Source organism: Andrographis paniculata, unplaced genomic scaffold (assembly GCF_009805555.1).
Source record: "Andrographis paniculata isolate CXL003 unplaced genomic scaffold, ASM980555v1 Contig82END, whole genome shotgun sequence".
In the NCBI taxonomy this organism is placed as follows: domain Eukaryota; kingdom Viridiplantae; phylum Streptophyta; class Magnoliopsida; order Lamiales; family Acanthaceae; genus Andrographis; species Andrographis paniculata.
Genome location: NW_026137620.1, coordinates 2,066,537 through 2,210,715, shown reverse-complemented (window position 1 = coordinate 2,210,715; position 144,179 = coordinate 2,066,537). Strand labels below are relative to the sequence as shown.

Here is a 144,179-nt window from a genome sequence, read left to right as displayed (position 1 = left end):
AAATATAAAATTATATATCATCATTCTAAAAAAAATAAAAATTACATAATACACCCAAAAAAATAACAAATATACACAAAACACCACAAAATACTACAAAAATTTCACTCAAAAAATTGAGTGGAGGTACAGTAGAAATAACGTCGGTGCACTCAAAGTGGCGTCGCACGAGGGCGTTTGCGACTTTGAGTGGGGGAGAGTGTCACGAACAGACATTTCTGCCCAAGTTCTCGGCCATAGCCCGTCCCATGTGTGCGAGCCCCGGTCCTGTAAAGCTAATCAACGGCATATGTCTTTGGTACAGGTATGCGTCCTGCCTTACTTATCCCGCATTATTCGGTATATTCAGGCTTGTTGTGCACAAGGGACGGCTGGCTTGGGCCTTTGGGCCTGGACGCCGGGCGTGTCAGCTCCGGCACGTTCCAAATGGTATAAGAGTAAATTGGAGTAACATTGTACAAAACTGCAAAAATATAGGGTGATTTGGGGTGGGTTGTAGCCCCTCCCCCAATTTTTGATGCAGTGGGTTGGAGAATGCCTAAAAGTCTTTTAAAATTTGGTATTAAATCCAAATTTTTAAGAGTCTTTGAAAATCCGGAGGTATTCAATATAAACTTTTGAAAGTCTTTTAAAATCCGTAGGTATTCGATACAAACTTTTAAAAATCTTTTAAAATTTTAAGGTATTCAATAATTCATAAATTTTCAAAATCTATTGATTTTAATTGAAAATTGTGCAAATTTTGTATAGTGTATTTTGACGAATTTTTAAAATTATTAGTATTATTATTGTTGTTGTTGTATAACCGATAAATAATATGATAATATTTATTAATATTATTATAATTTTTAATAAAAATAATAATTTAAAATTAGAAAATATTAGTAAATTATTATCAATTTTTTTAAAAAATATATACTTTTATATTATAAATATATTTTTAAAAATACTATTATCATAATAAATATCTATTATTGTCGTCTTTTTTTTTTTCAATGGTCGAATATAATATATTGTCATTCTGGTGTAATTCTCTTTTTTTTTTTAATTATAGAATATACTATATTATCATTCTGGTGTAATTCTTTTTTTTTTTATTTTAATATTTTTTTCAAAAATTGTAAATTATATTTTTTATTTTATTTATCTACGTATTTATATTTTATGTAAAAAAATTATATAAATAATAATAATAATAACTAATAAAAACATATAAAATTAATTTGATATATTGAATGGTAATATATTTATAAAATTTGTATTTGATATAAATTTATATAATTAATATATATTCATAAAAACATTATTTTATAATATTACAAAATCCATATAAAACCATAAATAATTTAATAAGTTTGTAAAAATTCATCTAAATCAATTACTAAAATCCATCGAATTCACTATGTGGATTTTCTAAATCCACGTACTTTAAAATCCAAAAAAATTCATTAAAATCTCAATTGAATGTACTCCCTAAATTTATTTATTATTTTTTTTATATTAAAATATATAAATTTTATATATCACATTTCTATTCAAACAATTTTTTTTTTTGAATTTAAATTATAGTAGGATAAATTGCAATATTTACGTCTATACGTATGAAATATATTTGTTCCTAAGGGTGTGTATGTTTGTAGGCTTTAGTTTTTGAGTTTGAAATTTTGAATAGTTGTTTAATGTGATATAAAATGAAGATGATGCGATATTTTGAATATAAAATAAATTTGTATTATAATATAGAAAAAAAAATAATCCTTTGATATATTTTAGGAAGAAAATAATTTGAATAGTAAAAACCCGCCTAAATTCAAAAAAAAAAAAAACACAACCTAAATATTTATGTATTTATGAATTTCTTTAATAAATTTTTATTTAATAAAATTATATATATTTATAATTTTTTAATATACATATTAATTTGTATATATATTTATTAATTTGTAAAGAAAATTATAAATATTCTATAATATAATATATAATAAATATAAATATTCACCAATATCACCTTAACTCCACCGCTAACACCACTAACACTAAAAATTAAACTGAAAAAGATAATATAAATAGAAAAAATAATAAAAATTATTATTTTAAGTAATTGGGTTCGGGTCTGGGTTGGATAGAATATACTATATTAAACCCTGAACCCGACCCGACTCTAAAAATTTATTAATAATCCAATTCATATTTGATCCAATACCAAAATAATTGAACCTGGGTCCAAATAAATGGGTTGAGTCCGAGTCAGATCTTGAGTCTACCCCTACCCATTGTGGATCCCTACTGTTATTTCTTTTCTTCATTAATCATAGATTATTTCCCTATATATACTCACACATATATATATATATATAGATACATGTATTTATCAAATAGAGACTCACAAATATATGATAGAACACCTTCAATTTGTGCAAACATATCTTAAACTCATATCTTAGCCCCATAAATAAACCCACACAGAATTTTTCTGGAATTGTAGCTGGATGAACATTTCTGTTAAATATTCTTTCGGATGGTATCTAACATATTTTAGCTAAATGATACATAAGAATCTCTTGAACAAATATGCTTAAGCTCTAACTCCACATTTGTTTCTAAGAAAATAAACATTTTTCAAGACCAACTCTAAATTTGTACATGCAATATTCATTCTAACTTGTTTTATTTGCTCAAACACTTTTTCAAATAGAGATATAGCTCCAGGCAAATTTAGTGTAAATACAAGTTGGGACAATTGAGAAAATTTTATCAGAACAACACAAAGCGAAAAACAGGCAACACATTCATAAAAGCATACACTGCAAACCAACACAAACGCATGATAGAAAAAAAAAAAAAATTAACTTTCAATCTTCATCTGCCATCAACATGTATAACCAAAACAATTAAATTGTTATTTGGATACAAACTATATAATCAAATGAGACAACTGGGTAGCGGCTGCGGATTCCTACGTTATTAAAAAAAAAATAAAATGCAACTCTCTTGAAATTTTAGAAAAGGTTAAAAACTTCCGTATGTTTTCTATGTTCATTGTACATAAAAATATAATAAAACCAATGATGATAGCTTCTAATTTAAATTAAGTAATCACTCAGTACATGTTATAACAAAAAAAGAAAAAAATTTCTACTGAAATATATTTAAATTGCATAATAGAAAGTGACTTATAAGGTAAATCATTTTTAGTGAGAAAGACATTTATCGTTAAAACTGTTGATTTTCAATTTTAAAAAAAAAAAACGGGGGAGAATGCATATTTGAAATGTGAAATGTGATAGCCAATCAAGATTGTCATATATAAAAGATAATATAAACTAAAAGCATGGGCAGGAATTAACAATTTCAACTAATAATACTTTTGTATAAAATACAAAATCATTGCATTGTGAAGCAAATATGATGGATTCTTCTAGTATATCCATATTTCTCATTTGTCATCAAACAAACAAACAAATAAATAAATGAAATGAGTACGTGTAGTAGTCCCACCTATATCATTTTTCTTTGTATTTTATTTTCAAGAACTTTAGTATAGAGAGGTTATCTTCGACCCAAATTTATAAATTTGTGGACAGCTCTTCTCTACAAATATTTAGGTTCAACAACAATCAATGGCGGCACAAAAAATGTTAAAATGTTCACCAAGTGAAGTCTCAAGAAGAACACTATGATTATTAGAATATTATTAAAGACTATCTCATACCTACATAAGAACATAGGCAGCTCAACTAAAACAATATATATTAAAAATAAAAAAATAAAATTAAAGAATGATACAACAACACTTCAGAACGAAAACAAGGGGTAAGAAAATAATTTAACCCAAATTTTTAACAAACTTAAAAAGTAGAGAATGTGAATTTCAAGAAAGCAAAAAAGTATAGATATCCAAGCACAACCCCAAATCATTTCAAAAAAGCATATCTAAAACACATGTAAAATAATAATAATAATAATAATAATAATAATAATAATAATAATTTGATTTTAGAAGAAAAACAAGAAGCAGCATGGCAGAACAAAAGAAACAATAATCAAACAGGACAATTGTGCACCTGCATGTGGGAAGAACACGCATAAATGCACACATGCTTCAATCACTCAGATCAGATTCTCGACGATCTGCGACACGGCTGAATACGTTCCGAACGCCGCCGACACCAGCCCGACGCCGATCACCACCGTGCACATCGTGCCCTGCAAAAATCGGCCTCAAAAGCTCAGCTCAGTTCAGCTCGTTTTAAAAAAATGTACGCGAGGAGGCGCACCTGGAAAACGGTTATTTTGCCCCTCGAAATGCTCAGGTAGCAAGCGCACGGCAGAATCAACGTCTGTCCGAGCAAGATCATTAACATTTACGACATAAATAAGGTAAGAACGACAACGATGAATTTATGACGAGGACTTACGACGAGCATTGTGAGTAAAGAACCGATCAAGGCCATCACCAGACCTGAAAAATCCAAAGTTTTCGCGAATTAGACCCAGAAAGGAAAGGAATTGAAAGGGAAAAGATCCATCCGAGCTTACCGAAAAAAGGGATGCTAAGGCCTAAGAACAATGTGGATATAACCAAAGCCGTTCTTATGAAGATCGAGTATACGTATGTCATGCCGTGGTTTGATGGGATTAATTCTTCGAGACTCATCGCCACCGGAGTCATTGTCAGCGCATATTTTGTGAATGGATTGACGACCTGCAGAGGCCACGGAGTTAATTAGGCGAAAAAACGACGAAAACAAAGGGCCTATGTTCTGTAAATGTTGCAATTTGTAATACTCAGTACCTTCGAAAAAAAAACATGTCAAAAACTGACTCACCGTAGTCCAAAGTGCGATTTTAGAGGCGACTAAATTGTGAGGCATGTTGAGAGTGAACTGTGATTCCGTCGAGTCTCCAAACATCATATACCCAAGAACAGCAACTGCAGCGTACATCAAAGTGCAGATTCCGAAGCTGCGAAACATCCATTTTCCGACGAGTTTAGAAATAACGAAACAGAGCAGAAAAATTGTTTCCAAACATCTAATGATTCTAAATTTAACCAAATATGTCATTCAAAATGTGTTTATTTTTACCTCGCCAGGAGAACGGAAGGATACTGGTTACGATTCTTCATCGACGTATAGATGTTTGGGAAAACTGCGTGCCCCGAGTAGCAATAACCGTAGAGACCGATAGCAACAGGAAGGGTAGAAAGGTTGAACGTCGTTCCTTTAGATTCGAATCCAACTTGATCGACTAAACCAGCCCAGAACAAAGAAGCAACCACCAAGATCGATGCTACAACTCCTCCAGCTTAGAAACAAACGTTACAAGTGTGAAGGTATTAAATTGACAGCTAGAAAGTGTTTTAAAAACAGGAAAACGCACGTGCACGCACAATGTATTTACAAATGAATAATTCTCACCTGAGATGTAGCTGAGAATGGTCATATCCCGTAACCACACTGTTGGAAGAACAGCGAGGGCAGTCATCACAGCGAAAAGATGATGAGAGTCGAGTTCAAGGACTCCGAGGTTTAAATGTGCATTCGGAAACAAAGACGATAAGTTATCACTCTCCAGAATAATGTATTCGATGCAGCAAGACTACAAAACACCATGAAATTCATCTTAGCATTAACTAAGCATACGATAAGCATAACATTGCCAAAGCATGCCGAGAAAATCATACTTACATATAACTCCACGTACAAAATAATCTGCATCGGCGAAGGCAACAGGCAAGAAATCAATGCCAGCAGTTTACAGAAATGATTTTGTTTGTAGATTCGGAAATAATGACACTTACAGATATGACAATTCGTCCCAAAGTACCAAAGGCAGCTTGACCAATGTCCGGGTATGTTTCGAGCCCTGTTTTACTATCTAGACAGCGCCTAAGGAGGATTCCGGTGTAGTACGAAAGTATAGCAAAAATAAACAAAATCGAAAGACTAATCCATCCACCTTGTTTGACTGCGAAAGGAGTGGAAAGAATTCCGACACCGCATAGCACATTCATGCCTGTAAGGAATAGCATTAGTAATCAGCCTGAAAGGGCAAAAAAGAACCAGAAATGACCTACCATTTAGCACAGCCTGGCCATATGAACTTTGGCGAGAAATCGGGAGTTCATGTCCGGTGGAAACTTTCGCATCAGGCGTTAGTTTTGGTATGGTAGGTTTCCTCGGGGGCAAAAGAGAATGTGAACTCTGTTTCTCTTTAGGTTTCTCATCATCCACGGAGGGTATTAGAGGCTTGCTCAGCGAAGGCAGTATCTCGGGAGTGTGCCTCCTTGTAAGCGAGGATGAAAAGAATGAACTGCCTAAACGTGTCAATGATGACGCCCCAAGAAAGGTAATGGTTGGGGATGGCACGCTACCGTACAGATCAATGGATTGCCTACAACACATATATGACAAGAATTCATCAACACAATTAGACAACACGTTTCGAGCAACAGTTTAAACAGTTAGTTCTTAAGAAATCTAATCCAAACTTAAAACAGCGAAAAAGCTCTTGAAACATCATTCGGATTGCAATCATTTCCCAAACCATCTTAGGCCACAGCTACATGAGATTCCGACTAACGGCCTTAATTGCACAAAATATCACTCCAATTCACATGAAAATCATTCTCCTCACAAATCAATGATGATCAATACCTATAAGCTTCAACTGGATCATGAATACTGTAAATCAGTTCCAATAAGTTTGGCCTAGAACACATATAAGGAGAGACAGAGAATGAAAAAAAGCATAGCATCAGGAAATGATAACCTGTAACTTTGAGGCCAAGAGGGGATTACAGAACTAGGCTGAGCTTGCTGATTATGTTCATCGTCATTATCAGTAGAGTAAACCGAAGATTCGGATTCGGAACTGTTTCCAATCCCAGCTTCTCCATGGTCTTCTTCACCCTTCTTCTCAACCTCTTCTTCTTCATCACTCTCTATATAGAAGCTGTGCTCAGACACAGAATTATGCATACTCTCTGGTAACTAATTCCACACCTGCTTCAAAACTCCCCCAAATCCAAATCTAAACACCAACAATAGATCTGGAGATGACAAGTTCAGAAGAACAGATTAATGGAATCGTCGCAAATAAACAATTCCAAACAAGAAGTTGGAGTCATGCATGTGCAACTCTGCGCAGGATTAGAATTAAAATATTATAAACAGCCAATCTAAGAACTGAAATCAAATACTCCTCCAACCGAATTAATGAATTATGTGATCTAGAACGACGTCCATACACACACAATAGGCTTAGATTCAAACCACTCATGAAATCACCCCTCCGTAAAAGCAGTAAAAAAAATTCATATACAAATATAGAGAGGAATCACTATCTTATTACCTTTCCAGAGATTCGGCAAAGTAGTATCAATGGCAGGCTTTTCGTAACAGGATTCCGCTCGAAAGAAACAAATACAAACAAAAAAGGTAAAAGACACCGGTCTTCGCCTCAATTAAAAACTGCGGAGAATTGTTTAAACTTTAAATGGAGTCGTGAAAGGTCCTCCTCCTCCTCCAATTGCATCACCATCCGCGACCCACAGAGGTCAGAGAAGAAATGGAACTCAATCAATCTGCACTGCGAGTATCTTACAGGGGCACAAGAAGGAAGGAAAATGATTTTTAGAGTTGCCAGAACAATGGTGGCCGAATCATCACGAGTATATTCAGTCAATAGTTTTCCCCTTTTTTGACAATATTAAATTATTTTTTTACAGCATTATTTTAGTTAAAAAGTTTTAAAGGAAATTATAAAAGAAATTGCGACTATTTCTTCAATTTTTAATATTTAGATTTTGAAGTTTATTTAAAAGAATATACTCTCATCATCCATTAAAATTAGTTTGAGCTCGGCACGTATTGAAAAACTAATAAGTAATTTAGGGTATTTTTAAAAATTTAGTTACTGGTATTTGTTGTAAATAAGTGTTAGAATTGATAGTAATAATATTTTTGATTCATTGACTTTGCCAAAATTAGTAATAGAATAAATTTAGTGGACGAACTAAAAAGGAAAGTGAGTATAAATTTGACTACAACAGAGGAAGTATATTTTCTTTTTTACAAACTATCTCATTAATATTATTTTAATATCAAATTCAACCAAACGATAACTTTCGAGATGTATGTGATTTCTTTGGATTTTGATTTGAAATTGAATTGTAATTTTTTTTTATTTAAATAATATTTTAGTTTATATTTTATATTCCCTCCGTCTCTTAACAATTTATTCATTTTTTTATTTTGGTCAGTTAACAAAGTATCTATTTTTTTTAAGTAATTGTATCATCTAGCTAACGTTACAATACTTTTCCAATTTACAATATATTACACAAATGACATTACCTTTATATTATACAATACTAATAGAGGGATAATTTAATTTTTTTACTTTTATTTCTACTTTATCCAGAGAATATAAAATAATATATTTTTATTGAATATCTACATATCCTACAATTAGTGGGCTGATTAGTGATATTATCCAATTAGCATATTATGACAATACAAAATATAAACTTAAGTCAAATTAGCATAATATTATGCTTATGCATATATTACTCTTTCATTTTCAGTTAATCCAAATTAGATATATATATATATATGTATGTTGGCTTTTATTTGAAATTGGAATTGTTGACTTGATTTTATATTTAAATGGTATTTTGATACGAATATTTTAGTAAACAGATAATATATTTTTAGGGAATAAATAATTATTTTTTTTTTGGAAAAAAAAAAAAAGAAAACTCCTTAAATATATTACTCTTTTCATTTTTGTTATTCGAAATTGGATTAGGCATATGTTTAGAAAATAACAGTTAACATAATTTTGGGATAAGTTTTGTTTGATTTGCATTTATATTAAATAATTTTTTATATAAAAAGTAATAAATTTTCTATAAAAAAATTTGCATATTAAGAAAGTGGATAAAATCTCAAAAGGTGTATTTGTTTGTAATTGATTGAATGTGTAGTTTGATTATATAAATATATATAAATAAATACTCTTTTCGATAGTTATATTTAATTAATTTGGAATTAACACGAAAATTAAAAAGGGTAAATATTTTATTGAAAAAAAAAAGAAAGTAAAAAAATAATTAAAGATATTTTTTAAATTTTTTTTGTTAGTAGTTAAATAAATTAAAAAGAAAAATGTAATAAAGTTAGTCACATATGTTGAATAAAGAGTAATAATTAAATCAAATTTAACGCATATACAAAAAAGGAAAGTAATAATAATTTGTCAAGCATCTTATTATTCTTAAGTAAATTCTCTTATTATTTATTTTTCATTCTATCTTTTTTAAAAAAATTACCTAATTATTTTTTCTTTCAAAAAAAAAAAAAAATCAATTTGCCGTTGCCAGCGTGACAATTCTGGTGACAGATGATTATTTCTGTCAAAATTTTGCGGTTAGGAGACCAAATGTATACAAAGTTCGGTTGCTATACTAAAATGATAAAAAGATAAGTATAAAAATTTTAAAAAATTACCTAAAAACAAAAACATATAAATTGCTTTCAAAATATCAAAATTACAAAATGAATAAATTATATTTCCTCCGTCCTACATATAATAAAATATTTGATTTTTGAACGAAAATTTAAGTGTGTATTAAGTAAAATAAATTAAAAATTATGCGATGAGAAATAAATGTATATTTATATTTTTTTTATTTGAATGATAAAATAAGATAAAGTTTAATTAGTTATTTCATATTTTGGAAATATTGCAGATATACGAAACAAACTAAAATATAAAATATTGCAAGAGATGTGTAACGAGTATTTGTTTACTGTATATATTCATGATATTATTTTGTTCTCTAAAAAATATCATATTACATTTTTATTATTTTTTTTATGTAATAATTCTTTTGCATATCAAAATTATATTGATTTTTTGTTGTCATGCCTATAGCATAATTTATTTATAATAAAAAGATTCATTTATTTATTCATTTATTTATTATTATTTTAACTGAATAATAATATGTATTTGTTTAATATTTTTAGTTTAAGATTTTTTATATATTACCGAAAATACGTTAATAATAATAATAATAACTAAAAATTTGATCCATTTTTTGGGTATGAGTTCTAATATTAGTATGCATTTATTATTATTATTTTTTCTTTTTATAATAAAAATACAAAAAATAATAATATATTTTTTTTATTAGAAATACTTTTTTATTAAATTTAAGTTTATAGAATATATATTGTATATTGTATTTTTTAAAGGTAAATTGTTTTTTTAGTCCCGTAACGACGCCTTTATCATTTTAGTCCCGTAAGTGGGGTATATCGCAAACTAGTCCCATAAGTGAAAAATTTTCGTTGTTTTAATCCTCCGACACCGGATACACCCGCGTGGCTCGCCGGAAGCTACGTGTCCGCCGGGTGTCCCACCAAGTCAACGACACCTGAATTTTATTTGATTTTTTTATTTTTTTATTTTTTTAATTTTTTTTTCAATTGGACCAAATAAAAAAAATTTTAAAAAATTAAAAAAGGCAAATAAAATTAAAAATATATTTTAAATATATTTTTAAAAAATAAATAAAAATAACATAATAAAATAAAATAAAATCCACGTGTCCGCCAAGTATTGCTGACCCGACGGACACGTAGCCTCCGACGAGCCACGTAGCGCTGATCTGGCAGACATATGTCCGTCAGTTTGCCACGCAGATGCTACAAAGACATTGAAGACTAAATTGAAAAAATTTTCCACTTACAAAGATTAGTTTAAGATAATTTCTAATTACATGATTAAAATGATAAAAAAATTCAATTACGAAACTAAAAAAAAGAATTTACCCTTTAATATTATAAGAAGACTGAGTAAAAATATTTTAATGGATAAGCATACTTAAGGCCCTTTTCTAAATGTCTCATATGATGTTTTATAATATATGCGCGTATATTATATTCTTTTAATATTAATAGGAAGTCGTGTAAAAATTTTTTTACATATATTCTTAACAAATGATATTATTTTTATTTTAATTTGTCTTATAACAAATGATAATTTTCTATATTTGATAAAGTTATTAATTTATATAATATTTTAAAAATATAAATCAACTTAATTAATTTTATAAAATATAATATTATTATATTTCATATAGACTCAGTCCTTTATTCATATCTTTCTCTTAAATAAACAAATATTTTTATCTATATTTAAAATTTTTTCTTTCTCTTAAATAAACAAATATTTTTATCTATATTTAAAATTTTTTCTTTGTTATTAAATTAGTTGATGTTAATCATAAATAAATAAATTATTTATTTATTAGCATCATATAAATTTTATTTCTATAAAAAGATATTCATATAATTTTTAAAATATTTAAATATTTACTCTAAATTTCTTTTAAATATTTCTTATTTTAAAATTATTAACAACATATTTTATATAAAAATAATAAAATAATATCATAAATTATTATTATTAACTAATTAAACATCTATCACCTTAAAAATCGTATCCATAATCAAATGTATCATTTAAAATGAAACAGAAAGAAATATTATTTGATGAACATATAATATTTTACCAATATTTTTTACTTATCTTATTACATTTTTATCAATACATAAAAAATAAAAATGTAATATGATATCTTATAGAGAGTAAGAATAAATGATAATGTATAAATAATACAAACAAATAATTTATAATACAATTAAACAAATCAATAATTGTTTTATAATTATAAATATATGTGTTTGTTGTGATTAAATAAAAAATTAATACTCCATTATTATTTATTTGTCTAAAATCTCATATTTAAATATTATTTAAATAAAACATCAAATCAATTTAAAATAACAAACAATATATATACATACACTTAAAATAAATTATGCATATATATTGGCCATCTTGGAGCAACAACGGAAAACTGTAAAAATGTTTCATTTTGCCTTTCTGTCGCTTTTTCGATGAATTTGATCTTAAGTTGTACAGTAACTTATTTTTTTACTGTCTATTTTTTTTTTTAGAACTACAAAGAAAGAGAATTTAGTCTAGTCCACTTTTTCCCCTATTTTCTTCTCTAATTTCTTTTCTGTAACGATAGTGATGTTCAGTCGATGATTTGTTGGGTATTTAATTAAATAGGATAAATTATTTGTCTCATATTTTATTTAATTAATTTATTTTGATTTGCAAAAATAAATAAATAAATAATCAAATGTTGCAACTGAATGTAAGAAGTTGACAGTTTTTTCTTTTTCTCCCATTTTCGATGGAAGACGGAAAAAACCAATTCTCAAATCTCTCTTTCAAATACTCTCTCAATTTATGTTTTCTGTGCAAAATTTCTCCGTTTCTAATTTGATTTGTGGAATCTGATATTCCGTTGATAATTAGTTCTATCTTGGAAGACGATCGGTGGAAGGCCGAATTTGCTAAAGAAAATCGTGTGGTACGCGAAACTCGAAATTGATTTCACATATATTTGATTTTGTGTATTCGAGATTTCGCCATATCTAACAATTCGATGTCTTTTTTTTTTTTTTTTTTGTGCAGGAGTAAAGGAAAAGAAAAAAAGAAGGATCGGACAACAATAATGTGTTTGAAGCTGAATTTTTTTTTTTTACTTTACTATATAGTAAATTCTATTATCTTTTACTAAAAAAATTTAAAAATTATAGCAATTCTATATAAATTTTATTATTTTTACACAAAAATAAAAATAAAAAACAAAATTTGAGGTGGCAAATTATTAAAAATACATTATATTTTTATTTTTTAAACCTAAAAAACACACATTTTGGAGGTTGTTCAGATGCCCCTAGCCTCTGTGTGACTATAGAAATAATTATTTCAGCATTAATTTCATAATTATAATAATTTTTTTAAAATATTAAAATAATTGATCCACAATATATTCTATATTTGTAACATATTATCATAAAGTTGGCCTACTTTCCATTTATATAGGTGTGTTCCATTTATTCTAAGATGACCACAATCATACAACTTGTGTTTGGACTTGTGTAAGAGAGTTTTTAAGTCATAATGATAAAATTTTAAATTGAATATATATTTAATTTAATATAAATAAAAAAATAATTTCGATATAATATAAAATATAAAAAATTGGACTCAAGTCTCATGCTTAAACACACTTAAATTTATACATTTTGAATATCATATTAATTTTAAATGAATTTCACATGTTGTTAATAATAATAATAATAATAATTAATTGTAATATATTAAATTAAAAAAAAAATATTGGTTACCCAATATATCTAAAGCAATAATAAGAATTTATCCCGTGGTGTGATAAATTTATGATCGTAAAGTTATAAATTTTAACTTTCGATTTCTCTAGGTGAACTTGTCTTATCGAACTTAATTTTCAGGATATTAAATTCGACCGAATATTTACCAAAAATTCACTTTTTATATGCCCCAGAGTTTCAACTATTTTCATTTAACATCCCTTTTATGGATTTGTTTTTTTGACTTTTTCTTGAAAAAAAGATAATATGTAAGGATAAAATAAGTCTCTCTATATATAAATCATTAAATATATATCCATCATATTTTGGAGTGTGTTTCTTAGGGGGTTTTGGAAAAATTTGAGTTTGAATTTGATTTTTATTTGAATTTTGAAATTAGTTTGAATTTATGTATTTCTTTTGTGTTTGTGTTTGGTTGGATTTGGAGAGTTTTGATGTATATTGATTTGATGGTAATGAATATAATAATATAAATGTGTATTAATTTTATATAATTTAATTATAAATTTATTTTATATCTGTCCAAACTTGGCCCGCAGAAACACACCCCAAGAATTACATGTAATCAATAAAATGCCAATTTATTTGAAAGAAAATATTAGTGGTAGGTATCAAAATAATTTGGTATATCTACATTCCAAATTGGACAAGACTTAGCTAATAAATAATCTATCAACTTGTTGGGTGACGTGGTGAATATAAATTATTTAATTAGTCATTGTTCTTTGATATGCACTAATCAATATATATATATATATATATTTATTTATTGAAACTTTATCTGTTTATCGTCATCTTGAGAATGCATTAATAAATTATGATAGGAATGGACATAGTCATAGTTGCAAATAATTACTCATAGCAATATTGTCGTAAACTGAATATTAAATTATAATTCATAAATCATTTTTTTTACAATAATAATATATATATGGCAAAATTGTCCATAACTCTCCTTTGTGGTTTCGAAATTCAGCGTAAATTCTCCCTCTACTTTAAAAATTGTATGGTACCCCCTTATACTTTAAAAAATATTGCATGAAACCACTTTGTGGTTTCGAAACTCAGCATAAATCCCCATTTTACTTTAAAAAATTGCATGACGCTCACTTGTACTTTAAAAAATATTGCATAAAACCCCCCTGCCATGTAAAACATATAGATAAGAAATTATCTTTTTATCACATGAGAAAAGTTTCATGGTAGTGGGGTTTCATGCAACGTTTTTTTAAAGTATAAGGGGTTACCATGCAATTTTTAAAGTAAAAGGAGAATTTACGCTGAGTTTCGAAACCACAAGGGAGTTATGGACAATTTTGCATATATATATATATAAATATTTTTCACTAAAAACATCACATGATATGTTTAATTTTCATTTAATGCATTATATATAAAATGTAATTTTCAAATGCTACTTATATTACATCAACTAAAATTTTTTAGTATCAAACATACAACAAACCAATTATATATAATAATATTATTTGAATTTATAAATTACTCCTTTTAAATGAATACATATTTTGATTTAGCTATTTTAGATATAATTAACTTAATCCCAATTAATTGTTAAAATTGACAATAGTTAGGATATTATTCTCTATCACAAAATTTAGAATAATTGTATTTAAATTGGGAAAAATTAAAAAGAAATATGTCGTATGTATATTTAATTATCACTTTTGTCATTTAATTATTACCCTAACAAAATATATTCTACAAATGTCACAATTTTTCCATTTCAGCATATTGACCGCGCGTTGATTTCACATCTTGCCAAATTCAATGTTGCAGCCATTGAATAACACGTAGCATAATATTTGATAATATAAAATATGTATATGATATTTTTAGCTATATGTACACAATACTAGGGTGTCCATGAAGTGCAAGTTATTGCAACTAAAATAGAAATTCACACATGATCAATATACTGAAATATCAAAATTGTAACACATGTATAATATATTTTACTAGAGTGACATTTAAAAGACAAGAATGATAATTAAGTATCCGTACGTAATTTTTTTTTTTTTTTGAAATTTTACCATTTAAATTGATTAAAAAATATTAATTTTTATCTTTTTTTTACTTATGATTTTTTCTCATTGCCTAACTGTCAAATTTTGATTAAAAAAATAAAAATTAAACCATGTCATATAATAAATAAAATATATTTGGTAAGTATAAATATATGTATACGGCTGGATTATATATTATAAATGCAAGTGCGTGGTTGTATACTATATTATATATGTATATATATATACACACGTAAGTGTAGATGTGTGATGTGAATGATATGATTGATATATTAAAGAGAGAGAGAGATTGAGTGAGAAATTAGTGTGTTTTTTATTTTAAATATCACTACAAATTTATAACGGTACTTTACCAATAAAAAAACATCCACACATTACCTACCCAATACATACACAGTGGTTATATAGATTGCTTACAAATAGATACATAATTTGCTATGTGTCTTAACACTCCTACTTTTATATTTTTATACAAAAAATGTGTCTCGTTAAAAATATAATAGGAAAAAATTATGTGGGGTTAAAATTCCTAGTGAAGGAAAAAGAACACATTATCCTCGTATCAATGCGCTCTATCTCTTTTGGATTTTATTTGATATCTTTAAGCTTGCGTATTCTCATTTTTTGCACCAGTTTGTTGAATATTGCGGTTAGTAGCACCTTCGTAAATAAATCTGCAAAATTTTTAGATGATCGAATTTGTTGCACATCGATTTCACTGCTCTTATGAAGATCGTGAGTGAAAAAGAACTTCGAAGATATGTGCTTTGTCCGATCGTCTTTAATACATCATCCCTTTAACTAAGCTATACAAGCTGCATTATCTTCGAATAATATTGTAGGAGGTAATACATCATAAAAAATCAAGCCGCAATTTTTCTGAATATGGTGAGTCGTAGACCTCAACCAAACGCATTCACGACTGGCTTAGTGAACTACTAAAACCTCAGAATGGTTTGAAGTAGTTATTATTGTTTGCTTAACAGATCTTCAAGAGATTGTTGTTCCACTAAAAATAAATAAATAGTCAGTTGGAGATTTTTCTTTCTATGGATCAGACTAGATAACCAACATCAGTATGACCAATTAATTCATTTCGAGATTCACTCGAATAAAGTAGACTGAGGTCATGAGTTCCCCGCAGATAACGAAAAATGTGCTTGATACTATTTCAATGGCGCTTTGTGGGGATGCGCTAAACCTGACCATTAAATTTACTGAAAATGATATATTTTGTATGTTACAATTCGCAAGATACATTAATGCACCGATAGCACTACGATATGGTACCTTTAGGCAAAGTATTTATTTATTTTCTTTTCGCCCAAATGGATCTTTAATAGGATCAAGAGATCTATCCACCATTGGTGTACTCAGAGAGTGAGATTTATCTATATAAAATTGTTTTAATACTATCTAGGTATATGTTGATTGATGGATAAATAATCAATCATTAACATGATCCACTTGTAATCTAAGACAATATTTTATCTTTACAAAATCTTTGATCTAATTATTTCTTTAAATATTCAACTGCAATTTGGACCTATTCGCTAGTTCCAATTAAATTGAGATCATCAACATATATTGCAATAATGGTAAAATTTAATCTATTTTTCTTGATAAAGACACATGGACATATTAGATCATTAGTTTTTATTAAATATTCACTGAGACGGTTATACCACATTCGCCCTAATTGTTTAAGTCCGTACAATGACATTTTCAATTTAATGAAATATGATTCATTTGAGTTTAATTTATATGTTTCAGACATACTAAATCCCTAAAAAAAATTTCATATAAATATCAATATTCAATGAGTCATAAAGATATGTAGTAACTATGTCTAAAAGACGCATGTTTAGCTTTTTTCGCACTGCTAAATCACAAGGTATTTAAATATTATTCTATCGATAACTGGAAAGTATGTTTCATCAAAATATACTCCAGGATTTTGTGAGAATTCCTGAGCTACAAAACGGACTTTATATCTCACAATTTTATTAAGCCCATTTCTTTTTTCATACGAACACCCATTTGTATCCAACTGATTTTATACCATCTGGTGTTTGAACAATCGATTTGAAGATCTCTCTTTTGTTTAATGAGTTAAGCTCTGATTGAATAGCATTTTTTTCATTTTGGCCAGTCATTTCTTTGCCGAAATTCATAAACCGATTTTAGCTTTGAATCATCATTTCTTCCATTATGTGAAGTGTTAAACTGTATGCGAAGGCATTATCAATAATTGCCTCTTTACGATTCCAAAATTTTCTTGAACTAACATAGTTAATTAATTTTTCTATAATCTTATCATATTTTTCAGGATTGTGTTCTTCTTGAGCAATTATTTCATTATTGACTTCTTCATTAGATTGAGATTTATCAATGTCAACCTTAATATTTTTATAATTATCATCATTTATTCATCTTTTATTTCAAGTGTGTTTGTCTTTGGAACCGAGTGGGCTACCACACTTTAAGTATGTCGTTGATTCATTAGCACTTGAATTTGTCTATCAAGGACAATAATTTTAGCTAGAGCATTAGCAGCTTGGATATATGATAGAATGACTTTACTCGAGTCGTTTAATGCATCTTGTAACTGATTTATAATATTTTGAAAATATATAATGCATTGAACTTCTAGTTTATACTGTTTTGTACGATGAACATAAAAGTTTAATGAGATTTCCCAATTAATATCCCTTTTCGGTTCATTTCTGTCTCCCACTAATATCGAAAAATATGATTTTTCAAAATGACAATTTTCAAATCTTGCAGTGAATAAATCTCCCGTCATAGGTTTAAGATATTTTATAATTGACGACGATTCATATTCGACATGAATGTTCAATTTACGTTAAGGACCAATTTTTGTACGTTTGGGGGTGGAATAGAAATAGAAACAACATACTCAGAAATACGTTGATGAGACGTATTTGGTTTGTGACCATATACTAATTGCATAGGGGAATAGCTATGATAGTTTTTCGGCTTCATTCTTATGAGAGTTCATGCATGTAAGATTGCATGTCTAAAGCTAAAACGGGCAACATTGTTCTTATCAATAATGGTCTAGAAATCAATTGAAATATTTTAATAAGTGATTTCTCCAGGTCATTTTGTGTATGAACAGCAACTGGATGCTCTACATTAATTCCAGTCGACATTCAATAATCATCAAATGCATTCGATGAATATTCACCAGCATTATTCAGACGTATAGTCTTAATTAAATTATCAGGAAATCGTGCCTTTGATTTAATAATTTGGGCAAACAATCTCGTAAATGTCATATTGCAAGTAGTTAATTAACAAACAGACATGGGACTATCTGATAGATACATCAATAAGCACCATAAAATATTTAAGTGGCCTACATGGTGGGTCTATTGGTCCACATAGTCCCGTGTATCCTTTTAAAAAATGTTGGTGACTCAATACTTACTTTAGCTGGCGATGATCATTGGACGAGTTGGAAAGGGCCTTTCATGAAAAAATTTATACATCGTCGCCAAATATTACTGTTTTGGATCTTACAAGTATGCGACAAAGGGGTGATGATTCCGTAAAACAGTTTATTGAACATTTCAAACATGCTAAGGGACGTTGTCAAGTGTGAATTCTAAAAGATCAAGTAGTAAGAATCGCAATCGATAACATGTTGCCCTACTTACGGGAAAAACTTGCATTACAAGAGTACCACGGTCTTTGTCAATTGGCGTCCAAAGCATTAAACACTACAAGAAAAAATCATTTTTGTAACAAAACTTTTTTGTCTCTAAATCTATTTTTTCCGTTACTAATGACATTAGACACGGAATTAGTAATGGAATTACGTTAACTACGTGAACTTTAGGGACGGAAATCCGTTACAAATATATTATTTTTTTGTAGTGAAAGGCCGAACAATTGCATCATGAAACCCAAGCTGCTTGGCAGCAACGTGCACGTCATGCAACTCACTTTATTCAAGAATAAGGCGATGAGTCATCCTCTGACGAAGATTTCGACGATGTGTGTCTTGCTGAATTTACACAAGGAAAAACATATATATGCCCCGCCTTGAAAGCTTCTAAGAAAAAATAAAGTACTCCAAAGGGGAAATATGCATTTGAAGTTGCAAAATCGAAGCAAATTTTTTAATATTTATTGAAGGACAAGAAAATCTGATTAAAAAAGGGGACATAAATTCCCATCTAATGTAGAGCTGAAGGGGAAAAGTATTTGCAAGTGGCATAGAGTCTTTGGCCACACAATTGTTGTCCCCTCTTGAAGGAAAGCCTACATACTCAGCAATCCTTTGACGAGATTGGATTCATATTTCTTAGTCCGTTCCGTCAACTCTGCACCAGTGCGTAATATTTTGGAAATGAGATCGTGTCGAAATAGTTGAAGCAGAGTCCGATCCTTTGACGAAAATACACGAATTGGAAACAATTTTTACTCTTCAGAAGTATTTCCCCTATCCATGATGTTACAAGGAGTTGAATTGTGGGATGAATGCAACTTGACGTCAAGAGGTTTTGAAGTTCGATCTAAGGCCGAACCACGGCCCAAAAATGAGATAATTTATGATGGAACTGATTTTTAAGTTAGTCCAAACATCTCTGCTTGGTGGTAAGGTAGAAATAAACGACATATGGGATGATCAACCCCTACTACCATAAGTTGTTGAAATAGAAGACAATTAACAGTACCCTAGCCCAATTCGTCTGACTGTTCCGGCATTCGAAGCGCAAGATCCACTAGACGAGATTAATTTAGGGAATGAGGCGAGTCCCAAGACTACTCGAGTCAATGCTTCTTTTGGATATTAGTCATAAAGATCGACTTGTCGAATTAATCAAGGAGTTTAAGGACTATTTTGCATAAGACTATGATGAAATGCCTGGTTTAACTCGGAATCTTGTCGAACATCGACTACCAACAAAGCCTAATTTCAAGCCTCATAAACAGCTTCCGAGGAGGTTCAATCCAGATATCCTCCCAAAAATCAAAGAGGAAATAGAGAGGCTTTTGCGAGCTAACTTCATACGAACTTGTCGATATCCCGAATGGAATTCTAATATTGTTCCGGTGATGAAAAGAACGGGAAGCTATGTATGTGTATTGATTTCAGAACGCAACACCTAAAGATGAATATGTAATGCCGATAACCGACATGTTTATTGATGCCATAACGGAAAATGAATTTTGTCATTTATGAACGACTACTCGGGTTACAATAAAATTTATTTAGCCAAAGAGGATGCTCACAAGACGGCTTTTAGATGCCCAAGTACGATCGGAATTTTTGAGTGGATCGTAATGCCATTAGGTTTAAAGAACGCGGAAGCAACATATCAACGTGCTGTGAACACTATTTTTCATGACTTGATCAGTACATCTATGGAAGTCTACATTGATGATATAGTAGTTAAAATTTTGATGATCATTTGGAACACCTTAGACAATCCTTTTACTCATTTATTAGCATGAGGCAACATGATTTCAAAATGAATCCGACTAAGTGTGTGTTCGGTGTCCGAGCTGGGTAGTTCGTTGGCTTCCCCGTTCATCACTGAGGTATCGAAGTCAATATAAATAAAGCAAAAGCAGTCCAACAGCTTGGACTTCCCCGAAACATCAAGGAACTTTAGTGTTTGATGGAAAAAGTTAATTTCTTGAGACGTTTTATCGTCAATGTGACGGGAAAGATGAAAGCTTTTTTCGGTATTATTTCGAGGGAATAAACAACCCTTCGAATGGGGGGAAGCAGAACAACAATAGACTTTCCAACACATTAAGAATGCATTGACTTCGCCACCGGTTTTAACTCTACCCATCCACAGACGACCATTAAAATTATATATTGCGGCTACCGAAGACATGATTGGATGTTTACTAGTGCATGATGATGCTGAGGGGCAGGAGCGTGCTATATGTTATTTAAGTAAGACTTTGAATGAAGCAAAGACCAAGTATTCGTCGATTGAAAAATTATGTTGATCATTGTATTATGCTTGCACAAAGTTGGAGTATTATATCGTACCATTTGAGACGAAAGTTCTATGCAAATTCGATCTTCTACGCTACCTCTTGAGTCGCCATGTTTTGCGTAGCCGATTAGTCAAATGGGCTATAAAACTTTTATCATTGGCACTCACCTATGAACTGTTGAAAGCTATAAAAGGACAAGCTATCGCTGATCTTTTAGCCGAACATCCAGTAATGATCCAAAACTCAGATATTTCAGCTGAATATGCTGGATTGGAACCATGTCGAGTCATTTTTTATGTTTCAAGTACGTCCGATACAGTCGGCGCAAGAGTTGTCGTCACCAGCCCCGATGGCGGAGTTTGGCGTTTCGCACATCGACTTCCCAAAGTATGCACTAACAATGAAGCTGAATATGAGGCGTTCTTGTTTGCCTTGCAGTTTTTTCAGTCGAAAAATGTCACAGCTGTACTTATTCAAGGCGACTCGCAACTCATTGTCCGACAAGCTTTGGGTGAGTTTAAATGCCGAGAGCCACATCTTATCGGTCACTTGCGTGAAGTGCAAACACTCCTACAGTAGTCCGAAGAAGTTATTTTAGAAGAGATCCCCCGTGAAAAGAATAGCAAAGCAAATAATCTTGCAGTACAGGCTTTGGGATTTAAACGGAAAAAATGGGTTGTTCTTATTGATTGTATCTAAACCAATGAGCAGACTGATTGGAGGCAGCCCTATATTGATGCGTTGATGGACCCAAATCAGATTGATTCAAAGGAGATTGGAGAGAAGCTTCTAAGATATACCCTAGTCGACCAAGATTTATATCGCCGACGCCGCGACGGAACATTAACTCGTTGTTTGGGTAGTGACGAAGCAAAAAAGGTTATAGCCGAGGTTCACGAAGGCATTGCAGGTGCACATCAATCTGGTGCTGCTATGCATTGGAGTATTTTTAGGTATTGATATTTTGGCTTACTATATTATGCGATTGTGCTATCTATACTAGGGGATAAGAGGCATGCCAACGACATAGCCTTATGAGACGAGTACTCGCCGAGGAGTTGCATTCAATTATTAAACCATGACCATTCCGATGATGGACAATGGATATTAGTGGTAAAATATATCCCCATTCGTCCAAAGGACATTATTTTATTTTGGTGGCGACCGACTATTTTTTACTAAATGGGTCGAGGCAATCCCTTTAACGCAAGTTACGCAAACATAGGTAATTCGATTTATTAAATTCAATATTATACATCGTTTTGGGATACCTCAATTCATCACGACGGATCAAGAGACTATATTTACAAGCGCTAAAGTGCAATACTTCGTAGCTCAATATAGCATACAATTAATCCACTCCTCGCCATACTATCCCCAAGTTAATGGACAGGCTGAGGCGAGTAACAAGATGCTGATTTCAATGATTAAAAAATATTTGGAGGAAAACCCAAGGGGTTGGCACGACACACTTGAAGAGGTGTTATGGACGTATCGGAATGCAAAATTGTCTGTTACGGAAAATACAAATTTTTGATTGACTTATGGGCATGACGCGGTACTACATTTAGAAATTACAGTCCCATCACTACGAATCGTATAACAAATTGAGCTTCCAATGATCGAGAATGACCAATTATTACTACAAGAATTAGAACAACCCCCGAAGAACGTTTGCGCACATTGGATCATATTCGTATAAAGAGAAAGAAAGTTGAGAGAGCATACAATAAATCGGCTCGACCAATTACTTAATAGGAAGGCAACCTTGTTTGGAAAACAATTTTGCCCGAAGCACTGAAAGATCGAGATTGGAGAAAATGGTCGGTTAATTGAGAAGGCCCATTTATCGTCGCAGCTAAATCATCTCAAGGAGCATATATGCTAATGTACCCTGAAGGTGACAAGCTGTGACAATTAATAGAGAATGTCACCACCTATAGAGTTAAATAACGATGAAGACAAATAGTCAAATATTTTACAAAAGTATCAATCGGATAAGAAATTCATAGAAGAGAAATAAATTATTTTATCAGATCGACACTTTTGTGAGGGACAACTTGTTATCCCCAAAAATATATATTATTTGAATTTAATGGAAGAGAAGACAACCCAATTGTTCAACCCAAGCGAAATCCAAACCCAACTCACGACCCAAATAAAATAATATCTAACTAGATTTGGATAATGATAAGATATGAATAAGATAAAATCTTAGTTAATTAGATTTTGTGAGATTTAGCATATATATGTGTATTATGTGGTCCATGGGAGACGACGCAACCATTACTTTTCCTCCGTGCTTTCTAATTTCTTGTTATCTTTTTTTTTTTTTTTTTTTTTTAATTTTCTTGTTTTCTTCTCTTTTTATCTTGATCTTATTTTCTTTCATTTTGATTTATTACTTTTGAGAACATGATTTCGGATCCTTTTTGGAGAAAGCCGAATAACTCACCCGAATTTTAGCAGGCTCGACCCGACAAGCCGCCGAAAAATATTTGAAACGAGACACATTTGTTTTGTAAGTTATACATTATGTTGTATTATATAATATGCTTAGGGTGTGTTTACTTTCAAGGATTGAATTATAATACGTAGATTATTTCTATATATTAAATAACCTTGAGATTAATTAATATAATATTTATTTTATTTGATTAAATATAACATAGTATAAATATTACTTGGATAATTAATTCTGTAGCGGACTTTAATCAATATCGGACTTCAATACATTATAGTAAACATGTAATTAGGGTCCATCATTCAAAGTATTACACCCTTACTGTGCTAAAATTACAGTATATTGTGCTACATAAAATAATATAATACAGAATCAAAATATATTTTATTAATATGTGTTGTCATATAATTGTTATTTTATTTATAAATATATATTTGATTAGGTCAAATTAATACCACATAATAACCAAAACGCCTATGCACATATTTTGAGGGAACTTTATGAGAGAGAAAATAAAAAAAAAAAGAAAAAATTTGTTAATACTGTACATTTAAACCAATGACTAATTAAATAGAATACCAATAACATGATTTTATTTACATAAAAAAAAATGTTTGGATAATAGTATTTTAATTGTTTAGTATTTATACTTTCACGTGTTTTTATTGGGGTATGAGAAATATGAAAATATTATAAGAATAATGAGTTTGTTTGATAAATCAATTTTTCATATATATAATTTTCAATATATATAATACGTATATATTTTTTATTTTTTCATAGAAAGTAATATTAATTAAAATATCTTTTATTATATTATTGACATTATTCTTTATACTTCAAATAAAAAATATTTCAAAATAAAATACTATACAAACACACCCAAAATTTTATAGACTTAAAATAGCAATTAATGTGTCGGGTCTAGTTTGCAGGGTACTAAGTTCGATCGAAAATTTACCTAGTGCGCACTTTTAAATAACAACTGCGGATTTCACGTCAATATATATATATATATACAATATATATATAACAATTAATGAATACATTTTTAGATTATTGAATCATATAATACATTTATTGAACTATAACATCAAATTTAAATCAAATTTTTTATTATTAATTAGTATTTAAGTTATGCAATGCGAGAAAATTAAATATACTTGAAAACCATGCAATTCATAAGTCAAATAATCCAAAGTAATAATTAATTAGCGATATTATGCACCAAATCACGTGAAAAAAAAATAATACTAAAAAATATATGAAAGAAGATCAATGGACAGCTAAAGGTAAATAAGATCCAATCATTGTTTAGCTCATTTTTGATAAGAGGCTATAATACATTGAACCTGGTCTTCATATTTATTTTATTTGTAATTTAATTTAATTTTTTATACACATTAAATTCCGACCAAGATATATACGACGTCGTGCCGTCGCCAATCAGTTTTAATTCATTTCATTAAAATATTTATTATTAAATAAATTCAGGAAGCACACACAGCTGACAAGAAAAGGGCATGTCTTGTCGTGCAATAATTCCATCTGTGAGGGCCTGTTTGTTTGTTGTAATTTGATTTTGATCCCTTACTTTAACTTTTATTTGAATTTAAAATAATTTTTGAATTTTGAAATGTATTTTAAATACTCCGTTAGTCTAAAAAATATAGTTTTATTACGTTGGACACGAGATTTAAAAAATATTAATATTATATATTATATTGGTAGTTGATAAAAAATATGGAAGGATAAATGACTTTTTTGCTCTTGTGAGTATATTAGTATAAAAAGTAGTGACAATTGTGTAATAATAATACAAAAATAGGAATAGTTTTACGGTGATATGATTATTCATAGAAATGAAACTATTATTTTGGAACAGACAAAAATGGTAAACAAAACTATTATATTGGGACGGAGGAGTATAAATTATAATAATATTTTAGATACTTTATTATTATTATTATTATTATTATTATTATAATTACTTCTTTCATTTTCCGTATAATATCATGTGCAATGTAGATATAAAATTTTAAAAGTGATATAATCAATAAATAAGTAAAACATATATATATTAGATTAATAATTTAATACTATTTCATATTTTAATACAAATGGACAAAATACTTTATATTTATTATCTAAAAGTACACATGAAATTATCCGAGAAATGAAAAGAAGTAATTACAATTAAAAAAAAGTATCTAAAATATTTTTAAAATTTATATCTAAGTACATTTCAAAATTCAAAAATTATTTTATATTCCAATAAATAAGTAAAAAATATATATATATATTAGGTAAATTATTCAATACAATTTTATATTTTAATAAAAATGCACAAAATACTTCGTATTTTTATTTATTACGTTTTTTTTTTTTTTTTTGTATTGAAGTAAAATATGCACAAAAATACATTTTTCGGCCAAATCTATAATTTGGTTGTAAATATGCACTTAATTATACAATATTTATACAAATAAAAAAATACTCTCTCCGTCTCATATCTATATATATCCATTTGCTTTTTACACGGAGTTTTAGAAATATTAGTATTAAATTGAGATAAAGTAGAAATAAAGGTAAACAAGACTAAATTAACCCTATTAGTATTGTATGGTATAAATGTAATGACATTTGTATAATATATTGTAAATTGAAAGGGTATTTGTAATGTTAGGTAGATAGTACAATTACTAAAAAAGAAAATGGATATTTTGTCATGGGACGGACCAAAATGAAAAAATGAATAGATTGTTAAGAGACGAAAGAAATATATATCTTAAATGGAATAGTATTTGTATGAAATAAAAAAATAATATTTTTCGGACATCATGACTTTGATATTATGTTAACAAGAGATATGAACTTTCAATAAAAAATCAATTGGTGAAAGGTAGTAGTCTTCATTCTTATAAACCAATGAAGTTCTCACATCATATCCAATGTGGGACAATATTCAACAAATACAAAGAAATTTCATATAATAAATCAAATACGAAAACTTTTTTGTATTTCATACTAAAATACAAGAGGTATTATGCAATTTATCCAAATACATTAGTAAAAATAAAAAATTAAAATATATAATCATTTTTAAAAAATAATGCTAAAACATAAGATATTGAACCGATTAAAATAACATGATAAATATAAAATATTGGACGAAAAGAGTAGTATATAATAAATTATATCGATCGGTGATGTTAAACTAACATATTAATTTATTACTTTTATAATAAATTAATTTTTATAGATATATTACTGAAAATATAATTAAAATATGGTATGTTATTTTGTACAAAATGAAAATATAACTCTATTATCAATATAAAATAATTAAAAATAATATTTAGGGGGTGTATTCATTTAAAATTTTATAGGATTTTAAAAAGTTTATGAATTTGTGTTGATTTTCTAAATCTACAGAGTCCATGCAGAGTTTAATGAATTTTATTAATTGATTTAGGTGGATTTTCATTGATTTTCATTGATTACTTTTAGATTTATATGGATTTGATTGTATTGTAAAATATTTTTTTATTAATTTATATAATTATATAAATTTATATAAAAAACATTTGTAGATAAATTTTTTTATTATAAATAAATATTAATTTTAAAAAATACATTATTATTATTATTATTATTATTATTATTATTATTATTATCTTTATTTTCATCATTTTCATTTCTATTATATTACTGTCTCATTTTCTACATAGCATTAGCAATATTTATTTTTTATTCATTAGCTTTCGTTATTTGTGATTTTTCATCTTTCTTGTCGAAATGTGGGAAATTTTAAGCTTCATACTCGATTGAAAATTCATCGGATATTATTTAATAAATATTTTTTTATAATTATGAATAACGTAAAAATATTTTAACATGATAGTATTTTTGTATATTAATATTTTTTATTTTATTATCATTCAGTGTATCAAATTTTTTTAATTTATATTTGTTATTATGATTTATACAGTTTTTACATAAAATAACCATATATATAATCAAGATCCAAATTTACAATTTTCGCAAAAAATATTTGAAATTTAAAAAGTAAAATAAAAAAAAATAAATATAAATTAACGATTCAACGAATAAAATATAAATATCTAGTTTATTTTCACCAGAATGACACAATAATAATGTATTTGATAATTAAAAATATATGATAATTGTAATATATATTTATTATGATAAAATATTAGTATTTTTTTTATATCATATTTATAATATAAAAACACATATATTTTTTTTAAAAAAATTAATAATAATTTACTAGTATATTTTAATTTTAAATTATTATTTTTTATTGAAATAATTTAACAATATTAATATTATTGTAATATTTATTACTCATTCATCAATAATAATAATAATAATATATTTTCAAAAATCCATCAAAATCTCTACTTATCACGAGAAATTTTGTACAATTATTTGTAACATTCCATTAAAATCCATAGACTTTAAAAGTCTATGGATTGTTGAATACCTCTACATTTTAAAAGACTTTTAAAAATCGGATTGAATACACCCAAATTTTAAAAGTCCGTCAAAATCCTATAAAATCCATATTGAATACACCCCCTTAGTATATCCAAATATATTAAATATAAAGCACCGTAATGGATGGCCTGGTGGTGTAGATGTTGGATTTGTGACTGTGAGGACGCCTCAGGTCACCTGTCACACATAGTTCGCCTAGTGTGATTTTCTCGTCGGGTTTGATTTGCAGGGTATTAGGGTCGGCCGGGAGTTTACCCAGTGCACACATTCGGATAGTGGCGGCTGATTCCCACGTCATAAAAAAATATATATATACTCCATCCGTCATGCAAATGTGTGCTCATTTGACTGGACACAAGTTTTAATAAAAGTGAGTAATAATTGTTACTTTTTCCTTTTATAGAAAAAAAATACAAAAATGTAATAATTTTTTACTTAAAAAAAGAAATAGGAATATTTTTCAATGACAATCCAAAAAAAAAATGAACATAGATTTGAATGACGAGGGAATATTAACTATAATATTAAATAAATTTAGAGTGTGATTGTTTGGGGGTTTGAATTTTGAATTTGGATTTAAATAGTAAAAATTTTGAATTTGAATAGTTGCATGATGTGATATAAATAGGTATTGATGTGATATTTTGAATATAAAATTGATTTTTAGTATAATATAAAAAATAAAAAATAGGTGTTTGATTTGATATTTTTGGAGAGAAAAAATAGGATAAACAGTGAAAATTAAATCCAATTCCCCGAACAAACACACCCTAATAGTAATAGGTCCACTTATTTCAATGGAGCCCATTTCATAAATAATTTTTGGCCAATAGTGTTGATAGATGAGGGAATTTTGGGATGTATACATTTTGTCTTAGTCCTAAAATCAATCAAAAGCTGTATGCACAAAAGCATTTTTGTTTTCTTTCTTCAGAACTATTGAATTTAAACTAAACTCCTCGTCTCACAACAATCGACATTATTTTTATTTTCGTTCTCATATAATAATTAATATCTTACTATTTTAAATAAAACTAATTAATAAAAATATACTTAACAAATATAAATTAACTTAATTAACTACATAACATATAATATCATACATCATATAAGACACACTCAAAACTCTTTTATTTTTATTTATCTTTTCAAAGAAATAAATATTTTTACCTACATTTAGAACTCCACCTATTTTATGAAATTAATTTATATTAATTATAAATAAATAAAAATATTTTTTTTATTTACTTGTATTATAGAAAATTTTATTATCTATAAAATGATATTCATATTGCATATATTTTTTATTGCTATATAATTTTAAATATTTAAATGCATATTTTAATTTTTTTAGTCATATATATTAAATTTATTTAAAAACTATCAACATTATTAATTACATTAAAAAATAATAAAATAATATCATAATTCACTATTATTGATTAATTAAAAATCATCTTTAAATATTGTTTCCCTAATGAAAAATCCCAACTATGTTGGGTCGGAGAGAGTATTTTATTTAACAATATTGTATACTTCATTTGTCTCATTCCAAAAGGGTCATCTGGTGTTTTGTAATAAATTAAGAAATAATAATAGTATTTGATTGGTTAGTGAAAATTTGTAAGAAGTTTTGACTTTAATTTATATATAAAGTAATTGTATATTTAATTGTATTTCTGTAGTTTAGATAAAAATTAAAGATATTTTTGTATTAATGTATAATTATTTTTACTATAATAAAAAATACTTTGAACTGAGACAGACGACAAAAAAAATTATTTTGAGTTGAGATTAAGGGATTATTATTTATACTTACAATAATATTTTAGTTCAATTCTAATCTTCAAACAACCCAATATAATAAATTTCTTGTATAGGGCTTTTGGAAATAAGTTTAAATATGTAAAGTTATGGGTTTAATTAAAAATTGGATTTGTAATTAAAATTTGTATGATATTTATTTAATTAATATTTGATTTATTATGTAACATATATTATTAAAATAAATTTAAAATAACGCACTGAAATATTTATAAAAAAATAAATATTTTAAACAAATAAATTTAATATATTGAAATATGTTAAAGAACATTCAAGTAAATCCAACCCAATTTCAAACCAAACTTGAAAACTCAGGCCAAGTAGACTGCGCTGAAGTGGGTTGGCCTAGTCTTTTATTTTTTTAAAGTTATATTCATAGTATGAAATTTTGTTTCATGCTTATATTTTTCAATTTTTATTAAAAAATAAATTATATTAATATAAATAAAATAATTAAAGATAAATCATATTCTTTTATTAATAAGCTTTTGAAGATATTTTTATTGTTAGTCTCATTTGTCTGCTAAGTAAATAAATAAATAATATTGCTAATATTTTAATATTAATTATTATATCAAAACATAAATATAAATTAAGAAAAAAAATAAAAATACTTTTATTAATATCTTATAATACAAATATAATGATAAGTATATAAAAATATTTTTAACATTAAATACAATGACGTAAAAAGTAAATATAAATTTTAAAGTTGGACGGACGAAGTATTATATATACAACTATGCAAGGTAAATAACTTTTTATTTATTAATACGATTTAGGAAATAGTGTTTTAATTATTGATATGTTAAATATACTTAACTTTTACTTATATTATATAAGTATTTATTGATATATTTTAACTTTTATTTAAATTATTGTTGAGCACAAAAAATAATAATAATAATAAATAATGGCAGTAGGATTTTGGATGGGTATGAATATAAGTCAAACGGCCCAGAAGTCGGGCAAAAGAAAGTCGGACAAGGAAGGATGATCGGCCGATACGGAGGTCGGACATAACAAGGTCGGGTACGGAAGATCGGACGTAATAAGGTCAGACACAGAGGTCGGACAGGACAAGGTCAGGCACGGAGATCGGACGTAATAAGGCTAGACACGGAGGTCGGACAGGACAAGGTCGGGCACGGAGATCGGACGTAATAAGGTCAGACACGGAGGTCGGACAGGACAAGGTTGAGCAAAGAAGAAGTATCGGCAGACGCGGAGGTTTGTCAAGAGGATAGTCTGTTGAACCAGTTGTCCATTTAAGGAGATAAGGCAAACAGAGCCGGTCGGTTGGTTCGCTGTCGGATGGTTCGCAGTCGGTTGGGCCGGTCGGTTGGTTCGTTGTCGGATGGTTCGCAGTCGGTTGGGCCGGTCGGATGGTCCGTAGTCGGTTGGCACATGGTCGGACCAAGTGAGGTCGGGCGAAGAACGGCCGATACAGAGGTCGGTCGAAAGAGGAAGTCGGACAAAGAAGGACGGCTAATACGGCGGTCGGTCGAAAGAGGAAGTCGGGCGAAGAAGGACGGTTATTACGCAGGTCGGACCAAGTGAGGTCGGGCGAAGAAGAATGAGACGGACGATACGAGGTCGGACAAGAGACCAGATGATGGTCGCTTGGTGGGGCGGCCAAGGATTCGTTTGGTCTAGCGATCAGTTAGTCTCTGGATTGGTCGGTTGGATTATGCAGTTGGTGAGTCGGTTAACATACGTGTCAACAGAAGAAGACTTTCTGGACGGTTGACAGCGGTTGCTGTAATCGACCAGATGGCGGTTCAAATCGTTTCTTTAAAGGGTTATTTACGGATTCGGGTCTAAGGATCTTCAATCGACATCAAATTCAAAAGAATTGCCTTTGGGATCACCGCTTTGTTTTCCAGTCTATTAGTTTTATTTTCCTATTTTATTTATGTATCCTACAGTGTTTAGAGATTCTTAATCTCAGACACAAATTATATCAAATTCGAAAATAATTTCCTATTTTCGGATTTTACTTTTTTATTGTTGAAAATTTGCATCAAGAATTATTGTTACTTTTTTAATAAATTAGGTTGGGTTAGCATGGCAAATTTTTAATATGTCAGATTCAGCCAATATAGATTTTTTCGAGCTTACAAGTTCTAAATTTATACTTTTCTTCGTCTTCTAAATTTATAATATTTTGTTTTTGACACAAAAATTAAAAAAAAAAAAAGATCAATTATTTATTTATTTATTTATTTCTTTTATTAAAAATTGACTATTTAAGATATTTTATCTCGTTTATTTATTGTATAAAATTTGTATAATTTAAGTCCGCATTTACAATCATATATTAGTTTTGGACAAAGATTATGTCATGCGCAAACTTTATACTAACACTTATGTAATAAATAAGACACATGATATTTTATGTATTTTTATTGAAACAACATAAGAGAGTGTTATATAATTTACTCTTTTATAAAAGATAATAGTAAAATATTCTTACAAAAATTATAAAACTTTTAAGGGTAGAAAAATAAAATGCCAAATGAACGTACTATTGTCTCTCAAATTTCATTTTTATCCGATTTCTCTATGCATAAAAAAGGAAATGAAAACATAAAAAAAATAAAAAAAATTGACAAATAATTAATGTCTCAAATTAAAATTTTCTAACTCAAATAAAAAAAAGTAAATAAAAGAAGAGGACATTTCGACTTTTTGTCCTCATTTACACACCACCCCGAGGGCCTTAAAATTTAATCAATGGTAACCTCCTGAAAATCCTCACACTAAAAATATAATTGTAATAAATAAATAAATAAATAAAATTGGGAATAAGTTTACCATGTTAAAGATACACAGCACTTTCATCTCCTAATTGCCACTATATCAATATGACAAGGCACAGTAATGCCTTGCTAATAATAGAAATTTAAGGACGTTGGAGGTAATAGCAATAAAAAAAACATGCCAAGTCCCATAAGAGAGTCAGATAGGGTGGGTCAACTGTCACATGTGAAAATTGGTCAAATTTGTTAAAACCTTTTTATTTAAACAGAGTAGGTTTAGGTTTACAAAAAAAATCTTTTTATCAAACATGCCAGTTTGTTTAATAATATTATAATTATATAAAAATTCTCTTATCATTATTATTAATTAAGAATAGCTTTATATCTAATAATAATAATGATATATATAAATATAATAACATTGTTAAAAAAAAAAATTAATTATAAATTTATTATTAAAGATATAAAAACAAGAATAATTTTTACTCTAATCTAAAATTTTAAATATGAATGGTGGCGGACACACATATTCCTTTTCCGCCACTATTTTTTTGTTTTTTTATTTTTTTTTTACCTTAATTCAAATATTGTTATCGCCGTCGTACACTGCATAACATCTGCGCATATTCTCATTCCACCGCTACCACTGATGCCAGGCCTCTATAGCCGCGGCCGACGGCTTGCAATCTTTTTCACGAAGTCCCACTACTCTTTTTTATTTTTCTTCTTTTTTTTTTCTTCCGTCTTCATCGCCTCTTCTTTCTTGGTACTGGTGGTTGGAATTTGGAAAAATCAGTAGGGTAAAAAAGTTCAAATATATTTTTTTCGTTGTTATATGAATTTCGATATATTTTTGTGTTATATTTTATTTTTTTTATAATATTATTTCGTTATATATATTTTTTATAACATTATTTTTTTATATTTCTATTTTTTGTGTTATATTTTATTAGATGGTCTATGAATACACTTTATATTTTTTTAGAAAATTATAAGATATACGTTGGTAAGAATGAACGGTTTGTGTAAATAAAATACCAAAAGCTATTGAACAAATTTTGATATTTTTGTTTCTAATGTATCTCATTATTAAACGGTTTTATTTATTTTATTTTTTATTTTTGCATTTTGAAGCAGAAAATGGCTTCGATGGATGAAACAATACACACAATAACGTATCAATGTATTCCATTTCAAGCCAACCGGTGGATGATAACAAAAATGAAGATGAAAGAAATTCAAATCAAACAAATGAAAGTGTCAATAACAGAAAAAGGAAGAAAAAACTTCGATTGTATGAAATAATTTTGATGAAATGAAGTTGTTGGAGGTGCAAAGAGAGCTATTTGCAAGTGTGGTAAAAATGCATTTGCTATTAGAGGAAGAGGTGCAGGCACAAGCCATTTAAACAGACATTTGGAATGGTGTTTGCAGAGGTCACTAGATATGGCTTCACAAAAAAAAAAAAAAAACAAGTTGTCATTCCTTTTAAATCATCCAATACAACTAATCCATTTATAAGTCCCGGGTTTAGATTTTCTAATGAGAAGATAAGGGAAGCCATTGCCACATCTACTATGGTGCATGAGTATCTTTTTAGCATTGTAGAAGACAAGCTATTATATGAAGCTTTTTCTCGTAAGACGATACAAAGTGATTACATAGCAACATATGAAGCAAAAAAAATAAAAAATGTTAGAAGGAATTATAAAGAGTGTCAACAAGATTAGCTTCAAGTAATTGAGTACATGATAATCACTGGTCATTTCATAGATTTTAGATAGAAGCTTCGGAAAAAAAATTTAAACTTTATCAAGGTCCCTACTCAGTATCAATTGACAATGATGACGCGTGCTTGAGGTATCTAAAAGATTACTTATCACGCTCGATGGAGCTCTATTTCATGTTTGATGTTGCACATACATATTGAATCATTTAGTGCAAAATGGACTTAGTCAAATCAAATCCCTCCGTCCCGGTGCAAGATTGTCATTTACTTTTTATACGTAAATTTTTTAATATTAGTATTATAATAAATTGTAGTGAAAAAGACAAAAATGCCCCTATTAGGTAATATAATGTAAATTGGAAAGGTATTTATTATGTTAGGTAGGTAGTACAATTACTAAATTAGGAAATGAAACTTTGTTTTGGGACAGACGAAAATGAAAAATGACAACCTTTCAATGGGATAGAGGGAGTATATTATTCACAATGTTCGTGAAAGTGTGAAGTATGTAAACTTCAATGATTCAAGATTAAAGACTTTTGGTGAAGTAGTTGAACAAAAGCATGATGCGACAAAGGATGATGATCTTTTTAGGATACAAATGGAAACTCAAATGAAAAAAAATTGGTCTTGACCAAATTATGAGTCTTGTAAGAGCAAAAGAAGCAATTTTTGTATCAAAATCTCAAATAGATGCATATTTCGAGGACGATGTTTATATTTCTTATGGAAATATGTCTTTATTTTGTGCTTTCGAGTGGTGGAGGAACAAGAACATGAAATATAAAGTTTTATTGAAGATGTTGATGTACTTACGATTCCACTATCAACGAAAAAAAAAAATTTATTATTAAGTGTATTTTCTATAAATTATTTATCACCTACTGTATTTTTTCTAATAAAAATACTTATCTCATTTGAAGGTGAATCTTTTAAGGAGATACGATTATAAATTTAAAGAAGTCTTTTAATACATTGATTGCGGTACGTTTTAAATTTATAATATTTTTTGAAATTTTTTATATAAATTTATTGTTTGAACATCTGAATTTTTAATAAGATATTGTTGTTGCATGATGTAATTTTTGGAGGATTCCAATTTTGTTTTCTTAGTTCCTCTGGTGTTTATAAATTGTTCCATAAAATTGAAAAAGTTTAATATATCTTTGTCTATGATTTTTATAATAGATTATGTGTTTGACTGTATATTAACTTTTTTAGTTAAGATCTTTAACTTAGTTATTGCAAATGCTTCTTATCTATTATCTGAAAAGCAATAATATTCTATTATCTAAAAAGCAATAATATTTGGCATGCACATTTTTTTTTAAAAAAATATTTAAATAGTTTTGTAGATGGTTGTTTTTATATTATAACTTTGATATAAATAACCCTCTTAAAAATATTCATCCGGATAGAAAGGACTTTGTTTCCGCTTATAGGCATAAATATTTGCATACAATGACACGATGATGACAGGTGTTTAATAATACTTACAATAATTTTATAACTATTCATGATAATATGTCATTTATATTAAAGTGTTAAAACTTTAAATTTTGATTTCTAAAATAGAAATGCTAATATCGAAGATATTTACTAGTCTATTTTCTATTTTTCTGAGTCTTTTATTGGATTGGTAAGTAAGATATATTTTTTTCTTCTTCTAACATAATTCCTTGATGCTTTGTATAATTTTTATATGGAGGGAAAAAAATTGGAATATAATACTAATTTGATTAGCTTTTGTACCAACACAATTTTAGTGGATTCTTTGGGCGAAGTTGCAATCCTTTTGTATGATGTGAACCTGAAAAAATATATTATTAACTTTCAAATATATTTTTTTTGAATTTTTCAACATTGCAGTGTCTTCTTTGTGAAAATAGCCAGTAGAATGACAATCTATTGATGTAAACTGTTTTTTCTTTTTAGAATGTCATTTTGAAGTAATCTTTATCCTCTTTCATTTGATGTCTGCAGACTTGCAATTTTTAATAATAATTTTTTGTTTTATGAATTGTAATATATTTTTTTTTCAAGCTATTAGTATTATATATTGTATTCTTATAAGACAAATTAAATTATTATTTTTGTCATTGAAAAAACAGAATTTTTAATTTTTTTTTATATATAATGTAAATAATTTTATATATTTTATTTTTATTTCTAGTACTAAATTTACAAATATATATATATACACACACACATAGCAAAAGGCTGGTAGGTCAAATCAGACCTTAAAAAAGTCAGATTTAGACTTTTAAAATATTTTTTTAGACTTATAGGTCAGACTCAAACTATATATTTTAAAACCAGGCCTAAGCCTATTTAGCCAAAGTCGGGTCTATTTCCATCCTTAATTGTCACACATAGTTTCTAGTGTGACTTGTCTTGTTAACCTGTTTTACGGGGTATTAGATTACTAGAAGCCATTGCTCTAGTGGGCTCTAGTTTCCCACGTCATACTAATAAATAAGAAAAAATAAAAAATGCCAAACCCAAAAATAATAGACAGCTAAATGACACAAGATGCATGCTCGCATGTTGCCATAAAACATCAATCTGTCACTATGATTTTGCAATAAGAACGATTGAAGAACTTGATGGACAAACCAGAAATAATTGACAAGCCTTTTGTAGTCAACCCAATACGTCCACAAAAGTGTCTATCATCGTTTTCCCATTCACTATTTTAGTTGTTCCTATGATCAAGTCGTACGCCATTCCTTCCTGCAGGTAACAAAAAAAAAAAAAAAGAACAAAGTTGCATCAAAGCATAAAATATCAAATTGGTTGTCTCATAACTTAATTGTTTCTAAGACATATCATTAGTTCTGCTAAATAATCCTCAAAATTCAAACACAAATAAATTACAACCCTGCATCCTCCAAAATTAAGCAATTTTAATATAAAAATGAGTAGGTAAAATGGTAAGTTGGAGGTATAATGGAAAGTAAATGAAATGTTTTTAATGAGAGTGAGGGTGTGATTTAATTATAGTGAAAAACTAGTGTTATTATATGTTGAAATAAAGGTAATAAAATTATTGATAGATAAATTGTTTTACTATAAATGATGGACTATGCATAAATTTTAGTGGAACAACCAAAAAAAAAAAACTAGCATAATTTTGACGGACATATGGATATCTACTGAAACAATACCTGTGAGCTTAGGAAACGAAGTGCAGAGATTTCAGCAAATGTTACTCCGCCGATGAAAACTACGAGGACTAAAGTGCGTCGTCCATCTACAAGTCTGGACAACAGTAAAGCTCCTATTAGCATATCATTTTAGCGAAGTTTAATTAAGGGAAGAGTTTCCTATACTAGTGCTATCTAGCTAATCTTAACAGTTCTTTTTTTCTTTTTTCCTTTTACTATAGGAGGGGAGTCGGGTTCAGATATGCATAGACGTAGAGAAATATTACTTTTCCAAACTGTTGACAGATCCTGATACCGAATCATATGACGGGATGCTGGAAAATCCATCCTGCACAAAATAAATCATTTGGGTGTTCCCATGACAGACAAGGAAAAATGAATAGGATCTAATGGGAAACACGGAAGGAAAGGAACCGACCCTCTTAATTTCAGTGTGTGGTCCGGGCAGCAACCTTAGTACATCCTCAATGGGGCGCCTGCAGGAGTTTTAGAGAAAATGTAATGAACACAAGGAAAATTTGAGTTTATTTTCATTGAGTGGCATATATATATCTATCTATATATACACACACATATAATGCACGAATATACTAGCTGATGCTGTCATAGCTGATTTTGAAATATATGTATGGTACCGACACTGGAATCATAATATTGGAAAAAGGCAGAAGCTTGCCTCAAAAGTTAATTGTGTAAATAAGTTCCTGTCACCACAGTATGCCCAAAAAAATGCACTGTTTAAGGTCTTAAGAATATTTTTAACTGCTGAAGATCACACGATGAGATATCCCCAAAAAGAAACAAAGGATTGAGAGACGAGTAATTATAAGCATGCCCTCAATTTAACATTCAGCTAATATCGCAGAATACATGAGAAAATAAACTCACCATCCAGATCTTATTGCATGCTGGATAAGCCGAATGCTGAGTGGAGCATATCCAGAGAAGACATAAGAAATATCATTTGGACTGATAAAGAAACAACGATGTGTGAGTAAATGAAAAAAAGGATATAAAACACACAAATACAGGCAAATCAGAATTTCAATTCTTTTTAATTTCAGCTAAGAGGCTAAAAGTAGAAAATCATTTGCTACTTCAATGAGTTGGCAAAGAAATGCGAGCAGAGATGATGTGCTAAACTATTCCTGTATAAGTCAAGGCCAAAACCCAATATCTTTAATATATATGCGACTAAACAAAATTTTCTAATGTAACCATACTCGATCAGTGCTCGAACAAATAGTTCATCAGAATTGGTACAACCTAAATAGTAAATAGTTTCTCTGAATTTGTAAAATTGAGTTAAAGCCCTTGTGTAGGACCTAGTAATCCTCCATACTTGAATGGATTCTCAATTGAAATAATAATCCATGTTCAAATTACCAGAATTACAAATCCAACGACAAGCATAATATCTAATTAGTGCACACCAGCCTATATCAAGTAAATTCTTCACACAACAGATGAGTAGTACAAAAAATAAAAAATCATAGTCAAAATCAGGAGAAAGATACTTGGTTGTGTCGGTGTCCTCAACTACAAGTTGCAAAGCACGCTTGACAGTCAACCAATTACTCTTTGAATCCTGCAGGACAAACCAAACAACTTGTCATTTTGCGTCATCTGAGTTAGCATTGGAAGATAGGCACAAAAAATAAATACTAATTTCACCTGCTTCTTAAACAATCCAGCTTTTTCCAAGTTATTCAATGTAGCAATATGCTCAAAACCATAGCTGTGTAAGAACTCTCTCCTGAATAAAAAAATAAAATAAAATAAGTGAAATTGCAATACTGTTGCCACTATCCATCTATATTTTCAATTTAACACAATATTGAATGGTGCATAAAATATCACTTGCCTCAAATAGTCAAAATTCTTTTTTGGTAACCCTGAATTTGTTACTGAAAATACGATTAGCAGACGAAGGACATTGACAAAAGGCTCCTGCTTGTGAATCATTTCTTCAATGTAATCAAAGCATCTGGGTTCACAGACAACAATTAATCAGTCTCAATTGCATATATATACTACAAAGACCATAACTCAAAACAATGTAAAATTATATTGATTTCAATGTCAAATATTCGTGAGTGATGGCATACATATCATAGCTCTGAGACTCCACAAGGGTTTGTTCCATATCAAGTTTTCCAAGAAATGATGGTTTTGATGTAAATGTTGACAAATGCTGAGCAAGATTTATATGCCTCTGCATTGGCAAGGAGAAGCTTAACTTATGCAATAAATTCTCAACAAATAAAATAGTTTGGAAAGGAAATCTACCGTCATTTCAGGCAAGGAGTTAAGTTTCTTTACAAAATCCTTCAATTCCGAGACAGTCTGAGTCTGTATAAAGGGAAGAGAATTAGAATTATATAATTCAGTAGTATTCATTTAATGAACAAAGTTGTTCCACACAATAACCAATATAAAAATGATACAAACATAAATGGTTTAGATTAACTTTATAAGTAATGAGATCCTTAAATCATAATTCTATCAAATGTAAGGGTTTGATGATTTTAGGGTGAAAATAATTATTGGTTTTGGAAGGAAATTTATAGGTTGAATAATAAAAAATGAGGAAAAATAACATAGAAAACACCCTAAGTAGTGATTCTCCAATAAAGTTGGGAATAGAGACATGCCATTAGAAAATGAGTTGAGGGTAAGCAACTTATAGCCTTAAAGAACATTGTATTGTTTGGTTGTGATTTCAATTTAAAATCACCACTATTCATCCAATACGGTTTTCAATTAGAATATGTTATTTCCCATCACATAATATCATATCAAAATACCATTTAAACAAAAACTCAAATCCACACTCCATTTTAAATCAATTTCAAACCAAAAACAACAACACCACAAATCCCACTTGAAATGTGTTTAATATTAGATGGGTCTTGGATTTTAGTTTACCCACTTATGTTTGAATACACATCAGTAAAATTTAGTGTGTTCAGAAAGAAGAAAAGAAAAAGGTCTCTTCCACATGTGCTAACATAAAACACAAATATCAATATATTGAATGATTACAATATGCCTGCAAGGAACAGTAACGGCAACTTCAAATTTCTCAACAAAATTAAAATACAATTAATAATGTTATCCTACATTCATAAAATTAGGTACGATACTACAGAAGATATTTTTTGTTCTTAATTTTAAGTAGATCACTTGTCTAGGATGTAATAGAGTCACAAGTCTTTGAAAATCTAGATTGGAGGAATATCACATTGCTCTATATCAGCCAGAGACTGCTACAACTATTATCACTAAAGCATAAATGCACAAAAGACCTTCTCCTCAGCAACTATCCATAACTATCATATTAAAGATCTCTAAGCTTGGATGGCGAAAAGGCACCTCGTCTAAGTAAGTTGGAGATGCTCAATTATGACATCGCAGAGATAAAGTAACTCTCAACTCCAAATATTTTCAATTCGTAACATAAGCACACTTTAAAGCCAAGTTTACAGCAAAAATTACATTTACCTAGGTAAATACAATATCAAAGTTCTTAGCTTGCTTCATGTATTTTCTTCTTCAATTTAATGGAAAGTCGGAAACATAATGTAATAATTTTGCAGCAATAATCAAGCAAATATAATAAAAGATAACTCACAGTAGTAGAAATGTCTGTATAGTCTTGCTTCATGGATGTTGCTTTTTGACGAAGAACCTGAAACATACTAGAAACAACAATTAAAGAATAGAGATTCAAAATAAATATAAAGAGATCTATCAGGGAAATATTTTTAAGTCATCTTGTTCAGCAACTAATAGTAAATGTAAGTTCCCAACACCAAAATAACAAAAAAACTAACCTGGACAACAACTTCAAAGTTCATGTCCCTTATCTCCTTGAATAATTTGTCACTGTAACGAACAACAAAATGATGAATCATAAGAATGCCTAAAACTAAGAAAAAGATATTGGCTTAGTACATTGAAGTGCAAGCACCAAAAAAATGTGGACTTGGCGTCAACAATTGCATATCAAACACATAACAAAAAAAGCTTTCAAAGAAAGCCTACATTAGGTACTTCGTGTGGACACAAGTTATCGATTTAAGGAGAATTATTAGATATAATGACAGGATCTATACATATCAAGCCTTACAATAAGAAGAAATAGATGAACAGTAGCAAACCAAAGAGATGAAAGGCACATAGTCCTGAAGCCAAGAAATAAAAAATCTTTCTTCAATGTCAATTAGTGTAATGGGAATTAATTATGTTCAAAAAAATGAATCTATTATAAACAGAAATTCACAAACCTAGAATTGAGAGGAACTTTTATTTTCTTCCCTTCTTGCTGAACCCCCATGATGGATGAATCAAGCTCCACAGCACCATTATTGATACAAAGAAACTGCATCAAACCTATTAGAGATAGCTTATAAAGGAATCTACAAGAGAAAATACAAAGAAAACCTATTTTACGTGATTGTGAAGTAGAGGAGTTCCTTGATGCATGACATAAATTACTTTGACCATGCTTTAGTTGCTAGGTTAACTTAGATTAACAAATAAATATATATGTGCATATATAAAACTTGTATTCTAAAATGTTTGTCACAACTAGAATCCATTCCAAGTTTTCCATAATGAGACACTTCATGAAGGCATTTTGGAAAAAAAGAAAAAGTTAAAATTAAAAGCTTGATTTACAATAATATCTCTACCTCATCTAGTAATCCCTCATAAGTCAATTGAGAACACATTGGAGTGACCATGTCAACCTGCAAGAAGAAAATAGCAAAATCAAAAGTTGGAAGTAGCCTAACTACAATGCTTAAAGCTTACTATGTTTTTTGAAGTTCTTCCGAATACATCACAAGGTCTATTTTCAATGATGAGACAAGAAATGACACATACCTAAATATAATATACCGTCGGACACATAAAATTCTTTTACGATAGAACTATTAAAATACAAGCGGTTTGTTCTTTTACCATTTTAAAAAATCAACACTATTCACTTGACATAGTTTCCAATAAAAATACACTATTTTCTCTTACAAAAAATCACATCAAAATACTAGTTAAACAAAATCTCAAATCAACAATCTATTTCAAATCAATTTCAAACCATAAAAAAAAAATAAAAAATAAAACTTAGATGCTTATAGCTAATTGAACACATAACATAAAGCACAGGGGAGAAAAATGCACTATATATGAGATCATAAAATAGAAAAGGATTAGAACAAAAAAGAAAAGAAAGAAAGAAAAACTGGAGTGAAAGTCTACCTCTCTGTCCAGAAGTATAAGTGTATTTATTTCTGGAATGCCCATCTGCGGTTTAAGAGAACATTCATATTTTTCAGCATTTTTCCAAAAAAACTGCCAAGATAGCATATAAAACCAGACACATTTGTATGCAGAGTGGTTACATCTGACATATTGACAGGTTCTTCAGCTTGCATACGATTCATAATGTCAGCGATGCGTGCAGCTGCTTTTCCTTTGGCTCTGACATTTGGTATTACACCAAAAGTGAACTGCATTATGAATAAAATGGAATCTTGGAAAAGAGTAAAAAAATGGGAAAGTAGGAAACACAATGGAAAAACCATATAGGAGTATTGATAGTTTAAACTAGTTACAGGGTTAAGTAAAGCTTAAAACGGTGAAGGATTGCCACCAACTTGAAGAACATAATTAATTAAATGTACCTCCAAATTGTGAATGCCTTTCGCAATATGCCAAAGAGAAGTTGCATCTCCATCAACCATATATTCCTGCAAGGAAAATCATTGTACTATTACACAAAATAAACTGTAGAGTCAGAAACAAAAGTTATAAAATCCAACACATACTTTTTGAGCGAGGTCAAGTTCAAAAGATAATACATCCTCATCTAGTGGAATCAAGTATAATGGAAACTCCCCAATGTTCAACAGCTCGTGCACTTTTTCCTCCTCAAGTATCTAAAAAATAAAACACAGTAAATTATTACACTAAAAAATAACTCAAAATTTATCAATTCTTCCGCTGTCATACTGCTTACCTTCTCACATGCAATTAATCGACGCGGAACAAAGTAAAGGTGATATTCTCTGTGGAGCCCTTTTGAAGTGTCATTGTGAATGTGTGAACAAATGAATTTCATCAAGTTAAGCTCTCCTCGAACAAGGTAGACCACCTTAGTGCGTTCTGTTTGAATTGGTTCAGCTGTTAAATGACGCAGCTCAGCACTGTGCTTCTGATATTAAGAATGATTCACACTACACATTAGCTTAAGGGCTATTATAGCATTGAAAGTTGAAACTATAAACTTTCTACTAATTAAGTCTTACATGATTCATAAACTTCTTTGTAAAAATACAATCCTAAATACAATCCCCAAGTTCGTAGGAAGATAGTGTAATTACATCATTTCATCCACCTTGACTCTCGTTTAAATGTTCATATGTCAAGTAGAAACTTTAACAATTTATCAGCTTAATAGATTTTTCGGTGAAACTAAATAATAAATAATAAAAAAAACAAACAAAATCATAAGATCAATACCTTCAATTCTGAGCTTTGGACAACAAGCGAGAGTGAGCCACTAAGCTTTGGATCAATTACCAAGCACTTGTCTCCTCGAATCTTAAAACATATTGAGAATAAAAAAAAATTACGAATGAATTTGACATAATTCAAATCCATTGACAAGACAATCAATTCGTAAAGTCAAATTTGGGATTATTAAATCGAATTAACTAAACTCACATTTCTTAGAATATGTTCAAGCTGCGACTGAGCTCGCGCTCTGAAATCCAACAACACAACACAACACAAATCAAATGAAATGATAACAGAAAATAAATAAATAACTACTGGATGTTGCAGCGGAATCAAAAGCTTACCGGATTGAAGCGAGGTTGATCGGGGCATTCTCCAAATTGGGAATCTGAGACATGGCTCCCTCTTCTTCCTCCTAAATTAAGAGCCCTTTTTATTGTTATTTTTTCTAATCATATTCTACCCCTTATTTTGCCCAATCGGTTCCGAACCGGCTTCGCCGATTTCTAACCGGCAGTTCCGCCATTGAACCGAACCGTCGGTTTTTTCTAAAGAAATACTCTCTCACTCTCCGAACAATCTATCCATATATTCGATACAAAAATGTCATTACTTTTATATAATATCTGTATTTTAGTCTTTTTTTTTTTTTTTTTTACTATATTTTAATATAATATTAATATTTTTAATTTTTTTTAAAAAAAATAAATTGAGAGATAAATATGGACCGGAAGAAGTAAAAAAAATATATTGGATGGATTTGTTTTTGACTTTTTAGTTCTTGGATTTAGATTTTTTAATAGTAAAAATTGGAATAATATTTTGAATTATAAAACAAACTCGCTTAATTATAACATGAGTATGTTATTTCAATTCAATAGTATATCATTGCACTTTTACCAATACACTGAACAAGGCCATGTTCAAAATTGAGAGATGTAACTAATGCTCTGTTTATATATGAGATTTTATTTTTGATTTTACCATTTAATTTTATTTTTTTAAAAAAAATATCAAATTAAATAACTAATTTTTATTTATTTTATTATACTAAAATTTAATTTTACATTAAAAAATATTGCATCATTATATATTTATATAACATCAAACAATTATTTTAATAAATTTGAATTATAAAAATTAAAATATAAAAAGTTGTTATAGACTTTTCTAAAACTGAAATTATTAAAATCAAAACCTAAAAATATAAATTAAAATTGCAATTCAAAAAGTTCAGTTTAGATTAATTTTTTTAGCGACTGTTTGGACAAGTCCAATAATATCTTCTAAATAATCATATTTTATAATTAATATTGCACGATAGATTTTTTAATATTAATATAATATTTGTTTGTAGTAAAAACTTCTAACACAATTGCTTACCAATAAATAATAATATTTTGGGTAAACTATTTTTTTTTAATCCCTTATCTGATCCCCTTTAATATTTTAGGACTTTAAACGGACCTTGTATGAAAATAGTCCCGTAAGTAAAAAAATTTCGCTAAAATGTTCCTCCGGTGCCGGACTCACCACGCTGGCCAGCCGTTGCTGACGTGACGTTAACGTGAGTGATGTCATTGCCATATAGATGAGTAGCTGAAAATGATAAAATAATAAAGAGGTAGATACAACACTAAAAAAACAATTTATTCTAATATTTTTTAATCTCCTACAAAATTTCCAAATAAAAAAGTAGTATTATATAAGATTCGTTTATTGTTTTACTATTCCGATTGTTATATACTAATTTAATGTGAAATGTTGAAAATGGCATTTTTGAAGTCGAGCCGACAGCTTGAATGATTTTTTTTTCTTTTTTTTTTAATCGGAGTATTAATTTTTTGTAATATTATTATTATCATTAAAAAATATATTTTAAAAAATAAAAATATTAAATTTCGTAACAACTACATGAGATTTAAGATCGGAATTTATGGTTTCAACCAGAAACTATTGGAACTGAAATCAAATTAATAACTGGTCACTTGATTAATTGAATCAGAAATAGAATTTTGGATATTTTGTCGGTAAAATTGAAAATTGATGGTTCAGATCATTTGAACGAGTCTATCTTTGACAAGTCTGCATAATAACTTAGGCAATCAATTATAATAACACAAGTATATACTTCCATGCTACATCTAGTCTAGAATCAACCAAAAGATTCAATTGAGATCATCAAGTGTAGATCACTTACCCCTAGCTATTCGTCGATTATCGAATGACCTAATGGTGTGTGGTGAACTCTCGTGACTCGTAAGATCAGATCATGGGTTCAAATTCCAAACCATTCTGATTTTGTCTGCCATACATAATTCACTTAATATGACTTGTCTTGTCAGACTTATTTTACAAGCTATTAAATACAATTTAAAATTTACCCAGAACACACTCGATGAATGAATGTTGTATTATTGGATTAAAAGTCCAATAGTGAGTTAAATGTAACTATTTATTAAATCTATATTAAGTGATTTATTAATTTATTGAGCTTACATGTATTTAGTAAGTGCGGGCCTCTTATGTATTTAGGGTTGTGATCCCACGTCTAAAAAAAACCATCTATACGTTTCATATCTCATCGTGGGAGTAAAGACAATAACCCAGCGGTTTTCTCACGGAGGTTGCGCCATAGGCTTGAAGAACACAATACCATATGTCAAATTACAGATCTGAATGCGACTATGCTAAAAAATAAGGTTAGATCTAATTTGCTTTATTTTTTATTTCAATTATTACAACACGGTAGGTCCTAAGCGGGCTTAGGGTTAAATTACTGATAAGTTCCAACAGTTGTAGGTTTCAACATCAACAAAAAAAGACAAACAACCAAACAAATTATTATATCGCCATCATAAGTAGACACCGGTAGAGGAGTAGCATGGGAATCCCTACTATACTACCATTTCACCACCCAAACAACACAAGATATATGTTAACATAACATAAATACAACACACAAACTGACAGTATATGATAATAGGCCACAAAGCACAAACTACAACTGATCTCACCACACACACAACGAGTCCGTAAACTAAAAGAGACAACACTTGCTAACAATGTATACAACTTGTGTTAACTGTTCTATTTTTATATGTTGTCTAATTTATTTTCGTGTACTGATTGAGGCTAATCAACATCCCCTTGCCGAAAAAAAAAAAGGTCCAAGAATTATTATTTGTTCTTAGCAAAGCCAAGACAGATTCAGGCATGACAAACAAAGATGTAAAGAGCATGCATTTCAGACATTTCAAGAATTATTCTTACTGTTACATACAAATGATGGTGAGAAAGATCCATCACAATTGCTATTCTATATTTCTACTTGACATGAATCTACATTGCATATTTTCCAAAATAAATATAAATAACAGAGCACCTGGTGTTGTTAAAGTCCAGCAACCAGTTTCAATCAAAAACAATTTTGTGTCGCCCATTCTAGCTGTTGCACTCATGTCACGAGCTTTCGCGTGTGGTAGGGAAGGTAAGTCCATCCTTGAGATGACTCACCGCTCCCGGCCAAAGCCATTTTAGCATGCTTGGACCCATGACCTGATCATCAAATAGTTGTTGTATTTACATGGGCATAAGATGCTAAGCCATGTAACGCACATAGAGCAAGAAAAAAAAAAGAGGAAGGGGAGGAGGGGAGGGGGGGGGGGGGGGGGGGGGGGGGTGTTTGGGCAATATATCAATGACAGAATGTGACTTTTCATAAGGGGCTAGGATAAGGTCAGTTGAATCATGTAAAATGTAAGCGAAAATTTCAAGATTGAAGCTGAATCAGCTTCCCTGAAAATGGCTCAACTATGACTTGAAAAGCTAAAATAACAAGAGATCGTATTACAAGGGATACATATTATAAAGGCAAGTTAAAAACAAAAGAATACTCTCTAAAAAAATATTCAAAACGCATGGAAGAGGCCAAACAAAATGGCTAGAGAGAGAGGTGGAAGAGTCGGGATGGAGAGAGAATATAGTATAATTAGAATTTTAGGTAGGGACATTCACAAGAGATGACGCCATAGGACTGCCTTTTGCAAATAAGAATTATTAATCTAAGAGAAGTGGCGAACTCACCGAAAAACAATATTACAGAGACAAACTTTGGCATAGACGTACTTTTCAGGCAAACAGGAAATATCTATCACTAAGAACAAGATCAGATGTTGAGAAAAGGAAGCACTTATCATACTGAAGATGAGAACAGCAGATATGCTAGGCAAAATTTGATCAAATTATACATATATATATGTATATATATATATATACATATATATTGCAAATTTATGATATTTCCTCATAGAAATTAGGCCATGTGCTCATTTAGGTTCAAGGATAACAACAAACTAAATTTGAATGTTGTTTGAATCGGTTCAACATAATTCCAACCATGACACTGTAATAGTCATGTGCGTGTGTGTGTGTGTGTGTGTGAGAGAGAGAGAGAGAGAGAGAAAGAGACCAGGGTAATATTCTTGTAAAAACCAACATCATATGGATGGTGATAGCTGAGACCCGATTTCCTTGCCAACCATGCAGCTCGGTTTGCCTCATGGTGCTAATAGAAAATTCACCGCATTATATTAATAATAAATATAATGAAATGGCTGCAGTCAATCGAATGCTTAAAACATGATCCTTACTTCTATGGTTGTCAAATTATGAGCCACGAGATACATATTCCAGCCGAAGAAACTTCCAAGCAACAAGCTTAAACCAATGCTTACAACTCCACAACAAACCTGAAAACTATAATCTGATTAGGTACTTCTACAAACAATATGCAAAATTATTTCTTGAAACAGATGTAAAGATATCTAAACAATAGCATAAAAGGTGTTGACACCAACTCACATGAAATTCCTTGAGAAGGGTGTTGCTGCCGTAGGAATCCCAGTCCTTCTGAAGTGAACAGCCTATTATAACAACCTGAAATGGGGGGAAATAAGCATAAGATAAATACTTAGAATGATAAAAAATAAAGACGTATAATCATACTTACAGCTGAATAAGTGCTTGCAACAGTCGCATAGAAGACTAAAAGCAGAAACGGCTTGTAGTTTCTGTGACCTACGCAGTTATTAATCCATGTACAGTGGTGATCCTGATATTTTAGAGATTCCAAAAGGATTACGAGTTAGTGAATCTCAAGAGTTTGAGACAATCTATCATGGTTTTGTGTCTGTAATATATATATATGTGTGTGTGTGTGTGTGCGCGCGTGCATGTGTATGCGTGTGTGCACAAAGCAGCCAAAGGGTACCCCACCATCCTCAGAATACATCTTCCGCAGACACGGCAATGGTGAGACCTTGGAGGCTTGTATTTGGAACATTTGTCGCATTTTCTCTGGTATACAGCAAAAATTTACACGTGCTTTAGATGCATACAAGTAAAGGAGCACTTATATCACAAATTGGTCAATTTACCTCGGCAGAAAAAAACTTAACATGATTTCTGACTAATATTACCAAAAAAATACAATATATGCACACAACCACACAATATATAATATATATGCTCTGCCCAAACACACAAAAGTCAACGATTCAATACAAAATATTATTCCTTATATTACTATCCTAACACCAAAAATAACTAACACTAAAAAACTAAACAAACGTTAGTGCTGTAAAATCATGAGTGCATTTGATATGATGTCAATATTTCAAAGCAAAACAAGAACACAAACAAAATGAAATTATACTAGTTATGTTGGAAATTGAAAGGAAACAAGAGAAAATTAGATATTAATGAAAGGAAGTAAATGTGGAATAGTAAATGTGGAATAGTAAAATGAGAGAAGGCAGTGAAACAATATCAACAGCTTCGAAAAATTTTACACATAAACAACAAAAGAGAAACAAAATATGAGTTGAACTGATTAAAGTGCGTCTGCCATTTTCTTTCTAGAAATCATGAATCTAGCTACTTGGATCTATACATTGATAGTGAATGAGTTACAAACAATGGAAATAGCAATATTTTCCGCAGACATAATTCGGAAATCAAAAGATAACACAAACAAAACTGATATTAAGTTAACTAACTCAATCATCATGAACATGATTTGCAATGTTTCAAAAACTCAATCTACAATCTAGTTTCGATGCCTCACTTCCATTCAATGATAAAATAATTATTCAATCAACCAAGTTCCGAATATTTGGGTATAACTGCTGTCGAGAAAATGAGGAATGAACCAATTACAATGCAATTCCCAATTCCCAATTACCAAACATCAGAACCCCAAATCCCAAAATAAAGACACGAAAACATGAAATTGATCACAGAAGCCTGAATCAATAAGAAATGAAAACAAATCATTGGATCCTAAAAATATATAATCCAATTTACCTAAAAAACCAATTGCCCTAGCAAAAATTCAAAACCACTCACACTACGTCTCATCTCTTGATCCGCACCGTTGGTTTCTTCGACATCAGGTACGTAGCCGGATGGGACGCCCCCAGGATCCGTAAGAATACACACAAAAAAGGAAAAGACCAGCAGAGAAGTGAAAAAAGTAAAGATGATGGAGTTGAGCAGACCAGCTGAGCTCTGCAACCCCAACCAATCCTCGATGAATATAAACATGGTCGTATAATAAACAAATCCGAGCAAAAAGAGCGCCGACAAGGTGTGGACTGCTAGAAATCTCCTGAGCATCATCTGTGGGTGCTTTCTAGCGATCATTAGAAGCTCTCCTTCTGCATTGAACCACGAACGATCGCAAGGCAGCGCTGACGAATGTTATGTCTTCCTCTTCCTATTTTCTAGTTCCAGTTCCTCCATAGATATGGATTAGGACCCGACCCGTCCAGCAAATATTACGTGGGTCGGATTCGAATCGGATCCTGTGAACCCATTTGATTGAACTATAGAAATAAGAGCAAAAATTAAAAATACGATTGTATGTTAGTATAATCATAAATTTTGTTAGAATTCTTTATTATTATTATTAATTATTATTTCATTCCAACTTAATTTATAATTTTATATTATTATTAATTTTGCATTCCAACTAAAATTTATTATTTTTAATTCTGTTGGTATCCAATTGATATATATACATATATTTTTTAATTTTGGTGTCAATTCAACTAAAATTTTCAATTCCATGGTAACTTATTTATATATATATATATATATTCATGTCAATATTTTTAACTATTTCTTAATATAGTTATACTTTAGGTCATTTATAACTTTACTTTAAACATGATCATATTATAAGACACATTTACTTATTTGATCAAATTATTGTATATATATATATTTATAATTTAACAATATTAGTTACAATTATTCTAAAATATAAAAAAAAAAAATTAATATTTTTTTAAAATGATTAAAAAAATTATAAAACTAATAAATTAACATATTTTAATAATTATAATTATATATATTTCAAATTTATAATAAAATATATAAAATAATTTAAATTTATAATTTTAAAAATTAAAAACATAAATTTTAAAATTTTAAAAACTTTCTAGTTAAAATATTATTTTTTATATTTTAAATTATAAATTATGAATTATATAAATTTAAATTATTTTTTATATTTAAAATTATAAATAAATTTTATTTTTTAAAAAATATTATAAACTTTGAAATATATAATTATGGTTATTAAAAAATATATTAATTTATTAAATTTATTTTTAAACTTATTCCTTAAAATATTAAAATAGCAAAGTATTATTTTATATTTTTAAATATTGTAACAAATATTTGCCGAATTATAAATAAATATCAATAATTTGAACAAATAAAAGAACATGATTATTAGTATTGTTAGAACATAAAATCTGTCTATCTATTTTGGCATATGGTTCTTCCATTTTTTCGTATTGTTGTTTTTCACAAATTTTCTTTTGAAGTAACAGGTCTTGTATGACTACTGTAACAGTCCGTCAACAACACTGCGAAGTGAGAAACAAGCATCTAAGTTAACGTATGAGAAGTTCCGGAACTTAAGTGGTTATCAGGGAGTGAATACCTCAAGTTCACAACGAAAATACCCTGAACAGAAACCAACTGCTTACAGCAAGCCAAAAGAAAAACTCGATGGTGAATTCAAGAAGAAATTTATTGTGTCTATTAAACCTAAATCAGTTCAAGAACCTACCTGCTATGGATATGGAGGAGTTGGACACATCAAATCCGAGTGCCCTACGGTGAAAAAAGGGGAAAAAACTTATCAAGCCACTTTGAGTGATAATGACAATGAAAAGGTTGTTGGAGGTGAAGAAAACTCAGAAAATGATGAAGTGATTGCTTTCATGGCTGATGTAGTTGAATCCATTAAGGATGATGATGTTCCTACTTTTGAAGGTACTCATGAATCAAGAGAACTTGATGCTGATGAATTAATCAAAGCTTACGAGGAAATAGTAGCTAAACAAAAGAAATCATTTGTGAAAAATAAAGTACTTTTGGACACCATTTACCGATTGGAAGCTCAAGAAGAAAAGTTGGATGATGAAATCAAAAGGTTGAAGAAGAATGTTCATGAGAAATCTGATAAAGTTGATGAATTAAAGGCGGAAAATATGCAGCTGAAGCAAGAGAATGATTGACTTCGAAAAGGCAAGGATAAACTCGATGAAATTCTTTCCATTGGAAAACCTTTTGGAGATTACAAAAGAATAGGTTTTTGTGAATCCTTTCAAAGCAAACCAACTACATTTGTTTGCGGTGGACTTCTCGCTGATGTCGAAATTCCAAAAAAGAAGTAAATCCTAGTTGTGAAACAGAACTTGAAAAGAAATAGAAATAGAAATTGGGAGAATAATCGCAGAAGGACACAGAGTATTAGACGGATGTCATCATGATGTAATGACTGCGAATACTGCAAATGTCTTGAACATACAACTGAAAGATGTTTCAAATTGCCAAGGGATATAATGAATGGAACTAATGAAGAACTCAGGAAAAACATCAAGGTCAAGTTGGTCTGAATGTCCAAGGAAAATCAAAAGGCAAATATTCTTACAAAGGCATTGGATGCAGATCGATTTGAAAAGTTTCAACGTCATTTGGGTATGCATTCGTACCCTACTTGATTTTTCATGCATGGACTTAATAAATTCTCCAATATATTTATGGTGTTTGAAATATTCGTGGTGAATATTGGAGAATAAAAATAATTTGGAAAGAATTTTTTTTGAAAAATCCAAAAAGAAGAAGTGTTGAGAAGAGACTTTGATTGAGCAATTGCGGGAATTAGATTTGTTGCCTATTTGAGTGATCGTGGTTGATGTTTTTGTTGTGCATTAATTCGACGTGGAGGACATTTCAGTCATACACTGGATTTTGAAGAATTTTCAGGACTTGTGATGTTGCACAAACCATTGTTGATGTTGTTGCTTGAAGAGTTGTTGGTGCCGTTGATGAGGTTGCTGATGCAACCATTTCTTAACAAATTGAGGATGTTTTGAAGGACTGTTCTTTTTGGCATATGCTCCTCGTGGGTGAAAGATGTGCATAATAAGATAAAGTCTGCTGTGTCTTGTTTTTGCAGGAAAGGGGAGCCTTGGTGATTTGATGTTGTTGCTGCTGATTATCTGTAAAGCGGTTGTGGAATAGATGTTATCAGAACAGTTTCATTTGACAGGCTTTATGTAGCATGTGCTCTTTTTGGCCTATAAAAAATTGATGAACTTACTGTTTGAATTATTGGATTGATTGGTTTGGTGTGGAAGTGATTCTCCTGCACATGGGCGAAGTCCTATATGCCAAAAAGGGGGAGATTGTTGGAATATAAAATCCCTCCATCTATTTTGGCATATGGTTCTTCCATTCTTTCCTACTGCTGTCTTTCACAGATTTCTTTTTGGAGTAACAGGTCTTGTATGACTGATGCAACAGTTTGTCAACAATACTGCTTTCTTTACACTCTTGGTTATTGAGCACACAAAACAAATGAATTGGATGTCTTGAGTGGTCAATCTATTACAGAATTCGTGCAGACACATCATTTCTTTTATGTGCAAAGGGTTTTAATTGGTTTTGTCTTATATACACAACAAGACGGCTTTATAGATAATTGTGAGGAGAGAGTGTGGTTGGTGTGAGGCTTTTGAGAATGTGTGTAGTGAAAGAAAAAATGTATCAATCCTCTCAACTCCAACCTTCTCTTCTTCGTGTATTGAGTGAGTTCCAGTCACTTATATCCGCCGGAGACCTCGTCGGAGAAAGGAGAAATCGGAGTTCCGATTAGGGGAGGCATCCAGATTCTGAGCAGCTCTGCTCCGTGATCGTTATCCGTACAAGTTTGTGACAAACATAAGTGGAATCTCCAAGGTAAGCCATAGTAGGAGGTTGAGTTGAAGGAGTTATGACAATTGAAAAAATTTTATCAATTGGACAACACAAAATGAAAAACAAATCACATATTAATGAAAGCATGCAATACAACTCAACACATGTGCATGATAGAAAAAACAATTAAATTGTAATTTTTATACAAACTACATAATAATCATTATACATAAAAAATAATTAGCCCATTAACGATGACTATTAATTTAAATTAAGTAATCACTTCAGCATATATTATAACATAAAAAATAAGTTTCTACTAAAATATATTTTCATTAAAATTGAGTAACATTAAAATATGGAAAGACTTGTGAGGTAAATCAATTTTTGTGGTGGGAAAACATTTATCCTAAAGCCGTTGATTTCCGGTTCACAAAGAATGGGAGAATGCATATTTGGAATTTGATCACCAATCAAGATTGCCACGTATGAAAGATATTCTGAATCAGAATTAAAAATTTTAGCTAATAATACTTTTCCAGCAAATATAAAATCATTTCATTGAAAAATATAATATTGATGTATTCTTTTAGTTATGTGCCCAATGACCAGGGCCCATTTTGACTTCTGATAGGCTCAAGACGAAAAAAAAAAAAAAAAAAAATAGCCCTTATATATAATTCTTTTTTATCTGTAATAAATTTAAATAATCAAATAAAACAACTTTTTCTATTATTTTTAAAAGCAAAATCGTCAATAATAGCATAAATATCAATTTTATATAACATTTCTTTTTTAAATTGAAAATATAGCTAAATCAGTAAATTTTTCTTGAGACTAGACTGTATTAAATAAGTTTATAATAATTTTAATTGTGAAAAACTTTTTTCAGTCGATGCTACGGTTATGGACATAGTTAATAATATACAATGAGCAAATAAAATATTTGGATAACAATCCACAACTTTATCAGTTAAAAATTTTAAATTATGTGAAATAAATAAAATACCAAATATTTTGTTAAACATTTTTAAATGCTGAAACCAATAATTTAATGAAGTAATTCTCATATCTACTACGGTTAGAAAATAGTGAACTAATTAAAAAAAATTCTCCTTCTTTGATTAAACTTCTTCATTTTGATCAACATCATCAAATTTTATGTTTCTAAAAATTTGACGTTTAACTGGAAAAATATATTAAATATTCAATATCCATATAAATAGCAAATTGTGTTGAAATGTTCATACTAGTATAAAATCCTTCATTTCTATAGTTTTTAAAAAAATAATAAAGAATCTTCTAATTGTTTAATAGCAGTATCAATGCACACAAATTCATTTTGTAATTTTCTACTAATACAATTAATGACAAATAAAATATCATACCAAATAATTATTCATAGTAAAAAGTCATAAGATTCAAGTGAATGAATCAAATTTTCTACTTCACTTTTTTATTTAGCATCATTACAAGAATTAATTAAATCTAATAAAAATAATCTAATTTAAGGATCTTGAAAACTAACAGCTTTAATACTTTTAATTCGACTTTCTAGACGGGTATTTGAAAATGATTTTAAAGTTAAATTTCAAATATTATCAAGTAAAATTTTTTATTGTTTTGTAGAATTTGAAAATAATGTATATATACTCCGAACAACTTCAAAAAATAAAACTTCTTTCGTAAAAGAATGTGTCATATCACAAACAGTCATATATAATACTTTAAGATGTATATCAAGTAATCTTTTTTTAACCCGTTAATGTTTACTTTTGATGTTAGAACCATTATCATAACTTTGACCTCTTATGTTATTAATATCAAGATCTAATGTTTCAAGTACTTATTTTTTTAATTCATTAAAAAGTCCTAAACCGCATGTATCATGTACTTTTTGAAAATTGTACAAAGTAGTCTTCTATCTTTATCTTATTACTTGACATGTTTATACATTGTACAATTAATATCACTTGTTCGTGATGACTAATATTTGGAGTACAATCAAGAATTATAAAAAAAAATATTTTAAATCTTTAATAATTTTTATAAAAAAATTATAAAAATTAATTTATTTTGAATTTTGTGATTAAGATAATAATAATAATAAATTTCATTGTTTTGAATACGGCTAATATATACTCACATATATATATATACATGTATGCATGACTATCAAATAGAGACTAAATACTAAATAATAAAACACAATCAATTTGTGCAAACACATCGAAACCTCGTATCTTAGCGTAATAAATAAACTCACGCAATAAATTATTCTGAAATTTTAGCTAGATGAACACTTCTGTTAAATATTATTTGGATGGTATATAACATATTCTATATAAATGATACACAAGAATCTTTTGAACAAACATGCTTAAACTCTGCCTCCATAGTTGCTGCTAAAGAAGTAAATATTTTTCAAAGCCAACTCTAAAGTTGTATAAGCAATATTCAATCTAGCTTGTTTCGTTTGCTAAAACACTTTCCCAAATTGGAACCTAGCTTGCATATATTTAGAAACACACAAGAAAATTTAGTGTAAATACAAGTTGTGACAATTGAAAATATTTTGTCAATTGAACAACATAAAATAAAAAACGGATAACACATTCATGAAATAATGCAATGCAGTTCAACACAGGTGCATGATAGAACAAAGAAATCTAACTTTCAATCTTCAGCTTCCATCAACATTTATAGCTAACACAATCAAATTGTAATTTTTATACAACAACATAATCAAAGGAGGATTGGAATTCTAGATAGAATTTAAGACTTCTCTATTTGTTATCCATGATCATTATACATAAATAATAATAATAATAATAATAATAATAATAATAATAATAATAATAATAATAAGCCCATTAATGATGGCTATTATTCTAAATTAAGTAGTCACTTCAGCTTATATTATAACATAAAACGTAAGTTTCTACTAAAATATATTTTCATTTAAATTGCATAACATCAAGATTTGATCACCAATCAAGATTGTTATATATGAAAGATATTTTGAATCAGAGGGCCATACATAGGAATTTATAATTTCAGCTAATAATACTTTTGCAGCAAGTACAAAATCATTGCATTGAAAAATATAATATTGATGTATTCTTTTAGTTATGCGCCCAAGGATCAGGACCGGTTCTGACTTTTGATTGGCCCAAAGTGAAAACAAAATGAGACCCTATACATAATTTTTTTTATCTATAATAAATTTAAATAATCAAATAAAACAATTTCTTCTAAAATATTAGAAGCAAAATCATCAATAATAAAATCAATATCAATTTTATTTAATATTTCTATTTTCAATAGAATACATAGCTAAATCATTTTGTTAAATATTTTTAATTGCTGAAACCTATCATTTAATGAAGTAATATTCATATCTACTGCAATTAGAAAATAGTGAACTATAAAAAATTCTTCTTCTAATCGAACTTCTTCATTTTGATCAACGTCAACAATTTTTCTTTTTCTAAAAATTTTATGTTTAGTTGGAAAAACATATAAAATATTCATATCAATAGCTATTTTTTTTTTTTGCAATATTCATACTAGTATAAATTCCTTCATTTCTATATTTTATTAAAAAATAATGAAGAATCTTCTAATTGTTTTATACCGGTATCAATGCAAACAAATTTCTTTTGTAATATTTTATTTATACTATTAATGACAAATAAAATATCATACCAAATAATCAATTTTAGTAAAAATTCATAAGATTCAAATGAATGAACCAAATTTTATGCTTCACTTTAGCATCATTACAAGAATTAATTAAATCTAATAAAGCTAATTTAACTTGAAAACATTGAAATCTAATAGTTTTAATACTTTCAATTTGGCTTTCTCAATGGGTATTTGAAAAAGATTTTAAAGTTAAAATTGTAAAAGTATCAAGTAAAATTTTTTATTGTTTTGTATAACTTCAAAATAATATATATATACGTTGAACAACTTAAAAAAATGAAACTTTTTTCGTATAAGAATGTGTCATATCACAAACAGTAAGATTAGCACTATGACAAGAACATGTCATATATAATGTTTTAAAATTTATATCAAGTAATCTTTTTTAAACCCTGTGATGTTTACCTTTGATGTTAGAACATTATCATAATATTGACCTCTTATGTTATATTAATATCAAGACCTAAAGCTTCAAGTGCATTTTTTAATTCATTAAAAAGTCCTAAACCGCTTGTATCATCTACTTTTGAAAATTGTAAAAAGTATTCTTCTATCTTGATCTTATTACTTGACATGTTTATATACCGTGCAATTAATATTATTTGTTCGTGATGACCAATATCTGAAGTACAATCAAGAATTATAGAAAAATATTTTGAGTTTTTAATAATTTTTACAATAGAATTTGTAACACTATGAGCTAATAAAGAAATTAATTCATTTTGAATTTTGTGATTAAGATAATGATAATAAATTTCATTGTTTTGAATACGGCTAATATATACTCACATATATATACATGTATGCATGTACTATCAAATAGAGACTAAATACTATATAATAGAACACAATCAATTTGTGCAAATACATCGAAACCTCATATCTTAACGTAATAAATAAACTCACGCAATAAATTCTTCTGGAATTTTAGCTAGATAACACTTCTGTTAAATATTATTTGGATGGTATATAACATATTCTACATAAATGATACACAAGAATCTCTTGAACAAACATGCTTAAACTCTACATCCATGGTTGCTGCTAAAGAAGTAAATATCTTTCAAAGCCAACTCTAAAGTTGTATAAGCAATATTCAATCTAGCTTGTTTCGTTTGCTAAAACACTTTCCCAAATTGGAACCTAGCTTGCATATATTTAGAAACGCACAAGAAAATTTAGTGTAAATACAAGTTGTGACAATGGAAAATATTTTATCAATTGAACAACATAAAATAAAAAACAGATAACACATTCATGAAATAATGCAATGCAGTTCAACACAAGTGCATGATAGAACAAAGAAATCTAACTTTCAATCTTCAGCTTTCATCAACATTTATAGCTAACACAATCAAATTGTAATTTTTATATAACTACATAATCAAAGTAATTTTTATACAACTACATAATCAAAGGAGGGTTGGAATTCTAGATAGGATTTAAGACTTCTCTATTTGTTTTCCATGATCATTGTACATAAAAAAAAAATAATAATAATAAGCCCATTAATAATGGTTATTATTTTAAATTAAGTAGTCACTTCAATTTATATTATAACATAAAACATAAGTTTCTACTAAAATATATTTTCATTTAAATTGCATAACATCAAAACAGGAAAAGACTTATGAGGTAAATCAATTTCTTGTGGTGTGAAGACATTTATGCTAAAGCCGTTGGTTTCAGGTTCACAAAGAATAGAAGAATGCATATTTGAAATTTGATCACCAATCAAGATTGCTATATATGAAAGATATTTTGAATAAGAAGGGCATAAATAGGAATTTATAATTTCAGATAATAATACTTTTGCAGCAAGTACAAAATCATTGCATTGAAAAACATAATATTAATGTATTCTTTTAGTTATGTGCCCAAGGACCAGGACCGGTCCTGACTTTTGATGGGCCCAAAGCGAAAACAAAATGAGCCTCTATACATAATTATTTTTTTATCTATAATAAATTTAAATAATCAAATAAAACAATTTCTTCTAAAATTTTATTAGAAGCAAAATCATCAATAATAAAATCAATATCAATTTTATCTAACATTTCTTTTTTCAATAGAAAATATAGCTAACATTTATTTTTTCTTGAGACATAGACAGTATTAAATAAGTTTGTAATAATTCTAATTTTAAAAAACTTTTTTTAGCCAATGCTACAATTATGGGCACATTTAATAATATACAATGAGCAATTGAAATATTTGAATAACAATAGAATATTTTATCATTTAAAGATTTTAATTTATGTGAATTAAATAAAAAAAAAACCAAACATTTTGTTAAAAATTTTTAATTGCTGAAACTTATCATTTAATAAAGAAACATTCATATCTACTACAATTAGAAAATAGTGAACTATAAAAAATTCTTTTCCTAATCGAACTTCTTCATTTTGATCAACATCAACAAATATTATTTTTCTAAAAAAATTATGTTTAGTTGGAAAAAACATATTCAATATCCATATTAGTAGCTATTTTGTTTTGCAATATTCATTCTAGTATAAATTTCTTCATTTCTATATTTTATTAAAAAAAATGAAGAATCTTCTAATTGTTTTATACCGGTATCAATGAAAACAAATTTCTTTTGTAATATTTTATTTATACTATTAATGACAAATAAAATATCATACCAAATAATCAATTTTAGTAAAAATTCATAAGATTCAAGTGAATGAATCAAATTTTATACTTCACTTTTTGATTTAGCATCGTTACAAGAATTAATTAAATCTAATAAGCTAATCTAACTTGAGAACATTAAAATCTAATAGCTTTAATACTTTTAATTTGGCTTTCTCAACGGGTATTTGAAAAAGATTTTAAAGTTAAAGTTTTAAAAGTATCAAGTAAAATTTTTTTATTGTATTGTAGAACTTCAAAATAATATATATATATACACGCTAAACAATTTCAAAAAATGAAATTTATTTTATAAAAGAATATGTCATATCACAAACAGTAAGATTAACAATATGACAAGAACATGCTTTAAAATTTATATCAAGTAATCTTTTTTGAACCCCTTGATGTTTACCTTTCATGTTAAAACCATTACCATAACCTTGACATGTTATGTTATTGATATCAAGACCTAAAGCTTTAAGTGCTTTTCTTAATGCATTAAAAAGTCCTAAACCGCTTGTATCATCTCCTTTGGAAATTGTAAAAAGTATTTTTCTATCTTTATCTTATTACTTGACATGTTTATACATCGTACAATTAATATCATTTTTTCGTGATGACTAATATCCGGAGTACAATCAAGAATTATTGAAAAATATTTTTTGTCTTTAATAGATTTATAATAAAATTTCTAACACTATGCACAAATAAAGAAATTAATTCATTTTGAATTTTGTGACTAAAATAATGATAATGAAATTCGTTGTTTTGAATACGGCTAATGTATACTCGCATATAAAACACAATCAGTTTGTGCAAACAAATCGAAAACTCATATCTTATCCTAATAAATAAACTCACGCAATGAATTCTTCAAGAATTTTAGCCAGATGAACACTTCTGTTAAATATTATTTGGATGGTATATAATATACTAAATGATATATATGAATCTCTTGAACCAACATGCTTAAACTCTACGTCCAAAATTGCTGCTAAGGAAGTAAATATTTTTCAAGGCCAATTCTAAAGTTGTACACACAATATTCAATCTAGCTTGTTTCGTTTGCTAAAACATTTTCCCAAATTGAGACATAGCTTGCATATATTTAGAAATGCACAAGAAAATTTAGTGTAAATAAAAGTTGTGACAATTGAAAATATTTTATCAATTGAACAATATAAAATGAAAAACAAATAACACATTCATGAAAGCATGCAATGCAGCTCAACACAGATGCATGATATAACAAATAAATCTAACTTTCAATCTTCAACTTCCATCAACATGTATAGCTAAAACAATTAAATTGTAATTTTTATACAACTATATAATCAAATGAAGGTTGAAATTCTAGATAGGATTGAAGACTTCTCTATTTGTTTTCCATGATCATTGTACATAAAAATAATAAGTCCATTAATGATGGCTATTACTTTAAATTAAATAGTCACTTAAGCATAGATTATAACATAAAACATAAGTTTCTATTAAAATATATTTTTATTTAAATTGCATAACATCAAAACAGGAAAAGACTTATGAGAAATCAATTCCTTGTGGTGGGAAGACATTTATCCCAAAGTCGCTGGTTTTCGGTTTACAAAGAAGGGGAGAATGCATATTTGGAATTTGATCACCAATCAAAATTGTTATATATGAAAGATATTTTGAATCATAGGGGCATGCGCAGGAATTAATAATTTCATCTAATAATACTTTTGCTCTAAGTACAAAATCATTGCATTGAAAAACATAATATTTATGTATTCTTTTAGTTATATGCCCAAGGACTACGACCGGTCCAAGGAGAAAACAAAATGAGCCCCCATACATAATTTTTATTTTAATCTATAATTTTTATTTTTATCGAACATTTCTTTTTTTCAATAAAAAATATAGCTAAATCATTTAATCTCTTTTGAGGGATTGACTGTCTTAAATCATTTAACTAAGTTTTTAATAATTTTAATTTTGAAAAACATTTTTCAACTAATGCTACAATTATGGGCACATTTAATAATATACGAAAAATAATTGAAATATTTGAATAATAATCCACAACTTTATCATTTAAAGATTTTAATTTATATGAATTAAATAATAAAAAAATCAAATATTTTGTTAAATATTTTTAATTGTTGAAACCTATCATTTAGTGAAGTAATTGTCATATCTATTACAATTAAAAAATAGTGAAGTATAAAAAATTCTTCTCCTAATTGACATTTTCATTATGATCAACATCATCAAATTTTATTTTTCTAAAAATTTTACGTTTAGTTGAAAAAATATATTCAATATCCATATCAATAGCAATTTTTTTTGCAATATTCATACTAGTATAAAATACTTAATTTCTATATTTTTAAAAAAATAATCAAACATCTTCTAATTGTTTTACAGCAGTATCAATGAAAAAAAAAATCATTTTGTAATTTTTTACTTGTATTATTAATGACAAATAAAATATTATCCAAATAATTATTTCTAGTAAAAATTAATACAATTCAAGTGAATTAATCAAATTTTCTACTTTAGTTTTTCATTTAAAATCATCACAAAAATTAATTAAATTTAATAAATCTAATCTAATTTGAGGACTTTGAAGTCTAATAGCTTTAATGCTTTGCATTCGACCTTTTCAATTGGTACTTGAAAAAGATTTTAAAATTAAATTTGAAACATAATAAGTAAAAATTTTCATTGTTTTGCTGAACTTGAAAATAATGTATATATATATATGCTGAATAACTCCAAAATAAAAAACTGTTTTTGTACAAGGATGTGTCCTATCACAAATACTAAGGTTAAGACCATGACAAACACATAACATATATAATCCTCTAGAATTTATATCAAATAATTTTTTTTGAACCCCTTGATTTTTAGTTTTCATGTCAGAACCATTATTATAACATTTGACCTCTTATGTTATTAATATAAGTACTAAAACTTCAAGTGCATATTTTAATTCATTAAAAAAAAAAAAATCCTAAACCGCATGTATCATCTATTTTTAAAATTTGTAAAAAGTATTTCTCTATCTTGATATTACTACTTGTTATATGTTAAATGTTATTTTCATGTCTTTCCGCTAGATACTTACAATAGTTAGGTTCATTGTTAGCTAACAAACTCTTGAAATCACTGTTTTTGAATAATTTACAACAAAAATAATAAACTTTATTTTCATATTTTGAATAAATCAACCATTTTATATTCGTAATTTCTCTGTTATTCAATTTTCTAGAATAATGAAAATATGAAAAATGTTTAGAAGTATTATCTCATGGAAAAGGGTGTGTTTGTTTGGGGGTTTGGATTTTGGATTGGGATTTGAATAGTAAAAATTTTGAATTTGAATAGTTTTATGATGTGATGTAAATAGGTGTTGATGTGATGTTTTGAATGTAAAATTAATTTTTAGTATAATATAAAAAATAAAAAATAGGTGTTTGATTTGATGTTTTTGAGGGGAAAATTTTGGATGAATAGTAGAATTTTGACAAAATCCTACAAACGAACACACCCGTTCTCTAATAAGTCTTTTCTAATTAAAATAGTTTTTGATATATTATCAATGTTATCCTAATTTCTAGGATTATAAATATCTAAGTTAAAAACTATACTATTTTCAATGGTCAATCTTATTTCATTTGAAGTATTATTATTATCATCATTATTTAGATTATGTACATCATTATCAATATTAATTTTTCAAGTTTTGAATTGATTCAGAATGTTCAATACTATTAGTATTTGATTCATTAAATTTTGTAGAACTTGTATTTATATTTAAAAATTTATTAATAAACACCTTTTGTGAATTTATAAATTTTTGTTCTTGTTTTCCTTTTTTTTTTTTCACTTTCAAATAAATATTTTTAAGACAACATTGCTAAATTTATAAATTTAATAAAATAAAATAATAAAAAATAATCAACTATCTTTTGTTAATAATTGAATTCTTTTTTATTTTTTATTAATTTGCAAGCAGTGTTCCTACAAAATCAATAACAAGATTTTATTTTTTATTAACTTGCCAGCAGTGTTCCTACAAAATCAATAACAAGTTTTCAATTAATAAATATTAGTTAATATTTATAAGTAAAGAACATTATATTATTATTTAATAATTAACATTTTTAATCAAATAGTATGTTATATATATATTTACTAATAAAACAATCCAATAATCAATAGATAGATAAATAAAATACATAAATTTTTATTTTTTTATTTTTTAATCATTTTATTCATTTATAACAATAAAATAATATAATTAGAAATTAAAAAGATAGTAAAATTATATATATATAAAAACAAATAAAAGTAGAAGTTAATTTAAAATGAGAGATAAGATTAAAATCTTAATTTTTTAATTCTTAAGGATTAAAATAAAAAAATTCATATATATATATATATTCTAAAAAAATGACTAATAAAATAAAACGGAAAAAAAAAAAGAAAAGAAAAAATCTCACCTAGCGCAGATGGGCGACTCATTCGAACGTTCTGTTGAGGCGTCAAGCGTAGTGCGGCCAGCGGCGGTGTCACTGTCTGACTCCGACAGCAACAATACAATCACAAGTCCAACTATAGGCATAATAATTGGTGAAAAAAAATAAAAAAAAAAAATTGATTCAATGAATTAGAATATTAGAAATTTGAAATTCAAAAGTCAATATCAAAATATTAAATCGCAAAATTTAGAGCGCAAATTCAACTATTTATTTGCTAAAATGAAGTGAATAAAAAAATCAAAACAAAAAATTAAAATTAAAATTAAAATTAAAAATTTACTAACTATTGTCAGATTTATGGATTCCTCTCATGTTCTCACTTGGACCTAAAATGCCCTACCAAGAATGCCAAAATAACTTGGAATTTTTTTTTTCTTTTACAAATAATTCACTGTAACCTCAATAATTAATTTTTCCAGTAAATCATAGCTATATTTTTTTTTATATCAAATAATCAGAATCGTATATACTACTCTTCCTACCCACTTAAAAGATGGGACATTTTAATTTCAAAATTTGATTTTGATGAAATAATATATACTTAGTTATCTTTTATTTTAAAAATATTAACGGATATCTGGATATATAAAATATAATAAAATATAGTATTAATATTATTTTGTAAAGAATAAATTTTTTATTAATATAAATTAATTTTATAAAAATATGCAATTTAAATATAAATAAAAATATTTATTTTTTGACGAGTGAAAGAAATAAAAGATTTAAATTATTTATCATATTATATATTATATAATTAATTTATATTTTTAAATATATTTTGATTTAATAAATTTTATTATAAGACAGATAAAAAAAAAAAAAAATAGTATCAATTAAGATGGAAAGGATGAAGTATAAAATATTACTAACAGAAAATATAAATTATAATATACTCCAATTATATACACACGTATACATCTCCCGTCTTCGTGCGTGTGTTTGATACAGAAGTACTCCCATTCGGATTGATCGGATAATTTCCATTTATCCCCTATGTGCTATAAACCCTAGCCTAGAGCTGAGCAATAAATTGCGATCGAATCCGGTGATATACGCATAAATTACGTATATATACGCGGATTTCTCGATATTCCATGGGTTGTTCCTCGTCGGTTCCAGGTTAATTTCGACGTTCGTTGTTCTGACTTGTGATTTACTTCATGGCGATACTTGGATAATTGATACGCAATGGAAATTATGCTCAGTGTCTGTTTGACGATCATGGTGCTTGTTGTCTTTTACAATTCGGGGTTTTCGGGTGCCTCCATGATCGGGGGATTGTTGGGAACTTCAAACTGCCTTTTCAAATTGGATTTACTGGTGTATGCTTAATCTGATGTTTACTTATCGTGGCATTTTTCTCCTCTTCTGTTTGTTCAGATAGAAATGTTGGGCGTATAGGTGGAATTAACACCGATAATGGGGAAAATGGGAGCGTGAATGATGCCAAAAATCTTCGTGTTAAGGTGAGCTTTGTCCGGGAATGTAATGAATTCTTCATCAGTAGAGCATAAGGATTGTAATTTCATTAGATACGGGACTGAGATTTAAGTTGTTTTCTACTTTCTCTTCAAAGAAATTCATGGATCGTTATGCAGAAGATTTTATGTCCAGCAATAGACCTAGTTGGGAAAGTAGCTTTAGTGGTCGAAATATTCAGATTCATGAAGGTTCGATGAATACATAAGTCCTCAACTATTATTTTATTACTGTATTTTTATGGCTCTGTTTGATATTTTGAATTTATATGATCATTATGTTATATCTTTGACATTGAAACACAATTACTTTTAGTTCTGCTTGATAGCATCTAAGAAGAATGGAATGGATGATTTTATTTTTTGGAAGTGTTGGCATTTGAATCTTAAGGGGTTTTTTCTTATTTTTGTTTTTATAAGCTTGGAAAGTGATTGTAGCCAGGGACACAGGTATGATCTTCAATTTGATAAGGAATTTGAGTTTGGGAATTTAGTCAATATGATCTTGTTGAAGCTGCATATAATAGTTAAGCAGATTAGAATGATGCTGGTATGGTGAGGCTCATAAGATGACGGTTAAGCACTTTTAACATTGTTCTTAAATTTCGCTTTATATGTTATTTTGTGATTCTTGTTCCCTTTCTGGGATGGTGATGTACTATTAATCTATTGTCTATGGTTTTCAGCCACTACTGACTTTTCTCATTTCTTTCAAGCAATAAAATATGTAACCCCTTATGCACTCATTTGTTCCAATAATATTTCTTTCAGTTGGTGCTGTTAGGAGACTCTGGTGTTGGAAAAAGCTGCATTGTTCTTCGATTTGTTCGTGGTCAGTTTGATCCTACATCTAAGGTAATAATATATAATATGTGGCACAGCTGGCATCATTGATTGAAGTTCAGTTGATAGTTAAACTCACAATGATTTTAGGTCACAGTTGGAGCGTCCTTCTTGTCTCAGACAGTAGCCTTACAGGATTCAACAACAGTGAAGTTTGAAATATGGGACACCGCTGGACAAGAAAGGTATACCCTTAAGATGGGAATATTTATCACTTCTTATTTAACTACTTTTTGTCGTTATTACTAGATAAAATAGTTTATTTTCCCTCTTTATTCTCCTGTATTTGATTTCTGGATTTATGAGGCCACGCTAAAATTTGCCATCATGTTGTGTTTAATTAGGTATGCAGCTTTGGCACCGTTGTATTATCGAGGTGCTGCAGTTGCAGTTGTTGTGTATGATATAACTAGCCCCGAATCATTCACTAAGGCACAATATTGGGTCAAGGTATATTCAAGATTGAGGTGTTTTGCGTTATTTTGGATACTGATTAATGGAATGTAGTAAAAGGAAATAGGAAAACTATTTGCGTGCTCATGGAAATATGAGAGAAATATTTCTTGACATTTTCGCTTTGCTTCATGACTTGTGAATGGTGTTCTTCTGATTCAGAGTTGGTTCTTTGGATGTTGGTAGGAATTACAAAAGCATGGTAGTCCTGATATAGTCCTGGCTTTGGTTGGAAACAAAGCCGATCTCCATGAAAGACGAGAAGTTCCAGTTCAAGTGAGAGCTGATACATTCTCGATTATTTCCCCTCAAAAGATCACAGTATTTGTGTTGTTATATCTCACTTCCTTTCTCTTCTGTGAAGGATGGAATTGAATATGCTGAAAAGAATGGAATGTTCTTCATCGAGACTTCCGCAAAGACAGCTGACAACATAAACCAGCTTTTTGAGGTGCCCTTCTCTTTTTTATTTATTTATCAGCATTCCTAGGCATCCGTTTACCATACCGGTCTATAACTAGTAGTGCGTGTGTGAGTGTATTAGTGAGTAATTTGTAGGATCAAACAACTATCGCTAAGACTTGTGGAGTAATTGTTATCTGGAAAAGTTCACTCTAGGGTGTGTTTGTTTGGAGGTTTGGATTTTGAGTTGGGATTTTAATAGTAAAAATTTTGATGTGGAATAGTTGTATGATGTGATATAAATAGGTGTTGATGTGATGTTTTGAATGTAAAATTATTTTTTTTAGAATAATATAGAAAATGAAAAATAGTTTATTGATCAGATGTTTTTTAGGGAAATTTTTTTGGATGAATAGTGGATTTTTTTGCAAAATTCCTCAAACAAACACACCCTTATTCGGGAATGCATTTCTTGTCTGTGCAACTGATACGGAATTTACTTGAGCATTTTTTGAAGTGTCGGGGTGGATGTATTATACAATGCAATAAGCAAATTAAGGGCATGTTAACCATAGGAGATAAAATAATCTTAGGTTGTAATTATTTAATCTCTCCTATAATAAACATACCTTAAGGGTGTGTTTGTTTGAGGGTTTGGATTTTGAGTTGGGATTTGAATAGTAAAAATTTTGAATTTGAATAGTTGTATGATGTGATATAAATAGGGTTTGATGTGATGTTTTGAATGTAAAATTGATTTTTAGTATAATATAAAAAATGAAAAATAGGTGTTTGATTTGATGTTTTTGGGGGGAAAAAATTGGATGAATAGTGGAAATCCACCAAAATCCTTCAAACAAACACACCCTAAGAGTATCTTACTTTCAGGGGTGATGTAATCTTTATGTATAAGAGAATCGTACAAGTAAACCTTGTTTAGGGGTATGAATATCCATTTTGAGCTATTTTATTGTGTATTTAGTTAATGTTCGTTCAAAACAACGAATCAGCTGCTTGTGCTGAGGGATTGTTTTATCACTTATTTCTCGACGACTATTGATATGCTTTGAATGTTTTTATTTATTGGATGGCCATATCAATCACAAACTGAGCTATAAAATGCCTCTGCCTTCACTCTTCTGACATCAATAGAGCTTGCTGATGTCACGAAACTGCGACCATATTGCACGGTTCATATGTTGTTGTCCCCATTGCGCTTTGACTTATTGTCTTAAACTAATTTGTTACGTATGTCCGTAGTATATCTGAGATCAAGTCCCTGGGTTGTTCATCTGCATAAAATTTTTAGTATGGTATATGGGCCTGCTTTCGACTGACTGTCTTTTTTGTTTCAATTGGGGACGGACAGCAAATCGCCAAGAGACTACCACGGCCCTCGACTCATTCCTCGTAATTTTTGGATCCGAAATCAAACTTGGATTTGGATGTACATTAATTTTCTAATGAATGAAATTGCAAATGGTTGTAAGCATGAAATGGAAGTGGTTTGCCCTAAATTCTCGAACATTATTTTGTGGTTTCTATCTTGTCTTGTGCTTTGGTATTGGAATATATATATATATATGTGTATATATATGTTCTCAAATATTTGTTACTTCTAATTCTTCTTTTGCATTCCCATGTCAGGTCGGGTCTGGATTCAGATAGGGTATTTTTTATACCTGATCCGAATTTTCGGATTTCGGGTAGGGTTAACGGGTAAGGTTATATATATATATATTAGAAAAATTAAATTTGGATTTGGATTAACTAATTGAAGTATATATTATTCTTTTATGTTCTGGCTTCTTTTTATGCAACTTTTTTCGCTAGTTTCGTTCAGAACTGACAATGGGTCGATTTGTGTCGGTTCCGTATTGGGTTGAATACTTTAAATGGATTAAATTAGTCAATTCTAATTCGACCCGTTTATTATCGTGTCGTGTTCGTGTTGACCCGTTTATTATTGTGTCGGATTCGGGTTGACTCGTGTTGACCCGTATACATAATTAAGTCTAATTTCTTGATTCAAATTAAATAATTTTTTGTTATGTTGTCGTGTTATATTAGTTTTTATTGGTATGAACCTAAATTAGGTTGAATGATTTAAAATTGAACTTAGTTTTAAATTAATTTATGAGAAAATTATTAAATTATGATTATTTTACGTATGTAATAAATATATTAATCAATATTAATATATTATAATCGAGTCGTCGTGTCGGGTTCGAGTTGAGAGTCTCAACCCTAATTCAACCCGTTTACTATCGTGTCGGGTTCGTGTCAGTCCGTATATATAAACGAGTTAAAATATTTGACCCAGATCCAATTATTTCGTGTCGGGTCAATTTTTGTCGGCTCTAATCTTGTTATTTATGTCATATGTTATTGTTTCGTTTAATATTCTAGGTTAAAAATAAAGCAAATGTATACCGTTGAAATGTTGGTTAATTTGTGAGCATTTTTCTGGAGTTTGGTCTTAGTGTTTTATTTTGATTTTGATTATTATTTTATTTTATTTTTTAAACTACAGTTTTAATATAATATTTTGAAATATTAAATAGTAGTACTATATTTTAGAATGTAATAAAAACTTTTAAACGTTATTTTGAATTAAATTCAAATTGCATTAAGATTAGGAACAACTCAAGGGTGGGTTTAGTTTAGGTTTGAAATTATTTAAATAATTGTGAGATTTTATAGGATGATATAATGTATTTTTTTTTATTGAGAACAGTAGTGTCTTTTTATTTGAAATAAAAAATAAATTCTCAAAATATTTAAATAATTTTGTAAATACTAAATAGAATATCCATATTGAATAAATATTTTGAATATCATTTTGTATTTAATGCATGTACGGACGAAGTATATGATTATAAGAAATTTAGAACATTTGTCTAAATATTTTTAGCATTATATTTTAATAAAATATATATAATATAAGTATTATTTTGTACATACTAAAATTTTATATAATTCAAATAAAAATTTGTTTATTTATATATTTATAATTAATTTAAAATATATATAATATAAATATTATTTTGTAAATACTAAAATTTTATATAAAATTATTTAATTATTTTTTTTTTAGTTTAGAATGTTTAAGATTTTTTTTATTAGATATTGAAAATTGTAAAAGTGTTATAAAAATATTTATTTTTATTACAGTTAGATTTTAAAAAAATATCGATATTGTATCAAATAATCAGTATGTACAAAAATACAATTTTTTTTGATTATCTATATACACTGAAAATATCTTATATATTGTTATCATGCAAAAAAAGTCATATTGTATCGAAATTTTGAAATTTTTTCAATATTTTTTTTACGAGTATGTATGTTATTTTTGTAATTCAGTATTTTCATTCGTAAATTCGGTATACAAAAATATTTGTACGGTACGGTAAAATATCATACCAAAAATTTTGTACCGTACGTATGCGATGTGTTATTAAATTTGATATGTGTTTATATAATTTTTTTATTACATTTTTTATTGTATAAATTACATTTCAGTTATTAAAATTATTGTTATTATTATTATTATTTTATCTAAATGCATGTATTGATTTACAATAAATACAATTATTATTTTTATTTTTGAATAATATCAGTAAATAAAAATTCAATATTTAAAAATTAAAATAAAAAAATATTTTAACTTTTAATTTAATATTTTATTAAATAAAAATATTTAATATAACACTTTATTACATCCATTAATCAAACTAATTAACTATCCCATACAATAATTCTTAAACTGCATGGCCAAAAAAATTGGACTAATTTCATGGGACTGAAGGAGTACTAACTACCATAAATTTATATTGAATATACGTATTTACATACATATTTTGAAAATAAATATTAAATAATTTTAATATTTGTAAATTTTATGATACAAAATGATGAATAAAAATTAATTTAATTTATACATATTGCATTCACTGTTTTTTAGGTGTATACATATCTCATAAATAAATAAATATCTGTAACTTAAACTGACAGCTTCCCTTGCATCCCCAAACCAAACCAAACCACCGCGACATGGCGGCGATTGCGGCGGCGGCGGCTTTCTCTTCTCTCTGTCTCGCCAGAACCTCCGTCATTCTCCCCCGCCACCGTCTCCGGACACTTATCACGTCGTCTCTCTCCACCAACTCCACCACCGAATTCAACATAACCTTTGCACCGCCCAAACCAAAACCTCAGCACCCAAAGCCGTCCGTCTCCGAATCGGAGTCCTCCGATTCCCCTGACTCTGAACTCGGAGATCAGCTCTTCATCCCGTGGATTGTTCGGGGGGAAGATGGCAACCTCAAGCTTCAAATGTCGCCGCCCGAGGGTTACCTCAAGGCTATGGCGATCCAGAAGACACAAAAGAAGCAGAAGAAGAAGCCTAAAGAGGATAAAACTGCAGCTAATAAAGACAAGCCTCCGGTAGCTTCGTCGGCCGAGCCGAAGTACTCGAAGGCGGCTCGGAGGTTCTACAACGAGAAGTTCCGGGAGCCGCCGCAGCGCCTCGCAAAGGTGCTGGCCGCTGCCGGAGGTAACTGCTGTGACTTTTATTTGCTGCATTCTTGTGTTGTACATTGCGGTGCTCTGCTTGTACGTTAGCGTGCTTTCGTGAATATGGATGTTTTGATTCAATGTTTGATTCGTTTGAGCTGACATAAATGATGATTTGGAAAGTATGCTAGGATTATTTTCTAAGAATTTGAAATCTGAATTTATATGATCTCCATCTCTAGTTTCAGTGAATTCAGGCACATTTGGAGCTTAGGGGCAACATGTTTATTACATTTGTTAGTTGGGAACTCAAGAAAGAAAATGAAATCCGCCATACCTATGTGGTCATTGAACGTGTGCAATCCTTTACTTTGTTGGGCACCACTTAGAATAAGATGTCTGATAAGTTACTCGAATTGTATAAATTTAGTATCAGAAGATTTGAACTGTGAGAAGGGTATTGATTAGGGAGATAAGTATCCAAGAAGGATAAACGTTTGTAAGCTATATAATTAATTTCTTTGCAAATGAGGTGATCGGGTAGTGAAAAGCTCTCTATATAGCTATACTTAGTGACTATAATTTGTGGGGTTGGGCTCAATCATTTTTCTATGTTTGCTTTGCCCTTTGTCGTTAATGTCTTTTTTTCCCTTAATCTCACTATATGTGGTCATCTCTAGATGTTCTCTCATAGTTGTCGACTGCCAAAATTTTATGCTGAGTGTCACCATGGCACTGACAGGTACTGGTTAAATCAAATGGTTTGGGGGTGATTATTGTTTGTGTATATGTTCACAAGAGTCAAACCTTGTTTTGATGGTAGCATCGTCCATTGAAGTTTTACTGCATTAGATTTAATATTGTCGAGCTGTTACTTGTATTTTATCTTTTTTTTCTTTTTTTTTTTTTTTGGTTAATGTTGGTAATTGACAGTTGCATCTAGGAGAAGCAGCGAAGAGCTGATTTTTAATGGGAAGGTGACGGTCAATGGTTCTGTATGCAATACACCGCAGGTTAGCACCATTTTTAATGCAGTGCTTGAGATTTCTGCAACTACGCTTCATTTTTAAGGATTCTGCAAAAGTTTATCTCATGCATGTGGCATTGCTCTCGTGCCTTTTCGGGTGATAAGGACAGACAAGAGTTGATCCTGCCAGAGATATAATTTATGTTAATGGAAGCCGCCTGGCTAAGAAGCTTCCTCCAAAGGTTTATCTTGCTCTAAACAAGCCAAAAGGGTTTGTGTACACTTTTACTTTTAATTTTCTTGGCTCCTTATTTTTATTTTCAGTGTGTCTCTGGTCGAGTTGATATAAAAGTGTATTTTCGCAGTTATATATGCTCAGCAGGGGAAAAAGAGACGAAATCTGTAATGTCTCTATTCGATGATTTTATGAAGAGTTGGGTACGTGTATTCCAGATTTATAACAAATTTTACATAGTGTGCACCTGTATCTTTCTACTTGTTATATCTGCTTCGTTACGATTTTCTCATAATCTCTTCTCAGAATAAAAAGAATCCCGGAATACCAAAGCCACGTCTCTTCACAGTTGGCCGGCTGGATGTTGGCACCACTGGGTTGATTATAGTAACAAATGATGGTGTGACTTGAACTATTAATAGATATACAAGTTACTTTCTTGGATCGAACAAATCTTCTGATTACTGGCTATTGTATTTTCAGGGGAGTTTGCTAATAAGGTTTCACATCCTTCATCTAATTTAACAAAGGAGTAAGGCTTTTAATTCTTTTCTTTTCTGTTTACTGGATAATCTAATGATATTGATAATTATGTTCAATTGTTTGTTTTGTTTACTTTGTCTCACTCTCCTTCGGTTTTGTTTTTAACCCAAAATGCATATACCTGTAGATACAAGATAATACTTTTCAGTTCTGACGTTAGGATGATCAATAGTTTTATTTTTGATTTTTTAAATGTGTTTACTATTTTCTTGATGGCAGATACATTGCAACTATCAGTGGTGTTGTAAATAAGCGGAATTTGTTTGCTATAAGTGAGGGAACAGTTATTGATGGTGTCCATTGTACCCCAGATTTGGTGGAGTTGCTACCACCACAACCAGATATTTCTAGGCCCCGGATTCGTATTGTAGTAATTTTCTTTACTCTATACTGGCTTTTTAAGCTTTTGTGTTTTCTCGAGCTGTTCATATGTTTTTCTCTTTGGGATGGGTGAGGTAATGCATTACATTATGATGGTTACGGGTAGTGATATTTCATATCCTATTTCTCAAGTATTTTATTCAGTGGAAACTAGCCGTTTGGCTGATAATAATAGCTTGAAATGCTTGCTAAGTCCTACTTATATATGTACAAATTATGCAATGGATGTCCTTACTTTTAAGTAATTCTACTGTCATTTTTCTTGTGCATGAACGGCTATCTTGAGATTATTAAGATTGTACTCAAATTCACTCCATGATTATGTTAAAGTTTTAGGTGTTTGTTGTGTTCTAAGTTAATCAAGCTGGTTGATGTTTCCTTTATGGTGCAGGTTCACGAGGGAAGAAATCATGAAGTTCGAGAACTTGTAAAAAATGCTGCACTTCAGGTAATGTGGAGTTTGTAGTGCCAATGACTCCTGAAAACTGATTAGAAAGTTGCCCTATCAAAACTGGAGGATTTAGAGACATTATTCTAGTCAAAACATTATTATAACCTTGATTCATTTGATTATCATCATTCACATATTTCTAGAATAATCATTTATTGCCAACTAGATGATCCATATGGTTCTCTGTACATAAAAAGTAGCAACAAATTAATGTGCTTCCACTATCGTGCTAGATACTCGTCTGCTAAGTTATTTTTTGGTATTTAGCTTTTGTAAATGTTTTTCTTGATTCAGCTTCATGCATTGAAGCGTGTACGCATTGGTGGCTTCAGACTTCCAACTGATCTTGGGTAAGCATATCTTTTTTGGATCGGCATATGTAATGTATATATTTACATTTTACTATGGCTTCGTAGAAATACTTGCGTGCGTGCCCCTTTACTTCTCTCCTGATGGTAAAAAGCCCAAAATTTAAGATATGTTGAAAAGTGATATTTCATTCTGTGGTGTTAAATGCATTTCTTCGATATTGTACATCATTGATTCAACTTATGCATTCTTCCTTCCATGCTTCTCATTTGGTTTTGTGGGACAGAATTGGAAAACATGTGGAACTAACGGCTGCTAATCTGAGGGCACTTGGTTGGAAGAGTTAAAGAAATTAGTCCTAAATTCACATTCTCAGTATTGAATTGTAAGCAACAATGGGGTTGGCATTGCAGAGCTAATGTAGCAGTAAGCAAGTAAGTATATCATAATATGGTGTCTAATTGTGTATGCAATTACTACTGTAGTTTGAAATTAATTATACCATACTTGTATAGACAATGCCTAAATTATCTGTTTTACCAAATAGAAAAAAAATCATTTCTCTCTTTTTTTTTTTTTCAATTCTCTAAAATTTTATTTTCTTCTATTATTTCTTTCATTTCATTCTCTACGAGACACATTCTTGACGTCAAGATTTCTCTCATTTCATTCTCTACGAGACACATTCTTAATGTCTTCTCGGCGTGAGGTTCTCTCGCGAGACATGTTTCCTACGTTTTAAATAGTTGTCGTAATTCTAATTCTTAGAATGTTTAATAAGTGTTCCATTCCAAAATGGATTTTACGTTTTAGCTACTTTTTGCATTCAACTATTATTAACTTGGGTGTTCAGTTTTGCAAAGTGAATTTAATTAGTAAGTATTGTACTCCCTCGTCTCATATAATTTGTCTATATTTTCTATTTTTGTCCGTTCTATGTAATTTATTTTTTTCTTTTTCTGGAATTTTAATCTTAATCTATAATTATTTTTACTAATACACCCTAATTTTTAGTGATTCCGAATGGTAACTGCGTAGTTGTTGCTCCTTGTTTACTTATGGGGTTTGTTGGTCTCCATGAAGAATCTTATTTTTTGTTTGCTGTTTTGTAACTATTCATTTTCTATGGTTTTCTAAAGCACGACGGATTTTTTTTCTTTTTTCTTTTGATGTAGTAGGTTTACGATAATTGTGTTAATGACATGTCCTGTAAATGATCATATGTTGTGTTACATATTGTTATAAATATGTTGCGATATGTATAATATATGTTATTTACTGTATGATATATGTTGATTTTATAAATAGATACTATGCTGACTTGAGATGATCGTGTATTATATCTTACTTTACTTGTTTATATAAAAAATATATATTTAATACAAAATACTCCTTTCGTCCAGCTACAAAGTATATATATTTCTATTTTTATATATATTTCTATTTTTTTTTGGACGTCTAACTACAAAGTAACTATTTCATTAAATATTTTTATTTTTTCACAAATAACCTTATTGAGAGAGTATTATAGTATTTTTTTATATTGGGGACAGTTAAGGTTACTATTTCCTAATTTACTAATTGTACTACCTAATTTCTAATTTATAGTATTATAGTTTTTGTTCCAGGTTATTATTTCCTAATTTACTAATTATACTACCTACCTAACATATAGTAAATATCCTTACAATTTACATTATATTGCACAAATATTATTACTTTTATATTATACAATATTAATAGGGATATTTTTGTCCTTTTCACTAAAATTTATTATAATATTAATATTAAAAATTTACGTAAACGGCAACCTTGCATCAGAACGGAGAAAGTATTTCATCTTTAATAATAATAATATTTAAAAATAAAATACTATAATATAATATAAAAATAATTAATTTATATATATTATATTTTAATAAAAACTTAAAGAATATAATTATATTATATTATATTAAAATTTAAAATTATAATTGAGATACCAAATTTAAATAAGAGTATATAATTTTTTAATTATATTCAAATTATTAAATATAATTTATAAAATTTTAAAATAAATTGTAAAATACAAATAATTCAATATTAGATTGTAGTTTTATTTTTAATTTATATATTATCTTTAAATTGAAAATTGAAAATATAAATAACTAAATTTTAAAAATATAATTTTTAAACTTTAATTAAAAATATTGAAATATATTTAATAAAATGTAAAAATAAATTATAAAAATTCTATTAAAAAAATATAATTATATTAACCCGTATGTTCTTGAAAGTAATTTTAATGATTTCTGCTTTCAGCTTCCGGTTATCTTTTAAGAATCCAAACCGCCCTATCTTAATTTGTTTATTTCAATATTCTTTCTTACAAATATAATTATATATTTGTTTACATAATTTTTTTTTCTAATTGGTTCACTTTATATTTTTGGATATAGATTACGGTAGTTATTAAGAATTGTATTGGTAATATAAAAAATAATATTTCATTCGTCCTAATACAATAGTTTTATTTACATTTTTTTCTATCCAAAAAACGTTTCATTTCTATAAATAACAATATCGCTTTAAAATTATCATTACTTTTTCATCATTATTACACAATTGCCACTATTTTTTACACTAATACACTCACAAAGGTAAAGAAGTCTTTTACCCGTACTTTTTACCCACTATCAATATAATATCAATATTTTTTAAATATCGTGTCAAACACAACCCATACTATAATTCTGGAAGAAGTATTTTGTATTGAATGCTTAATTTTTACAAGTTGGTAAACTATATTTATTATATTGTTTTAACGTAGATTTATTGTATTTTTTAAAATAAAATTTATGGCGAATTGTGAAATTTAAAAACAGTGAACAAACTCTAATTAAACTTGATTATTATTTTCTTTAATTCAAAAAATTTAATATTTTAGATATATGTTTAAATATATGTTGTTATAATAATATAAATATTGTAATATATGTATAGATATATATATATATATATTTAGAGAGATAAAGTAAGAGAGAAAGAGTATTTGAATAAAGATCAATTCGTGTGTAATTTTTTATTTCACAAAATAGATATATTTATACATGCATTACAACATGATAAGTCATTAAATAGATGACTTGACAAAGACAACAAATGACACTTATAAATAATTGCAATTAGTCATAACATATGTATAATATATACATAATATTATAATTTCAATATATAATGTAATTTAAAATAAAAATATAAAGTTTTAGAAATTTGAAGAATATTATAAAAATTCTGATAAAATATTAAGAATATAATAGATAATTAGATAAAAGAAGTTTTTTAATAACATCCTTACCCTTTAAATTTCCTTCTACAAATTGATGGAGAAAAAAAAAAGAAATAAATTAGCTCCTCGTCCCCACAAAATATTGTAAATCAAACTAAAAAATATATTTAAGTGTTTGTTTATGGAATTGATTTTTGGGTTTAGATTTAAAAAAAAATAAAATACTAAACTTTCAAACCAAACAAACTATTATCTGTTTTCAAAATAATATTAAGCAACCTAAATCAATATACAAAAATTATAAAAAATCATATTTACTGTACAACAAACACACCTTCCTAACAATGATGGTTTTCTCTTCAAAGAATAAGTTCTCTTTAGTTTTTTGCTACTCGGTGTATACTTTTATTTTATAATTTTGGTCTAAATTCAATTTATCAGTTGCTTTAGTATATGATTGCTTTTTTGAAATTGCATTTTTTTTTTTAAATTTGAGTACATTGAAAATAGTTTTCATTCGAACTACCAATTAATATAGCTAGTTATAAGTACGTGCAATTTGGGAGTACACAGAAGATCCTTCTAGCTCCTATTGATCTCGTATTAGTGCGGACATCGCCAATGTAGCTAACATCGAATCATGTTAAAAATCTCCCACAAATTACGAGGAACTACCTTCACAAGGAAGTTTGATTCGTGCGAGAAGGGAATATGACATTACACACATTATGATCAAGAACATGAGAAGTAATCGCCGCTTGTATTGGTGGCCTGCTAGGCGTAGTGACAGCAAAGTTCAGTCTCATGGTATCATCACTTACATTAGATAATTGTATTGAATAAATTATTAGCTTAAATTTAAATTAATAGTATTTTCTTCGATAAAGTAAAAAATATCATAATTGAATTAGCTTTTCCAAAATTAGCATTCCCGTCGAGTCCAATAAAAAAAAAATGAAGAAATTAAAATCAAGAAAATGTGCCTCTTTATTGTAAATTGCATAATTGAATTTTTGATACTGTTTGTTTGCAAGTTTAAGATAAAACTCAGTGTTTTTATTATTATTATTATTATTATTAAGTGAACAAAACTTTAACACGATACATCTCAAAAAAAATAAATCCAAAAATGTAAATGATAATTACTTAAAATTGAATGAAACATGAATAAGCTTTTCAAAATACTTTCGCTTCTCAAATATCTTTCTAAAAAAGTGAATATATAACTAATCCATGTACTTAAGTGGCTGATGGACATTCCACCATTGCCGTCAATTTTTTAATTTTTTAATATAAAAAATTACATATATATATATATTTATAATTATATTAAATTGTCTTTTAATTATAATCATTATTTTTTTCTATTTCATAGACATATATTTTTATAATTATATCAAATTGTCTTTTAATTATAATCATTATCTTTTTCTTTTTCTATTTTCTTTTTTTTTATTTGTTACTCATGTTGTGTTGTAAAAAATTAAAGAAAACAACGTTTGATCGGTAACAGTAACTTGACGTTCAGCCACAAGTATATGTGCTGATTCCGCCACTGCATTTACTAAAACACTTCAAAATAAATTTAAATTGATAGAACAAATCAATAAAAGCCTGTACTATATCCTCAAACGCTCACTAGCCTTCAAAAGTGAATACAATGGATAAATATTGTAGTAAATTGTGTGTAATTCCAAATACAAGGTTTAATTTGTTCGACATATATAACAACCTCCAAGGATTTCTCCTATATATGTAACGTGCTCCACATCAATTGTCAAACTTCGTAGTTCATTCTAGTGAAACTAAGTGAGAGCAACTTGTAAAAGCCTACCTAATAAGGTTTCCTTTTTTTTTATTATTATTTTTTATTTTCGGATCGAGCAAATAATTTGTTTATCAAGTTGAATTTAAGCGCGGTTTGATAAAGATTCAAGTCGAGTTTCAAAGTGAAAAGTTGGCCTTGGCTTGATAAAACTCTACGCCTTTGTCGCTGTCCATTATTGTTTGTGTCGCCGGTTTGTTATTTTCATTAATTCATGTCTCGGTTAGTTTTTCTCGTCTCTGTAATAATATTTGATGTATTGTTTTTCAACTTTTAATGCATCATATTATATTTTCAACTATATGTATTAAACTTTCTTACATTATAAACCATCGCAATGAAGCGTGCATCCGTGTTCTAGTATATGTATATATACATGTCTTCCTTGCTCGATTGCACATCTGTTTTATATTTTCTTGTTTTACATTTTCTTCTGGAAGATATGTTTCGACTATGCATAGTCATATTAATTAAGAAGACAAATCATTTACATACACGTAGGGTGGGAAACAACATTTGCATTTTGGTAAAGAGACACTATGTTATAAAGCCAAATTATTACTTATCGGTAATTTAATCAAAATGTAATCAAAATTATTTCTATTGTCGAAAATCAATTGATGGTGAAAGATACATCTATATGGAAAGTTAAAGTTGAAGCCATTGGAAACTTTAGATTATTATTGAGTATTTGTTACTATTTGAATTTGGTTGAGATTTTTATGGTACCATATTTAGTCGAAATTTAATTACGATCTATATTTTGAACAAATTCAGTTTTGTCTATTCCAGAATTCAAAATTCGTTAGAACTAGTACCTTATTTGATAATAATAATCATCATTTGTTTAATTGTATGATTTCATATAATGAATTAGTTATTGAACATATTCATATAGCTTCTATGATTGCGGATCCACTTAATTGCTAAAAGGTTTCCATATAAGGTCTAAAGTGAGCATGTTGCTCGTATGAGAGTGGAACCATATATGATATTTTGGTTTAGTGGGAGTTAATTAGTAATTTTGAAATACTATTAAAGTTACTTTATTTTATACTGCAGTATTCAGTATACATTGTTTAGTATTCAATTTTAATTTAGTACTCAATTGTTCTGAATTAAAGTAAATGTGGATCAATTGGAAATAGGCATGTTAATATCACATTACATGAAAATTTCCATGATATGAATCCGCACTTGATCGAATCTTAGGTTATATTAATGTTGTGACCACTGATCAGTCTCATTGTGATAAATACAGTGATGTCTATTTTGATCCGTACTGATGTGACTTACAAATAAGATTGGTAATATACATTAAAGAATCTGATAGCAAAATTCCATAAGCTCATAAGGTTATTCAGTGTACATTTACCCATGTAGAAGATTGTTGAATTAAAAATCCAGTTAAATGGAACTATTTGGACTATCGGTCAGATTAAGTCTATATTAAGTAATTTATTAATTTATTGGATTTAGATGTATTTAATAAGTGCGGGTCTCCTATGTGCAGAAACCCGGTAACTTATTGATTGAGTGATGAGACCAATTAATAATAAGGGATATAAATAGGGTTGTGATCCCAAGTCAACATCCATTACTTTTCATATCTCAGCGTGAAAGTAGCAGCAAAAATCTTAGGGGTTGCACCCTACATCAATTTGTAGATCCTAATTTGCATGCGCTATTGAAATCATGTTAGACGGCGTTTGGTACAGAGAAGGGAATTGCAGAGAAATAAGAATAGAAAATAGATTTGAGAGAAAAAGAACTGAATAGAGAATGAGAATGAATTCTCTTGTTTGGTCAAATAGAGAATTCGGTTGACAAATACAAAAAAAGGCAGCTATATGAATGGATCAAACAAGAATAAATGATAAACCAAATAAAAAAAATTCATGAACGAGAATTCATGAAAAATATTTTTGGTGACTTTTTTTAAAAAAAAATTATAAATTATATACGATGTTTTTTAAGATTATATTTAATACAATTTCTTAAAAGATCGTAAAAATTAAATACTTTGATTTTTGTAAAATTGAAATAATATAATTTTTAAAAAATTATAAAAATTTTATAATACAAAAAAAGATAAAAATAAATTAAAAAAATATACTGCAACATCATTTTTCTCTATTTACTTGCATTTGAGAGAGAAATAAAATTAGAGAAATAGAAATAATTTATTTCTTAAGTACATTTCTCTGACATCATTTCTCTATACCAAATACAACCTAATGGCTTTATTTATTATCTCAATTATTTCAACACAACAGATATAAGCTTAGAATTAAATTTCGGATAAGTTCCAACATGCAGTTTGTTTGTCGCCCTTAAAACTTGCCTACTTATGCCCCGAATAGTATTGTAATTTGCATTCGAGGATGTTGGTAGTCATCGATTGGTCAAGTGCTTTGGTCCGTTTATATATTTATATGTATATACTCCCTCCGTCCCACATACCATGTCTACGTTGTCGTTTTTGTCCGTCCTACATTCCATGTCATTTTTCTTTTTTGGAAAATTATTACGCACTTTAATCTCATTTTAAACTTTTTAATTTATTATTTTTTAATTTTAATTAAACTAATTAGTTATCTTAATCTTAATTTATAATTATTAATATTATAGGATAATTATTTTCACTAATACATTCTTAATTATCTACTAATTACACTCCTCCTAAAATACCGTGTACACAGTGTAGCAGACACGGTATATGAGACGAAGGGTGTACCATATAAGAGGAAATTACTATGGTTTACATGGATGGGCTGTGGCCGGGCTTCGAACGGGCCTAAATTAATGTCGAAAAACTAAGTATATTATACCATAAAAGATCACAATACACTTTAATTAAAAGTAGAGATGTGTTACTTTTATTTTTATATCAAGGGGCTTATTAATTTCAAAATTTTTTAAACCTTGTCAAGTTTCGGGCTAGCTGAAAATTTGATAAGTAAAAATATTTTCCCCACCTATTAAGTGTGTTTGCTTACGTATTTTTTTCGACACGATTTTTAATATATATTTATTATTTCACAAAAATTAATATTTAACTCAAAATATTATTTTTTAAACGGACACAATTCTCTATAGTTTATATTTTAAAAAAATTCAAATGAAAACGTTAAACAAAAATTATAATTATTGTTAATTACATTATAATCAAATTTAAGTATTCATTTGTTTTTTTTTTAGTAAATTAAAAAATAATTTTAAGATTTTATTTAGTAAAAACATATAAAATGATTTTGATATTTTTATTCTTACGGAACAAATAAATATCTTTTATAAAAATTAAGAATATTTTAATATTTAAATATAATTATTTTACTATAATTTCAAATAATATTTTTGAATTGAACGAAAATAATAAAAAAATATAGTTTCTCCGTTGTGGAAGAAGAGTGACGTTTTCTACTTTTCGATTTTTAAACATTAGCATTATATAATAGACATGGATCAGTTATTAATTTAAATTCAATACCTAATGCAGAATACCTTAAATTATAATTACTTTTAATTATATTATTTATAAAATTTAATGGTGAAAAAGAAAATATTACTACCGTAAGACATTCAACACAATTCAACAATGATTTTATCAGCATCCAATCCATGCTCTTATATAATACTCCCTCCTTCCTATAACTAGATATCTATTTGTTTATTTTTTTACGTAGTTTTAGAAATATTAGTATTATATTGGGATGTAGTAAGAATAAAATAGAAATGACTAAAATAATCTTATTAATATGTGTGATATAAAAATAATGACATTTGTGTAATATATTATAAGTTGTAAGGGTATTTGTAATGTTAGGTAGATAATACATTTACTAAAAAAGAAAATGTATACTTTGTTATGTGCCAGACTAAAACGAAAAAATAGATACTTTGTTATGAGACATAAGAGTATAAAATAAGGAAATTTTATACTAAATTGTAAATTATAAGTATATTTATTATGTTAAGTAGGCGGTAAAATGACTAAGAACATTCGTTACCGTCACTCTCTTTCGTTACATTTATCATTGTCTTTTCAATTTTTATTATAACAAAACACATTACTTTTAATAAGAAATATAATTATCAAAATTTATTACTTTTATAAACAACTCATTACCTTTAACAAAAATAAATAAATTAAAAACTCTCCAAAAAATTTTAAATTTCAAATTTTTAAAATTTAAATTTAACATAAATTATCTATAAATATATTTAAATTTCATTTCATATTCAATTAAATGAAATTACTAATGAAAATATTGATCTTTTCAATCAGTTTTTAAATTAAATTATTCGACAAAGTTTGACAGTAAAAAAATTATTTTCTAAGTTATATTGGTAATATATTTATTTTATACATTTATATTATATTATGATTCTTTTTTATGTTATTTTAAATTGATATATATGTTGATTTATTTAGAATATTTTCAGTTATTAAAATTTATATATATTACTCCCTCCGTCCCACATATCATGTCCACGTTGCCGTTTTTGTCCGTCCCACATACCATGTCACTTTCTTTTTTTTTTTTTGAAAAATGATTACACACTTTAATCTCATTTTAAACTTTTTAATTTTAATTTTTTTAAATTTTAATTAAACTAATTAGTTATCTTAATCTTAATTTATAATTATTTATATTATCGAATAATTATTTTTACTAATATATTCTTAATTATCTACTAATTACACCCCTTCTAAAATACCGTTTTACAGTGTACAGACACGGCATGTGGGACGGAGGCAGTAATATTTAAATTTTAAAATATAATATTATATAAAAATAGTATTAGATAATAAAAATATATAGAAATATGTATTAATAAATAAATTATTACATACTAAAAATATAGAGAAATAGATAAATTTATTGTTGATTTAATAAATAATAAAGGTAATGTGTTAGAGGTGATTTGATAAATAAAATAATTGAAATATTAAAAATAAATATGACGTGAATAAGAGAGATATAAAAGATAATGAAGTAAAGATAGTGACTATAACTGATACTCTAAATTAAGGCACACTTATTTTGAGAAAAATAAAATAAAATAATACTCTTCTTTTAGAGTAGAATAAAAAAATGTTAAATTTGAATAAAAAGAGTAATATTTCTTTCTCTCACATTCAAATTCAAAGGTATTTATTTCTTATTTCAATAAAAGTAATCATACATTGATATCAAAATATTTTTTATTTTTTTTTTAAATTATAAAATATATTACTTCTTATGTCCCAATAGAGTTGTTTAGTTTTTTCATTTTCGTCAGTTCCAAAACAATTATCTTGTTTCCTTATTTAATAATTATGGTCCCCACTTAATAACAAAATTCTTAATATTTTTTCAAATTATCCCTAATTATTACTCTAATATATTTTTTAAATCATTCAAAAAATAAAGATATTTTAGTATTTTATCTTCTACTTTATACTCACTTTTAATTACATATTATTATTCCTTAATTTTCGTGTCCACTTCTAATATAATATATTTTCTGGAACGGAGAAGTATTATATAAATAATTAATTAATAAATAAATCTAATGACAAAAATAACAATATTAAATTTTAAAATTAAAAAATAGTAATACCCAAAAATATATTTAAATTTTAAAGGAGTCGTAAGGCTGGGCCCAGTGCAGTGCACCGTACGTACCATGGCACTTTGCTATCGGTGCCTCAAATTTCCACATCTGACAATGTTGTCGCTCCCTTCTGTCCTAACCTATGTAAATTGACCAAATCACCCCTCCCCTACACCCACAACGATATCCCAAAATAGTCATTTCCACCGACCACGTGAACCATGGTGGCAATCTCGGGCTAATAATCCAATTCAATAGGTCCATTCCAAAGAGCCAAATTCCGCGTCACCCACAAACGGACAAACCAGAGAGAGAGAAAAGATAGAGAGAGAAAGAGAAGGAATCCATAGGGTGGGTGAACCAAACCAAGAAATCGATATCCCTACAACCTGTTCAATTATTGATATCAGGGCCCACATTCTGCCTATATATTTAGGCCCTCTTCCCCAACCTACTTTCTTTCTTTCCTCTTCGTGCTTGCCCTTTCTAGAGAGAGAGAGAGAAAAAGCCCACAACCACCACTACGGGTAACTCCTTTTCTTTTCTGGTGTCTTCTTTATTTTATTTTTATTTTTCTGTTTTGGGTTTTGGTTTCTTGCTCCTTTCTCTGCGATTGTACCTTCTTTTGGTGATTCTTTCTTGTTTCAGATGCTGTGATCTCCTCGAATTTTAAGTCCACCCCTGTTTGGGGGGTTTTTGGAGCTTATGATCGAATTTTTGGAAGTCCCTTTTCGTTTTCTTGAAAAATTTGTATGAAATTTGTGCTTGTAGAAGATTTTAGTTCTTGCCCTAAATAATGCTGTAGCAATAATGTTCGAATGTAGTTCTGTTTCTGTCTCTACACAATGGGGCTTGTCAGGATTTGGTGATTTCAAGTGCAAGAACCTTTGGTGGAGCGGATACGTTTCGGTTTTGAGAGTGCCAATAAAAAGTTCAATCTTTGATTGAATCGAAGATCTATGAGAGATGTGAAGTATCAAACAAGATATAGTTTTGTTGAAGGGATGGGTAAAGGGAGAATAAAATAAGTGAACAAGAATGTATTTTATGAGTGAATCTTGGCTGATGCCAAGAAAATTACTCTGCTTAGATAGAAGTTTTGGAGTTTGTATTTTATGTGATTTTTTGTGAAAATGTTAAAAATTACTTGTGATGTTTAATGTTAGTGAATAGTGACAAATGTTTCAAAATTGTCATAGACAGTTTTATTTAGGCTTTAATTGTAAGGATATTTTTTTCTCATAGTTGAATTATTACATTAGTTTACTTGTTTTATTCCGAGGAATTGTATGTATGTATGTATGTATGTATGTATGTATGTATATGTTGTGTTTAAGTGTTGAGGAAATTTCGGTTGGATGATCATATTGTATGTGTAATTGTGAGTGAATGCGCGTGTTATTTGAAGTAAGTGTGCCGATCATGGTTGCATTGGCTAATTTCAATGAAGTATTACTCGGGGGCCTTTAAGAACTCATAAGCAATTCTTGGTAACTATGTAAAGCATGAATTGGTTGTGATATTTTCTCTGCGGCAATTAGTCATTTTAACTAGTATGTTGGCTACGTGTGCTCATGAGAATCCTAAGAATGATTCAAATGGAATGATTAATGTGTTTGAGCTCGTCGTGTTCTTATTTTTCTTTAGTTATGCACAATTTCTGAGATTGCTCTGCTGCTTGTTTTATTAATGTTCCGAATCCAATTTGGAGATCGTTATAATCAGATCTTGTATGTGGCTGCTAGTTTTATTTTATACCGAATTGGATCATGAATTTGGTTATTGCTTCAATCGACTTATTTGAAGATACTCTCTTTCCGCAGATAATTGTTTCTTTGCTAAGCTGACTTGGCATTAGTCAACCATACCACAAGTGTCTGTAAGGAAAGTTTACTGTCGCAATTTCAGACAACAACTAAAAGGGAATGGTTTTTCACTCCAGACATCATGGAAGGCAAAGGCAGAGCTCCCAATGACAACGAGAAGCGACCTCCGGAGAATTCCACACCCTCCAACGAAAACAGAAAGCTGTCTGAGAATAGCGCCAGCACTTCTGTGTTCGTGAATCACGGTATTTGCGCACTGTTCTTTTCTTGCAAGTATGGTGTGTCTGAATTGAATTTGCTTTGCTGGTGTAGCCGAGATTGCTTGGAACGAGATCAGAAGAAAATGGGTCGGGAATGTGTCTCATAGGCCAGAAAGGACGATGAAGGATCCGATTATAAGGTAAACTCTAAGCTAATAAAGAAGCTTGAATTTTTCTCCATGCCGCAATTTCTCTTCATTGGTTTGTTGTCCACCACCGTAAATAGTGACGCTCGGTTGCCCTTTTCTTGCAGCTGGTCGACGACTTATGAAGAGTTGCTCTCAAACCACGAACCTTTCCCCGAGCGGATACCTTTACCTGTAAGAGCATTCACTCATTACCTTTCAGCCTGTGCTATTAATGATTTTGAGTTTTCAAGCCCATTCAATTAAGTAGACAAGTTCAAAGAATGCTTTAAAGGTGTGTTTGTTTGGGGGTTTGAATTTTGAGTTGGGATTTGAATAGTAAAATTTTGAATTTGAATAGTTGTATGATGTGATATTTTGAATGTAAAATTAATTTTTAGCATAATATAAAAAATAAAAAATAGATACTCCCTCCGTCTCAATACATAGTCTTGTTTACCATTTTTGTCTGTCCAAAACAATAGTTTATTTCCATAAATAATCATAACTATCCCTACTTTTTTATTTTTATTACACAATTGCTATTACTTTTTACACTAATATACTCAAAAAGGCAAAAAAAGTCTTTTACCTATACTTTTTACCAACTACCAATATAATAACAATATTTTTTAAATCCCGTGTCCAACCCAACTAAGACTATATTCTGAGACGGATGGAGTATTTAATTGATGTTGTTTGGGGAAAATTTTTTTGTGTATAATTAAAATCCTTGGAAATCTTCTAAACAAGCACACCCTAACTTGACATCTTTATATTTTATTATAAGTGTATAGAATGCGTTATAGTATATTATTTATTGCACGAGAGACTAAATGATTTTTAGTCGTAATTATTTATAAACGAGAAGAGTATTCTATATAGAGTTTATGGTTATATAACGAGATTTCACACAATGTAGCCTACACATATTTCGGGATAGGTTACTGTATTGATTGAGGCTATTAGTATGACATTAATTTAATTTGTTCCAATCAGCACATAAGAAATATGCCGAAAACACATAGGGTCTGTTTACTTGTAGGGTTTTTTTCCGTGATTTTACTATTTCAACTTTTTTTTTTCCTAAAAAAAAAAACATCAAAGCAAACACCTATTATATTTATTATATTATACAAAAATTTCATTTTACGTTCAAAATATCACATCAAATAACTGTTTCAATTCGAAATTTTACTATTTTAAACCAAAACCCAAAATCAAAATCTTACGAGTAAAGTTTCAATCAACTTAGCACATGATGTGCTAATTGAAATTATGTACCGACTATAAAATACTTAGAGAGTGGTGTTGTATGAGCATAGTTTGTGCGTTGACATCGATAATAGTATTATTGTATAGATAATTGTCGTTTTTTGTCTTATATTAACATAAATTGTGCGTTGCTTGTTGTTGTATCGTGTATTGTCCGTTGTCATATAATGTGTTGTTTGTTGTTAATATTGTGCTAAATTATAAAATTCATTCAGCCCACATATCTCACTCCAATGAATAACATGCTCTCTCATGTGTCGCTCTTCGATTCATTTGTAGGAAATGGTTGACTTTTTGGTCGATATTTGGCAAGACGAGGGGCTTTTCGACTAGATAGATAGTTGTGACGAATGTGGTTCACTTTGGAGGTGAACTTTCAGGAGGGACGAGAGGGCGGTGATTGCGGCGTCGGTGGGCGACAAGGGCAGGGCAAAGCTGGATGAACACAACAATTATCCATTGTTGTTGTAGCAAAAGGTAATCTTATATATATAATATAGAATAGTATAGGTTGCTGAGAATCTGGAAAAAGAGGTAGCGTTAGCAATTTAGCAGAGATTTGCATTTCTTTGTTGGTAATGCATCCAAATTTTAGCTGACTTTGGTTGTCTAAAAATTAATTTCATGCATTTCACGTCATTTCTTCTTTCTACTTGTTTCGCGTACCCAATTTTTTCTTTTTTCTTTTTTTTTTTTGTAAATTACCTCCGCCCGTCTCTTAAAATGTCTCATTTAATTTTTTTGTATGTTTATCTTTAAATATTAATTATTATATTAAAATATATTACAAATTTAAAAAAAAAAAAATTACAAAATACTTTCATTAGTGGCGGATTTGGACTTAGCGAGTATAACACATGTTTTTAAGTTAAAAATAACAAAATGTTTGTGTTGAATTAAAGTTTGGGCAAAACACTAGTTCCATATAAATAAAAAAACATAAAATGTTTTAGAATAAAAATAAAGATATTTATTTTTTATAGAATTGAAGGATTAAGCAATTATTTAACTATTTATCTTATTTAAAACATGTCATTTAATATATTTATTGTTTTAAATTTTATAAAATTTGTATAATTAGGTTTGTATTCACATTAAAACATATTTTTTAAACGAAAATGATATTTTGTGCAAATTTTAATTCAAACACAAGAAAATTTTACATAATAATTACACGAGGTGTTTTATACTCTCTTTGTACTTAATATAAAAATATTTTTATATTTATATATATTTTTTTTACAAATATCCTTTTATTAGTATCTTAATAGAAGTATTTTTCTATTTTTTTAAATTTCGACTACATAATGATATAATAATTAATATTCAAATATCAACACACAAAAGTAAATGAGACGTTATAGTCGGACAGAGATAGTATATTTTTACTAAAAATACATAAGTTATTAAGTTGAATCTCATATGTTCTTATGTGAAAAGAAGTATAAATATAGCCTCCGTTAAAAAGTAGATCTGATTTTTCTAAAATAAAAATTATATCACTTTTTACTTTTTTTTTTAACTTTAAAAATAAAAATTACGTTACATTCAAACTCGTGTCCAAATCAAAATAATTTTTTTAAGAAACATAACTATTTAACTATTATTTTATTTAATGATAACAAAATTAGATTTACGAATACAAACCAAACACAATGTTTTAATGTATGTTTCATTTAATTGGATTTTCTTTTAGTACAAAGATTGCATAGTAGCAAAAAACATTGTTAAAATTGCAAAGTCAACTAGGAGTGAATATATATTATATTGAAATATCGAACATACCATACTGAAAATATTAAATTTTTGGTACGATATATATATATATATAGTCTTAAAAATATTGTATATTAGTTTCGTAAGAAATGGTTTGACGCCTTTTGCCACGCATGGTTCGTCTGTAGTATATAATTTGTCCTTTTGAATTAATACCAAATTCTCGATATTTCGTTGATATTACTTTTAACATATTGAAAAATTTAGTATATTATGCAATATAGTCAGATATTTTCGATATACTAAACTATTCTTAAAATCAACAACAATAATTTGAGTGAGATTTGTTTATGTGTTTTGGGGATATTATAATTAAAATTTTAGTTAAAATATTTTTTTACATAATAATTTAATAAATACTTTAAAAATAAATAATACCGAAAAAGAAAAAAACTCAAAAGACAATTTAACAAATCCAACCTTCCAAACGACCAGCTAACATGTATCATTTGACAAAGTAATAGAAATAAGAGCATATGCACTGGATAGTTTATGTTGAGTAGGAGAAAGTGAAATGGATAAGGAATGGTTTCGGATGGACCTAAAATTATTTATTATTATTATTTTAACTTATAATATATATATACTATTAAATATAAAATAATATAAAAAATTAGATTAAAAATAAATTTTTTTAAGGTAAAGTTAATTTTTTAAAAAAAAAAATTTCGGATCTGTTTTATGTCGGATTTGTTTGAGTTTGAAGTGATTTGAAACTAAATCAGGTCACTCTCGACCTGACCCAAATATTTTTTTCATGTTCAGATTAGGGTTTTGGATCAAATTCCGAGTTCGAATTAACAGTTTTTTGTTATACCCATGCCTCAACCTGATACAAATTCGACCCGAAAACAGAATTGACATATCGGCTTTTGAATGCAAGGGTAGGAGAGAAGTGTAGGTTTGTATTTGTAAGAGAGATGGCAAGAGAAAGTGTAAAATAATTTAGGGTGTGCTGATTGGAATGTTAATTTATTTTATTTTATTTTTGTCAATATATCATAAATAGGTAATAATTGAAATTATGCATAAATATATTTTATTTGTTAAAATCAATTGTAATATACATTGTATTCACAAGTATTATGTTCTTTCGATTTATATGTTATATTTATATTATATTAATATAAATTATGTGTTGCAGATGTATTCTTTTATAAAATTTTAGCAGAATTTTATTGTTCACTAATTTTTTTTCTTCATACTAAAAAAGAATATAATTAATTATTTTCTCTATTAAAGGAATATAACATGGTGAAGAATTCTTATCGATAGAATTCTTAGATTCTTGTAAAGAACATGAGATCCAACATAAAATGACATGTCTAGATACACCTCAACAAAATAGTGTTGTGGAACGGAAGGTAGCGCATCTGACATCCATGTGCTTATGTTGGATACACGAAAAAGGTCTCCTAAAAGAGTTGTGGGCAGCCGTTATTCACACAACGTGTTATGTGATTAATCGTCTTCCGTCTTGGCCAAGGTACGAACCGTCTCCTTTCCGGTTGTTGTATCATAGTAAGCCAGATGTAAGTAATTTTCGAGTTTTTTGATCTACTTGTTTTGTTCATATACCCAAGAAAAATCGAACTAAACTTGATCCAAAGGCCAGACGTTGCATTTTTGTTGGCTATGATGCACAAAAGAAAGGTTGGAGGTGCATGGATCCGGACACAAAAAATATTATTGTATCTCATGATGTTGTGTTTGATGAAATTTTATCAAATACCTTCAAAGATAATGGAGGCCAGATCAATGTTATTTTTCTGTTGCACAGAAAAGAACAAGGAAATGTTCAATTGTTTGAAGATAATATGCAGTGTGATTCTCAGGATAATGATGTGTTTCCATCACATGGAAATTAATAGAGTAATATTCCTTTAGTTGAGAAAGACGTACAAATAAATGTGGATGTTGTTGGTGCTCCACGGAGAGGAATAAGATAACGGAAAACACCAAATTACTTAACAGATTATCATGTTAAAGCAAATCAATTTTCTATCATTTCTTGTATGTTCATGGGACAACATTCAGATGATGAACCAAAATCTTATAATGAAGCCAAAGGGACTCCAAAATGGGAGGAAGTAATGCAGGAAGAGATTTAAGCTCTAAACAAGAATAATACATGGGATTTGGTACCCAAACCGAAGGGCGTTGAGTTAATCTCTTGCAAGTGAGTTTTAAAGCTAAGAAGGGACTGATAGAAAAATCTACAGATATAAGGTACGTCTTGTTGCTCGTGGATTTTTCCAAAAGTATGACCAAGATTATGATGAGACATTCAGCCCTGTGGCGCAAACGGTAACGGTTTGAACTATTATTTCTTTTGCTGCCTGCAAAGATTGGAAATTGTGACAATTAGATGTGAAGAATGCCTTTTGATAACTATTGATTTTGCCATATTTTATAGCTTATATTTATTTAATTAATTATTTATTTATGTCGAATTTTGGTATTATTTATGTTAATTTACTCTAATAATTATATTTATTTCATCTTGCGTGTATAATATTAATTTATTAATTTTTAGGTGTAATTTATAATTATTTTGGTGTATAATTTAAATTAAGTGATGCGTTTTTTAAATTATATTTTTAAACATTATTTATATGCTATTTAAGTATTTAATTTTGGCTAAATTAATTTTATTTATTATTTATTTAAATAAATATTTATAAGGTGTTTATTATTTATACAGGTGAAATAATGTTTGAAAACTTGTTTGAGAGTTCAAAACTGGCTTTAAAAAGCAAAAATGGCTTCACGAGCGAAAAAAAACAGTCACCGGCGCGGAAGACAAGCGACGGTTGCATTTATGAACGCAGTAAGCGATCGCGGCTAGCGCGGACTCCGTGAGCGGCGGCTGCACGGAAACGTGAGTAGAGCGAAAATCTCTGCATGAAAGTGAGCGATGGCGGCTATGCGGAAAACAAGCGGTAGCTGCATAAATTTGCCCAACCTCTCTCAGCTCGTGCATTTATTCCAGTCACCCTGCACTCTCTCAGCTCCCATATTTAATTCTTGCATCATCACTTAGCCAATTTTTCGCTATTTTTGTGTAATATTTATTCTAAAACTCTCTAAAAATTAGGTAATTTAAGTAAATTATTAGTAGTTATATTAGACCATTCGCAACGGACGCATCTCCTAAGGAGATGCGCCACATCACTATTTTTAAAAAAATAAAAATAAAAATTGATAGATATATTGCTTCTCAACATTTCCTCAGAGATGCTGGCAAGATGTTATCCAATTGTCATATGTCCCAATTTAATTTGGACACATGAGACTTATGTATATATATGATATATATTATATATGTTTTGTTTTTTTAATTTATATTGAATTCATTGTTATATTTAAATTTTGTAATATTTTTATAATTCATAATATTTTGTATTCTACAAAATGATATCAATATTGAATATATTTTATCAATTTAAAATTTTAAATATATAAATACAAATATTATATAATTCTATTGACCAAATCAATATTAATAAATTTAATTTATTAAATAAAATATAATTATAAATTTTAAAGTAATTAAATAATATAAAATTATATTAAACAATAAATATATTTAGTTTATAATTAATTATACATACATAATTAATAATAAGATATTAAAAATAATTAATACTAAAAAATTAAAACTATAATTATACATACATAAATAATTAATACTAAAAATTAAAACTATAATTGAAAAATAATATATATATATAATATGAAAATAAAAAAATTATTAAAAAATTAGGATGAGTATCTTTGTTGCGAATATAAAATAGAAGAAAGTATCTCCGCTGACGTGACAGAGAGAGAAAGTGACGTGAATAACAAAAAGTAGTGGAGATACTCAAAAGCGGGTATCTCCATTGCGGATGGATTTAGTTGCTATTTTTAGAGGTAGTTATTTATGATTATTTTTAGAGGTAGTTAGTACCTATTTTTATAGATAGTTATTTATGGTTATTTTTAGAGGTAGTTAGTAGTTATTTTTAGAAGTAGTTATTTATGGACGGTTGTAACCGCGAAGCTTTTAGAAGCTTTTCCCCCTATAAATATTCTCTCTAATTACACACATATACACCATATATACATAATAATATACATTCCATACACTCTATTTTCTTCATTTCTTTTCTCTCATATTTGTATCTAGTTTAATAATACGAGATTTTCGATTTTGTATCGCGAGCAAACTGATTTTCTCCTCATTTTCTTTTAATTCTTGCATATTATTTTAGCTAGTAAAATTCCTATAATACTTATCCACCTCACATTCACCCAAAAATTTTATGTTCGTTTTGAATTGTTAAAGTTAGATTTCGGCAAGGTTGCGGAAGGGTAATAGAAGAATCAACTATTTCAGCCCTGTTTCGTATCACAAACAGATTCCAGGTAGTTCAACGTAGCTAAGTACGTGGGAGCCTCGTCGACTTACTTAGTTGCTATTCTGAATTTGATTCTGATTAAAGAGAGGTATAAGAAGGGTAGAGCCACTAGCGGAACGGTTGGAAGAATAATTCATGGGGTATAGGCGGTGGTCTATTGGGTCACATAAATTTCTAGTGACAGTAGAGTATCTTACTTATAATGTTCTTCGCCGAGTGTCGCTGAAGCCTCGTTGTAAATCCTCTAAGGTCAAGTACCAACTGAGTTGAGAATCGGTTTAAGCGAGTAAATGCGATCGCGTTCATTCCTCCGGGCCACCCCGCAATTATACATATATTTTCCACTATCACGCCATCGTCATCCCGCTCATTTCATCTATGGAAATATAGCCATTAAAGAAAGCAAAATTCAGACACAAACACCTCGCTTCATCCTTTTTGTGATACGTATATTTTATTGCTTTTTAGTTAAATTTATTTTCTGCAATTTATTTTTTCAGTTCCTCGATTGCATTAACTCATTGCACTTTTTTTCTAATTAAATATAGGATATTCGCATATTCCCTGAGTTCGATCCGGACACTCATCGGTTAAAGAGATTTTTTCTTTTGACGAAGTTTTTGGAGTTACTACACGAACACACACGAAACTATTTTCATTTTATACATATATCAATTTTTTTTGTATTTTAAAAGATATTTTTAAATCTCTCTAAAAATCTTTGATCACCTTCCTTTATGGGGACTTAGATCGTGATATTTTTATAGAACAACCTTGTGGCTTTGTATCCTCTAAATTTCCAAATCATGTTTGTCGACTCAAGAAAGCTATATATGGTTTAAAGCAAGCCCTACGTGCATGGTATGGAAATATCTCAATACCTTATCTTTTGTGGTTTTAAACCGTCAAATGCATATTCTGGTCTATTCATTCGAAAAACAACCTCTGACATGTATCTTGCTTTTGTTGTATGTGGACGACATGATCATCATAGGTGATAATCACGTTGAAATCACTTGTTTTCAAGATGATATCTCTCTCCGTTTTGAGATGAAATGCATGGGGGAAGCTAAATGTTTTCTTGGTTTAGAAATTAAGAAATTTCTCTAACGGTTATTTTATTTCACAAATTGAGTATTTTAAGAAGTTAAAAGTTTTAGATTGAGGATTCAAACACAATACCACCCTATCAAATCTTATCTGAAATTATCTAGAGATAAGATAAGTTATTGAATGATGCAACCATATTCCGGATCTTGGCATCGTCGAGGTAAATTTGCATTAAGGGAGCATGTGGAAAATTAATGCAATTTACTGTGTGCTAAATAATGCATTTAAATATTTGAATCAGTTATGGGTCTGTCTATGTAAATAAGCGTTGATGTGATATTTTGAATGTAAAATTGATTTTTAGTATAATATAAAAAATGAAAAATAGGTGTTTTGATTTGATTTTTTTGGGGGAAAAAATGGGATGAATATTGAAAATCTAATCCAATATTGTTAAAAAAATTATAAATATTGTTAAAAAAAATTACTTTTTTCCATTTTAAATGTTTACTTCCCCGTCTCAGTTATTATGTTCGGCTATTATGTTCGTTTTACGGTTGATACAGAAATTTTTATGAGTTATAATTAGTAATATTTAAGAGTATATTAGTAAAAATAATTATAAATTAAAATTAATATAATTAATTAATCTAATTAAAATTTAAAAAATTATAAATTAAAAATTTAAAATAAAATAAAATGAATAATTCTTTTTAAAAAAAACTGAAATCTACGGAACGGACAAAAAACATTTAACATAATACTGTGGGAGGACTGACGAAGGATAATTTTTTACTGTGTTGTTATTCTTAATTTTATTATTTATATTTTGATAATTAATAAATAATTTATCATTATTATTTTTTTAAGTAACTTTTTAATAATATTTTCATTTTAATTTTACATATTTATTATTATATTACAATATTATAAATTTTATTCTCCTGTCCCAACAAAACTGCTAAAAAGCCAATATAATTATTTTAAGCAAACTACATTTTTACCCTAAAACACAACAGTACAGTACAGCGGCCGATCCACGCCCCTATCTTCCTCTTTATTCTTCTTTCTTTCCTCCTTAATGAAAGGGAAGTAAGAGAATATTAAAATTATAATATTGTGTTTGGTTGATATAAAAAAAAATAATATATTTTTCTATTATTATTTTGGTGTTTGGTTAGGCAATTGGAATAATTTTTCTATTTTGTCTCAATATTATATAAAATATAAATAGAAAAAATAAAAGTTTTCAATAAAATTTGATTACTTTATTCATAAAGCATTACACAAAATTATTTGTCTAATATAATAAAATAAAAACTATATTATAAAGTATCGGAAGAACTAAACATCATATACATAATGACTATTTTGCGTGCTTCGGGTGAACATTTAATAATTGCTCTAAATTAATCTGGATTATTCATACAGTCGATATTTATTAATATTACAAATTCAGATAAACCACAATTTACTTATAAATAGTAATAACATACCAGAAAATCATATAGATTAAGTATATAATAAAGAACAAGTCCTATCTTATCGTGTCAAATTCAAATTTACTTGTATAAATTAAATTAATTATTAAACTAAATCAAACCATTTAAATTGAATTAATTAAAATTAATTCAAAAAAATAATAATTTTATATACAAATATAATAATAGATATGGTAAAATTTATATAAACTAAATCAGTTATAAAAATTAATCTAATAATTTATGTAAATTTTAAAATATATTTATTTGATAAAATCAACTATTAAACTTAAAATTAAGTACAATCATTTAAAACTAAAACCAATTTAAAATTATTTATTTACTTTTTCAAATTATATATAATTTTATATATTATTTTTTAAAATATTATAACTATATTTAATGAAAATTTTAATTTAAAATATTTTAAAATATGTAATGCAATTTGGATATATGCATAATATACATTAATATTTATTGGATAATTAAAAATACAATAAATAAATATTACAATTTAAAAATGTTATAAATTTTTTAATAAAATATTAAAAATAATATAATAGACAAGTAAATAAAAAAAAGTATTTAATAAAATCTTTTTCTTCTAAATTGTCCAAAATTGAACGAAAAATAAAAATCTAAAAATATTAACTCCTTTTTCCTTTAAAAAAATTGAACCAAACATAAATTTTTTTAGAATTTTATTCCTTTTTTACCCCTCCCCTCTTAAACCCTCGAACTAAAGAGACTCCGAAGGGCAGAGCGAACCACGGTTAGATCCTACATTTTTATTAATTGTAGGAATAAATAATAATAACCTGAACCGGCGGCCGGTTCGAAACCGGTTGGGTGTGTCTAATTGATGTCACTAGTTGAGGCGCAGACACACAAAAACCCTAATTCGCTGAGTTTCGTCTTATCTCCCCAATCTACAGCGGTGGCGTCTGCTTCACTGCTGCGACGAATTGCTGGTTATCGTCCCGGAGCTGCTGCTGCTGCTGCTGCTGCTTGTCATCCTTTCCCAACTATATATTGGGAATTACGGTTTGTTTCTTATTTCTTACCTGTTTTGTTTCGTTTCATTTCATTTTTCGTTTGCTCGTCATTTCTTAATTCATCTTGGATGGGGTTTTGGCTTTTTCGGATTAAGTATTTTCTCGAAATCGGTGAATTGGGGAGTTAATTGCTTTTTATGGATCTGATTTAGCAATTAGAAAATATTCATATATACATATATATTGCTTTTTGTTATTATAGATTGGAAGCATGAAAATTGGGATAATTTTGGTTTGATTGGTGATGGATTTTATGCCAACTGTCGTGTCATGTTAATAATTTTTCCCTATTTTTGTTCGCCTCTGAATTTGTAGGACGAACTGTTAGTATGTATTGATCTTTATGGCTGCGTTGAGGGAAATGAGTGAACTTTGGGTGTGCACCTGCTGTATGTAATTTTCCATTATTGTGGCAGTTTCTCAATAATTCAATGTTTCTTTCAGTTGTTTCATAGATCTTCATCTCTGTGCATGTATGGCTTTTAGGAATTTGTGGTTCTTTTTATTTGTGCCAATATGGCTTGTGTAGTTTATTTATAGGTCGCCTTTCCACTTTGCAGTCATAGCTTTTGTGAACTAGCTTTGGGACAAATGGCAGAAGAAACAGGAAAAAGCTTTGCACGCAGAGATCGTCTTCTAGCAATCGAGTCTCAGGTTCGGAATTGGTGGCTGGAGGGTGATGTGTTCCGAGCAGAACCCAAGGATCAGCTGCCGAAGGATGGCGAGAAGTTTTTTGGCAACTTTCCATTCCCATACATGAATGGGTATCTACACTTAGGTCATGCATTTACCCTTTCAAAGCTCGAATTCGCTGCATCCTTCCACAGATTGAGGGGAGCCAATGTCCTATTGCCATTTGCTTTCCATTGTACTGGAATGCCGATAAAGGCGTCAGCTGATAAGCTTGCCAGGGAGATCGAGATGTTTGGAAATCCACCTGTGTTTCCTGTTGTTAAAGAGGAAAGTGGCGAACCGGAGGAGAAACCCGAATCTGAAGGTCAGGGGAATCAGGCTCCACAAGGAGGTAAGTTCAAGGGTAAAAAATCCAAGGCTGTTGCTAAGACTGGCAGTGTAAAGTATCAGTGGGAGATTATGAGGAGTTACGGTTTGTCTGATGAGGAGATAGCCAAGTTCACTAACCCTTATCATTGGCTGACATTTTTTCCACCTCTGGCTGTGGAGGATCTGAAAGCCTTTGGGTTAGGATGTGACTGGAGGCGTTCGTTCATTACCACTGACATGAATCCATATTATGATTCGTTTGTCAGGTGGCAGGTTAGGAAGTTGAAAGAATTGGGGAAGATTGTAAAAGACTTGAGATATGCTATATATTCTCCGTTGGATGGTCAGCCCTGTGCAGATCATGATCGAGCTTCGGGGGAAGGTGTTATTCCCCAGGAATACACTCTCATTAAAATGGAGGTTGTCTCACCTTTCCCGCCCAAGATGAGTGCTCTGGAAGGAAAGAAGGTGTATCTTGCTGCTGCAACATTGAGACCAGAGACGATGTACGGGCAGACAAATTGTTGGGTGTTGCCAGATGGTAAATATGGGGCCTTTGAAATCAACGACACAGATGTGTTTATCTTGACGAAAAGGGCAGCTCTGAATTTGGCTTATCAGAATCTATCTCGTGTTCCTGAGAAGCCTACCTGTTTAGTTGAGTTGACTGGCCAGGATCTCATCGGTTTGCCTCTGAAATCTCCGTTAGCATTTAATGAAGTTATCTATACACTGCCGATGTTATCAGTCCTCACTGACAAGGGTACTGGAATTGTTACTAGTGTTCCGAGCGACTCTCCTGACGACTACATGGCCCTTCATGATTTGAAAGCAAAGCCAGCATTCAGAGCGAAATATGGAGTGAAGGATGAATGGGTTCTGCCATTTGAGATAATACCCATCATCCATCACCCCGATTTTGGAGACAAGTCTGCAGAGAGAATCTGTATTGAGAAAAAAATCAAAAGCCAGAATGAGAGGGAGAAGCTGGATGAGGCCAAGAAAATTATCTACAAGGGAGGTTTCTACGAGGGAACATTGATTGTTGGTGAGTTCTCCGGAATGAAAGTTCAGGAGGCGAAGAGTATGATTAGGAGCAAGCTTCTTGAGTCCGAGCAAGCTGTTGTTTATAGTGAGCCTGAAAAGAAGGTCATGTCGCGATCTGGGGATGAGTGTGTCGTGGCTTTGACTGATCAGTGGTACATTACTTACGGAGAACAAGAGTGGAGGAAGGTTGCGGAGGAGTGCTTGGCCGGTATGAATCTCTTTTCTGACGAGACACGCCATGGCTTTGAACACACGTTGAGCTGGTTGAACCAGTGGGCATGCTCGCGTAATTTTGGTCTGGGAACTCGAATTCCATGGGACGAGCAGTTTTTGGTCGAGTCACTGTCTGATTCGACTCTATATATGGCGTATTACACTGTCGCTCATATGCTGCAGCTGGGGGACATGTATGGACGTGATAGGTCGTCCGTGAAGCCAGAACAGTTAACTGATGAGGTTTGGGATTTCATATTTGTCGACGGCCCATATCCTAAATCCTCTGGAATACCTTCAGCTCTTCTTAATAAGATGAAGAAAGAGTTCGAGTATTGGTATCCATTTGACGTAAGAGTGTCTGGGAAGGATCTCATTCAGAACCATTTAACGTTCTGTATATATAATCACACAGCGCTCGTGCCCCGACATCATTGGCCGAAGGGATTCAGATGCAATGGTCACCTTATGCTGAATTCCGAGAAAATGTCAAAGTCGACAGGGAATTTCAGGACTCTTCGGGAAGCAATCGAAGAGTTTTCAGCTGATGCCACGAGGTTCTCGCTTGCAGATGCGGGTGATGGCATGGATGATGCTAACTTCGTCTTTGAAACAGCGAATGCCGCTATCTTACGGCTTACAAAAGAGATTTCATGGATGGAGGAGGTTCTTGCCGCTGAATCTACTTTGAGAAACACTCCACCTTCAACCTACGCAGATCGCGTCTTTGCAAATGAAATGAACATAGCAGTAAAAATGTCGGAGAAGCACTACAGCGAGTTCATGTTCCGGGAGGCTTTAAAAACTGGCTTCTACGATCTTCAGGCCGCAAGGGACGAGTACAGGCTCTCGTGCGGTGCATCAGGAATGAACCGTAATTTATTGTGGCGATTCATGGATGTTCAGACACGTCTCCTCGCTCCAATTTGCCCTCATTACGCAGAATACGTCTGGAAGGAGCTTTTGAAGAAGGATGGATATGTCGTAAAAGCTGGATGGCCTCTAGCCGATTCGCCAGACCTAACCCTTAAGAAGGCTAATACATACCTGCAAGATACGATTGTCTCGATGAGGAAGCTTTTGCAGAAGCAGGTTTCGGGTTCGAAGAAAGGCAAAGTGAACACACAAAACATTCAGAACAAACCCACCACTGGCTTAATATTTGTGAACGAGCAATACGACGGGTGGAAGAAAGAATGCCTCAACATACTCCAGAAGAAATTTGACGCTTCGTCGTGCACGTTCGCGCCCGACCAAGAGATCCTTGCCGAGTTGCAGAAAAGCGATATTGGTCAGGCGAGCAACTTTAAACAAATACAGAAGCTCTGTATGCCGTTCTTAAGATTCAAGAAGGACGAAGTCAAGGCTGTCGGCGTTCATGCTTTAGACCTGAAGCTGCCTTTCGGTGAAATCGATGTTCTTATAGAGAATTCGGAACTGATTAAGCGACAGTTGGGACTTGAACATTTGGAAATCTTGTCTGCAACAGATCCTAATGCCGTTGCTCGTGCAGGGGGCCATGCGTCCGTGTTGAATTCAACCCCGCCTTCTCCGGGAAACCCGACTGCAATCTTTTCGAGCTGATATAATCTGTTGGAGGTAGCAAGCTTATCCCTTTAAATTATCATATGCTGACTATTTATCTTATACATACTACGCATCGGTTTTGATTTTGATTTTGATTTGGAATATTTTGTTGGAGTTGGAGTACATGATTGTGTTTTTGAGCTCTGTTTTGTGATATGTCTCTGTCTGTCTGTCTGTCTGTCTGTGCTTTAGAGGTGATCTTATAATTCTTGTCCTCAAGTCATGTTTAATGTTGTCTGATAGATTAGATAGACAGATAATTGGCAATGAATGCATTTTTGGTTCATTTAGAAGTAAGCAATCCAGTTCAGCTGCAATAAGTCGGGTTTGTTTCTTTTGCCATCAAACTTCAGGTTTCTACTATTTGGATTTTGCGATTACAAAATATTCCATTATATATTATCTTAATACTATCTTCGTCCGGCTTTTAGGGTTCCATTTACTTTTTGCTTATTGATCTTTGAATATTAATTATTATATCAAAACGTAGTATAAATTAAAAAAAAAATTACAAAAAAATACTTTCACTACTGTTTTATTAGCACCATCGCATGCTACATAAAGTATTAGTATGCCCAAAATTTTGAATTAAAATAATTATTTGATGTGATATAAATATGTATTGATGTGATATTTTAAATGTAAAATTAAATTTTAGTGTAATATAATAAATAAAAAATAATTGTTTGATTTGACGTTTTTAGATATATATTTTTTTGGAATACTAAAATCAAAATAAAAATTCTACATGTAAACACACCCTTTCATTTTAGCTTCCTAGCTCTTTTACGTGGAATTTTCCGATGTTACTTTCTTAGTGCGCAATTTGATAGCTAACATATTAGGCCAGGAAAAGAAATCACACTAGACGAAGGTTTTTTTTTTTTTTTTTATCATTATTATTATTTATTTATGACATAAGAATCTGTGGCCGTTACCTAAAAATGCGCACTGGGTAAATCTTTGGTCGAATTTAATACCCTGCAAACTAAGCCCGACAGTGTACGGATTCTCTCTTTTGTTTTATTGTTTGGGTGATTGATCATGTATTTAATTATAAATCAATTGTAAAATAGGATGGATGTGATTCATAAAGTAGCTCACTAGCTCCCTTTGAGATTAGCCATATTCAAGGTGCCACAATGTGAAGTGCTTGCTTGTGTTTCGTATTACTATTTTATTATTATTACTTTGGTATTTGCTAATATATTTGATGTGAATTTTATTGTGATACTTTTGGAGAGAATGTACTCCCTTTTCTCATTAATATTTATATCTATTTAACTGAGCACGAATTTTAAAAAAGAAAAGAATAAATTTATTATTATTATTTATTTATTTATTTTTTTATATAGTGAAAAAATAGATAAAATAGTATTTCTATTGAACAATTGATGATAACTAAAAGAAAGAAAAGTGAGTATACATTCAGATAATAAATGGAGGGAATATTTTAATAAGTTCGATGTTGGGAAAACATTCAAGATAGAAAGCAGTACAAATACACTTTTTTCTTTTGTTTTTTTAAATAGAGAGCTATTTGGTAGTAGGTTTTAACACTTGGGAAGGTGAGAGGATAGTGTTTTTGAAGTAGAAAAAGTTTAAATTGGAATATATTTTTAGGAAAAAATCAAGAGTAGATTTAATATAGTCAAAATGTATTGATTTTGATTCGAATATAAAAAAAATTATCAATTTTTGTCTAATTATAAATAATTTTAATTAACTTTTGTCTTATTGTTAAAAATTAACGAAAATTATTGATCTATTTTCTTGACACAATCATATATAATTATACATGCTTATATTGTTCTATGGCGGTATTTATTTATGTTATGATTTAAAATTTTGTTTTTTGGTTATGTTTTTTTCGTTTGGAAAAGAAATTATTGCTTTTAAATAGTTAATATAGTTAAAAATTAAATTATATCAATTTGAAAATGTTGAAGTTCGGTTCGATCATGATTGAAATATATATTGAAATTTTAGGTTAAAATACAAAGAAATATGACCGTGATTCAGCCGTGTTTAATTGTACACGGTAATGTACTGACTTACGTCCATGTACCGTGATGGTGTTATAACATGGCCATATGTGTCAGTGCAGCCGGGTACATCCAATATGGACTTCAATATTCCTATGATAAAGTGTGGGTGTATATATATCGAAACATGGCCGTGTGGGGTTGTTTATTTAGTTTTCTTTCCCTAACATGGCTGTGGCCGTGTGAGGTTGTTTATTTAGTTTTCTTTTCTTGTAGTTAATCTGGTTGTAATTCATTTAATCACAGACGTATTTCTTTATGTTTTGATATAAAAATTCAATACATATTTCAATTACAGTCGAATTTATGTACTTAAAAAAAAAATGAAAATTTGGATCAAAACAGATATAAACACTTAGTGTACAATTAAACACTACCGTGTTGTATCAAGATCAGTTGCCCGTAAATTCCGTTATATTTACGTCAATAATTTTCGGTGTTATCAAAATTGAATAAATTTATTTATAACGAGACAAAAATTGATGAGTTTTTTTTTAAGATTTTTTTAATATATTGAGGCCAAAATTGTTACATTTTAACCGTATTGAGACTACTATTGATTTATTTATTTTTATTTTTTTTCCATATTTGTAATATGGTATTAACACTAATATTTTATGATATTTTAAATGTACTACATATGCTTGGCTTTGATTTGAAAAAATAAGTATTTTATTTAATATTTTTGGAGAAAAAAAATTAAGGTGTGTTTCTTTTGAAAGGTTTGGTGGCTTGGTACAATACAATTACTGTTTGATTCAATTCGAGTGCGAGACCGAGAGCAATTGCACCAGCAAATATGGAAAAATACCTCAGGTCGCTAACGTGGTGCTTATTTGTCAATTTTCATCTTCTGACATAATAAAACAAAAGGTAATGATGTGACACAGAATTAACATGGCCTCGCCTGCATTTTCACCCATAATAAAAATCAATACATATAAAAATCTTCAAACTCAAACAAATTCTTTACATTTAAAAGAATAAAAAAATTTACACTATCTTAAAATTCAAATCCAATCCAAACACAAACCCAATTCCTCCAAAACTCTTCAAAACAAACACACCGTTAATAATATAATTGTTGGAACCTAAAATTCGGAGATTCCAAGACCGTTCATCGATTCGTTGGTCTGGATTCCGGAAGTACTCATCGCCTGCATTTTCACCCACAATAAAAATCAATACACATAAAAATCTTCAAACTCAAACAAAATCTTTACACTTAAAAGAATAAAAAAATTTAAACTATCTTAAAATTCAAATCCAGTCCAAACACAAACCCAATTTCTCCAAAACTCTTCAAAACAAACACACCCTCAATAAATAATGGTAAAATTACTTATAACTCACATGTGGTTTCAAAATTCAGCGTAAAATCACCGTATACTTTAAAAATTGCATGGTACCCCCTTATACTTTAAAAAACGTTGCATGAAACCCCACCACCATGAAACTTTCCTCGTATGATAAAAAGATGATTTCATATTTATATGTTTTGCATGGCAGTGGGGTTTTATGCAATACTTTTGAAAGTATAAGGAAACCTCATGCAATTTTTTAAAGTAAGGTGGGGATTTATGCTAAGTTTCGAAACCACATAGTAGTTTCATGCAACATTTTTTAAAGTATAAGGCGACGTCATGCAATTTTTAAAGTAGAATGGAGATTTACGCTGAGTTTATAAACCACATGGGAGTTATGGACAATTTTGCCATAAATAATTGTTGGAACCTAAAATTCGGAGGTTCCAAGACCGTTCGTCGTTGTAGGTTCCGAAAGTACTCCAAAGAGCCTGTCCGTCGTCGGATTGGAGGCGGCTCCTGCGATGGAGCCTGCACAGCTTCAGTCTTAAACGAAGCTTCGAGCCTAAACGACCGATTTCGATGGAGTTAAACTAACATCTACTAAAACTCGAATAAATCTACTGGAAATCACGATAAAAATATGCTAGAAACATAAAAACATTTAATTCTAATTAAAATGCATAAACATGAACTAAAACATGAAAAAGAAATAGAGAAATATACAAATTCATCTTCTTGTGCATGTGTTATGTGTTTTTTTTCTAGTTTTAATCTTAAAATAGAATAACAGCCTCTTCCCATTAAAAGGAGCAGTTCCAATTATTCCTCCACCACTCTCAACCGTCTGGTAACCTTCTTCCATCAGCTCCCAACTACCTGGTAACCTCCTCCCGTCAACCACCTGATAACCTCTTTCCATCAACCATCTGATAGCATCTTTCCATCAGCTCCCAACCGCTTCAATTGTCTCTGGACCGGGTTCCACTTGCTCCGAACTTCTTCCATTGCCTCTAAACCAAATATGTCGCTTACTCCAACTTGTTTCCATCGTACTCCTAGCCGGTCCAAAGGGATGTGTCCCCAACAGCCTCAAGTTACGTAAAATTCTCGATTTTCCTCTTGTTGGCTTGTTTTATGGAGTTTTTTTGAATAAAGTATGAAAGTGCATAGACCCTCCACTAATGTTCAGTACAAAATTATTAATCTAGGGCAATGGAAGTAGTTATCCCATGATCTGTGGAAGCTGTTATTTTCTATCTTGTGGAGGCAATCTTCCTCTGCTTTGTGGAAGCACCGCAATCCAATTGAGGTAGTTGTTTTCAATCCAATGGAGACAATAATTTCTGACCTTATGGAAACATTATTCCGGGATGGAGGCGCCATGGTCCAAGGAGTTGTTGCCCTAAGGTCCATGGAGGCTGCTGCTTTCGGCCCTGTGGAAACACCACAATCCAATGGAAGTTGTTGTCTTCGGCTCTGTGGAGGCAACAGTCTTTGGCTCTGAGGCTTGAAGCTCCGTTACTGTTGAGCGGCTCCGTGGCCAATAAGCTATGGCTCCACTTTGGTCTTTGAGTCTCATTCATGTTCAGGTGTTTTTGGACTCATGTCCAACAATAGTAAAATTCAAATCAAAATTCTTAAACCAAACACACCATAAATTATACAAAGCTAAATAAAAATCATTTGACACAAATTCAATGGAAATAGAATGAATAATTTGACACAAAGCAAAACTAGCAGTCGAGTAGGAGAAGAGCTAGCCATTCATCTAAACAGTTTGAGCTTTTAGGTGAGACGGTCATTCAGCATCCGATATGTATCGCAGAGAGGAGATTTACATTGAGTTTCTACCAATTATTAGCTATAAGAAATTTTAGGTTAAAAATCGACTTTCCAATATAATGGTAATAATAATGGACTCAGATAGATGTGATGTGTAATGAGAATTCTATTCAAACTCAACTATTCAAATATCATGTCAAATAACAATTATGTACAATAACAAAATTATTGGGTAGGATCAAATTATATTTCGACCATGTTGGTCCCGAAAAATCGATTAACTCATACACAAAGACAACAAACTCAAATTTACAAGCAAACTATAAAATTTTTCAATATAGACTTGTTATTTGCTAGATGGATTGCGAATGCATATACGGGACAACTAAGAACATAAAATACAGAATAAGCAACTATCAAAACTATTGAAATACAAATATATATATGAATATAATCAAGTTACACACTGAATAAATCATGATCACCATTTCTTGATCAACTGAATAAATCATGATTACCATTTCTTGATCATTCCTCCATGTCAAACTATCTCCAACCCTTATATTTCAATGTTCAATTTCTCACGCTATTTACCCATCCAAAACTGAGAACTATTTTTAACCTCACAACCTCGTATGTTTTTTTTTTTTTTTTTTTTTTTATTTTTTTTCACTACAAATTAATTGTAACAATTTTAGATTTTCTAAATAGATGATTCACCAATATGGTGCATACGATCATTTTTTTTTTACTACCGTAACCACAATAATAATGTGGGCCGACTTTTGGGGTCAGATTGCGAAAGCCCAATTTTTTGTTTTATAAACATCAAATTTTTTTGTTTTAATTGAAAAAATAATTATGAGACCCGAACCTTGATCTTACCCGATTCCGACATGGACCCAGACCGGATCCTACCCGAAACCCAACATCGACCTTCAGTACCAATCCATCGACACAACCATCCGAGCTACCGAGTCCTCTCATGGTCATGGCAGTGCGCTTGGCCAATTATCCGCATTCGACGTTCAGTTTCCAGTTGCCTAGTCATAGTCGTCGTCGCGGCCTTTCGCGGAAGCGATTAGGGCGTCTTTCAGCTTCAATGAATTCCGGCGATGATCTCAGTTCGAAGTTAATGGAATTTCCTTACGTGTCTGGTCCTCACAGAAGATTGATGGTGGATTTGCTATCCACTGTGGACAGTCGCCTTGGATCCTCACTGCAGTCGTGTACTCTTCCATCCGACGTACAGCACTTTGGGAATGACAGCGGGACAGCTCGTGCTACTCTGAACCTTCGATCTGGAATACCTTCGTCTCAGGTACCATTACCGTCTTCAATGAATTGGACTTGCGACGCCAAAATTGGGAAATTTCAAATTGTAAAATTGATAGAGTGAAACAGATCGCATTCCAGTGAAGCTTTCTTTTCATCTGATATGCTTTGTATAGCTGAAGCATCTTAATAATTGTTTTGGATTGTTCTAGCTCCAACGCTTGATTTTCTGAAATTTTTTTATTGATTGTTCAAAAATATTGTATACCGAGTGAATTTTGGAGAATTAATAGTGTTCGTTCTTTAAATGTTGTGAATTGTTTTCTAGCTCTAACACTTGATCTTCTGCAAATTGTTCATTCATTATTCAAAAATATTGTATACCGAGTGAATTTTGGGGGATCTTAATATTGCTCTTTAATTGCTGTGAATTTTTCTAGCTCCAACACTTGATCTTCTTTAATTGTTCAAAAATATTGTGAATTGTTCTAGCTCCAATACTCAGATCTTCTGCATATTGTTCTTTAACTGTTGTGAATTGTTCTAGCTACAACACTTAGATCTTCTGCAAATTGTTCTTCAATTATTTTGAATTGTTCTAGGTCCAACACTTGATCTTCTGCATATTGTCTTTAATTGTTGTGAATTGTTCTAGCTCCAAAACCCGATCTTCTGCATATTGTTCTTTAATTGTTGTGAATTGTTCTAGCTCCAACACCCGATCTTCCGAAATTGTTCTTTAATGTTGTGAATTGTTCTAGCTCCAACACCCGATCTTCTGAAATTGTTCTTTAATTTCTGTGAATTGTTCTAGCTCCAACACTTGATCTTCTGCATATTGTCTTTAATTGTTGTGAATTGTTCTAGCTCCAGCACTCGATCTTCTGCAAATTGTTCTTAAATTATTCTTAACTGTTCTAGCTCCAGCACTCAGATCTTCTGCATATTGTTCTTTAATTTCTGTGAATTGTTCTAGCTCCAAAACTCAAATCTTCTCCAAATTGTTCTTTAATTGTTCAAATCTTCTCCAAATTTCTAAAGTGAAAATACATACCAGATTGATCTCATTGTAGGAAGCTGGATCCACTGTGAGCTTCCATCCGGTGGAGCGTTGAACATAACGAGCCTTTCAGCCTATTTACGAGCTTCAACTGATGCCCCACACTTCCTTCTGGACCTCATCCAAAGTAGCTCAACATCACTTGTGCTGGTTCTCGATTTGACTCCTCGAAAGGATCTCATCATGTATCCCGAATACCTCAAAACTTACTACGAAGATCCCCAATTGGACAGGCATAGACAGCGCCTCCATGATCTGCCTCAGGTAAGTCCTTACATATCACCCTCTCTTTACATACGGGCGATTCTTTCTCCAACTGCAATTATAGCATCGATAGATGTTGGAGCGAGTGAAGGAACTACTGAAATTGGTGATATTATTCGAGATCATATCGATCCCATTAGCAAGGAGTTTCTGAATTTTTGGATAGAGTCGTGTGCCTGCACGGATAGGAATTTGGGAGAGGTTGAGCAGACCTATTTAGCTGAGAGGGATCGAGTGATTAAGAATAAGACCATTGAGGTTGATCTCGGCTCAAGTTTCCCGAGGTTGTTCGGGAAAGATGTTGCTGAAAGAACTCTAGGTGTGTTGAAGGAATATTATAACAAATGATCTGTAATTCGGACATGTTTGTTGCTATCTATCATCTTAGGTTGTTCATGTACTCATATGTTGCCTCCAATTCTTGCATCTTTGAAATACCCATATGAAGCTGCCTTTTGGTGAAATCGATGTTCTTACATAAAGTCTTGTTGGACTGTGTCAACTAAACACTAAGTATGATTGGACTGTCAAAACGGATTAGTGGACGGATTGACCCACAACCCACCTTAACCTGCAAATAAGCGGGTTGTTTGCGGCCAACCCGTGAAGGGGCAGATTAAAATTTTATCAACCCAATCCAACACACCAGCGGGTGGTGAGCTAAGCGGACTGGTCCACGAACTTTTTAAAAATATTAAAAGAATATTAATATTATAAATATTTTTGTAATTAATATTTAAAAATAATTTTATTGTAGAATTTAGATAATAAATATTTTAAAATAAATAACAAATATAAAAATTCTCAATTCTAAATATTATTAATTAGTGTATTTAAAAAAATTAATAATAAGAAATACTTCATTTTAAAAATAAATCATAATTAATTTTATAAATTTGTATAATTATAAAATAATAAAATGGAAAACGAACAAAACAAATGATGAAAAATCGAAACAAATAACAATGTCAGGAATAATATAGTTAGAGAAGAGAAACAAGGTTGTAGATAATATTGATAATTTATTTAAGTTAATGATAGTATAAATTTTATTTTATTATTCTTAACAAAATAATGATATATTTGTAATTTATAAAAAAATAAAATATATTCTTATATTAATATTTGATTAGTTTTATTATAATTTTTTAATATAACAATAAAAAATGGTAAAAAAATACATTTACTTAGAGAACAGTATTAATTATTATATTTACTTGACCGCGGGCTAACCTATCCTCAACCCGCGGCTCATGCGGATTGGCTCATTTACGCCCGCATTTTAACGGGCTCCTTAAAAGTAAGGCAGGACGGGCCAACCTGATCGGCTCAACCTATTTTTGACTGTTTTAAGTATGATATTGTCCGCTCGGGCTTAGTCGCGCGGATTTATTTTTGAATATTCTCCAAAGACCTCTAAAATGTGAAAACTTCCAACTAGGAAATTAGGATTGCACCCCAACATGCCTTGTGAAATGTGAGCCGTCAGATGTGTGTACTGTCTACGGCTGTGATTCTTCTTCGAAAACTAAGTGGTGTTAAATGCGTGCAAACTTTGCAAGGAGATTACTTGCAGGCTTTGGCTTTGGTTAGTTGGATTCCTTATTACAAGTCCTGCAAAAAATTAAGATTCCAATTGTTGGTTGATACTTTAGATTGTTGAACGACAAAAAATTTTAAACGTGACGAATTTTGTGTCTGAATTGAATTGAGACGTAATTTGAATGACTACTCACCAATTATTCGCGCTCTGTTTACCCGACATACTTTTCACTCATTTGATACTATTTATTTTTTAAAAAACATCACATCAAATACAATTTTTTTTTTCTTACAAAACATCAAATCAAATATATATATATATATATATTTTTTTCAAAATTTAAAAAATCTCCAAAGATCCTTATCTAAACAAACAGGTATGGAATAAATGTATTCCATTTTGTGTATTCATTTCCTTGCAATCTGAAATTGAGATAAGCTGCACAGGGCTCACAATTTCTTGCTCTATATAAATATAAACTGTTAGTATATAATTCTAATTGAAAAGATATGCAATTTAGCTACCATTTAGAAGAGATAAATAATACTCCATCGGTTTCAATATAATAGTCTTCCGTCTCGATACAATAGTCTTGTTTATTATTTTTGTCCGTCCCAAAACAATAGTCTTGTTTCCGTAAATAACCATATCATCGTAAAATTACCCATACTTTTTCATTTTTATTACACAATTGCCACTACTTTTTACACTAATAAATTTTTTTTTTATCCATATTTTTTACCAATTACGAATATAATATCAATATTTCTTAAATCTCGTACCCAATCCAATTAAGACTGTATTTATAAGACAGAGAGAGTATACTATAAGTATATACCAAGTTTAAATAATTAAAAGAAACTCTTTTGACTTCACATGGCAATATATTTGAATTTGGGTAGGTGCATTATGTATAGGAAAGAAAGGAAGTTGGGTAGTATACTACAAATATAAATATAATACTCCCTCCCTAATTAAAAAATAATACTATTTTGATATTAGTATAAAAAAAAAAAAAAGGTAAAAAATACATTGGAATGTTATAAAATGTGTATTAAATAATTGATGGAAAGCAGTAAGATAAGTAAAAAAATTAGCTAAACATGATTTATTATTTATTCAAATAAAAATAATGAAATTATTTCCTATAAATAAATAAAAAAACTATTAAAAAAAAGACTAGTTACAAACTATATTTAATAAAATGAGTGAAATAAAGGTTGAGGGAAGAATGAAAGTGGAAGGCAGTAAATAAGCACTAGTTGTACGGTACAGTGAGCAAAGTCGCGAACGCAAAGCAAACGAAACAAAACGAGTGGCTCCAAACGGCTTCGTCTTCCCCACCACGTGGCTCTCCCAAATCTTCCATTTCATCTTCCAATTCCAACTCTAATTCGTTTACATGTCCCTTTTGCTTTCTTCCCCACTCAGAGAAGACAGAGATCCCAAAGGAATCTTCCCTCGTCTCCCCCAAAAATCTCCTTCTTCTTCCATATCTACCCATCACTCTTCCTTCCCCTACCAATTACCATGGCCATGAGGGCTCTCAGCCCCACAGCGCATTTCGCGCTCATCGATCTCCACTCCGCGCACTACATCCCGGCCTCCGCCTTCGCCGCCATGGCCGGCTCGTTTTCTGCCGCAATGCGTCGCAGGAAGATCACATCCGAGGCGACTTCCCCCGCGATTCGCCGCCCCAGGGACAGGGGAACGGGAACCGGCTCGGTGTTGACTTCGTCGGGGTCCGCCGCATCCACCTCGAGCTCCGGCAATGAGGCGCCGGTGCCGGTGGTCTCGGACCTGGAGTTGTTCCTGGAGATGGTGCCTGTGAGATTGAGGCAGGAGCTTTACAGGCACGGGGAGATCGGTGAGCTGATCGAGGTGGTTATGGACTTGGGGAGGAAGCCCCTCGCTCGATTCCCCTCGGGGGATTGGGTCATCTCCCACCACCCCGTCATGCCTCAGGATCTGCTCCACGCTATCTCTAAGGTTGGTTGTCTTGTCTTCCTAAAATTCAAATTCTCAACGATGAATTTAGTAACTAACATTTGAACTACTTGCTTTATATATACACACACTTATGATGCTGCTGTGGATTCATTCTATGCTGATGCAAAATTTTGATCTGCCTTGTTGATGACAAGTTGTATTGCTGAAATGAGATGCCATAGATTCTGTTTGATTGACTTACATATGCTGTTCCTACCTAAACTTTACAATTCAACATCATACAATGTGCTGAGGATGGATATGTATATGTATAGATATAGAGATGCCGGGTATGTTGTTTTCTTCGATTGTAATGTAATGACATGCTATTTGGATAGTAGGTTGTTTAATAGTTGAGTTAGAACATGTTAGGGTGCTGTATAGTTGTAATCAACACATCAGATATATAGTTTAACATCAGACGCTAACAATTTATTGTATAGATTATTAATGTGTTGCCTGTTTTATTTTGCGTATTGTGTTAATATAATTTGTGTGCCAAGATCAATTATATATTGGGACTATTATTGTTGTGTTGTTAGTTGTTAATGTATTGTTTCTTGCGATTAGATATGTTGTTCGTAGATGGACCATTTCCTTTTTCTTGATTCCAGTAAGTTGTTGATGCATTAGTTTTAAAGCTCCATATAATTGAGTGTTTTTTTGTCAAGATCACTTATTTGTTCATTCGTGTTGTTAATGTAGTTATACAATATGGTAAATCTAAATATAGGGACTGTTGACCTAAGACAAACCAATTGCTCGATTTAATCAGCATGGGTGTGTATATAGATTTGTATGTTTATGGGGCTGTAGGATTTTAGTGTTAACTTAATTGATGGCATCCAGGTTGGTGATTTCTCCGACGACAACCGTTCAGGGATTGATCATTCTCTGCATCGTATAAGCGCCATCCGGAACCGGAAAATGCAAATCATAGGTCTCACATGCCGTGTGGGCCGAGCTGTCTCTGGCAGTGCTGAGATCATACGCGACTTAGTTGAGAGTAGAGGGTCTATATTGGTCATAGGGCCTCCGGGTGTCGGAAAAACAACCTTAATAAGGTCAACATAATATTGATTGTATAATTTTTTGCCACTGGCTTCATTTTCTTTTTTTTTTTTTTGGTTTTAAGTGGTTGTGATTTGTTTGAATCTTTTGCAGAGAAATAGCAAGAATTCTGGCCAATGACCAGAAAAAACGCGTGGTTATCGTCGATACATCAAATGAAATTGGCGGTGATGGGGATGTGCCACATTCTGGAATCGGCCGTGCTCGAAGAATGCAAGTGCCGAATGTTCACATGCAGCATAATGTACATCCTTTGATCGTTTTGCCTACTGCTGTTCCTTACTGTTCCAAAGACTGACTCTTTCTCCAATCTCGAGCAGGTAATGATTGAAGCGGTCGAAAACCACATGCCCGAAACTATTATAATCGACGAAATCGGAACAGAGCTTGAAGCATTGGCCGCCAGTACGATTGCTCAAAGGGGTGTGCAACTTGTTGCGACGGCTCATGGCATTACTATAGAAAACATCATTAAGAACCCCTCTTTGCAGACCCTTGTAGGAGGAATAGAGGTGCAAATTAACCCCTCGACTTGTTCTTTCTAACATAAACTTGAATATGTTATCGATGACAGTTTTTTATTTCACTACAAAACAGAGTGTTACTCTAGGCGACGAGGAAGCACGGAAGCGAAAAGTGCAGAAAACGATTCTAGAGAGGAAAGGACCTCCGCCATTCACATGTGCAGTTGAAATGATATCGAAAACCGAGTGTCGTGTTCACCACAAGCTAGATGCTACTGTGGATGCCATTCTTGCAGGTAGTTTCGGTTTTTAATAGTCCTTCCATGAAATTTACCAATCGTCAGTCTTCTTCAGTCCTTGACAAAGTTACACACTTTTCAGGGAAATCTCCATTATTTGAAATCCGGAGCACAACTGCAGAAGAAGCTCATTTTGATGATGCTAAAACAGCATTGGGGAAATCCCAGCTGTTTAAACTCCGTGAAATAGAAATTGAAGCCGATCAATCACTAAAGCCGGTTCAACCTACTCAAGAAAACTTTGTCGAAGATGATAAGGTTACGGCATATAGAAATGAAGGAGCAGAGACTGAATCTGACAAGGAAGCTTCCAATTACCGTCGTAGGTCCAAGAAAGCGCGATCTAGTGTATCTGTGAGCAAAAAGAGCTACCCGCTGTTTGTATTTACTTACAAGGTATTTATTTTCGTCGCCTTTCTCTTTTCACTTTTCTTGTTAGGCAAAATGAACTGAATACGTAATCAGAGAGCAAAAATATAGCATGTTTGAAAAGCACACTTAACCGAAGATAAAAACTAGCATGCGATCTTCAGATGTGACTTCAAGATCCGATTGATTTGGTTGTGTGTGGCTGTTATTTCAGATCCAAGAAGCTGACTTGTTACAAGTAGCGGCCGTAATGGGGCTCGAAGATAAAATAGACATAACTGATGATATTGCTTCTGCTGATGCTATTCTGACATCTAGTTATGAAATGAAACAGAATCCTTGGATCCGAGGAGTGGCGAAATTTCACCAGCTCCCCGTATATGTTATCAAGGTATCACCGTAGATACTCCTAACCTTAACAAGGCTAGGACTTGAAAATTTGTTCATTATGTGTATGTAAAAACGTTTTATTGTTTTTACATTGCAGTCCACTACAATGGCTCAAATGGTAAAAGCAGTCCGAATGATTCTTGGGATGGATTCCTTTAGCTCGACACGAAAGGAGTCTAGAAGTTCCTTTGATATTGAGATCGGAGATGATGCGCCGAAAAGGAAACCGTCATTGGAGGAGATCGATGCCTTGGAGGTATGCATAAGTTTTGTTTATATATAGAAGGTCGAATCTTGACAAATATGTGTGATGCTGTTGTTGTGATTTTCAAGTGCTGAAAATATATGTCACATTGCATCGTTTAGATATATGTTAGAAAATATCCGCAAAAAATTGCATTGATCATCTAAAATCGAATATTTAAAATATTTCAACAACATATAATCGGACAAAATAGCCGAGAAAGCGTTAATTGCATCACCAAAGTAAAGATTTTTACTGCCTCTTGCTTTAGAAATGCTATAAGTGCCTTGCTTTAGAACATCGTCATCTCTGATTCATCTCGTTCTTGGACAGGAGGTTCGGGTGGCGATCGAGTACATAGTGATACCCGGTGGTGAGCCGGTGGAGCTTCTGCCGAGGCGATCGGAGATTGTCGCTCGGCAACTGGAGCTGGTGGAGAGCTATCAGTTAGCTGTGGAGAATTCGGGAACTGAGTCGAACCCCAGACTTCAGATCCTTCCTCAGAAACTGAATTCGAAGCTCCCCTCCTCCTCCTCCTCCTCCGGGACAACGCCGGGTGAAGGCACTAGTGTCGCCAGGCTACCGTTTCTCCCGGAATAGCTCGCCGGGATCGAACAACTATGGGCTCGGCTCGGGTGGAGGTGTGGTTAAGGAAAACCTTTCGGAGCAATGAACATTGATGCATGTTGTTGTAGAGTAAATTAATGAATTGAATTGTATAGTGTAAATTAATTAATTAATTAATTAATTGATGTATTGTTGGGTGTCTGTCTCTCTCTCTGCCCTTGGTGTGGTGTGGAGGGGTTTGTTTATATGTTGTACTGTACAGACAAGGATATTATGGATATGTATGTAATTCAAGCCAAAATCAAGGCTTATATTTAGATTTGTCGTATGATAAAAGAATTCAACTTAGAGAGAATTGATTTTTTTTTTTTTTTTTCTTGTTAAAATGGAGAATTTATTTGACAAATATAATGAGAAATATCAAGAGTGATAAAATGATTGATAACAAAACCAAGAATTAAATAAAAATATTATAACAAATAAATATTGGAATATTTAGTTATTAATTAATTAATTAAATTTATTTTATTTTATCTTGATTTTAATTTTTTATAAAATAAATAATTTTTATTATAAATAATTATAATTGTTAAAAAGTTATAAAGTAAACAAAATTTTAATTTGAATTTGAATGGATACTTTTTTATGTGGTGATATATTAAAATTTTTGGGAAAACATGTGTCTGGTTTTTAAAATTTTAAAATTACCGTATTCTCAATTATAATTATTTGGCTCTTGAGAAGTGTTTGTCACACGCTGCAAAATTTAAAATAAAATAAATCTATTTTTACAATAAAAATAATATAGTATAGATGAAGAAGAGTCGTCTCCTGAGGGAATGAAAAATGTTTTATTTTTTATTATTTGATTTATAAATATAATAAATGGGAGATTTTGGGAGTAAGAAATAAAAATAAAATAACAAACTAAAAACTCTATGACTAAAAGATAAATTCAATAAAAATAAAAATATGTTTCCCGTCTATGAATGAAATTGACAACTTGGTAAGTGGATTTGATCATCGATAAATATTTAATTTTATTGGTTTCTAAATAAATTAGTTATAGTTACCGGCACGCGTCTAATAACCAACTCTTCCTTAATTTCGTGACAGTCTAGTACGCCCATCAACTGCTTCTCTAGTTAGACCAGAACTCTAATGACGTCACAAAGAATTTACTAGCCTAACCGCCTTGCGAACTAAAATAGTCTAATTCAATTTAAGAATTAACTATGCGAAATTGTTTAATTGATTCTGTGATTTCCTAATGATGTTTGCCACTTGCTACTTGAACCAAATTAAAATGCAATTACGAACGTCTTATTTAGTTTAGCAATTAATTCTTAATCCAATTGAAATACTGGGTCACAATACCCAATCAAATAAGAGATTATAACTCAAAGAAATCATAAATCACAAAACTACTTAGGAACCAAAGAAATATCATAAATCAAAACAACTCTAATCTCTCAAATCCATACAAGTTGTCACTCCTAAACTAGAAAAGTAAACTACTCGCTAATGATAGGAGGAAGAACAAAGGAAAATGAAAGCAAAGAGAAATATTGAGAATGACGTTGGTAGGAGTAGAACTCGAAATCTTCTTGGAAAAATCTTTTTTCTTCTTACCCATGCACGGTTTCTCCTCGGGACTCTTCTGAACTGTGTTCTCCTCGGCAAGTGGCATAAAGTTGCGCCTCCTCCTTCTTTCTTTCCTTTATATTTGCCATAATTTTGTAACAATTGAGCTTTGGACATTTTTGTTCTCTTTTTCCACTAATTATATCAATTTTATTATTTTTCTCATGCAAATTATAAATAAATAATATATATACCCAAATCAGGTAGAATCTAATCAAAATTAACCAAATATTGCAAATAATATAAATATTTAACGCATGCATTTATGACTATCAGTTCTCTCTTTATATATGGTAGATAAATAAAATTTGAAAATACTGCTTCTCTTCCTTAACAATATATTTATTTTTTCATTTTGGCCCGTCTCATAACAAATTAGTAATTTCATTGTAATATCTATCTAACATTACAAATACCCTTTCAATTTACAATATATTATACAAATGATATTACATTTATATCATATTATACTAATAAGGGTACTTTAGTCTTTTTACCTTTATTTATATTACATCATAATATAATATTAATATTTTTAAAATTTTGTGAAGAAAATAAATGAATAAATAGATATGAGACATGAGTAACATATAAAATATTAATTTTTAAGAAATAAAATATAAAAAATACGATATCATCCAATATATTTGTATTTGAGTATAATCTTTTTGTAATCCTTGCCTTATTCCTATATCAAACACTAGCTTTTAAACATGTACTATGCACAGAATTATTATAATTAAATTTAATTATTATATTATTTTTTTAATTTTATAAATATTTAAAATATTAGTTGAATTCTTTGCTTTTTCGGTGTCTCTTTTTCCCCCTTTTTCTGCATCACATAAATAATAAAAGAGAATCCATCACATAAAAATACAATATACTCCATCCGCCCTAGGGGTGAGAAAAATTATGAAATTCAAAAATTCGATCCGGACCAAATTGAAATTTAAAATTTGGTTCGAATTTTCAGATTGGTTCGAATTGAATGTTTAATAAATTCTAAATTTTTAAATTAATTTGGATCAGTATACTAAAAATCCGAATTAATTCAAAATCTAAAATATAATATTCTAATATAATTTATTATAGTATATATATATTTAATATCACAAAAATATTATAAAAATTTTAAATAAAGTTTAAAATTTTTAAAAATAATAAAAAATAGAATTTCTATTTCGGATTTTTTGGTTTGCTACGGAAATTTTAATTCAGGTTTTCGAATAGGTTCAGATTCGACAAAAATCCGAATGCTCATCTCTACTCTAGACGAGTCATATGCAATTATTTTGTCAAATTCCATGTATTCGTTTCTTTTTATTTTTAGTAAAAGTATTTTTACCTTAATAAAAAATGTTTATACACTTTATACTATATTACAAATGATATCACTAAAAAGTAAGTGAATTTAAAGGAAAATTATTTTTTTATATTTCTATTGTACTATTAGCTATGATATTCTACTCCTTCCGTCCGCCACATATGACTCTTATTTTTTTTATTATTCATAACAAATAATTTTATTATATTTTTAGTAAATTTATTTATTTTAAAGATAAATAACAAATATAGATCACTTTATTTCTAACCTACATAAAAAGGCATATTCAAAACCCTTTTATTTATACTTTTTTATTCAATAAATAAATCTTTTTTTATCTATATTTAAAATTCTTTATTTTTTATAAAATTAATTTTAACTTAATTATAAATAAATAAATATATATTTTTTCATTTATTTGTATTATATAAAAATCAGTAGCATGTTGATTTTCTTAATTAGCTCAAATAAAAAAAACATACAACATATGTCTTTATTTCATATAGCATATGCTATCTGAAATAAAAGTATATGTTGTCAATTCATATTTATAACGTATATTATAAAAGTATGTTATGTGTTGAAATCAATTATTGCATGTGTTATATTAAATTATATTATGTGTTGTATTTTATTATATTAATATGAATAATGATAGTATGTAATAATATCGTGTGTATACGTTAATATAAGATGTGCTACTGAACTTTAATTTAAAAATTTAGTACAACATCAACGCCATAATATATACTTAAAATTCTTAACATATCCCGCTTCCGGCTCAACTTGAAATATACTTTTTACTATTTTATTATGTTATACTCAAATGTATCTCTTTTATATTTTAGTATTAATACCAAAATATCATTTAATTTTATTTAAATTACAAACATATCATTCATTACATATATAATTAATTTATATATAAAGTGAAAAGATAAAAATATCAAAATTTTTACAAATTTCCATTAACCAATAAAATTCTATTACTTCTATCTTTTAATTTACTGTGAAATCTCAAAAAAGTAGTTTCAAGTGAGACAGAAGAAATATATGACATATACCAGCAAACCATATCTCCATCTTATTTTTATCTCAAAAAATCCTAACTCTATCCCAAAGACTGTTTGTTATCCTACCAAACACTAACTCCATTCAAAATAATTTTACAAATTATTCAAATATATAATCCATCCATCCGTACTAATTCAAAGTATTTTTTCAATTATTTTTATCTGTCTCATTTAAATATCTATTTTTAAAAATAAAAATAAATTAATACCAAAATATTTTTAACTTTTACATAAATTACAAATATACATTATATATACAATTAATTTATTCATAAATTATAAATGACAAAAAGTTCAAATCATCAAATATAAAAAAAATATATTAATGGGCTGTTTAATTTACAGACTTTTTTTTTTTTTCTCAAATAGGATTGAGATTTGTTTTGCATAAAAATTTATATATGATAGGATTTATTGCATTTAGGATTTGAAATCTTGTTATATATTTGGTCGGTAAAATTATTCAATAATTATATTTCTCAAATCTAGTTTATTTTGCAGATTAATTGAAGAATTTAGATTTTTTATATTTTAAATGACATAATTGTTCTCTCCAAGTTTTATTTATTGTGAAATTTATTTATTTTTTTTACCAATTTAGGTGTGTTCTAAAAAATTGTATAAATTGATTAATATTAAAAAATATAATATATACAGATTTATACAAAATATATAGTATATAATCTATACACTAAAAAATATAATAATTCGATATAAAATATTATTTTTGTACTATCGACACTTTTTTTCATATCTAATATAAAAATATATCAAACAAAATACAAACTAACACACCAATCAAATAATCTTAAAATTATTCATTTATTTAAAATATCATTGTTAATATAATTAAATATAAATAAAATTAATAATTATAAATAAATATATATATATTTGTAGTAATATTTTTAAATAAAATATTATATTTTTATAGAATCAACCAAATATAATCTAAATATATAAATATATAATACTCCCTTAGTCTCAATATAATAGTCTTGTTTATTATTTTTGTTCATTCCAAAACAATAGTCTTATTTCTATAAATAACTGTATCACTGTAAAACTACCCTTACTTTTTCATTTTTATTACACAATTGCCACTACTTTTTGCACTAATACACTCACAACGGCAAAAAAATCTTTTATCTATAATTTTTACCCACTACCAATATAATATTAATATTTCTTAAATTCCGTGCTCAACCCAATTGAAACTATAATTTTGGGACAGAAGGAATATTAAAAAAAAAAAAGAAAAAAATAGAATTTTTTTTTGTTGGATAGAATGATATAAAGGTAAAAATAGAAATACAATTGAGATTGAAATTTAAAAGTAATAAAGTACTTTACTAATAAAAAATTCTTCATTTGCAGAATTCTAAAATTTTAATTACTTTAAATTCAGTTATCTATTTTGTAACAAAAAATATATATATTAGAATTTTAAAATCTAAATTCAATGAAATCATACCAAGTTCACAAACCAACGAGAACTTAATATTGAAATTTATAGATATAAGGATTAGTTCTTTGTCTTTAAAAAATTAAATTAACATAATTCATCATGTACAATTTCCAATAAAATATACATATATATATTTTCATAAAACATTATCAAAAATTTAAATACTTTATTTCAAACTACAAATCGAACAAATCCAAAAAATTAATAAAACACAATTATTATTATTAGTATTGAATGAAAAAAAAATATATATATATATAAAAATAACAATTAATATGGTAGTAAAAAAATAAATTATATTAAAATATTCTAAAAAATTAGTTTTGTGCAATATGAATCGTACAATTTTCGAATATATAAGCTATTATTAATAAATCTATATAAAAATAAAAAGAGAAAAAAAATTAATTAAAAAAAATCAAAACTTTTATAAAAAAATAAAAATATTGAAACACCTAACGTTCTCACGTCTTAATATATAAATAAAGTTGGTTGCTAATATATAAATAAGTTGCGACTACCATGCTGAATGTCTAATATTTAACACTACAATGATATCACACTTAGAGCGGTCAAATGAACCAAGCCGTTCATGAACTCAGTTCAGTTTAGCTCGATTCGGTTCGATTAAAGCTCGTTCGCAAACGTTAACGAGCCGATCCGAACAACATAAACAGACTTGTTTGATTAACGAAGCCCGAGCTTTATTCGCGAACGTTCGTTAAAATAATATATTTATTATAAATATTATATATATATCTAAAATTATAATTTATAAATAAATAAATAAATATCAATTTAAAATAAATAAAAATAAAAATTTTAAATTTTCTTTTAATTTATATATAAATTAAAAAAAGTGAGACAAACAAGCTCGAGCGAGCTTAATCGAGTCTAAACGAGCTGAATACAAACACGAGCTCAAATAATAAAAATCCTCAACAAGCCAAGCTCGAGAGTTTAACGAACAAACACGAGCCTCATTCGCGAACGTTAACGAATGAATACAAACACTTAAAATTTGGCTTGGCTCCGCTCATTAAGAATCAATATGAACGGATATCATACGGAATTACAAGAGAATGATATATGATTTGTATCAATATAATATAAATCTAACAAATAATTTAATACTCCATCCGTCCCAATACAATAGTCTTGTTTACCATTTTTGTCCGTCCCAAAACAATAGTCTTATTTCCATAAATAACCATATCACCGTAAAACTATCCATATTTTTTCATTTTTATTACACAATTGCCACTACTTTTTACACTAATATACAAGGGCAAAAAAGTCATTTATCTATACTTTTTACCAATTAACAATATAATATCAATATTCTTTAAATTCCGTGCTCAACCCAATTAAGACTATATTTATGGGAAGGAGGGAATATATGACAATAATTTATTAGCACATTCTACCAATATGATATTAATTAATTCTAATTAGTACCCTAATCTTTCCACAATAGATAAATTAGATTACATTCTATAATGAATTAAATAATTAGATTATATGCAATATAATTGCATGAATTTAAATACAAACACACTTACTATAAATTACATATCTTCTTATCCAACCAAATTAGTAAATACCAATAAACACTACTTACTTTAAAAAGAAAATTTTATCTTATTTTTTCCCTTCAATTCTTTCTTATAATTATATATGTCTCATGTTTAATCAACCAAATTTAACTTTTCTAATTTTATTCTACCTTTCAAAACTTGAGCATCATAATGTTTAATCATAAAAGTTTTTACACCATTCTATTTTTGGTTGCTATGTTCTTGTCGAACAACATTGTTTGTATCGATTCTCGGTTGTTAAATTCTTCCTACGACAATGGCTTCTCGCCCGCCGTGGCAACATGGTACGACAATCCCAAGGGAGGTGGAACCGGTATGCATTGTATATAGGGAATAAACCACGTTCCGACGTTTGAATTTAATTTCAATCATCGATTTTACATCTAATAATTTTAATTAAATTAATAATATCTAAATCAAATTTTGTAATTAGATTGAGCAATGCTGAACTCATAATTTTATCATGGGATCCTCTAAATTATACCATACCAATTTGACCATCCCTTACCGAGCCACTGTATTTCATTTTATTTATTTATTTATTTTATGACGTGGGAATCTGCTATTGTAATTTTACTCTTTTTTTATCGGATTTTTTTCTTTTATTTTTATTGTAGGGGGAGCGTGTGGATTTGATGACAAGGACATGAATGCGCCTCCATTCAATGGCTTAACGGCAGCGGGCAATCAAAATTTGTTTAAATCGGGAAAAGGATGTGGGAGTTGTTATGAGGTATGGTTATTTTTAGGGCTTCGAACAAAGTATGTATGCATTGAGCCGTGTTGTGGTATTATCAAGTCGATGTATGAATTGTTGCAGGTGAAATGCACCGGAAATCCATTGTGTTCTGGAAATACAGTTACGGTAACAATTACAAATGAATGTCCCGGTGCTTGCAACGACGATCCTTTTCATTTCGACTTGAGTGGAAAAGCATTTGGATCATTAGCGAAAAATGGACAAGACGATAAGCTACGAAATTTGGGAAGACTTGACATTCAATTTCAAAGGTTTTTAAAGCAAAAACATTTCTTAAATTTTATTTTTATGCTTCATTAATCATATATACTTAGTGTTTGTAAATTACTAAAAAGGCAAAATTGCTCATACTCTATTTATAGTTTGTGCAATATTTTTTAAAATATAAAAGACATCCGTGTAAGTTTTAGAGGATTCTGTACAATATTTTTTGAAACTTTAGAGAGTCTATGCAGTTTCTAAATTACAAAGAAAGTGACACAAACTTTTTCGACACAGCTTAGTTATAAATAATTTTGTCTAACGAAACTTATTTTTAAGTTTGTCTTTATACAATCTATAAATCTATGTTTCTTTTTATTTTTCTTAAATAAAAACAAATCTAACTAGAAGGTTGAAAGTTATGAGTGTGATTAATTTCAATGTTTTTTTCGGTCACATTTAAAATTTTAATAAAATAAATTAGTTTTTTTCCATTATTATATGTTTATGATTAAAGTGTTATTAACATAAATATAATTTTCCCTCAAACATCTTGTTTTTTAGCCGTTTCTTCTCAATAGTAAAATCTTATATGTTGTTCCATCAATAAATTTTAACTTAGGATTTCATCTTCTCTGTTTGTATTTTTTGTTTTATGTTTCAATAATAGTTTCATACGATATTTTATGAAAAAAAAATTATTATTTTTTCTGTCCGTCAATTTTATATTAATGACGGACAAAAAAAAGTATATATATTTTTAAAAAATTACGAACATTGTATCATAATGAAATAGAAAAAACCGGAATTGCTAAAAGATCATATAATTTGAATTTTACAGAGTAGCTTGCCATTACAAAGTCGGCATAGAGATTACGATCGACAAAGGATCAAATCCATGGTACTTAGCTTTGGCAGTCGAATATGTTAACGGAGATGGAGACGTTGGTAGCATGCAGCTATTGCCTTCAAATTCCGGACCGATTTCAATGCAACAATCATTTGGGGATACATGGAAAGCCGATCTCCCGAGCGGCGCAAAAGGTCCTTACAGCATCAGATTATCGACGATCGAATCAGGGCAGACAATTCTTGTAAAAGATGCAATTCCAGCAAATTGGGCTCCTGGCCAACGATTTCTGTCATCGGATAATGTCAAGGCTTAGAAATCTGACATATATAGCTCAACGTTTCAAGAATGACACAGTGCATCAAAAGCTTTGGAATTTGGCAAATTTTTTTTTTTTGGTTGAAAATTATGATATTCTAATAATACCATTGCTGTATTGCTATGCAAACTTGTATGTCTGGATAATTAGTTATAGCTAGGGTTTCTATCATTTCAATTTTTTTTTTTTTTTAAGTAAAAGTATCAAATTATTTAGGGAGAGTTGGTATGTACCCTCTCTGTCACCCATGCTAAGTTTCAGTTTAGTACCCGTTATAAAAAAAATTGGTTTGAGCTCCTTTTACTTATTTAATTTAATATTGGTCACTATTTTATATTTCTTCTTCAATCGGCTTGTTATAGATTTGATGTACCTCTAAAATGTATTTAAAGACTCATAATGTTATTTTATATACTTCTAAGACATCCTTTTCTACTTATATGATATCCGTTCTGTTAGAAATTTTAAGGGAAAATAATGAAACTGTGTTATTGATCATCAAGATAAATGAGTTTATATATAGACAATACAAAACGGAATTGACAGACTCAAATATAAGTAATCTTATTTATGGATAAGACCAAATCTAAATATAAATCTACAAAATCTAAAATCGAATATCTAAAATATCTCAACATCCCCCTCAAATTCAAGTGGTATATCAAAAATCAACTTGAGTTTGATAAAAAAGTTGAATATGAACCCAAAAGATTTGATAAAAAAGTTGAATATGAACCCAAAAGACGCAAATACAAATAATAGTTGCTTGTCTACTGTTGCCGCCGCTGCTCTACCGTGTCAAAGCTAGAAACAATGTTTTCAACTGAATTAGAGTCGATAATAATAAAACTCACAACGGAGTTGAAAATGACATGACTCTCTACTTGAGCAAAAAATGACATGACTCTCTACTGGAATCGAAAATAATGGGAGTACTCTCCACAAAGTTGGAAATAACAAGACTCTCATTGCAATAAGAAGCATGACTTTAAGAAACGTAGCAGACGGGTTGCAAAATCGCAGGCAGATGCGCTGACATAACCTCAATCGTAGATTAAAAAGACTAGAAACCATGGTCAAAATCTCAAAATTGTAAAACCTCTGTGGTAATCCCAGGTTGAATGTACCCGGAGAAACGCGAGTTGGTAGACTATATTTACGGCATGATAAAAATAGGCTTTGATACCATATTAGAAATTTTAGGGGAAAATAATGAAATTGTGTTATTGATCATCAAGATAAATGGCCCATATATGGACAATATAAAACGAATTCGATAGACTCAAATCTAAGTAATCTTATCTATGAATAAAACTAAATATAAATATAAATTTAAAAAATCTAAAACCGAATATTTAAAAAATCTCAACACGTTCTACCTATGATTCTATGTACTCATATTCATTGCTCATATACTTCTATTTAAGTTTTATATATGTATGCCGTAATTGTACATTCTTAAATATTTCATAAACCTCTATTCATTCGATAGTAACCACCTTAATATATCAACATACTTACAAATAATAAATAGTTAAATGACCACAAAAATAGACATGTTCTCCAACATAATACATGTATTTTACAGAAATTCTATAGAAGATTATGATTTGTTGCAGTACGTATACGATGTCATGATAAACCTAAGTAGTTTATCAAAGGACACAATAGTTTAGTCTTCATATGATATCAAGAGGATGAGATATCACTTTTTCAATCTATAAATCCTAAATTAATTATATTCTAATATGTACACAACAACACATACAAATATATTTCATAGTTTTCATACCCATAGAATATGCAATAATACTTATTTAGTGTCATTAGATGAACTTGTAAAATAATTATAGAAACACGAAGAGTTATCGTACCAAAATATCACCATAACATATCTAAACTTGTTTTAGAATCAATTATAAAAATTTTGATGCTTCCAACAAGCTTGGAGAACTCTTCTTCAATCTTTCCAACTTAGAGAAGCAAAATAGGCCATTATAACACCATAATTGTTGAAGACAATTCCTGAAAAGGTAACCACAGATTTTGGCTGATGAATATCAACAGGCTACAAGATCAACTTAGTGCAATACCAACAGTTATTGCCAAGTGTGCCGGGAGCATCAATGTCCAATTTCACATGAATATTGTCCAGAAAGTCCTTACCAGCAGCAAAGGTGAGAATGCTATATAACAACAAAAGATAATGGGAATCAATATGAAGAATCACAATCATAGTTGTAGAAAAAATTTAATTCAATAGTTTTTTTATACAAATCAATGCCAGTGGACAATTCTCTATGAGTGAAAGCTCCCATGCAAATTCACCAAAAAGTTTACCTAATTTTTCTTCTATCATCGATTTGGGTATTTTAAACTAATTAAATCGATGTAAAAATCATGAAAATTATCGCTCTAAACTTAGACAATTATAAAAAAAACTTAACAAGACAACAAGTTGCATGTGCTAGTTGTTTGTTGTTCTCACCAAATATTAATCGTTATATATAAATCTATCCAACTCAAAATTGAATTAACTAAGACTAACTTTTATTGGCATACATAAAACATCAAATTCTTATATGTATTAAATAAACCGAACAAGCCTCAAATCCATGACACAATCTGTGCCGGCATTTCATCAGATAAGTATTGTAGCTACATGTTAATGGAACCTTATGTTGTTAAAAGAATTTCAAAAGACAAACAGTTAAAGTATCAAAATTTTCCCCCCTTCCTTACAATAAAAAACAAAACTTCATGTTAAATACATAACACAAAAACAAATCACTCCTTGTAAAAAAAATTAAAAGAAAACAAAGAATGAGACTACAAAAACACATTGGATTCCCATTATCTTGGCCCTTCTTCCGGTGTGGTTAGTTACCTTCATAAATACACATTGGATTCATATCAAGTACTTATTGACGAAATTTTCTACATAATTTACGTAGAGATTTCACCATACTTATAGGGCTTGTAGAGATGGGCCAATAAAAAAAATTCATCCACTCGGATATTTCTACCTTGTCCTCAGCCATTTTCTCCTGAATAGCTTTAATTTCAGACATGACAACCTTCATCTCAGCAAGTCCGTTGCGAAATTCCTTAGCGAACTGATGTATGCGAGGCTCTTGGTTCATATAAGCAAGCATTAGCATTCTAACTGTTTGAGGTAATTGAAAAGTAGAATGAAAAAAAAAAAAAAAAAAAAAGAAGAAGAAAAAGAATTATATTACATTCACTACCTGAAAAAATCATTTTTGTAAACAAAATTTTTTTGTCTCTAAATCTACTTTTTCCGTTACTAATGACATTAGAGACGGAATTAGTAATGAAATTACGTTAGCTACGTGAACTTTAGGGACGGAATTCCGTTACAAATATATTATTTTTTTGTAGTGATTATTATCAAACCCTACCAAAGCTTTCACAAGTATGCTCATAGAAACTGGACCTCAAGCTTTTCACTGATTGTTTTGTATGAAAAATGTATGCTTCCTCCTCCATACCACATGGTCTGTAGGAATCAATCATTAGATCGAACAACAACCTGCTACAGCTGCAAAAACTTCCTCTGCTCGTAAGACTTTGTTTAGTTTTTCCTAAGAATAACATTTCAATCTGGGAACACTTCAATATACAAGACATATATGACAGAAAATTTTAGTACCAAAGTAGAGATATTATATGTGAAAATACAAATAAATATTTTCTAAAGAAAATTGAGGAGCAATCATGAACTTTAATGTACACATAAGAAAATTGAAAAAAAAAAAAAAAAAGAAAATCAAGAAATCAGGAAGTTTAATCAACCCATACACATCCTAAGCAAAACATCGAGTTTGGAGTAACTCAATCAAATAGTTAGAACAATACTCAGTAAACAATGAATCCAATCGAGCTTGTTTCATGTCGGAAAAGAAACCCAACCCTAAATTGGCCTGCTTTAAAAAAAAATAAAAAATAATAATAATAATAATAATAATAATAATAATTTCTAACTGTTTGTACGAGCTTATGTCCAAAAAAAGCAGAAACACTTTTCTAAGTTAAAATTATTCTTTTATCCCTAATAATAATAATAATGAAAAATTGCAAAAGATGTCATATATGTAGATCAAATTATTATTTTCAAACATTTTTTTTTTCACTTTCGAAATTTAGGACATTATATGTACTTCGGACATTATTTTTGTCTTCCGGCGCTGGAAAAATGCACGTGACCGTCACGTGTACCTTCATGGCATGACCGGCGCATACGTGGACATCGCCGTTGCTGTATTGTCGTCCGCGTGGTAGTGGTGACGTGAAATTATTTTTCTTTCACTTTCGCAATTTAGGACATTATTATTTTTTGCCCTTCGGTTCCGAAAATACAATTTGTTCTAGGGTCATCGGATCGGTGACGTGGAATTATTTTTTAAAAAAAAAATTATATTTTTTTAAACTTTTAATTTGGCCCAATTGGACTAAATTGCAAATAAAAACATATTTGCAATTTGGACCAAATTGAAAAAAAAAAAACTAGAACAAAATATTTTACCGGCGCTAGAGGGCAAAAATAATACTCGAAGTATACATAATGTCTTAAATTGCGAAAGTAAAAAAAAAAAAAAATTCCAAGTTACCCGTCCGACGACCACGCGGATGACAACACAACAACGGCGAAGTCCACGTATGCGCCGGCCATGCCACGAAGGTGCACGTGACGGTCACGTGCTTTTTTCCGGCGAGAGGGTAAAAATAATGTTCGGAGTACACATAATATCCTAAATTACGAAAGTGGAAAAAAAATATTCGAAAATTATAATTGAACCTACAATCAATAGAATATTATAATATAATATAAACATATAGAGAGAGATTTATACAAAATATATAATATATAATCACTACATTAAAAAATATAATAATTTCAATAAAATATTATATTTTACACTACCAATGTTCTTTCTCATATCTAATATAAAAAAATATTTTAAACTAAAAATACAAAATTAATACATCAGTCAAATAAATTTAAATTATTGATTTATTTAAAATATTATTAGTATAATTAAATATAAATTGAATTGATGATTATAAATACATATATGTATTTGTAGTAGAACCAATAAAATAGAATTTAAATATAAATATATATACACATATAATATTAAAAAAAAGAAGAATTTCTTTTATTTTTTTTGTTGGATACAAGGGCACATTAATGGTAAAACATAAAATGCAATGAGAATGAGATTTTAAAGTAAAAGGTACCCTATTATTAAAAAATCTTTCATTTAGATTCATTAAAATTTTAAAATCCAAATTCTATGGAATCTCACCCAAGTATATAAACCAAACAACCCATTAAATGATAACAAAAAATAAAATAAAATAATTCATAAATGGAAAGTCAAATAAAAGATGACAATAATAATACTCTCTCCCTCTCATAACAAAGTATCCATTTTTCCATTTAAGTCCGTCCCATAACAAAGTATCCATTTCTTTATGAGTAACTGTATGTATTGTCTACCTAACATTACAAATACCCTTACAACTTACAGTATATTACACAAATGTCATTACCTTTGTATCACACATACTAATAAGGTTATTTTAATCATTTCTATTTTATTCCTACTATATCCCAATATAATACTAATATTTCTAAAACTACGTGTAAAAAGCAAATGGATATTAGTTCTGGGGACGGAGGGAGTAATAGTAATAATAATAATAATACTTGCCAAATAAGAGTTCCAATGCAACTGTATTTAATTCACTAACAAAAAAATAGTTGCATGCAATAAAAGCATCTTAAATGCATAATAATAATAATAATAATAATAATAATAATAATAATAATAATAATAATAATAATAAAATTCTTATAAATACACAGCTGATATTGAAATCTTCATCAAACAAAAAAAAAAAAAAAAAGAAAACTATGGATCCCTACAAAAAAGGTGTTCCATTGTTGGTATTGTTATTGGTATGTAATATTCTTACAGTAGTCTCCCCTTGTGGATTTCTTCTTAAGCGATACTATATTCATATCTTTAACCATATAGGGGATGTTACGGAAATAAGCGTGCATTGCAGCTCGAAAGACCACGACATCGGCACGCATATTGTGCGCCCACATGCCGACTTCAATTTCAGCGTCTGCAACCGTTTTTGGGCCGATAGCAAGTGGACTTGCGACATTGCATTGGTCCTTGTACCGCGGCTTCATGTTAAGATCGAAGCCTTCACGTCGAAGATGGCCGGGGATTTTGCGTGTGGGATGAAGCGGCAATGCTATTGGGATGTAAATGGCTATGGATTCTTCTTTGGGGAAGACCTTCGGAAAATGAAGAAGAAGTATGATTGGCCGTTGAATGGTACACTTTCTGATATCGGGGAGAAGAAGAAAATGTATGGTTTGTCGAGAGGGCCTTCCGATATAGGATTTTGATGATTAAAATTACCATCTTTTTTGTTTTTTCTTACTTCAATGAAATAAATGAGAGCAAAAATTCTTGTTTAGTTTTCTATTACTCTCCGTTCTATATATTTTGGGCGTATTACCGTATATACGAGAATTTAGGTAAAATTTAATTAGTAAGTAATTAAAAAATGTGTTAGTAAAAATAATTATTATTTAGTAAAAGTAATTATAGATTATGATTATGATAAGTAAATAATTTAATTAAGATTAAAACAATTATAAAATTTAAAATTTTAAATGTAATTAAAGTGAATAATCATATTTCAATAATAAAAAAAAGACTAATTATGTGGGACAGACGAAAATAAAAAATAGCGATAAATTATGTGGGAAGAGCTGGTATGTGTTTTTTGTTTGAAAGAGTTTTCGATTAATAAGTTTTGATAAAGTTTAAATTATTATTATTATTATTATTATTATTATTAAATTGAAGTATAGTTAATTATAAGTTTTTTTTTTTTTTATCTATTTATTTTATTTATATGACTATACTTAAAGAATAATTTGAAGTATATAATATGTAAAATTTTTTATTAATATCTATTTTATTAATACACATCATGCTAAATTTTAGTATAAATAGAGTGTTAAGTAAATAAATGTGTCAATACAAATTACATTAGCGTTAAATCATCATTAATACTCCTTCCTTCCGTCGTCCAAATCTATTCTCACTTTTCTTTTTTTGTTGTCATCCAAAATTCCCGTTTCCTTTTTTAGTAAAAAAATACCACTTTTCTTTACCAAAAAAAGTAAAAATTTTTATCCTTACATATTTTTCTTAAAATTCGTGTTCGGTCAAATAAGCACACAATTGGATGACGGAGAGAGCATAAATTAATATTGTTCAATACATAAATAACTTTTTGCATTCGTATATTAAAATCGTTAAATCGATCATCTCTTCCCTTTTTGCATAAATATCTTTTAAATATGGGTGAGAATTTTATTTTATTTTTTTATTTTTAAATATCTAGCCTTTGCGCCAAATACTCATTTGTTACGTAAGCTAATTATATATATTCAGCCCGTACTAATTAATTGATGGTTAATAGAAAATTCATCAAAATCATTTTTCAAAAGATATTAGTAGCATTGAAATTGAGAAATTTAATATTTGTTAATTATCGAATGAATTTATTCATCATTATTTTTCAATTGTGTAATTATAAGTTCGGACTCAATTGTAAATATTCCCTCCCTCCCTCCGTCCCACATAATTTGTTTCTATTTTCTATTTTCGTATGTCCCATATAATTTGTCCTTTCTATTTTTGGAAATATAATTATTTTAAATTTAAATGTTATAATTTTTTTAATTTTAATTAAACTATTTATTTATTTTACTCTTAATCTATAATTATTTTTACTAAATAATAATTATTTTTACCAATATACTTCTTAATTACTTACTAATTATACTTTACCTAAATTCTCGTGTCTACATTAATACACTCATATTACATGGGACGGAGGGAGTATAATCAATTATAGTGTGAGATTATAAATAAACACACGGTCATGGATATTGTCTCAGTAACAAATTGATACTTTTTAGTAAGAAATTATGATACTCCCTCTGTCCCGATGCAAGTTTATTGTTTACTTTTTGCACATATATTTTTTTAATATTAGTATTATAATAGGTTATAATGAAAAGGATAAAAATACCCCTATTAATATTGTGTAATATAAAAGTAATGGTATTTGTGTAATATTGTGTAAGTTGGAAGGGTATCTATTATGTTAGGTAGATAGTACAATTACTAAATTAGGAAATAATAACATTATTTTGGGACGAACAAAAATGAAAAATGACAATTTTTCAATGGGACATAAGGAGTATATAAAAAATGCATTAATTAATTAATAACTTACTATAATTAGTCAATCGAATACAAAACAACCGTGGCATTATTTCTCATTTCTCATGGGAGAATAATGAAGTAAGTTAAAGTAATCATCAATGGAAACAAAGTGTAAAATAGTATAAATCATAATATATGTTAAGTTGATCAAAAACTTCATCACCTATTTTTGGCATATTAACAAATCCACTTTTTGTTGATGCGGTCGTTATATACCAAAAACAACAATATTTGGCTCAGCTTGTGAAGTCCCATCAAATTGTCTTTTTGTCTTTCCTAAGATGGTGTATTTTCAAGGTAAAATAGACACTTTGAGTTTGTCCTATTGTGGTCAGAAGTGAATAGATATATACTATTCCTTATTTGTATCAAGGGAATTAATTGCATGTCAACTCCACACCTGTTGGTGGTGGACGACTTACAGCTCAGTATGTGGGAAGGACGATAGAGTAGTTGTTTTGAGAGGGTGTGTAGTGAGAGAAATATTGTATCAATCCTCTCAACTTCTTCCATTCTCATCTTCATGCTTTGAGTGAGTGATATACACTACATCTTGCCGGAGAGTTCGTCGGTCGACGGGAGATTGGAGTTCCGGTCAGAAGAATATTTAGAATCTGAGCAGCCCAGCTAGTTTTTAGTTGTCAGTACACATTTGTGACAATATATGTCTGTGGAGGGAATTTCCTAGGTAATCAGCTTGTAGTTTGGGTTGAAGGAGGTTTGGATGTTTTGTTCTTAATCAACACATATTAATGAATCTCTCTTGAATTGGTATCCACCGGATGTAGAATGGTTTATATCCGAACCGGGTAAATAAATAACTTGTCATTTATTGTTTTGGTCTCTGCATTTATTTCATTGACAAGTCGTCGTTATAACTGTGATATAATTACGCTTCGGGAATTGGCCATTGAATAGGTGTTCGAGAGTGATTTGGTGCAGCACCTTATTCTTCCCAACATTATATAAACTAAATTTTAAAGTAACTCCTATATTATGAACATGAACACCAAATTTTATTAACAAAAAATATATAAAAATTTACCTTTCAATTGGCAAAGGAGAAGATGTCGAAATGTGCAATATAGCAAGAAAATTAAAAGTGGAAAAAAGTGCAAAAGAGAAATTAGGATTTAAAAGGACAAATTAAAAAAAAAAAAAAAAAAAACAAAACAAACAAGATTGGAGACACCATTCTCAAATGCTACATATTTAGGGCGTGTTTGGCAATTAGCTGATAGCTGTTAGCTGATTCAATTAGTTAGTTTAACTAGCTGATTTGATTAGTTGTTTGTATTAAAATGTTTGGTAAAACAACTGTTTGATATTAGTTGTTTATACGTAAAATGACAATGATGATATTTCTATTTTATTTTTTTCTAATTTATTCAATTGTGTTCTTTTGAGTTTAGAATGTTTGAAATTTTTTGTTATTAATTAGTGAAAATTGTAAAAGTGTTATAAAATAGTACTCCCTCCGTCCATTAAAATTAGCCCATTTGGACTCAACACGAGAACTAAGAAAAATGAATATTTTATTGAAAAAGTGAAAGGTAGTTGATGGTATTTTTAAAAATTTAGTAAAATGTAAAGTAAATGAAGAGAGATAATATAATAAAGTTAGTGACATTTGTTATAAATAAGTGTTGAATGGAGGATTATAATAAAATGTTGATTTGTTGACTTTGTCAAAATTAGTAATGAGATAAATTTAGTAGACAGATTTAAAAGGAAAGTGAGAATAAATTTGGCGGACGGAGGAAATATTTATTTTTATTATAGTTAGATTTTAAAAAAATATTTTTTTATTGAAAAATATAAATAGTTTTTTCTATTGAAAATAATGTAAAATATAAAATAATAAATTTTTTGTGTATATATTTATTACGTTAATTATCGATTAGTTCATTATATTCATAATTTTCAATAAATTTAATTTATTTAATTTAGTTTTAGTATAAAATTTATATAATGTAATGTTAATATTAAAATAAATTAGTAATATTTATATTTTCTATTTTATGTTGATTTTAATAAATTTATATATTTTATAATTAAAATAATTTTTATATAAAAATTAATTATTTTAAATTTATAAAAGTAACTATAATATAATAAAATATTCTAATATAATTAATAAATAGTCAAAATATATTTGTATAAAATACTTTTTTAAGGGTATATAAGGAATAAAAAACTTTAAATTGAAAATGCTATTTCAAAATGCTGGGTAAGTTAGCTTTTTAGAAATAAGCTTTTTTGGTCCAAAAAGTTATTTAAATAATTAATTTACGAAACACCTTAATTAGTTGTTTCACTGGTCAAACAGCTAAAAGTTGTTCCATAAACTAAAAGTTTTTCAAAAAGCTCTTTGTCAAACACCCTTTTAGGGTGTGTTTGCCAATTAGCTGTTAGCTGATTCAATTAGCGGATTTGACTAGCTGATTCGATTAGCTGTTTGCATTAAAGTGTTTGGTAAAATAACGGTTTGATATTAGCTGTTTATACGTAAAATGACAATTAAAGACATTTTATATTTTATTTTTAAAATATTTAGTTGAGTTTTTTCGGTGGGTAGAATTTTTTATAATTTTATTATTAATTTTAAAAATTAGAGAAAATTTAGTAAGATATTTATTTTTATTATTTTAAAAATATTTTGAAAATAATTAATACAAGTTTATTAAAAAATATATTTTTTATTAGAAATAATATAAAATATATATAAGAGCAAAAATTATTAACATATATATTTTTATTAGATTAATTTTTAATTAATATATATTTACATTAAATTTATAATTTTAAATAAATCTATTAATTTTTAATAAAGATATTATGTGATAAAAAATACTATATAATAATTTAATAATATTAATATTTTTATATTATCTTTATTTTAAAAAATTAAAAAAAATTATAAATAAAATAATTGATATATAAAAAAATAGTTATTTTAAATTTATAAATATGAATTTATAAGTTATTAGAAGAAAATATATCTAAATAATTAATAAATAGTGTAATTAAAAAAATACATGAATATATGTGAAAGAATTAATTAATTTTAAGGGCAAATAAGGGATAAAAAAAATTAAAATGAAAAAGCTAATCTGAAACGTTGGTATATACAGCTTTTTCAAAATTAGTTTTTTTAACTCAGTAAGCTAATTGAAAAAGCTAATTTACCAAATACCAAAATTAGTTGATTTACTGATCAAACAACTAATTCTTCAATAAGCTAAAAGCTCTTGAAAAAGTTGTTTACCAAATACTCTCTTAAGCTTTCTAATATTAGCTTTTTTGTCTCGATCCGCTCTTTTAAACAACTAATTTACCAAATAGCTAGAAGTTGTCTGATAACCTAATAGCTATTCAATAAGTTGTTTGTCAAACGGGCTCATTGTTTATAATATTGTTTGGTTTTCAATTTTAAGTGGTCTTAGATTTGCCAAGTTCATTTTTATCCCGTATTTAATATATTCTGTTGTTCAAATTTTGGTTCATTTGGTGTTAAGTAATATTAGATTCATTTGTCTGTTGAGAGTTGTTATTAATCAATCTCTGCTTATATATATATATATATATATATTTGGATGACGGGGGATCCACAGCCGTTACCCGAAAGTGCGTACTGGGTAAACTTCAGGTCGAACCTAATATCCTGCAAATCAGGCTCAACGGGCAAGTCACACTAGGCAATCTCTGCTTATGTTTGTTTACAATTGAGATAAATGTTTTGTTATCTTTTATTATTTTATTTTTTTTATTTTATGAAATTTGTTATGTTTGTTAGATATATTTTTCTTAACATAAGTAGGTTCATTTCATTTTTATTGAAATAATATTTATCCATTTATTTAAAATACATAATATAAAAAAATCACTGATTTATATATTTAAACTTTAATTAATTACTTTTTATTTTTATTTTTTTATTAAATGACATTGACCAAAAAAAATATTGATGAAATTTCTTCTAATGCTTGTTTACAGTATAGATGAATATTTTGTGAATGCTTTGTTATCTTTTTGTTAATATTTTTTAATGAAACTCGTTATGTTAGTTAGATATACTCCTTTCCTTCTAATACAATAGTCTTGTTTACTATTTTTGTCGTTTTCAAAACAATAGTCTCATTTTCATAAATAATCATATCACTATAAAACTACCTTTACTTTTTCATTATTATTACACAATTACCACTACTTTTTACACTAATATACTCACAAGGGCAAAAAAAAAATTTACCAATATTTTTTACCCACTACCAATATAATATCAATATTTCCTAAATCTCGTGTTAAACACAACCCAAACTATAGTTTGAGACGAAGAGAGTAATACCTTGTCCTGTAAAATTGGTCCACCTTTCTTTTTTTTAGCCGTCCCACAAATTTGGACATATTTCCTAAGAAATTAATAATTAACAAATAATAATTTAAATCACATACTTCAATTTTTTTTTTTTTCTTTAGTGTTCATTTGGTCATACATTTGAAAGTTAAGCTTGAATTTTAAAATAATAAAATTTTATATTTTGATGTGATATAAATAAGTATTGATGTGATATTTTTATAAATATATTAAATTATTTTTAATATAATATAAAAAAATAAAAATATATTCCCTCCGTTCCGCATTATAGTGTATGCTTACTTTTGGTGAGAAATTTAAAAAATATATAATTATAATATTTTAATTGTAGTGAGTAGTTAAAAATAGTGTAAAATAATTATTTTTAGGGTGTGTTTGTTTGTAGGATTTTGTCAAAATTCTACTATTCATCCAAAATTTTCCCCCAAAAAATATCAAATCAAACACCTATTTTTTATTTTTTATATTATACTAAAAATCAATTTTACATTTAAAATATCACATCAACACCTATTTATATCACATCATACAACTATTCAAATTCAAAATTTTTACTATTCAAATCCCAATCCAAAATCCAAACCCCCAAACAAACACACCCTTAGTGTAAAAGTAATGATATGATAGTAAAATAGGGTATTCGAAACAAAAAAAAATGGGCTCCATAGTTACTAAAAGAAAATAAATGTATACGTTAACCGAAATTGATGAAAATTGAATGTATACATTAAGGTGGAACAAAGAGAATATTTGTTTTTATTTTTAATTTGAGATATTTTTTTTATATTAGGTATTAAAAGTGTGTTGACAATATAAAAAATAATTTTTTTGTTAAATTGTTAAATTTTGATAAGCTTGTAGAATATATAGAGCATGTTGATGTGTATATATTGAATATATTTTTTAAGAATATTAATCATAAAACATATCAAATATTTTTTATTAGGGTGTTTGATTTTATATTTTGTATTAGAATTTATATTTTATCTTTCAAAAAATAAAAGTTGCATACTTTTTAGTGTTTAGAATTATTATTCTTATTATTATCATTTGTTATTGAGAATTGTAAAAATATTATATTAAAATATTTAATTGAATTATTTTGTAAGAAAAAATAATGTAATACTCCCTCGTCGAGTAAATTTGACCCAGTTCTTTTACATATTTACAAAAAAATGAGATTAATTTTACGGATGAAGAGAATATTATTAACATCTGTGATTAAAAATTTGTGAGGATAAACAAATTCATAACACATCTATGGTATTTATCATTATCAATAATTAAAATTTAGTTTTAACTTTTATTTTTTGTATTTATTTTTGGAATAATTTTATATAAAATATTAGTAAGATAAAAAAAATTTTATAGTCACGTTATGTTTTATGTTAATTATATTTAGATTAATAAAATTATTTATATTTAGAAAATAGCAAGAACGAGTGTAAGCAAGGAAACACTTACTAAGACAGATGAGCAAGAAATGAGGAGGATTGGGCGCCGACAACATTCCTTATTTATTTATATTTACATTAGAGGTGCTGAAAACATATCTATATTTTTGTTTATTTTTTATAACCGAATGTGGCGCCTATATTTTTATTTTTTAAAATAATAGACGCTTATGTTTTATTAAAAAGGATGAAAATTAGACATATAAGGCATCTCCAACCTTCCATTCTATTTTTTTTTTTTGCAGTTGCTACAGTAAAAATGCTCAATTTTTACTCTAAAAGGTATATTCCTATATATTCATCTTTTATATTATTTTATATAACTTTTCATATTTATAAATTACCTTTCAATTTTAATATATTTTTACATTAGATCCATACACATATAATTTATAAATTATTTAAAAATTACATATATAATTAATAACTATTACAAATAAAATAATTCTAAATAAATAATTAAATACTATCACTTTTAAAAAAATAAAAATTATATCACTTTTCAAACAGTAAAATTATATATCAATTTAAAAAATAAAAATATATATTATTTTCCAAAATCTAAAATTATATCACTTTTAAAAAATAAAATTATACATTATTTTTTTAAAAAAATAAAATTACATACAATTTTTTAAAATATAAAATTATATATCATCTACTAAAACATTAAAATTATATAATACACCAAAAAAATACCAAAAATATAAAAAACACCACAAAAATTTCACTCCAAAAATGGAGCATATTCCTGCAAAAATGGGAGGGGGGGGGGGAGGAATTTGGGGGTGGGTTGGAGTCCCTCCCGCGGTGGGTTGGAGTAACTCTAAAATGCCATGAAGAAAAAAATAAATGGAAAATTAAATAAAAATTGACAATAATAATAATAATAATACTTCGGTCCTAAGAAAAGAGTAACATGTGATTTTTGCACGTAGATTTTAAATATTAGTATAATATTGAGTTGTAGTGAAATAGAAAAATTAAAAATACTCCTATTAGTAATTGTGTAATAAAAAAATAATAACATTTGTGCAATATATTGAAAATTGTAAATGTATTTATTATGTTAGGTAGGTAGTAGAATTACTAAATTACTAAATAGTATTCTCGTTTTGGAACGAACAAAAATAGAAATGAGCGCCTGTTATGGAACAGAGGAGGGAGTAATAATAATAATAATTCTTGCCAAAAAGAGTTCCAATGCAACCGTATTTAATTCACCTAACAAAAAAATAATTACATGCAATAAAAATGTCTTAAATGCATAACCAAAAAAAAAAAAAAAAAAAAAAAAAAAGAAAAAAGAAAAAGTCCCTATAAATACACAAAGCTGATATTAAAATCTTCATCAAACAAAAACAATAAGAAAAGAGTAGAGTATGGATACATACAAAAAAGGTGTTCCATTGTTGGTGTTGTTGGTATGCAATATTTTTACAGTAGTCTCACCTTGTGGATTTCTTAGCAAGCGATTCGTAGTCCACATCGTAAACCATGTATCGACCCAAGAGTCGATAAGCGTGCATTGCAACTCGCCGGATCACGACATCGGCACGCATACTGTGCTCCCGAATGACGACTTCAATTTCAGCTTCTGCACCCGTTTTCTGGGCACCTACTGGTATTGCGATATTGCACGGGTCGATGCACCTGGACTTCATGTTAAGATCGAAGCCTTCACGCCCAAGTTCAACGGGCAATATTTGTGTGGGAAGTCGAGCCGTCAATGCTATTGGGCCGTAAATCCCGATGGAATCTTCTTTGGGAAAGACCTTCAGAAGATGGAGAAGAAGTATGATTGGCCATTGAATCATACACTTTCTACTGTCGACAAGAAGTTGGAGAAGAAGAAGTATAGTTTGTCAAGAGGGCCTTTCGAGATAGGGTTGTGATGATTATGAAATTTGATCTTTATTATTGTTGTTATTATTATTGTTATTATTATTATTTTCAATGAAGTAAATTAAGTTTGAGTGTGAAAGCAATTTTATATTTTTCTATTTTTTAGTTTTCTATTGGGTGTTTCTGTTTGAAATGTGTTGTATTAATATGTTTTGATTTTTGATTTTTGATTTTTGATTTTTTTTTATTTTTATTTTTTATTTATGCTTGATTGAGAATAAGTAAAGTGTTATTATACATTCAAGATCGACAAACCTTATATTACAAGAAACATACAAATCAAGCAAAGAACTTAAATGATTTTTTATATTACGAAAGCAACTAGCTCGGATTCAGGTTATC

The 144,179-nt window shown here is 29.1% G+C and overlaps 12 protein-coding genes across 18 annotated transcripts; 9 read left to right on the top strand and 3 right to left on the bottom strand.

Annotated features, from left to right (window-relative positions):
* Window positions 1-3,945: 3,945 nt before the first annotated feature.
* Window positions 3,946-7,667, bottom strand: LOC127241489 (amino acid transporter AVT1C-like). Of its 2 annotated transcripts, none has more exons than XM_051260569.1 (12): window positions 7,357-7,667; window positions 6,775-7,144; window positions 6,080-6,396; window positions 5,804-6,018; window positions 5,691-5,714; window positions 5,421-5,601; window positions 5,088-5,307; window positions 4,830-4,965; window positions 4,540-4,705; window positions 4,419-4,462; window positions 4,278-4,340; window positions 3,946-4,206 (listed from the first exon to the last, which is right to left on the bottom strand). In XM_051260569.1, exons 2-12 carry the CDS (start codon window positions 6,981-6,983, stop codon window positions 4,111-4,113), a joined length of 1,671 nt encoding a protein of 556 aa, XP_051116526.1. In that variant the 5' UTR covers window positions 6,984-7,144; window positions 7,357-7,667; the 3' UTR covers window positions 3,946-4,110. The 2 variants fall into 2 exon arrangements, with proteins under 2 accessions (XP_051116526.1, XP_051116525.1); XM_051260568.1 differs by having other exon boundaries at window positions 6,775-7,054; window positions 7,357-7,666.
* A 29,465-nt stretch (window positions 7,668-37,132) lies between these two features.
* On the bottom strand, window positions 37,133-44,802 carry LOC127241471 (vacuolar protein-sorting-associated protein 33 homolog). Of its 3 annotated transcripts, XM_051260530.1 has the most exons (22): window positions 44,656-44,802; window positions 44,519-44,558; window positions 44,315-44,395; window positions 43,812-44,006; window positions 43,621-43,731; window positions 43,477-43,542; window positions 43,195-43,302; window positions 43,052-43,096; window positions 42,484-42,540; window positions 42,076-42,170; window positions 41,623-41,674; window positions 41,421-41,477; window positions 40,076-40,138; window positions 39,895-40,001; window positions 39,651-39,773; window positions 39,461-39,542; window positions 39,304-39,374; window positions 38,675-38,755; window positions 38,205-38,262; window positions 38,053-38,114; window positions 37,787-37,880; window positions 37,133-37,352 (listed from the first exon to the last, which is right to left on the bottom strand). In XM_051260530.1, the coding sequence occupies exons 1-22, from the start codon at window positions 44,706-44,708 to the stop codon at window positions 37,263-37,265; spliced, it is 1,791 nt and encodes a 596-aa protein (XP_051116487.1). In that variant the 5' UTR covers window positions 44,709-44,802; the 3' UTR covers window positions 37,133-37,262. The 3 variants fall into 3 exon arrangements, with proteins under 3 accessions (XP_051116487.1, XP_051116488.1, XP_051116489.1); XM_051260531.1 differs by lacking the exon at window positions 44,656-44,802 and having other exon boundaries at window positions 43,812-43,975; XM_051260532.1 differs by lacking the exon at window positions 44,656-44,802 and having other exon boundaries at window positions 43,812-43,957.
* Window positions 44,803-47,528: 2,726 nt separating this feature from the next.
* LOC127241551 (probable protein S-acyltransferase 15) lies at window positions 47,529-51,100 on the bottom strand. The gene is made up of 7 exons (XM_051260672.1): window positions 50,720-51,100; window positions 49,589-49,669; window positions 49,323-49,424; window positions 49,175-49,249; window positions 48,964-49,062; window positions 48,783-48,878; window positions 47,529-47,869 (listed from the first exon to the last, which is right to left on the bottom strand). The coding sequence occupies exons 1-7, from the start codon at window positions 51,014-51,016 to the stop codon at window positions 47,774-47,776; spliced, it is 846 nt and encodes a 281-aa protein (XP_051116629.1). The 5' UTR covers window positions 51,017-51,100; the 3' UTR covers window positions 47,529-47,773.
* Window positions 51,101-66,390: 15,290 nt separating this feature from the next.
* On the top strand, window positions 66,391-70,186 carry LOC127241534 (ras-related protein RABF1). Its single transcript, XM_051260648.1, has 8 exons — window positions 66,391-66,585; window positions 66,847-66,932; window positions 67,716-67,799; window positions 67,878-67,972; window positions 68,132-68,237; window positions 68,427-68,516; window positions 68,605-68,691; window positions 70,012-70,186. The coding sequence occupies exons 1-8, from the start codon at window positions 66,561-66,563 to the stop codon at window positions 70,054-70,056; spliced, it is 618 nt and encodes a 205-aa protein (XP_051116605.1). The 5' UTR covers window positions 66,391-66,560; the 3' UTR covers window positions 70,057-70,186.
* A 2,449-nt stretch (window positions 70,187-72,635) lies between these two features.
* On the top strand, window positions 72,636-76,616 carry LOC127241522 (putative ribosomal large subunit pseudouridine synthase SVR1, chloroplastic). 2 transcript variants are annotated; one of them, XM_051260627.1, is made up of 10 exons: window positions 72,637-73,200; window positions 74,094-74,173; window positions 74,298-74,398; window positions 74,493-74,565; window positions 74,669-74,762; window positions 74,846-74,894; window positions 75,125-75,275; window positions 75,678-75,734; window positions 76,032-76,087; window positions 76,333-76,616. In XM_051260627.1, the coding sequence occupies exons 1-10, from the start codon at window positions 72,699-72,701 to the stop codon at window positions 76,391-76,393; spliced, it is 1,224 nt and encodes a 407-aa protein (XP_051116584.1). In that variant the 5' UTR covers window positions 72,637-72,698; the 3' UTR covers window positions 76,394-76,616. The 2 variants fall into 2 exon arrangements, with proteins under 2 accessions (XP_051116586.1, XP_051116584.1); XM_051260629.1 differs by lacking the exon at window positions 76,333-76,616 and having other exon boundaries at window positions 72,636-73,200; window positions 76,032-76,091.
* A 10,525-nt stretch (window positions 76,617-87,141) lies between these two features.
* On the top strand, window positions 87,142-90,865 carry LOC127241153 (uncharacterized). 2 transcript variants are annotated; one of them, XM_051260063.1, is made up of 5 exons: window positions 87,142-87,267; window positions 88,564-88,811; window positions 88,879-88,966; window positions 89,080-89,146; window positions 90,506-90,865. In XM_051260063.1, exons 2-5 carry the CDS (start codon window positions 88,688-88,690, stop codon window positions 90,557-90,559), a joined length of 333 nt encoding a protein of 110 aa, XP_051116020.1. In that variant the 5' UTR covers window positions 87,142-87,267; window positions 88,564-88,687; the 3' UTR covers window positions 90,560-90,865. The 2 variants fall into 2 exon arrangements, with proteins under 2 accessions (XP_051116020.1, XP_051116021.1); XM_051260064.1 differs by lacking the exon at window positions 87,142-87,267 and having other exon boundaries at window positions 88,565-88,797.
* An 8,951-nt stretch (window positions 90,866-99,816) lies between these two features.
* Window positions 99,817-104,203, top strand: LOC127241298 (leucine--tRNA ligase, cytoplasmic). The gene is made up of 2 exons (XM_051260269.1): window positions 99,817-99,980; window positions 100,552-104,203. The coding sequence occupies exon 2, from the start codon at window positions 100,583-100,585 to the stop codon at window positions 103,835-103,837; it is 3,255 nt and encodes a 1,084-aa protein (XP_051116226.1). The 5' UTR covers window positions 99,817-99,980; window positions 100,552-100,582; the 3' UTR covers window positions 103,838-104,203.
* A 5,723-nt stretch (window positions 104,204-109,926) lies between these two features.
* LOC127241548 (red chlorophyll catabolite reductase) lies at window positions 109,927-111,973 on the top strand. The gene is made up of 2 exons (XM_051260669.1): window positions 109,927-110,295; window positions 111,307-111,973. The coding sequence occupies exons 1-2, from the start codon at window positions 109,960-109,962 to the stop codon at window positions 111,919-111,921; spliced, it is 951 nt and encodes a 316-aa protein (XP_051116626.1). The 5' UTR covers window positions 109,927-109,959; the 3' UTR covers window positions 111,922-111,973.
* Window positions 111,974-114,506: 2,533 nt separating this feature from the next.
* Window positions 114,507-118,826, top strand: LOC127241452 (protein SEEDLING PLASTID DEVELOPMENT 1). Of its 2 annotated transcripts, none has more exons than XM_051260506.1 (9): window positions 114,507-115,105; window positions 115,955-116,169; window positions 116,270-116,420; window positions 116,497-116,688; window positions 116,774-116,936; window positions 117,022-117,335; window positions 117,643-117,699; window positions 117,796-117,954; window positions 118,276-118,826. In XM_051260506.1, exons 1-9 carry the CDS (start codon window positions 114,647-114,649, stop codon window positions 118,540-118,542), a joined length of 1,977 nt encoding a protein of 658 aa, XP_051116463.1. In that variant the 5' UTR covers window positions 114,507-114,646; the 3' UTR covers window positions 118,543-118,826. The 2 variants fall into 2 exon arrangements, with proteins under 2 accessions (XP_051116463.1, XP_051116462.1); XM_051260505.1 differs by having other exon boundaries at window positions 114,510-115,105; window positions 117,523-117,699.
* Window positions 118,827-125,814: 6,988 nt separating this feature from the next.
* On the top strand, window positions 125,815-127,746 carry LOC127241237 (putative expansin-B2). Its single transcript, XM_051260168.1, has 4 exons — window positions 125,815-125,932; window positions 126,237-126,352; window positions 126,440-126,630; window positions 127,422-127,746. The coding sequence occupies exons 1-4, from the start codon at window positions 125,815-125,817 to the stop codon at window positions 127,744-127,746; spliced, it is 750 nt and encodes a 249-aa protein (XP_051116125.1).
* A 5,944-nt stretch (window positions 127,747-133,690) lies between these two features.
* On the top strand, window positions 133,691-134,200 carry LOC127241236 (uncharacterized). Its single transcript, XM_051260167.1, has 2 exons — window positions 133,691-133,709; window positions 133,815-134,200. The coding sequence occupies exons 1-2, from the start codon at window positions 133,691-133,693 to the stop codon at window positions 134,198-134,200; spliced, it is 405 nt and encodes a 134-aa protein (XP_051116124.1).
* A 9,114-nt stretch (window positions 134,201-143,314) lies between these two features.
* On the top strand, window positions 143,315-143,827 carry LOC127241235 (self-incompatibility protein S1-like). Its single transcript, XM_051260166.1, has one exon. The coding sequence runs from the start codon at window positions 143,315-143,317 to the stop codon at window positions 143,825-143,827; it is 513 nt and encodes a 170-aa protein (XP_051116123.1).
* The last annotated feature ends 352 nt before the right edge of the window (window positions 143,828-144,179 follow it).

What these genes read in the sequence shown, in the direction of transcription:
- LOC127241489 (XM_051260569.1), bottom strand. Translation starts at nt 6,983, where the DNA reads ATGCATAATTCTGTGTCTGAGCACAGCTTCTATATAGAGAGTGATGAA. An exon ending in TGGCCAGGCTGTGCTAAATG is followed by an intron (nt 6,019 to 6,079) that starts GTAGGTCATTTC and finishes TATTCCTTACAG; the next exon opens with GCATGAATGTGCTATGCGGT. An exon ending in CTTTACTCACAATGCTCGTC is followed by an intron (nt 4,341 to 4,418) that starts GTAAGTCCTCGT and finishes TTGCTCGGACAG; the next exon opens with ACGTTGATTCTGCCGTGCGC.
- LOC127241471 (XM_051260530.1), bottom strand. Translation starts at nt 44,708, where the DNA reads ATGTCTCAGATTCCCAATTTGGAGAATGCCCCGATCAACCTCGCTTCA. An exon ending in TCCAAAGCTCAGAATTGAAG is followed by an intron (nt 44,007 to 44,314) that starts GTATTGATCTTA and finishes TCTTAATATCAG; the next exon opens with AAGCACAGTGCTGAGCTGCG. An exon ending in CATGCAATAAGATCTGGATG is followed by an intron (nt 38,263 to 38,674) that starts GTGAGTTTATTT and finishes AAACTCCTGCAG; the next exon opens with GCGCCCCATTGAGGATGTAC.
- LOC127241551 (XM_051260672.1), bottom strand. Translation starts at nt 51,016, where the DNA reads ATGATCGCTAGAAAGCACCCACAGATGATGCTCAGGAGATTTCTAGCA. An exon ending in ATCAAGAGATGAGACGTAGT is followed by an intron (nt 49,670 to 50,719) that starts GTGAGTGGTTTT and finishes GCTGTATACCAG; the next exon opens with AGAAAATGCGACAAATGTTC. An exon ending in ATAATTTGACAACCATAGAA is followed by an intron (nt 48,879 to 48,963) that starts GTAAGGATCATG and finishes ATTTTCTATTAG; the next exon opens with CACCATGAGGCAAACCGAGC.
- LOC127241534 (XM_051260648.1), top strand. Translation starts at nt 66,561, where the DNA reads ATGGGTTGTTCCTCGTCGGTTCCAG. An exon ending in GACACCGCTGGACAAGAAAG is followed by an intron (nt 67,973 to 68,131) that starts GTATACCCTTAA and finishes GTGTTTAATTAG; the next exon opens with GTATGCAGCTTTGGCACCGT. An exon ending in GACGAGAAGTTCCAGTTCAA is followed by an intron (nt 68,517 to 68,604) that starts GTGAGAGCTGAT and finishes TCTTCTGTGAAG; the next exon opens with GATGGAATTGAATATGCTGA.
- LOC127241522 (XM_051260627.1), top strand. Translation starts at nt 72,699, where the DNA reads ATGGCGGCGATTGCGGCGGCGGCGGCTTTCTCTTCTCTCTGTCTCGCC. An exon ending in CTGTATGCAATACACCGCAG is followed by an intron (nt 74,174 to 74,297) that starts GTTAGCACCATT and finishes TGATAAGGACAG; the next exon opens with ACAAGAGTTGATCCTGCCAG. An exon ending in TCATCTAATTTAACAAAGGA is followed by an intron (nt 74,895 to 75,124) that starts GTAAGGCTTTTA and finishes TCTTGATGGCAG; the next exon opens with ATACATTGCAACTATCAGTG.
- LOC127241153 (XM_051260063.1), top strand. Translation starts at nt 88,688, where the DNA reads ATGGAAGGCAAAGGCAGAGCTCCCAATGACAACGAGAAGCGACCTCCG. An exon ending in TTCTGTGTTCGTGAATCACG is followed by an intron (nt 88,812 to 88,878) that starts GTATTTGCGCAC and finishes TTGCTGGTGTAG; the next exon opens with CCGAGATTGCTTGGAACGAG. An exon ending in ATGAAGGATCCGATTATAAG is followed by an intron (nt 88,967 to 89,079) that starts GTAAACTCTAAG and finishes CTTTTCTTGCAG; the next exon opens with CTGGTCGACGACTTATGAAG.
- LOC127241298 (XM_051260269.1), top strand. Translation starts at nt 100,583, where the DNA reads ATGGCAGAAGAAACAGGAAAAAGCTTTGCACGCAGAGATCGTCTTCTA.
- LOC127241548 (XM_051260669.1), top strand. Translation starts at nt 109,960, where the DNA reads ATGGTCATGGCAGTGCGCTTGGCCAATTATCCGCATTCGACGTTCAGT. An exon ending in CTGGAATACCTTCGTCTCAG is followed by an intron (nt 110,296 to 111,306) that starts GTACCATTACCG and finishes AATACATACCAG; the next exon opens with ATTGATCTCATTGTAGGAAG.
- LOC127241452 (XM_051260505.1), top strand. Translation starts at nt 114,647, where the DNA reads ATGGCCATGAGGGCTCTCAGCCCCACAGCGCATTTCGCGCTCATCGAT. An exon ending in ATGTTCACATGCAGCATAAT is followed by an intron (nt 116,421 to 116,496) that starts GTACATCCTTTG and finishes AATCTCGAGCAG; the next exon opens with GTAATGATTGAAGCGGTCGA. An exon ending in TCCCCGTATATGTTATCAAG is followed by an intron (nt 117,700 to 117,795) that starts GTATCACCGTAG and finishes TTTACATTGCAG; the next exon opens with TCCACTACAATGGCTCAAAT.
- LOC127241237 (XM_051260168.1), top strand. Translation starts at nt 125,815, where the DNA reads ATGTTCTTGTCGAACAACATTGTTTGTATCGATTCTCGGTTGTTAAAT. An exon ending in GATGTGGGAGTTGTTATGAG is followed by an intron (nt 126,353 to 126,439) that starts GTATGGTTATTT and finishes GAATTGTTGCAG; the next exon opens with GTGAAATGCACCGGAAATCC. An exon ending in CTTGACATTCAATTTCAAAG is followed by an intron (nt 126,631 to 127,421) that starts GTTTTTAAAGCA and finishes TGAATTTTACAG; the next exon opens with AGTAGCTTGCCATTACAAAG.
- LOC127241235 (XM_051260166.1), top strand. Translation starts at nt 143,315, where the DNA reads ATGGATACATACAAAAAAGGTGTTCCATTGTTGGTGTTGTTGGTATGC.